The sequence below is a fragment of the Perognathus longimembris genome, chromosome 26 (assembly GCF_023159225.1).
Source record: "Perognathus longimembris pacificus isolate PPM17 chromosome 26, ASM2315922v1, whole genome shotgun sequence".
Taxonomy (NCBI): Eukaryota; Metazoa; Chordata; class Mammalia; order Rodentia; family Heteromyidae; genus Perognathus; species Perognathus longimembris.
The window spans coordinates 11437941-11549736 of NC_063186.1; the positions used below are offsets into that span (position 1 = coordinate 11437941).

Here is a 111796-nt window from a genome sequence, read left to right on the forward strand (position 1 = left end):
GGCATGAACCACCCACACAGAGTTTATGGATGGCTTTGATCTCTCATCCTAAAGTTGTTATTGATGATGCGTGCAAAATGATGGCAGCTTTGCACATGCTTTTAGTTGAACTCCTGGGCCCAGGAAAATAGCTTTAAAGCCCCTCTTGAGAATGGTTTGGAGTTGTTGTAAACCAATTCCCAAATGGGCAAAGGCTGAAGATTCTGCCTCAGGAAAAGCAGAGGTCTGATGCTGGTGGCACGTGCCTGTCATCCCAGCTACTTCAGGAGGCTGAGATCTAGAGAACGGTGGTTCAAAGCCAGGCCAGGTCAAGAAAGTCCACAAGCCTCTGATATCCCATGAACCACCAAAAAGCCGGAAGTGAAGGTATAGCTCAAGTGGTAGAGCACCAGCCTTATGCAGAAAAGCTCAGGGACAGGGCCCAGGCCCTGAGTTCAAGCCCCAGGCACTCAGTGATTATTTATTACTAGGACAGGCTTTGAAATCGGGAGACCCTCAGACCTAATACTTGAATGCCACCTCTGTCCTTTTCCTGCTGTGCCATTCTGAGCAAATAAAGCACCCTTTCCATGCCTCTGTGACTTCACACACAAATGTGTGCCAGCTCCAGGCATCGGGGTGAACGGGGGGGGGGGTGTCTGGAGAGAGGCTCCCAGGAAATGGCACTGGCTCAAAGAGCGGTAATGAGAGTCCTCATTATAATAATGATAGCTATTCTTCATCATCATTATCATGATTGTGAGCATATACATTTAGACTCCCCCAGAAAGCCCGATTAGGAACTGTCTCTCCCCCACCCACACCCCCAAAAGTTATTTCTGAGAGTGCTTCATTTATTTATTTGTTTTTCATGAGGATGATGAGGCTTTGGAATGACTTGCATCTGGAAAAATGCCCAAACCTGGTACTTTTTTCTTTTCTTTACTTTTTTTTTTGGGGGGGTGGTGGAATTTCTGGCTGTGAAGCATTTGGAGAACTCCAATAATCCACTGAAATCTGAGCTCAGCAGAAAACTTCCAGCTTTGGGGAGTCTCTGCACTTTCTTCCCTCTGGCCTTGAAGGAAGGATGTCTCAAGGGGAAGTGACAAAAATATCAGGCTCCCTCCATACACACTCTTAAAAATCAATTGTCGGTCCTGGGGCTTGAACTCAGGGCCTGCAGTGCTGTCCCTGAGCTATACCACGTTGAGCCAATATGGCGCCACTTCCGGTTTGCTGGTGGAGATAAAGTGTCTCACTGGACTTTCCTTCCCAGGCCCTGAGTTCAAGCCCCAGCACTGGCAAAAACAAAAAACAAAAACAGCAACAAAAAGCTGTGCTTTGAGGCCAGTTTTTCCTTTCAAAAATAAATCTCTTTATTCCAACTGGTGATTTTTGTTGTTTTCCTCTTGGCCAAGTCTGAGGCTGGTGTTTCTATAAGCACAGCCCTGGCCGTCGGTTCAGGAAGGCCAAGAAGAGAAACAGAGAGCCCAGCCTTCTTACTTTAAAAGAACCAAGAGCGGGCTGGGAATATGGCCTAGTGGCAAGAGTGCTTGCCTCCTACACATGAAGCTCTCAGTTCCATTCCCCAGCACCACATATATGGAAAACGGCCAGCAGGGGCGCTGTGGCTCAGGTGGCAGAGTGCTAGCCTTGAGCGGGAAGAAGCCAGGGACAGTGCTCAGGCCCTGAGTCCAAGGCCCAGGACTGGCCAAAAAAAAAAAAGAACCAAGAGCAACTTGGAAGAAGAAAGGGGATCCGACATGAACTGGAGAGTGATATAACCATCAGACCAATGGGAGATGTTTGAATGTTTTTGTCAGTGGTGGAGCTTGAACTCAGGGCCTGGGTACTGTCTCTGAGCTTGTTTTGCTCAAGACTAGCACTCTACCAACTGAGCCACAGCACCACTTCTGGCTTTTTCTGTTTATGTGGTACTGAAGAATCGAACCCAGGGCTTCATGTATGCTAGGCGAGCACTCTACCACTGAGCCACATTCCCAGCCCCTCTCTTATCTCTTTCACTCAAAGGCTGGTGCTCTACCACTTGAGTCAGAACTCCACTTCTGGCTTTTTGGTGGTTCATAGGGGATAAAAGAGTCTCCCAGACTTCCTTGCCCAGGCTGACTTTGAACTGTGTTCCTTGGATCTTAACCTCCTGAGTAACTAGGATGACAGACGTGAACCACCAGTGCCTGGTGAATTGACCATATATATATATATATTTGGGGGGGGGGTTGTTTTCTCGATGGAGAGAAGGAACTTCTAATTACTGGCTTTTCTGAGCTCCGTTCATTTACACCTTCATTAGCCCCTGAGCCATTAGCAGAACATATTAAAACAATGAAATCTACAGCCACCAGCCGATCCTGACAGCTGTGTTGAGGATGGAAAGTTCTCATTACAATTGGCTGGGAGGTTTTGCAAATCAATAAGAAAAATAGATGAATATTTCAAGGGAACAAGCAAGCGAAGAATCGGAATAGAGAATTCGCCAGGGAGCCAGAAATAGGCCAGGGAACAAGTGAAAAAAAGAAAAGTACACACTCATTAGCAATGGGAGAAATGCATTAAAACCACAATGAGACAATAGTTTGAATTTGTTAAACAGCAAGTCTTTAAAAAAAATAACCTAGAGGATGGACAAATCTGTTATTATTATTATTATTATTACCCCCTTGGTTTGAATGTAGCTAAGAAAGACTATTCTAGAAAGAAATAGGGCCACACACTGATGATCTGAAATATATTAATATCTTCCTTTTGGCCAGGAAATGGGTTGCCTTTATCTACAAAGATGTCCATGAAATATTTATTGATACAGGAGTCATCCTTGCTACTCAGGAGGCTGAGATCTGAGGACCTCGGTTCAAAGCCAGCCTGGGGAGAAAAATCCATGAGACTCTTATCTCCAATGAACGACCAAAAAGCTGGACATGGAGCTGTGGCTCAAGTGGTAGAACGCTAGGCTCAAGTAAAAAGCCAAAAAATGTCAAGGAGAGTGCCCAGGTCCTGAGCGTAAGCCTCCCAACGGACTAATAATAATAATAATATTTTTTAAAGAGGGGAAAAAGGATGTTTGGTTTACAAATATACACTCCCCCCCATTCCCCAAACAAATATCTTTCTTAAAATGGCATTAACCCATTCATAAGGAAATGGAAAGATGTGGAAAAGATTATACTAAGGGAAGTAAGCAAGGCCCAAAGAAAAGTCATTTGTTTTTTTTTTTTGTTTTGTTTTTTTCCAGTCCTGGGCCTTGGACTCAGGGCCTGAGCACTGTCCCTGGCTTCTTCCCGCTCAAGGCTAGCACTCTGCCGCTTGAGCCACAGCACTGCTTCTGGCCGTTTTCTGTATATGTGGTGCTGGGGAATCGAACCTAGGGCCTCGTGTATCCGAGGCAGGTACTCTTGCCACTAGGCCATATCCCCAGCCCCAAGAAAAGTCATTTGTAATAACTAGAATATGTATATGATATTCTTAACAGGGATCGCAATAGCTCGATTGCTAAGTGCACAGGATCATATATAATGAAGCATATCCACATGAACTCCGAGACTTGCAAATGAGATTTTTATTATGCCCTGTATGCAGTTATTCCCCACTTTGTTCTCTTTCCTCTGTGTTCGTTTTCTGGACTCCTTGTCTTGTAGATAAGCTTATCTGATCCATGGAAGGAAAAAGGAATCAATGAAACATCAGGACAAAGGATGAATGAATGCAACCACCATTCTCACTGGACGCCATGTTGGAAATGAACTTTAGAATTGGGGGGGAGGAAAGATGGGGGGTACGTCGAAGAAAATGAGGCAGGGGGGAACTGTTTAAAGAGAAATGTACTCATTACCTTACTTTATATAACTGTAATCCCCATCACTTCTACAATAGATTCTTGATGGTCCCTACATTCATCATGATCTCAAACCCAGGCCACTGGCCACTTCAATGGAGTGCCTGGGTTGGAAATAAGATCTGCCAATTAAGCTAATTGTCTGAAAGGCACATTTTGGAGGGGGGCGGGAGGGTGGGGGTCATAGTCATTAGAGATAGCAGGAGCACAGAGACAAAAGGCTCTTTTCATTCCCATTCATGCTTCCATCATGATTGATTAGATCATTGATTACAGGCTTTCGCTACAGAACCGAGCTGGCTCTTCTGAGCCATTGAGATCACCTTGTTTGGCCCGAAGCTGGCTCAGCTCTGCATGGCCTTTTCTTTTTCTTCCAGCACAGATATCTCTAGTTTATTTTTTAAATTTTATTTCCTGCTAGGCTTGAACCCACTATCCCTGAGCTGCTTTTGCTCAAGCCTGGTGCTCTACCACTTGAGCCACAGCACCACTTCTGTTTATTTTTGGCTTTGTTTTTGGTGGTTTATTGGAAAGAAGAGTCTCACAGACTTTCCTGCCCCAAGCTGGCTTCGAACCACAATCCTCAGATCTCAGCCTCCTGAGTAGCTAGGATGACAAGCATGAGCCATCCGCGCCCAAGTCACTGATGCCTTTTGAACCATCACCTCCCAAGCCCAGGGTAACAGCTGTTGAGAGGTGATGGCTGACTTAAGAGTGGATATTTATTTCGGGGGGTGGGGGGAACCCCAGTTGCATGAGGCTGGGGTCGCATGGCAAAGGCGCCATTTTTATCTCGTGGGCCAAAAGAGCTGACAGTCAAAATAAGAGAAATGAGGAGCTTTGTTTCCTGCAAGAGGCTTTTTTTTTTTTTTTTTGGCTTTGTTTTCCCTGTCACCATCCTGGGTTTTTATTTCTATGCAATTTTGTACCTTTGAATGCTTTGTGATTAGAGAAGAGTCAAACTGGACTCATTGAGTCCATGACAAAAACAAAAGTCTGAAGATAGAGGGTCACAGGGCAGGGAAAAAGTTCATCAGAAAATCAGATGGCCCTGATTTCTTTTTGGATTTATTTTTTTAACCCCTTCACAGCCGTGGTTATTTGCTTCCTAATCGGCAAAGGCAGATGAGAGAGTAAGATGGTGATGATGGTGTGTGTTGTTTCATTGAACGAGATGTAACAGTATCAAAGTTCATACACCAAGGTGCCGGGGGCTCACGCCTGTCCTCCTAGCTACTCAGGAAGCTGATATCTAAGGATCACAGTTCTAAGCCAGCTCTGGCAGGAAAGTCTGTGGAGCTCTTATCTCCAATGAACCACCAAAAAGCTGAAAATGGCGCTGTGGTTTGAGCAGTAGAGCTCTCGCCTTGAGCAAAAGAGCTCAGAGACAGTGTTCAGGCCATGAATTCAAGACCCAATATTGGCATAAACACACACACACACACACACTATGACAATACTTAAAATGTGATTTTATGTGTATTCCCTTGTGTTGTATTTAATGTACTTAATTAATCAATTTAATTCATTTGATTTAATTCATTAATTTCTTTCATGTTTGCTTTCTGTTGCTTACTCTTGAGAGTGCATATCCCGGCTTTGTAATAGCAAGATTAACAATTTGGTTTTGTAGTCTGCCTCGCTGTGAATCCCACTCCTACATTGGAACCTTCTAGACTCTTCTCTGTGTGGGTAGAGATGCTCTACTCTGCAGATAGGCATGCCATGTCTCTACTGTGCTGATCTGGGCAAGGCTAATACCATGGTTTTCTGGGTTCTGAATCACAAGGTGCTCTCTTGCATGAGGATGATTTGCAATGGTGGTGGCTATTCTAATTCCTTCCTTCCTTCCTTCCTTCCTTCCTTCCTTCCTTCCTTCCTTCCTTCCTTCCTTCCTTCCTTCCTTCCTCCTTCCCTCTTCCCCTCCCTTCCTCCATCCCTCCCTCCCTTCCTCTTCCTCTTTTGTCCTTTCTTCCTTGCTTTTTCTATTTCTTGCCAGTCCTGGGCCTTGAACTCAGGGCCTAGGTGCTATCCCTTATCTTTTTCACTTAAAGCTGGCCCTCTGCTATTTGAACCACAACTGCATTTCTGGCTTTTCATTGGTTCATTGGAGATAGGATTCTCACAGATTTTCCTACCAGGGCTGGCTTTGAACCTCAATCTTCAGATCTCAGTCTCCTGAGTAGCTGGGGTGACAGGAATGTCTTAGTTCTCAACTACAAACTGTAGAGTGAATAAACTCATTAATGCCACATATCATGTGGCCTTGAGAACCTAATTGATTTCATCAACCCAGGGACAAGACCATAGATACTTTTTTTATTTTTTATTTTTTATTTTTTTGGCCAGTCCTGGGCCTTGGACTCAGGGCCTGAGCACTGTCCCTGGCTTCTTCCCGCTCAAGGCTAGCACTCTGCCACTTGAGCCACAGCGCCGCTTCTGGCCGTTTTCTGTATATGTGGTGCTGGGGAATCGAACCTAGGGCCTCGTGTATCTGAGGCAGGCACTCTTGCCACTAGGCTATATCCCCAGCCCCCCATAGATACTTATTTAAAAAACAAAACTTGAAGCTGGAAGAAGTCTACATGTTATTGAGCTCGAGGAATGCTGTTTCATAAATCAAGTTAATTTAGTAAGAACAAAAGCAAATGACTTCCTTTCTGTGCATTTGAAATAGTGGTATAAAACTCTTATTTCTTTTGTATGTGTACATTTGTGTGGTTATTTATTGACGAATTATCTCCTCTACACAGAATACAGATTCCAATCATATGTAACTTTCTTATCACTATTTTTTAAATTAAATTTTATTGACAAGGTGTTATGCAAAGGGGGTACAGTTACATAATAAGGCAGTGAATACCTTTCCTGTGATATCTTACACCCTCATTTTTCTTTCCCTTCCCTAGATCTTATCACTATTTTTGAGGCCCAATCAAACAATAAATGCTAAAATAGAATATGAATTGTCTGATTCAACTACAAAGGGGGTAAAATATTTAAATAAATTTCTAGAAAAAAAAAAGAAACTCTTATTTCTGGCCTGGGGATGTGGCTTAGTGGTAGAGCGCTTGCCTAGCATGCATGAAGCCTTGGGTTTGATTCCTTAGCACCACATACAGAGAAAGAAACAGAAGTGGCGCTGTGGCTCAAGTGGTAGAGCACCAGCCTTGAGGAAAAACAGCTCAGGGACAGTGCCCAGGCCCTGAGTTCAAGCCCCAGGACTGGCAAAAGTAAAACCAACCCAAAAACTTGTTTGCGGGCAGAATAATAACTACATAATAACTACATAATACCTATTCTTTCTCTGCTGTCTATGCCCCTCCCCTCTGCCTCTACTAAGGCTTGAACTCGGGGCTATGATATCATCCTTTTAGCTCTTTCACTCAAGGCTGGTGCTCTACCACTTGAGCCACACCTGCCTTCCTGGCTTTTCTTGGTCATTAATGGCAGATAAGGGTCTCACAGACTTTCCTGCCTGGGCTGGGTTTGAACTAACTGCAATCCTCAGATTTCAGTCTCTCCAGGTAGCTAGAATGACAGGCTAGCTCGAGGGCTATGGTGGGTGGACCTCATGTTTGGAATTGTTAAGAGTTTGGGCCTGGGATTTGGATCTAAAAGTTGCTATCTGACTCCGTTTGCAGGTGGGAGTTTATCATCCGATTTGCCCAGAGGCGAGGGTTGTGAAGTCATGGCTGTCTTTCTGTGATGCCCTGCACCGATGCAATGGGCAAAGCAACCCACGCTTTAATTGAGTGAATGAGATCAGTGGGGATCATTTATTTCCAGCCGCCTCCCCTCCCCAGGACAGCTCTTGCTAACAAGCTGTTCGACAGCACGCTGCTTTTGTGTCTCAGCACATTTGCAATTGCTTTGAGAGCTGTTGGCACAAATGAACCCCCAGAGGAGTCCTTGTTAAGCAAAAGTCCACAGTGAAAATAAAATAATGAATACCCTGGAGGGAATCTTGAAATCGAGGCTGGAATTTCAGAATTGATTGTTCAGGATGTTTTGCAAACAGGTGGAACACTGAGGTGGGGGGGGGGGCTCGTGGGGGGGTAGGGTGGAGAGCCCAGAATTTGCCTGCAACGCAACCAACAGCCAGCCAAGTGAAGGATGGGAAACACAGGACAAAGTTCTGGATGTCAGGACTCATCCCTAGCTGAGGTGACCAGCCTGAGGGATGAGCAGCAGACCCCAGTCAAAGGAGAACGAGGAGAAAGCAGATAAAAATGCAATTCTTTGGAGGGTATATCTTTTTGTCAGTCCTGGGGGGCTTGAACTCAGGGCCTAGGCGCTGTCCCTGAGCTCCTGTTGCACAAGGCTGGTGCTCTACCACCTGAGCCACAGCGCCACTTCCGGTTTTCTGTCGGTTCATGGGAGATCAGAGTCTCATGGGCTTTCCTGCCCGGGCTGACTTTGAACCATGATCCTCTAGATCCCAGCTTCCTGAGTCGCTGGATGACAGGCGTGAGCACTCGGTGAAATACATTTCGTACCTGGGGGCACAAACAGCCTTTAGCAAGATACCAATCAACAGTATCTCAGCAGCCAGGCGGCGGCGGCCCACGCCTGTCATCCCAGCGACTCAGGAGGCTGACAGATCTGAGGATCATGGGTTCGAAGTCAACCCCCTGGCAGGAAATCCCACCCGAAGACTCGTGTCTCCAATTAACCAGGAGAAAGCTGGAAGTGGAGCTGTGGCTCAAGCCCTGAGTTCAAGCCCCGGCACTGGCACGAGCTCACACGCATACTCACACTCTGAGGCACAGGATCGTGACACACACACACACACACACAGGGACCCGCACAAAGCATTAAAGTCGCCATCACAGGGCTGAGGCTTCCTCAGGGGGGTTAGCACCCCACAAGAGGGGTGCTCTGACGGAGAGGTGTGTGTATGTGTGTTCTGCATTCTTCCTTCTTAGAGGAGCTTGGGAAAAAAATGCTTTGATTTTTCCCATGCAAATGCTCCTGGCGCTTAACACTCCCTGTCTGGTTCATGACACGAATTGGACTTCCAACATGGCTGCCCCTTACCAACATGGCGGAACCTTTCCAGGATGGTGGCCCCTTCCCAACATGGCGGCCCCTTCCCAACATGGCGACCCCTTACCAACATGGCGACCCCTTACCAACATAACGGCCCCTTTCCAAGATGGCGGCCCCTTTCCAACATGGTGGCACCTTTCCAAGATGGCGGCCCCTTTCCAACATGGCGACCCCTTACCAACATGGCAGGCCCTTGTTAACATAAAGGCCCTTTTCCAACATGGCGGCCCCTGTCCCACATGGCAGCCCCTTTCCCACATGGCGGCCCCTGTACCACATGGCGACCTCTTACCAACATGGCAGGCCCTTGCCAATATGGCGGCCCCTTGCCAACATGGCAGCCCCAGTCTCACAAGGTGAGCCCTGTACCACATGGCAGCCCCTTTCCAAGATGGCAGCCTCTGTCCCACAGGGCGGCCCCTGTACCACATGGCGAGCCCTTTCCAACATGGTAGGCCCTTGCCAACATGAAAGCCCCTTTCCAAGATGGCGGCCCCTTTCCAAGATGGCGGCCCCTATCCCACATGGCCACTCTTTGCCCCAGGTGGGGGCCTCTCTGGCTTTGAACCTGAGTGTAGTTCCTCTTCTCCTAGCCTTGTTTAGCCTTGTCTTCCTTGGATGGCGTGGTGGCGATTCTCAGGGAGACTGACTTGCACCTTGGGGCCATTGATCATCTTCTAATCGATGGCATCCATTTCCCTTCTGAGCACCGAACTTGCCCCAGACAAATGAGGCCCGCGTTGCCCACGGCTGCCCGAGGTGGGTGGCGTCTGCCAGGGCAGGAGCAGGGACACCAGCACAGCAGGATGTCCAGAGCCTTCGGTGCCAGCCCTGGGGTGTCTGGGACCCCATCCCTGAGGTCTGGTGACAGGGTTTGTAAAGTGGGCATCTGGAGGGAGAAGATGGAGGAGAGGAGAGGAGGGGGGAGGGAAGAGGGGGAGGAGGAAGAAGGGGAGGAGGAGGAGGGGAGGAGGGGAGAAGGAGGAGGGGGAGGGCAAGGGGAGGAAGAGGAGGGGGAGGAGGAAGAAGGGGAGGAGGAGGGGGAGGGCAAGAGGAGGAAGAGGAGGGAAGGAGGAGTAGAGAAAGAAAGAAATAACAAGAAAGGATGAAAGGAAGAGGAAGCAAGAAACCAACAAACAAAAAGAGGAAGGAAGGAGGGAGGGAAGGAAGGAGGGAAGGAAGGAAGGACACTTGTCACATTTTATCTTTGTGTGTGTGATGGTCTTGGGACTTGAACTTAGGGCCTGGGGCACTGTTCCTGACCTTGTTTTGCTTAAGGCTGGTGTTCCACCGCTTGAGCCATAACGACAGTTTGGGGTTAATTGGAGATAAGAGCCTGATTTTCCTGCACCTGGTTGGCTTTGAACCGCGATCCTCCAGATCTCAGCCTCCTGAGTAGCTGGGATGACAGGCGGAAGCCATTGGCCTCCAGCATCTTACATTTCATCTATTTTAAACAGCTTAAAACTTATAAACTAAATATATTTATTTAACACTACAATTAAGGAGCCTTCCTTCCTTCCTTCCTTCCTTCCTTCCTTCCTTCCTTCCTTCCTTCCTTCCTTCCTTCTTTCCTCCCTTCCTCCCTCCCTTCTTCCCTTCCTTCTTCCATTCTTTCCGTTTTTTTTTCTGCTTCCCAAATCTTCAAGCCGTTGAGGAAGACTTGGCTTGGCGGAGTTCATCCAGGAGCTGGTTTTGCTCCCCAGATCCATGGAGGGGTTTGGGGGGTGCCCTTGGGGCGGGTATCCCCATGGCTTCTCTCTGTGAGAAGAAAATTCTCTCCTCATCATTCCTGCTGGGCTGAGCACAATAGAGAGCGGAGTGGATAAAGAAAGCCACATTTCCCATTCATGAAGAATTCATGACACCCCATGACACCCCCAAGATACCCCATGACACCCCAGGAGCTGAGGGTGGGGGGAGGCACAGGCCAGAGCCTCGGGGCTCCTTGTGTTCACAGACCAGCTGTTCGAGGCTGGATCTTTCTTTCCTCTGTGCACACAGGAGTCACTTTCCCCGTGAGGGTGACAGGGAATGCCGGCTTGGTTTTTGTCATAGGGTGGAGCAGGAGATCCTCTCCCAGCCTTGTTTCTAGAATTTTCCATTGTGGAGAGCGGTGATTTTCAGATTTCAGTCACACTGGTGGATCACACACATGTATGCACACACTCAGCCTTGTGAGCTGGAGAAAGCTCAACGCCTCTCTGTCTGTCTGTCTCTCTCAATCTCTTTCTCTGTTTCTCTCTTATGCCTTTGTCTCTCTGTCTCTCTCTTCACCTCTCTCTGTCTCTTTGTCCCCTCTCTCTGTTTCTCTCTGTCATTCTCTCTCTCTCTATCATCTCTCTCTCTGTTGTCTCTGTCTTTCTGGGTCTCTGTGCCTCACCCCCTTTTCCAATAATCATTCTGTCTCTGTCTCTCTGGCTTTGCCTTTGTCTCTGATTCTCTCTGTGTGTCTCCCCTGTTTCTGTCTCTCTCTTTCTCTCTCTCATTCTGTCTCTGTTCCTCTCTTTTGTTCCCTAATAACCTTTCTGTCTCCTCTGCTTCTGCCTCTCTGTCTCTCTCTGTTTCTCTGTCTTCCTGCCGCTGTCACTTTGTTTCTCTCTCTCTCTGTCATTTATCTTTGTCTCTGTCCCTATCTATGTTCCTCTTTTTTCCAATAATCATTCTGTCTCTCTGTCTTTGCCCATCTCCATCTCTGTCTCTCTACTTCTCTCTCTACCTCTGTCTCCTCTGTTTCTGTCTCTTTTTCTGTCTTCCTGACTCTGTCACTTTCTCTCTCTCTCGGACCCTCTCTCTCTGTTATTCCATTTCTTTTTCTCTCTCTATCTCCATTTCTCTGTCTCTCTGTCTCCACCTTTCTGTCTCCCTGTCTTTCTGTCCCTCTGTGTCTCAATTATACACACCCACCAACACATGTACACACGTGCACACACGCAAGCCACGCACTCGCACATTGTGGGCAGCCTGGTGGAGAGAACGATGTGGCTCCTGGAAGCTGCCACCTTGAACACGGGGCATGGACTCTCCATGTCCAGCTCTGCCTTCCAGCTTCACTCTGGCCCACGTCCCACGCCAAGCTCCACACAGAACCGGCCAGAAAGTGAATCATCACACAGCTTGCCAACCCACAGGCCACGGACAACAACCAGCAAATTGGAGCTTTAACTCAATGAGCATTGAGATCACTTGCTTTGCCTCAAAAGGCAACATATACACTCAGGAATAAGGTAACAATGTTTTCCACCATGGCCATCACCATTTCTGCCATTAGCACAGACTTGGGGGGGCTGAACATTGTAGAAATCTATTCCCTTAGAGTTTGGGAACTTACACCCCAAATCAAGATGATGAGGGGCCAAACGCTCCCTGAAGTCTCTGGAGAAAATATTTCCTTATTGGGGCTCTGGTGGCTCACGCCTGTCATCCTAGCTACTCAGGAGGCTGAGATCTGAGGATCATGGTTCAAAGCCAGCCCAGGCAGGAAAGTCCATGAAACTATTATCTCCAATGAACCATGAAGATGCTAGAAATGGAGATGTGGCTCAGGTGGTAGAGCTTCAGTCTGGAGCACACAAAGCTAAGAAATAGTGCCTAGGCCCCAAGTCCAAGCCCCAGTGTATACACACACACACACACACACACACGCCTTACATCAGCAACTGTTATTATTGCCATGCTTGTTATTGTTGATCGGCATAAAATGGGTTCACCTTCCCTGTTCAGGCAAGCATTTGAGGGTAGATGGGTAACTTCAACGTGAGGAGATCTCCCTCCCCATCCTGATGGCACCCCAGTGGGGCACGGGGTGGGGGGCAGAGCCAGGCCTGGGTTTTGGCACAGGCCTGCTGGGGGGACTGGGGGATGGTTGATGGCTTGGCAGATGGCAGGCTTCCTATCCTCCAGGGATTTCCCAGTGCCACACCTGGCGCTCCAGTGGTGACAGACCAGAGTCCCTGTCCCCAGCCTCAACTGAGCCCTGTGGGCATTGGCAGTGGCCCTGGGGATTTTCCAGTGCTAGCGATCACACCCTGCGTGGAGAACTCCCAAGGAAGGGCAGAAAGCAGGGGGTCATGTGGGAAGAAGGGGGGGATCTCAGAATGAGGAAGAAGGAGCTGGAAACACGATTGAGAGCATGGCCAGGATGGGAGCCTGGGGGAAATGGGGGAGGGGGCCAGGAGAGAGAGAGAGAGAGAGAGAGAGAGAGAGAGAGAGAGAGAGAGAGAGAGAGAGATGGCCTTAGTTGGATGTGGGTGGCTCCCACCTGTCACCCCAGCTCCTCAGGAGGCTGAGATCTGGAGGATCTCAATTTGAGGCCAGCTTGGGCAGAAAAGTCCATAAGACTCTCATCTCTCATGAACCACCAGAAAACCGGAAGTGGCCTTGTGGCTCAAGTGGTAGAGCGCCAGCCTTGAGCAAAAGAGTCCAGGGACAGTACCCAGGCCCTGAGTTCAAGACCCAGGATTAACATAATAAATAAATAAATAAAGCATAATGACTAAAGAAGGAAGTGAATTAGGTTAAGTGCAGAGAAGTAAGCAGATCCATAGAAAGTATGTACATGTAGGGTTTACATGTAGTGTTTAAAAGTATTTTACATATAGTGTTTAAAAAGGCAGCTTTCCAGTGCATTTATTTAAAAAGGAGCTTTCCAATGCATTTATTTTTTTCATGTGGATGCACATGGTCCAACGGAGACAGTAGTTGTTGTTGTTTTTAAATTGTTGTTATAGAGGTGGTTAGCAAAGGGGCTACCATTTCATGAGTCAGGTCCTGAGCACATTTCTGCTTGGATAATGTCCCCCCTTCCCTTGCTCTCTCCCCAAGTAGTTATTTCTGGCAAAGGGACAGGAGAATAAATCACAATAACCATGGTAGAGCACCAGTCTTGAATGAAAAAGCTAAGCAAAAGCATGAGGCTCTGAGCTCAAGCCCCAACACACACACACACACACACACACACACACACACACACACACACACACACACACACACAGCATGAATGGCAAACTAAAATAAGCTGGGTGCTGGTGGCTCACACCTGTCATCCTAGCTACTTAGGAGAGACTGAGATCTGAGGATCACAGTTCAAAGCCAGCCGAGCAGAAAAGACTTAGCTCCAATAATCTACGGGGAAAAAAAAAAAAGAAAACCCAAACAAACAAAAGCCAGAAGTAGATCTGTGGTAGAGTACCAACCTTGGATAGAAAAAGATCAGAGAGATGGGCTGGGAATATGGCCTAGTGGCAAGAGAGCTTGCCTCATATACATGAGGCCCTGGGTTCAATTCCCCAGCACCATATATACAGAAAACGGCCAGAAGTGGTGCTGTGGCTCAAGTGGCAGAGTGCTAGCCTTGAGCAAAAGGAAGCCAGGGACAGTGCTCAGGCCCTGAGTCCAAGGCCCAGGACTGGCAAAAAAAAGAAAAAAAGAAAAAGCTCAGAGACAGAGCCCAGGTCCATGGGTTCAAAGGACTGACACAAAATAAATTAAATAAAAGTATATCCTGCTGATGGCTTCAAATGCTTCTTGCCAGCTTCCCATGGTGTCTAAGCTGTATTACAATAACTCTTTCTCCTCCATCAAGATTTCGCTCCCCCCCCCCCCCCCCGACCAGTCCTGGTGCTTAAACTCAGAGATTGGACGCTGTTCCTGAGCGCTCATGCTCAAGGCCGGTGCTCTACCACTTTGAGCCATATATGGCTGCACTTCCGGTTTCCTGGTAGTACATAAGAAATAAGAGCCTCGTGGACTTTCCCGTCTAAGCTGGATTTGAACCACGATCCTCAGATCTCAGCCTCCTGAGTAGCTAGGATGACAGGCGTGAGCCACCAGTGCCCAGCTGGTTTTCTTTTTTTCTATAGTTTTTACTTTCTTTGGATGATTGCTTTGATGTTCTTTTTTTGTTTCTTTCTTAGCATCTTGAGCTGAAAGCTCATTTGGTGTTTTTTTTTTATATCATATTTCTTAAGAAATGTATTCAGGCTATCATTTATCTTTCCTGCATGACATTGGCTGCCTCATCTCACAGCTTTTTAAAAAAAATAGAGAGAAAGAGTGTGTTTCATGTTATTTATTTCTAATTAGTCCATGAGTTCAGCTTGGGTTTTTTTCCTTCATAATTTAAGGATTTTTGTTTTGTTTTGTTTTGTTTTGCCAGTCCTGGGGCTTGAACTCAGGGCCTGAGCACTGTCCCTGGCTTCTTTTTGCTCAAGGCTAGCACTCTGCCACTTGAGCCACAGCGCCACTTCTGGCCATTTTCTGCATATGTGGTGCTGAGGAATCGAACCCAGGGGTTCATGTATATGAGGTGAACACTCTACAACTAAGCCATATTCCCAGCCCCATAATTCAAGGATTTTGAAAGGATTTTTTAAAATTCTTAATTGGATAGTTCTGGGTGAGAGTGAATTTCGTTTTGCTCTCCCCCCACCCCTCCGATTTTCACTGGTTACTAAGATTTCGTGTAGAGAGTTTCCTTTTAGAAAAGGTTAAAATTAGTTGGGTGACTATGGCTCCCACCTGTCATCCCAGAGACTCAGGAGGCTGAGATCTGAGGATTGAAGTTCAAAGCCAGCCTGGGCAGGAAAATCCTTAAGACTCTGATCTCCAGTGAACCACCAGAAAACCGGAAGTGGTGCTGTGGCTCGAAGCCCAGGGACAGTGCTCAGGCCCTGAGATCAAAACCCACGACCGACACACACAAAAAAAGTTTGTTATTCTTGCCCCATCTCTTCTAGGCTTTCAGGATAGAGTAGATATATACGGCTGTATTTACCACTTTGAACTGGGATCCTCAGATCCCAGCCTCCCAAGTAGCTAGGATGACAGATGTGAGCCACCGGTGCCTGGCTTCACCTAGGATTTTTTTTTTTTTGAGGTACTTAATCCAATGAACTGGATGCCAGGATCATGGTTCTCTTTCTGCCTTGGGCTTTCTCTCTCTTTTCCAGTCTCTAAATTAGCAGCTAGCTCTCAGAAAGGAGGTCATAATTGGTAGCTAAAATAGCCTGGCCTGGAATAGCAGAGAGAGGAGGGAGCAGAGAGGGCCCCCCCCCCCAGCCCTCCGACCTAGGCCTGAACTACATTTCTCCAGGGATGAACATCACATTCTATAATGACCAATTATTTCTAGAACATTCGCTGTGGAAACAGCAGAAAAAAGAAAAAAAAAAGAATGTCAGAGAAAAGGTTGGTTTATCACATGTCCTTTCAAATCTTGAAATAATTATAGATTCATAGGATGTGAATGAAAGTTTTAAAATGAAGCTGCATTCCCCACCCCCAAATCTAATGGACCAAAAGAAAAATTAAATATCGATAATACTTGCCTAGGTGTGGTGGTTTATGCCTATCAATCCCAGCTATTCAGGAAGTAGAGATGGGATGGGTCATGTTTGGAAGGTAATTAGGAGCTCTGTGTGTGTGTGTGTGTGTGTGTGTGTGTGTGTGTGTGTGTGTGATCCAATCTCAACTACTAAACCAGTGTGGTGGGACATACTTCTAATTCTAGCTATTTGGGAAATAGAGGTATGAAAACAGCAAGTCTTACATGGACCTAGGCAAAAATTCGAGATTATATCCAAAAAATAAATAACTCAAACATAAAAAGGCTCTGTAGCTGGGCAAGGGGGCTCATACCTGTCATCTTAGCTACCCAGGAGGGCAGAGATCTGAGGATTGCAGTTCAAAGCCAGCCCAGGGAAGAAAGTCCACGAGACTCTCCAATGAACCACCCGGAAACCGGAAGTGGAGAAAGTTATTATCTCACAGTTAGACTGGCTTGGTCTAGGGGACCGTGGGTCTTGTGGCTGACCTAGGCAAAACCAAACCAAACCAAAAAACAAGACTCCATATCAGTCAATGGCTGGGACTGGTAGGGTACACCGCTTGTCTCAGTAACATGGCAAGGCACAACTGGAAGGATTCTGGTTCAGGCAGTCTGAACCAGTAAGACCCTATCCTGAAAATAACAAACACACAAAGGGGCCCTCAGCGTGGCTCAAGTGGTGGAACACCTGCCTACCAGCCAATTCGAGGCTGTACGTTCAAACCTTCAGAACAAAACAAAAATAAACCTTTTACAAAGCAGTTCTTTGAGATTAAAGCCCACCCCGTGACTTCATCTGACTTTTATTATTATCTCCACAGACTCGATTTCCCAAATAAAAGCCTTATTTTCAGTAACCTGGGGTTTGGACTTTAGCACATTCTGCCCCCCCCCCAAGTCCTGGGACTTGAACTCAGGGCCTGGACGCTGTCCCTGAGCTTCTTTTGCTCAAGGCTAGCACTCTACCACTTGAGCTACAGCACCACTTCCAGCTTTTTCTGTGTATGTGGTACTGAGGAATCGAACCCAGGGCTTCCTGCATGCTAGGTGAGCACTGCACCTCTAAGCCACATTCCCAGCCCCTATAACTCTTATTCATTTATTCCTTTACCCAATAAGCATTTATTTAGGCCTTACTGCATACGAGACACTGAGTTGGGTACTGGGAATATAAAGACCCACACAGGCTGGGTGGCTCATGCCTGTTCTCCTAGCTACTCAGAAGGTTGAGATCCAAGGATCGGTGTTCGAAACCAAGCCCGGGGGAGGAAAGTCTATGTGACCCTTACCTGTAATTAATCACAGGCAAAAAGCTGGAGTGGTGCTGTGACTCAAGGGTAGAGTGCTAGCCTTGAGCAAAAGAAGCTCAGAGACAGTGCTCAGGTCCTGAGTTCAAGCCTAGGACTGGCAAAATAAATAAAAACACAGATGATAGATAGATAGAGATATATAAAGAATACATATAAGATATAATAATAAATACATAAATAGAATATAAAGACACACACAGCCTTGCTCCTGGGTAGCCCCACTTTTTCATCCTGATTTGGAAGCCCCATCGTTAATGACTTCCGTGTGATTTCCCCAAGCCCCACGCCACTACACCCAGCCATCGACTTCCAATTCACTTGACATTAATTCCTAATAGAATTGTGGCGTGGCTTTCCCAAAGATAAGCAGAACGATCGCTTATTCTTTTCTTTATTTATTTTCTTACGTTCAGGTAGCACTTACCGACCACCTGTGGCTCTGCCCTATCAGAGAGACTCAAGATAGGGAGAGATGGCTGTTTGTTCAAAGGCACAATGATTCTCCCCCATTTCCAATTTTATTGCCTGGAAAAGAGACACAGGTGGAGGGAGCTGAGAGCAAGGGTTTATTTGTTTGTTGTCAATGAGAGTGGTATTAATGGGGCCTTCTTTATGATCGCTCATTGCATCCCAGGGGTTATCGATTTGATGGCAATGGATTTGATGGAAATGGTTGGGTCGCCTTTCCTGTAGCCACGTCACAGCTGGACAGGTGCATTTGGACAGGTGTGTGGTGTGTGTGTGTGGGGGGGGGGTTGCCCAGCTGTGTCTACCATGGTCCCCACTTGTCCCTCCTTCCCACACAAATGCTCACCATGTAACAAACCCCCAAACCCAAGCCTCTCTAGAGAGGTTTTTTAAATCTCTATGTGATGAGCTATTCTGCAAAGTACTTGTTTTGGGGTGCTGGTGGCTCACTCCAGGAAAGAAAAGGGAAGGAAAGAAGGAAGGGAGGGAGGAAGGGAGGAATGGAGGGAGGGCTACAAAATACTTTCTTTGATTTTTTTTGGTTTTGTTTCAACCAGAATTTGAACCCAGAGCCTTATGCTGGCTCAGCTTGCTTGCTCAGATAGCACTCTACTACCAGAGTCACACTTCCAGTCTTGCTTTTGGCTATTTTTTTTTGCTTGGGGCTTGAACTCAGGGCCTGGGCATTGTCCCTGAGTCTCTCTGTGCTCAAGGCTGGTGCTCTACCACTTGAGTCACCTCTCCATCCACTGGCAGCTTTTTTGGTGCTTAATTGGAGGTCAGAGTCTCATGGACTTTCCTTACTCAGGCTGGCTTTCAACTGCGATCCTCAGATCTCAGCCTCCTGAGTAACTAGGATGACAGACATGAACTACTAGTGCCCGGCTGAGAATTTATTTTTTTAAGACTCTAAAGCCCCCCAGGGCTTAGCACAATGGCTTAACCTCCTAGATTTAGGGATCAAAAACTTAACAAGACCCTCATCCTCATAAACAAGTTGGGTGTCTTAGCACAGGTCTGTAATCCCAGCTACTAGGAAGGCACAGCTAAGGGGATCTCAATCCATGGGAAACCCAATCTAAAAAGTGACTGAAGGGCTGGGCTGGGAATATGGCCTAGTGGCAAGAGCGCTTGCCTCCTACACATGAAGCTCTCGGTTCGATTCCCCAGCACCACATATATGGAAAATGGCCAGAAGGGGCGCTGTGGCTCAGGTGGCAGAGTGCTAGCCTTGAGCGGGAAGAAGCCAGGGAGGGTGCTCAGGCCCTGAGTCCAAGGCCCAGGACTGGCTAAAAACAACAACAACAACAAAAAAAAGTGACTGAAGGGGAAAGTGAAATAAAAGGCTAGGGGAGTGGCTCAAATGATAAAAGTGCATGCCTAGTAAGAGCACAGTCTCTGGACTTGGCTAACATTCCGGAAGCTCTTGGCTTTGCTAAATCAGTAGCATGATTTCCCCCCTCCCCATCATCCCACCCCAGTTCCCAGAATTAGAAACTATGGCTGGGTCAACCAAGCCTGGCTTTAGAAATCAGTACAAGTTTCCAATAATTAGGTATAATCACTTCACTGCCAACAACGCTCAGAGAAATCAAGTTAGATTGTCATTTGTTCTTGGCCGGGGAGCGCCATGTTCTTGGTTGGGCTGTGTGTGTGTGTGTGTGTGTGTGTGTGTGTGTGTGTGTGTGTGTGTGTGTGTGATCCTTGCAAAGCACATTGTTAGGCGTGGGGCTCGAACTCAGTGCCTGGGCACTGTCTCTGAGTTTCTTTTTTGCTCCAGGCTAGTGCTCTACTACTTGAGCCACAGCACAAATTCTGGGGTTTTTTGGTGGCTCATTGGAGATAAGAGTCTCCTGCACTTTTCCTGCCCAGGCTGGTTTTGAACTGCAATCCTCCGGATCTTAGCCTCCTGAGATAGCTAGGATGAGAAGCGTGAGCCACCGGCACCCAGCTACTAAAAGTCTCAAGAGGGCATTCCACCCAATGGATGGGCAGCCATCACTATCACCCCAAGTCAGGACCCTCTCCAATCCATGACTCAGTCCCATTCACTGTCTAACCTTTTATTAAAGGTGGGGCTCACCAGATCTTTCCTTCCTGGTAGAAGAATCACCCCCCACCCAAGCTGGGTTTTAAGGAGAACGAGATCTTAAAACTCCCTCATCTCAACCAGGATTCTAGAAAGCACTTTATCTTCATGGGTGACGAGGAATCAGGGGAGCAGAATTGGGAAAAATATTAAATATCTGGTACATATGGGTGCCTCCTTGGACAAGGGTTCGAGATCCCATGTAGCTTTAAAGCAAGGCAGAGAAGAAGCCAAGGAGGAGGGTGATGAGCCCATTTCTCCAGCCACCTCTTTCTAAGAAGCACTGTGATCCTTTTATTTTAATCATAAATATACACACACATATGTACTCTCTCTCCCACCCATATTCCTTCCATTCGCCTTGATAGATAAAGCAGGGTGGCGTTTGTAGATGGCAGGGCTCAAATGTAATTATGCCCAGCCTAAATCTGGCTCAACACACTAATACAAATGACAAGCTCCTGAGGCGGCTGAGATCTGAAGATCTCAGGTTCAAAACCAGCCGGGGAGGGGAAAAAAAAGTCTGTGGGGCTCTTATCTCCAATGAACCAGCAAAAAAGAAAAAGAAAAGAAAAAAAAGCGAAGAGGTGTGGCTCAAGTAGAAGAACACCAGCTCTTGAGTGGCAGCAAGCTCAGGGTCATTGCCCAGGCCCTGATTTTAAGCCACAGTACCAGCACTAACAATGAAAGGGAGAGGGGGAGAAGAAAGGGCAAAAAGAGAGAGGGAAAGGAAGAAAGTGAAAAAGAACAAAGAAATCCAGCCATAGATCTCCGATTCAGGCATGGATAGATCCAGGCGTTGGAGGACGGAATTCAACCCACTGTCTTTTTCTCTCTCCTGGTTTGTCAAAATCTCAGTCCTCTGTGCTGGCTGAATTCTCAGGCAGATTCTCTCTGTCTGTCTGTCTGTCTGTCTGTCTGTCTCTCTCTCTCTCTGTCTCTCTCTCAGGATGGTGTGTAAACATGGTTAATAAAACCTCCTATTTTATTCAAGATAAAGACAGAGGCAGCCCCCTCAAAGGTTCACCTATCACATCATAGAGGAAGGCTCGGATTGGCTCTGCTTGGGTTACATACTGATTGGTGAGCCAATTGCTGCCTTGGGAAAGAAAGGAGACCCTCTGATTGGCTCTGTTTGGGTTACGTACTGATTGGTGAGCCAGGCCCTGCCATGGGAAAGAAGGATGCCCTGATTGACTCGACTTAAGTACTGGCTGGTGAGCCAATCGCTGTCGTGGGAAAGAATAAGGTGCTCTCATTGGCCCCGCTTGGGTTACATACTGATTGGCGAGCCAATTGCTGCCATGGGAAAGAATCAGACGCTCTGATTGGCTACACTTACATTGCACGGGATCTTGCCACTAAGCAGAGCGATTCGGGAGAGAAATATGAATTCCATCCACGGGGCAGCCTCTTTTCTGGGGCTTAAACTCAAGGTTTACGCTCTTGCTTAGCATTTATGTATTTAAAAAAAAATTATTGCTCAAATCTGGTGCTTTACCAATTGAGCCATACCTCCACTCCTGACTTTGTTTTTTTTGGCCAGTCCTGGGCCTTGGACTCAGGGCCCGAGCACTGTCCCTGACTTCTTCTTGCTCAAGGCTAGCACTCTGCCACTTGAGCCACAGCGCCACTTCTGGCCGTTTTCTGTATATGTGGTGCTGGGGAATTGAACCTAGGGCCTCGTGTATCCGAGGCAGGCACTCTTGCCACTAGGCTATATCCCCAGCCCCTGACTTTGTTTTTGCTGGTTCATTGGAGATAGGAATAATATCACAGACCTTCCTGACCCTGGGGGCTGGTTTTGAACTTGGATCCTCAAATCTCAGCCTCCTAGGATTTTACAGGCATGGGCCACCAGCACTGGGCTTTTTCTTAGTTAGGTTTTTCTTTCTTTTTTTTTTTTAAATTCTGGAAAAAAGATAACAGAAAGTCCTCTGGGAGTCTGCCAGCGTGCTTTGTAAAGAGGAAGAGGAAAGACAGGCCTCTCCTGACAGAAAGGCTGCAGTGGGAAATTAATAATAATAATAATAATAATAATAATAATAATAAGCCCTCTCCCATTCATTGTCATCCGAAGGGTCAGAGAGTTTGTCTGTGGCCTTGTTCATGTGGGATGAAAGAGCTGGCCAGTGTTAGAGGTCGGGTCGGAGCCTTCTGTCCACCTTGGCTATCTTACTTCTGCAGATGGAGGAAAAGCCAGGAACTGTCCTCCTGCCTCACAGGAAGAAAAAGAAAAACCCACAGGTCTGTTGCTAATGTATTCGGAGTGGCAGAAGGCCTTTGCAGCAAACAGCCCTGGCAAGGGGGAGAGTTTGGAGAAGAAGATAGCTTCATTCTTGCCTTGATCGTGGAAGCGAGGTCCAGGGGTGACTGGGATGGGCACATGTCCCCCTCTCTCCCCACTTCTATCGTGATTGTAAAGCCTGTGCCTTCTGAAATTCCCCAGTTTAAGATGTTTTCCTTAATTGCAAGGGAATACCAAAATTGAGAGACACAGGGTAAAACAAGACAAACAACTACAAAAGCAATACTTGCAAAACTGTTTGGTGTAAGTGAACTGACACCTGGGGGGGGGGGGAAGGGAAAGGGGGAGGTGGGAGGGGGAATGAGGGACAAGGTAACAAACAGTACAAGAGTATCCAATGCCTAATGTATGAAACTGTAACTTCTCTGTACATCAGTTTGATAATAAAATTTTGAGAAAAAAAAGATGTTTTCCTTGGGCTGGGCATGTGGCTTAGTGGTAGAGTGCTCGCCTAGCATGCAGGAAGCCCTGGGTTCGATTCCTCAGCACCACATCCACAGAAAAAGCCGGAAGTGGCGCTGTGGCTCAAGTGGTAGAGTGCTAGCCTTGAGCAAAAAGAAGCTCAGGGACAGTGCTCAGGCCCTGAGTTCAAACCCCAAGATTGGCACACACACAGAAGGAAAAAAAAAAGAAAAGAAAAAGAAAATCCCACTTCCTTCCCTGTTTTCCTTCTTTGGGGCTAGTCTCTCAGTAAAAATAGACATTTCTGCTCCTATCACTGAAACTTAGAAGGAAGTCTGTGCCACCCATCATAGGAGTTGGGGAAGCAGCTTTCTCCTTGTCTAGATTTCCTAGTCTAAGTTGATTAGATTCCTTTTTCTTTTTTGCCGGTCATGGGGTTTGAACTCAGAGCCTGGGCGCTGTCCCTGAGCTCTTTCACTCAAGGCTGGTGCTCTACCACTTGAGCCACAGCTCCACTTCCAGTTTTCTGGTGACTCCTTGGAGCTAAGAGTCTCATGGACTTTCCTGCCTGGGCTGGCTTCAAACTCCGATCTCCAGATCTCAGCCTCCTGAGTAGCTGGGATGACAGGCGTGAGCCACCAGCGCCTGGCATGTAGACTCGCTTTCTTAGGGTCTAAAACTCTGGTGTTCCCAAGGAAGGTAGTTTGTTCTGGAAGTCCCAGGGCTTCCATTCTGTGCAGGCCCAGCTGCTGACTGCTGCTGTCTCTCAGTTGGGGACAGCTTGTGTGTGTGCATGCCTTTAGCAGCCTGGCATTGCTTTGAAGGGCCGGGGTTTGTCAAGAGCGAGCTACGCTCTCCCTCCTGCTGTCTGAACCCATCCTGGCTCTAAAATTAGCATCTTGTTACACAAGGGTTGGCTCCACTGAAAGCCCAGAATAAAACCACCACAGCTTGAACTGGGGGGGGGGGGGGGCTGGTGGTTTTTTTTCTTTTACTTCACACACACACACACACACACACACACACAGGCACACACAAATAACTCGGGAGAAACCAGTGTGGCTCAAGTTGTGTCATCGCAGAAAGAAGGTCCTGAGTTCAAATCTTAGAACCACGCTCCCTGCAAAACATTTAAAAGGATCAGAAACATAAATGTTCTTGTTCCCAAGGCCTCTCCTAGCCCCTCCAACTTTTATCTCCAGCCCCCTCCTGAGACTTCACACTCTTCCTGACAGCGGCTCTATTCATCATCTCCTTAACATTTGCACACTCAGGGCTGTCACCCTCTCCCCCCACCTCCAAGTGGCTTAATCTGGGTTGCACAATACTAGGTGCCAGGCCTGGAACTCACATCTTACTATTACTTCCATGGCAGTGTCCGAAAAGGGAGGACAAGGCTGGGAATGGTAGGGCACGCCTGTAATCCCAGCTACACAGGAAGTAGAAACAGGAGGATCAACAATCATGGAGTCATGTCCCAGCAGAATCTTCCCTTTTTTCTTTCCCTCCTTTCCTCCCTCCCTCCCTCCCTCTCTCCCTTCTGTCCTTTTTGTATGCTAGTACTAGGGTTTGAACTCTGGGCCAGGGCACTGACCCTGAGCTAAGAGTCTCATGGATTTTTCTGCTTGGGCTGGCTTTGAATCGCGATCCTCAGTTTTCAGCCTCCTGAGTCACTGGGATGCCAGGCGTGAGCCACAGTTGCTGCCACCATTTCTAGCCGTGTCTATCTTGCATGGTACCAGAACCAAGACAGAGGCCAGAAATATTCTTGTCTGATGACTGGATCTCTCTCTCTCCTCTCTCTCTTTCTCTCTCTCTCTCTCTCCCTCCCTCCCTCCCCAAAACCCAACTCCAGAAACTTATATAAGATACACAATCCAGTGGATCTACCTCATCCTTGCACTGGCAAGTCCTTGTTTGCTCTAGGGGCTCGCCAGCGGTTTCTGGGCACATCTGGAGCTGGTCTGAGCCCTTGGTCCGCAGGGAAGCCCCCCCCCCCCCCGCCCCAGAACTGGTACACAAAGCTCTGTCTTCAATCCTCATCTCAGGAGTGTGGCTGGGAGGGGGGAACACACTCAGACCTCCCCTCCCCTCATTCCCAGGCTGCCAGGATTGCTCCCTGTCCTGGGATTTGAACTCAGGGCCTAGGCGCTGTCCCTGAGTTTCTTTTGCTCAAGGCTGGCGCTCTACCACTTGAACCACAGCACCACTTCCGGTTTTCTAGTGGTTTCATTGGAGATGAGTGTCTCATGGACTTTCCTGCTCTGGCTGGCTTTGAACCTGTGATCCTCCGGATCTCAGCCTCCTGAGTAGCTGGGATGCCAGGCCGTGAGCCACTGGCTGGTTGGTGACACACGATGGTGAGATTCTCCTGTGCGTGTGTCATGCTCGGTGGCAGGGTGTGTGCTTTCTCTTGGGCTTTGACTGTTCCCCCCCTCCTTTGAACACTGTTCCTCACTGTTGTTCTGGAGTCATCTCACACGTGGGTGTCCTCAGACCCTGGGTTTCACAGCCTCGGGCATGCTCTGCCCTCTCCCTGCTGAAGTGGGTTGGGGGGGGGCTGCCTTTCTCCATGTATGAGGGGTCCAGGGGTCCTCAGGTGTGGAATATGAGCAGACTGGTGGTGTGGTCAGACTCAGGGTTGATCCAGAGCTTGGGGAGGGAGGAGGAGGAAGAGGAAAAAGGAGAAGGAAGAAGAAGAAGAAGAGGATGAGGAAGTGGAGGAGAAAGTGGAGGAGCAGGAGGAGGAGAGGAGGAAGTGGAGGAGGAGAGGAGGAGGAAGTGAAGGAGGAGGAGGAGGAGAGGAGGAAGAAGTGGAGAAGGAGAAGAAGGAAGAAAAAGACAAGGAGAAGGAGGAGGAGCAGAGGAGGAGGAAGTGGAGGAGGAAGAGGATAAGAGAAGGAGGAAGTGGAAGAGGAGAAGGAGGAAGAGGAAGTGGAGGAGGAGGAGGAGGATGATGAGGAGGAGAAGGAGACGAAGAAGAAGAAGAAGAAGAAGAAGAAGAAGAAGAAGAAGAAGAAGAAGAAGAAGAAGAAGAAGAAAGGAGGAGGAGGAGGAAAGGAAGAGGAGAAGGAGGAGGGGGGAGGGGATAGGAGGGAGAGAGAGACTATGATTACCATGGTCAACAAGAAAAAAAAATAATCTTTTTGGCCAAACTCTAGTCCAGTTCCTCTGAGCCCTTTCTTCTTTTTCCCTTCCTTCTTTCCTACCTTTCCTTCCTTCCTTCCTTCCTTCCTTCCTTCCTTCCTTCCTTCCTTCCTTCCTTCCTTCTTCCCTTCCTTCCCTCTTTCCTCCTTCCTCTTTCTCTTTTCCTTCCTTTCTCTTTCTTCTTTCAGCTGGTACTCAGGGCCTTACTCCATTCCTGCTGGCTTGCTCTCTGCAGTCTCTGCAGTACCGCCCCCCCCCCCCCCCCCAGCTCATGCCACACCTCCAGCACCTCCAGTCTAGATTTGTGCTGGTTAATGAGAGATGGCATTGGGCGCCCCCAAGTGCTTGGGGCGCACCCCCACCCCATCCACACAAGTCTCCAACAGTCACTCGCTGGAGATTCAAACTGCAGCCTGGCACCAGTGCTCACGCCTGCCATCCCAGCTACTCAGGAGGCTGAGATCTGAGGATCGCAGTTCAAAGCCAGCCTGGGGCAGGAAAGTCCGCGAGACTCTTATCTCCAATGAGCCAGCAAAAAGCAGGAAGTGAAGCTGTGGCTCAAGTGGTAGAGCACCAGCCTTGAGCTAAAGAAGCTCAGGACAGTGCCAGGACCGGAGTTCAAGCCCCAGGACTCTGTCTCTGTCTCTGTCTCTGTCTGTCTGTCTGTCTCTCTCTCTCTCTCACACACACACACTCTCTCAAATCGAAACAAGGCTTCTAACACATTGCATAAGAAAGTGGGGAGCCAGACTCCCCATTCTCTCAGGGGCTGTGCTGGGTACCAATGAGCATCCTTCACCCCAGAGGAGACTCCACAATCTTTCTTGCACCCCATCTTTTTTTGTGGGACACCTGTGCTGGCCAGGGCTAGGTCCTGGGGCAGCTGGACGGTGGTGGGGTGAGGGGAGAAGGGGTAACACACAGGGCACCCTACTTTGAATGGGTGAACCCCACTCTCCTTGACTCGATTTCCCCCCCCTCTCTTTCTGTGTCTGTCCCTTTCTGTCTGTCTGTCTGTCTCTGTCCCCCAGGAGCCTGGTCAATTGGTTTTCAGTCCCCCCACCACCCCCAGTGGCAGTTCTCTGAGCGCAAGTGACTTTCTCAGGGCTGCGTCAGCACTGGGTAAACAAATGACTGAGCGACAGCACCCCCCCTGCAGGCGCTATATAAGATGCAGCCGCCACATCCCGCCCACCCCGAACCCCAACTTGCCTGGCTGCGGGCTGCTCAGCAGGCGGGGAGGACAGGCAGAGCCGCTGCCCCCAATCCCAAAGGTAAGTGTTGGGGAGCCCGGGGGGGGGACACAAGCAAGTCTCTCTCTGTCTCAAGTGATGGCTTCCATTTGGGGGGACCCCCTGCCCCCCTCTGCCGCCACCACCACTTTCTCATGTCGCTTTTCTGGGTTCTGTGTCTTCTTCAAGGCGCCCGGCAAAGGCTTCTGTCAGCAAGCGGGGTGCTATGTGCTAGCTGTATTATGTAGAAGATAAACGGGAGCTGGGAGCCGCTTTGGGGGGGGGGTTACCTCATCTGCTTAATCCGATTTGGAGGGGGGGGAGTGGACTCCTACACACAAGGGAGGGTCTGCACAGGATGGAGCCATTCAGGGTACTTGGGGTGATGGGGTCTTTTGCAAATAAAATGCCAGGGGTTGTTTCCTCAGCTGGCAGGGGAAGGGGCAGGGGAGGGGGAGGGGGAGGGGCAGGAGGGGCAGGGACCCTAGGGGAGGGGGCAGAGGAGGGGCAGGACAGGGGGCAGGGGAGGGGCAGGGGTGCGGGGAGGGGGGGAGGCTGGGACAAGGACTCAGGAGGGAGCTTTTTTAAGAATGTGGAATTTTGCCAGCATCAGCTTGTCCCCAGTTCCGGCTCTGCCTTTGGAGAAACTTTATGGACACATTTGATTGGGGGGGGGGTGGAGGGCGTTAATTATTATCATTACTGCACCTGAAACGGGGTCTCTCTCTGCTTTCAGCTTTTATTTGGGAAGGAAAAGCATCTTGGGTTTATGGAGAAAGGCTTTCTCCCAGAATCTGCTCATCCATCCATCCATCTATCCATCTGTCTGTCTATCTGTCATCTATCTATCTATCTATCTATCTATCTATCTATCTATCTATCTATCTATCTATCTGTCTGTCTGTCTGTCTGTCTGTCTGTCTGTCTATCTATCTAATCTATCTGTCTTGTATCTATATCCTCTATCAGTCATATACCTATCTCATCTATCCATCCATCTATCTAGCATCTATATTTACCTACAGACCTACCGTATCTGTCCATTCATCCATCCATCTGTCCATCTATCTATCATCTACTTATCATCTATCTATCTATTCTCATCATCCATCCGTCTGTTCATCTATTTATTTATTTACCCATCAATCCATCTTTTTTATCTTTCTATCTATCAATCTATCTATCTATCTATCTATCTATCTATCTATCTATATCATCCATCCATCATCTCTGCTTCCCTCTGCCCCGCTGTCCCTGTGTCTCTTATTCTCTCCCTCCCACCATCCCTCCTGCCCCGATTCTCTCCCTCCTCTTTCCTCCTCCTCTCTCTCCATATATCTATCTCTCCCTTCCTCTTGCCATTCCTCCCCTCCATCTTTGTCCCCCCCACTGTGTCTCCCTTTCTCTCGTCTCTCTGTTGTCTCTCCCTCCTTCTGTCTTCTCCGCCCCCCTCTTTTTCCTGGCGCTCTCTATCTCTCTCTCTCTCTGTCTCTCTCAGCTGTTCCTCCATTCCACTTTGCAAACCTGGCAGGGCCCATCTGCTCTGTGCCAGGGGTCCAGGGGTGCAAGGTGTGGGTCACCCCAAACACACTCGTGCACACACACACACGTGCACACACACACATGTGCACACAGCCCCATGCGCCCTGGCAGCGTGGGGGTGGGCACCCTTCTGTCCACCCAGCCTGCCGGGGTCTGCGGTGCCTGCGCTTAGTGTCGGATCCTCTGGTCTTTCCCCCCCTTTTCCACAGCCATGAACGGTGGGGTGTGCCTGTGCCGCTGATGGCCGCCCTGGCCGCCTGCGCCCTGGCGCAGCCGGTGCCCCGGGCAGAGGCTGCGGATTCCCGGGCTCCGAGGCCCAGGAGGCCGCGCGGAGAGCGCTGAGGGCCGCGCCCCAGGATGGAGAGTGAGCCCCGGGCGCGCCTGGGAGCCCTGCTGGCCCGCTACCGTGCAGCAGGCCCGGCGAGGTGAGTGCAGACCATCCCTGTCCTCCCCGGCCCTCGCCCTCCTCCGCCTCCTCCTCCTCCTCCTCCTCCTCCTCCTCCTCCTCCTCCTCCTCCTCCTCCAGCTTCTCCTCTTCTTCTTCTTCCTCCTCCTCCATCTCCTCCTCCTCCTCCTCCTCCTCCTCCTCCTCCAGCTTCTCCTCTTCTTCTTCTTCCTCCTCCTCCTCTTCTCCTCTCCTCCTCCTCCTCCTCCTCCTCCACCTCCTCCTCCTCCTCCTCCTCCTCCTCCTCCTCCTCCTCCTCCTCCATCTTCTCCTCTTCTTCTTCCTCTTCCTCCTCCTCCTCCTCCCCCCTCCTCCATCTTCTCTTACTTCTTCTTCCTCCTCCTCCTCCTCCTCCATCTTCTCCTCTTCTTCCTCCTCCTCCTCCTCCTCCCCTCTTCCTCCCCCTCCTCCTCCATCTTCTCTCTTCTTCCTCCTCCTCCTCCTCCATCTTCTCCTCTTCTTCCTCCTCCTCCTTCTCCTCCTCTTTCCCCCTCCTCCTCTTCCTTCTGCTCCTTCACTCCTCCTCTCCTCTCTCCTCTTCCTCCTCCTGCTCCTCCTCCTCTTCCTCCTCCTGCTCCTCCTCCTCCTTCTCCTCCTCCTCTCCTCCTCCTCCTCCTCCTGATCCTCCTCTTCCTCCACCTCCTGCTTCTCCTCCTTTCTCCTCCTCTTCGTCGTCCTCCTTCTGCTCCTCCCTCCCTCCCCCTCCCCCTCCTCCCCCTCCTGCTCCTCCTCCCCCTTTTTATCCTGCTCCTCCTCCTTCTTCTCCTGCTCCTCCTCCTCTTCCTCCTCCTTCTGCTCCTCCTCCTCCCCCTTCTCCTCCTGCTCCTTCCTCTCTTCCTTCTCTTCCCCCTCTTCGTCGTCCTCCTTCTGCTCCTCCTCCTCCCCTCCCTCCTCCCCTCCCCCTCCTCCCTCTCCTCCTCTTCCTGATCCCTCCTCCTCTCCCAGATCCAGGGTCCCAAGCCTTGAACCTCCCCCCCTTCGAACTCAGCCAAGCACCCCCTGGGTGGGGTGCCCCGTAGTAGGGCCGCCACCTATAGTCCCATATCTTTCACTCCCTTGATCCTACGGCCCCTGGAGCAGTCGTTGGCTCGTCTGTGCCCCAAACTCCCCCACAGGAGGAGAAGATGGGGAGGGCTCATCAGAGAGGGGAAGGGCCTGGAGAATCCTCATTCTGTGTGCATGTGCTGGTCCTGGGCTTGAACTCACGGCCTGGGCGCTGTCTTTGCTTTTTTTTTTCTTCTTCCTCTTAGGGGCTAGAGATTTGCCACTTCAGCCATAGCTCCATTTCCAGCTGTTGTGTGTGTGGGGGGGGTATAGTTGAGGGGAGATCAGAGTCTCAAGGGACTGGCTTTGAACCGCGATCCTCCAGATCTCAGTCTCCTGAGTGGTTAGGATGGCAGGCGAGAGTCACTGCCACACAACTGAACTAATTTCTTTTTGGGCACAATATGGCTGTTCCAGTGTAACAGAATATATATATATATATATATATATATATATATATATATATATATATATATATGCATGTGCGTGTGTGCATGTGTGCATAGCCAAATATATAGAGAGAATATCTATACAGAATATATAGGGTATCTATATAGAATATCTATCCATTTATCTATCATCTATCCATCTATCTAATCTATCATCTATCTATCTCAATGAACTATGGCGAATGCCCACATTCATTAAATTCTGCAAAAATTGTCAAAGCTGCTCCGGTTTTGACACTTAAAAAATGCATTCATAGGAAATGACCAATGCGGAGATGGAGAGAGAGAGAGAGAGAGAGAGAGAGAGAGAAGTTTTCATGGAAATACATCAACCACAGAAAGCATCAGAACCCCCTATGGACGGTTAAATAGATATCGGGGATTTGAGGCCAAGGGGGGGGCCTGGAGAGATGGGGGGTGAATTCTGGAGCGAGGGGGACACGGTGTCCTATATTCTCAAACTGCCCTGGGGCATTGAAACCCCTTTGTACCACTACACAAAGACCACAAAATGTAAAATAACAATAAAGGACAAGGCTAGGAAGGTGGCTTAGTGGTAGAGTGCTTGTCTAGCATGCAGGAAGCCCTGAGTTTGATTCCTCAGTACCACATACACAGAAAACACCAGAAGTGGTGCTGTGTCTCAAGTGGTAGAGCACTACCTTTAAGCAAAAGCAGCTCAGGGACAGAGCGCAGGCCTTGAGTTCAAGACCTAGGACTGGCAAAAAGGAAAAGAAAGGAAGTTGGGCTTGTGGTACTTCCCTTGGAAGTCAGGCCGCCTTGCTAATGGTAGTGTCCTGGTTCCCTCCCGCCTGGCAGCGCCTGCAGGCAGAGCCTCGCTCCTCAAACACCTGCAGAGCCTGGGCCCCAGCCACAGGATTGCAGACCGAGACTACATGGGCTGGATGGACTTCGGCCGGCGAAGCGCCGAGGACTATGACTACGCCTCCTAGAGATCCGACCCCTCCACGAGGACATGGAGAGGAGAAAGGAGAACAGAGAACGGAAAACCACAAACAAACACATAAGTAAATAAATAAATGAGGAAAAAAATCACACTCTATGCTACGGTTTGACATGTTTAAATATCCATTCAAGTTGGTGTCTCTCTCTCTCACTCACACACACACACACACACACACACACACATCTACACCTCAACCTGATTGTCCAGCTGGGAGATGATGATGCTTCCCTCCATCCCTGACTGTAGGTGTCCCGTTGATAATCAGGTGATTGCACCTTGCTGTCTTCAGGGCTGGTGTCTGGTTGGGGGGCCCTGGGATGAACCCCCAAAGTCAGTTTAGGTCCCCTAGTTATGATGGGGGCCTGTGGAGAGATGCAAGTCAGTGATCAGTTCCCCCTCACCCCTGGCTAACCTGGCCCCATCTCAAGGCTTTTCCCACCCCCACAACCCCCACCCACCCCAGTTCTCTCAGCTTTAACTACGTGATAGCAAGCTGGGTGTGAGCGCTTGGGGGGCTGGCCTGGGACCGGCGGCTGTCATCCCAGTGACTCAGGTTGAGAGCTGAGGATCGCTGTTCAAAGCCAACTCGGGGTAGGAAAGTCCATGAGACTCAATGAACTTATTCAGAAAACTAGAACTGGTGCTGTGGCTCAAGTGGTAGAGCACTAGCCTTGAGCACAAAGCGCAGGGACGGTGCCCAGGCCCTGAGTTCAAGTCCCACCACTGACAAAAATAAAGAATAATGAGAATAATTGTGTGTGTGTGCGCGCACACATGTGCACCAATACTGGGGTTTGAAATGAGGGCCTTACCCAGCTTACTGACTTTTTTGTTCAAGGCTTTGGTGCTCTACTGCTTGAGCCACACACCTTCGCTCCCAGCTGGTTTGGTTTCTTTTTTTGCTGGTTAATTTGTGGTAAGAAGTTTGTGTGCTTTGTCTTCTGGCTCGGTGTGGTTGCTGTTGTGGTTTTGGGTGCCTGTCTTTGGGCTTGAACGCACGGCCCTGGGCGCTGGCCCTGAGCTCTTTGTGCTCAAGGCTGGTGCTCTACCAATTGAGCCACAGCGCCACTTCCGGCTCTGGTGGTTCATGGGAGATGAAAGTCTCACAGACTTTACTACCCTGGGCTGGCTTTGAACTGCTATCTTCCAGATCTCAGCCTCTTGAGTAAGTAAAGCGACAAGCAGTTGGAACCACTGGCACTTGGGAGGGAGAGGGAGAGGGAGACAGAGAGAGAGAGGGAGGGAGGAAGAGAGAGAGAGCAATAGCTACCATTCTAGCCCCAGCTATATCTACCCTTCCTTCCCCACCTCCCCTTTAATTAATTTGTGCCTCCCTGAACCCCAATATCCATTCCTCACAGGCTGGGAGATATGAAGGATTGAGGGGTGGCCCCTAATCTAGACAACCAAATGCCATCTTTCAATTCCTGGCACAATCCTTCCCAGAGGAAATTTTAAAAAATTACTAACAATAATGACAAGACACAAGACATTCTAATAAAGAAGAAGAGAAAACTTGTTTTCTTTTTTCTCCTCTTCTGGGGTGTAAAGTGCCAAAGGAAAGGATTTTAATTGCTCAGCTACTTGTTTTCAGGGACTTTGATTATAGTTTTTATTGTTTCCTTCCAGCGTTTTCCTAGAGCAAAAACAGAGAGAGAGCGAGAGAGCGAGAGAGCGAGAGAGAGAGAGAGAGAGAGATCTCAAGAAAGCATCTATTTACCAGAGGTGAAAAGGATTTGTGCCTGTCTCTTCCTCTGAGAGTACCGAGACCCAAGGGGGTCGGAGTACCTACCCCCACACCCCCCACACCCCAACCCCAGACCCTGCTGAACAGATCTCCCCCACAGAATCTCATCCAATATATATATATATATATTTTTTTTAATTTTTTTTTTTGCCAGTCCTGGGCCTTGAACTCAGGGCCTGAGCACTGTCCCTGGTTTCTTTTTGCTCAAGGCTAGCACTCTGCCACTTGAGCCACAGCGACACTTCTGGTCCTTTTCTATATATGTGGTGCTGGGGAATCGAACCCAGGGCTTCATGCAAGCACTCTTGCCAGTAGGCCACATTCCTAGCCCCTTGTAAACCATCTTTAAGGTGCTTGAAAACCTGTAACCCCCAGATCAGGGCCACTTGGGTCTCTCTGTGCTCCAAGGATGAGTCCACAGACACAGAAGAAGGAAAATGGTTCTGAGGCTTTCTTTATGAATGGAAAGGGATAAGCAGAGCTCCCCACTACACAGGAGGGTCCCTCCAAAGGTGTCGTGGGGAGACAAGGTGACCCACAGTCCTGCAGATCATCTCTCCAGCCCCCACATCCACCTTCACGAGTTCCCCACCCACTCAGGGGCCCCTGTGAGGGCGCGCTGGGCCCGGCGCCCGTTCCTGGGGTTCAATCAGTGTGAGGTGCACATAAAGGCCTTCCAGGTGGGATGTACGTCAGTGACCCCCCCCCCCCCACACACCTCCATGGGGATCCTGGGCTCAGAGGCGGCCCTGGAAGACCTAGAACCTCCATGGGAAGCGCGCGCGGGGGGGGGGGGCAGCTCTGCCTCGATTGTCCCTCCAGGCGCTCTCTCTGCCATCTAATTCATACCATCAACAGCTCCCTTTCTCCACAGAGACACCATCACACGAAACACCCCCAAACTAGCTCTCCTTTCCTAGGAAACCCTTCTCACACCCAGCACCCTCCCCTCAATGTTTTGTTGGTTTTTTGTGTTTTTTTTTTTAAAGTCGATCATGGGACTTGAACTCAGGGCCTGGGTGCTGTCCCTGAGTTCCTTGTGCTCAAGGTTGGCACTCTTCCACTTCGAGCCACAGCTCCACGTCCAGTTTTCTGGTGGTTTTATTGGAGATATGAGCCTCAGGGATTTTCCGCCTGGGCTGTACTCGAACCAGGAGCCTCAGATCTCAGCATCCCGAGTAGCTGGGATGACAGGCAGACTGCAAGCCACCGGCGCCTGGCTTCTCCCATCATTTTGATGTCACCAAGCTTTGCCATGTGAGTGCACACACACACACACACACACACACACACACACACACACACACACTTCGGCGGGTTTCATCATTTCCCAGCCTCATTGTTCTGTGATTTCCACACATCGCTTGTCTTTTGTGTGTGTGCTAGCGCCACATGGTGGCCAATCTGAGAACTGCAGGGCAACCAGCCTGTCACTTGGGACGTCCTGGGGTTTGGGGTGGGAGGGGTGAGTATTGGGGTTCATGAACCATTCTGGGGGTCACTTCTCCTCTTTAACCCTCCCTACACACCCAAGACTTCCAAAAGAGATTTATCCACAGGCCCCGGTGGCTCACGCCTGTCATCCCAGCTGCTCAGGAGGTTGAGATCTGAGGATCACAAGTTCAAAGCCAGCCCCAGGCAGGAAAGTCTGTGAGACTCTGATCGCCAATGAACCACCAGAGAAGGCCAGAAGTGGCGCTGTGGCTCAAGTAGTAGAGCACCAGCCTTGAGCTGAAGAGCTCAGGGACAGCGCCCAGGCCCTGAGTTCAAACCCCAGGACTGGCAAAAAAAAAAAAAAAAAAAATAAATAAACAAAAGTGTGATCTAGAGTCCTTAATGTCCCCTGACCCCTACACCCCAAATATTATTGATGCCTCCCTGGAAAAGAGGCCAGCCAGGCCAGGGTCTGGAATGGTGGTGTATGTGTGTGCGCATGTGGTGCACGCGCATGTGCACACGTGTGTGTGTGCATCCTCCACTTTGCTCCCGACGACCCCCGGCCTTGCTGGTGAGGCCCCACAAGGCTTCCTCAGGCCCTGATGCCCGCAGCTCGACCGCTGAGCATGGAAAAGCCAGGCCAGGCCTGGCGTGGGCACCTCCTGCTGCCTGGCGCCCTCTGCTGGCCGCAGTGGGACGCGCCGCTGGGAGAGGAGTAGGATGCAAGTAATAATAATATAATAATAATAAGTAAATATACCAGGACACGATAAACACAAGACGTATGGCATCACACACAGGGAGACCAAAGGAGGAGACTTGAAAGGAGGAACACAAAGACACAAGGCTCTAATCACATAAAATAGTATTTAGCAGGCTGGGAATGTAGCCTAGTGGTGGAGTGCTCACCTTGCATGCATGAGGCTCTGGGTTCGATTCCTCAGCACCACAGACACAGAAAAAGCTGGAAACTCAGGGCCTGGGCACTGTCCCTGGCTTCTTTTGCTCAAGGCCAGCACTCTACCACTTGAGCCACAGCGCCACTTCCGGCTTTTCTCTATATATGTGGTGCAGAGGATCGAACCCAGGGCTTCATGTATACGAGGTGAGCACTTACCACTAGGCCATATTCCCAGCCCTCACCTTTATAATAACTTTTAAAAATCAATAAAGATTCTGGGTGGGAATGGGACAGGACTGTGGCCTAGACAGCTTGTAGTAGCAGGGCACACACCTGTCATTCCAGCTCCTCAGGAGGCTGAGATTTGAGGATCACGGGGTTCAAAGCCAGCCTGGGCAGGAAAGCCCATGAGACTCTCATCTCCAATGAAACCACCAGAAAACCGGAAGTGGCGCCGTGGCTCAAGGGGTAGAGCGCCAGCCTTCAAGACAACTGGAAAGATGCTTTGTGCTGGGCCCCACTTTGGAGTTGGCTCTGCACCCTTGGATTTGAGCTCATCCCTGCCAGTCCCTTGGCACCTCACTTTGTTTTCAGGAGGGAAGGAGAGAGTCAGATGAACCGCCCAGCCTTCTTCAACCCACCTGGGAACCAACAGCTTTGCTCAAGGCCTGAGCTCAGGGCCCAGGCCCCCTGCCCAGGCCTGTGTTCACTCCCCTCCCTCGGCCCTCCCATGCTCCCTCAAACCAGTGCCAGCACCCCTGAAGATGGCTCCATCTCCTCTCTCTGCCCTTTACTGTCTCTTTCCTTGTGGGGCTTGAACTCAGGGCCTGGACGCTGTCCCTGGCTTCTTTCTGCTCAAGACTAGCGCTCTACTACTTGAGCCACAGCGCCACTTCGGTTTTCTGGTGGTTCACTGGAGATGAGAGTCTCACAGACTTTCCTGCCCGGGGTGGCTTTAAACCGAGATCCTCAGATCTCAGCCTTCTGTTTCTGGGATGACAGGGCGTAACCCCTCATGGGCCTGGGTTTCTTCCGTTCCTGGATTACTCTATGGAATAAAGGCCATTTCAGCCACACCAAGTGGCTCAGAGAACGTCTCACACATGGAAAAAGCAGCATCAAAGGGTTCAGAGTCCACATGCATTTCCCAGGGGGTGGGGCATGTGAGCGTGGTGGCATAGTACACAGCCCTGAAAAGTGAACCTGGTGGAGGGATTGTTTAAGGTGGAATGTCAGAAGAAAGAGAAGAACTACAGTACCATGTCAAGTGTATGGCTTGCATTTATTTCCCACCCCCAGAGAGCTAAAAACACCTTCTCGCCTCACACCAAGACATTTTGTTTTTAAAGATGCAACCCAAGTGGGCACCAGTGGCTCATGCCTGACACTCAACTACTCAGGAGGCTGAGGTCTGAGGATCACGGTTCAAAGCCAGCCAGGGCAGGAAAGTCCATGAGACTCTTATCTTCAATGAAATGGCCAGAAAACCAGCAGGGTGCTGTGGCTCAAGGGGTAGAGCACTAGCCTTGAGCAAAATAGCTCAGGGACAGCGCCCAGGCCCTGAGTTCAAATCCAAGGACTAGCAAAAGGAAAATAAGATGCAGTTCAGAATTCCAGTGTGGTTTTTCCATCATCTGAGTTTGTTTTATTGATATTCGTTAGCGAATAAAATTGTGTGATTTTTTTTTGTATAATGATATTTTAACCCATGGCTTCCTATGCTAACTCCTGGCAATCTCTCCATTTCTCCCCCCCCACACACACACTGGGGTTTCTGGTGGAGATGGCTGGACTTGATTTCCCCTCCTCTCGCCACCTACCTGGAAGTGTCATGCGCAGATTTTACCTTCCTGTCTTTTCCTACCTTCCTGCTTAAAAAAAGAAAAAATTCAAATCGAACCTATCAAATCATTTGCACACGCAGAGAGAGGAGGTGGTTGACACAACCAAGGCACAATCCTCGGGGTCCCAGAAGGCAGGGTCTGAAATGGTCGGACGGAAAAAGGCCTTGGGGGGCTTCCTCAAAGCCTCTTTGAACGGATATATCACGTGGGTTTGCCATCTTTCCAGAAACTTCTGGAAAGCCATGGGTGCCCAGGACACAGCCAGCCCTTGGATTAGAATAAATAAATAATCTACTTGCCTGAGGTTGGGGGGGGGGGGATAAGCCACAGACAAACAGACTGAAAGTGGAGGAGGGGGGTTATTGGCTGACCATACAGTACACACGAATAATAAATTAAGGAAAAAAAAACCCACAATCTTTCTCTCTCTCATTCACAACTGGGTCGGTGGTCGGTCATCAGCACCAGGCTCTCCTGGTTGTTTTTGCACAAGTGTTACACACTTCGGATCTTTTCTCCTAAGGACTGACCAGGTGTGGTGAAGGGAGACACAAGGCTTTGAGAGCAGTTGTATCTCATGGCGACCGTCCCCTTGCTCTAAGGTGTGAGTGGTTGTCAGGTCAGATGTCCAGCTCCTTCCACAGTGAGGACCTACCGGGGGTGAGGGGTGGGATACCAGCAGCACCCCCAGAGTGACCAATCTCGCTCGCTCAAGTGGCTTTGTGGGGGTGAGGCCAGTGGACGTGAGCGGAAGGCCCCTCCCTCTGCACCCCCGACAGATGATAAATTGCTTCGATTGACAATCCACGTGATCGATCTCGCTCCCCTCCTCCCCTTTCCTCCCACCTCGAGGATGAAAAGAGCCTTGTCTTCAACCAGTCGAGTTTGGGGGGAGGGGGTCCCTAGCAATGGACCGATGTCTCATCAGCAGGTGGGTGCGTGATTGCAATGTGCAATATCTAGAAACGCACAAGGATTACCTCCCTGCACGTAAAACCCTGGGAGAGAGGGAGGGAGGGAGGGAGGAGGAAGGTGAAAGGAAGGAAGGAAAAAAGGAAGGAAAGGAGGAAGGAGAAAGGAAGGAAAAAGGAAGGAGGAAGGATAGAGAAAGGAAGAAAGGAAAAAAGGAGGGAGAAGGAAAAAGGAAAGAAGGAAAAAAAAAGGAGAATCACCCGCAGAACCCCAGGCTGGCCTGGGGGGGGGGGGGGGATGAGTACATTCTGGTTGTGGGGATTTTTTTGGGGGGTGGGGGGTTCAGACATGGGGGCCTGACAGCCGATTAAGTGAAAAACATAGGACTTCAACTTCTTAAAAAAAAAGAAACCGAGCAGCCCCCCGCCCGTCACACCTCCCCCTGGTCACGGGAGGCCCCGTGTGTGTTGGGGGGGGGGGGGTGCCGCGGTCCTGGAAGGCCTGGGGCCTCGCGTGTCCGTGTCCGGGCCGCCCCGCGTGGCGGCCCGCGCCCCCTATCCATAGGATAGGCTATAGAGTGCTCAGTGCTTTCTTGAACGGAAAGAAGGGGAGTGGGGTGCGGGCCGCCGCCCTGCCCGGGGGGAGTGGGGATGTGTCCCGGGGTCCGGGGGGCGCGCGGCCCCGGCCCCCCCTCACCGCAGGCCGGTCTGCGCGGGGAGCTGGGCGCCCATCAGGAGCCCCGAGGCGAGCGCGGGCGGCGGCGGGCGGCTTCATGTGCATGCTGGACCCCACCATGGTGGGGAAGCTGCGGTTCCTGCGGAGGCCGCCGGGGGCCTGGGGGAGGCCGGCGGCGGCGGCGGCGGCGGGGCCCGCGGGGGGCGGCGGCGCAGGCGCGCGGGGCCGGCCCGGGACGCCGGGGCCCGCGGGGGGCGGCGGCCCGGCCACGCCGAAGCGCCGCAGCTTGTCCACGAGGTTGAGGCCGCCCGCGGGAGCGAGCGCGGGCGCGAGCGCGGGCACGGACACGTCGGTCTGGCTGTGCTGGCTGCGCGCCGCGCCGGCCGCCGCGCGGCGCACGGCCTGCAGCACGGAGCGCGCGGGCTGCGAGGCCAGGAAGGGGTCGTACGGGGGGCGGGCGCGCGGCGGCGGCGGCGGCAGCAGCGGCGCGGCGGGCGGGGACCCGGGCGGCGTCTGCGCCGGCGAGTTGGGCGGCGTGGAGGGCACGGCGGGCGTCCGCGGCGGGCGCGGGCCCGGGAAGGCGGCGCGGGCCGCGCGGTCCCGGCTGCGCGGGTCGTAGACGGCCGCCGAGATGCCGCGCTCCTTGAGCAGCCACACGAGGCCCCGCGACGTGCTCAGCGTGGTGGTGGCCTCGCGCGCGTTCGTGGACGACTCGACCAGGCTCCGCCTCCGCGGCGTGCGCGGCGTGGCCGCGGGCGTCCCGGGGCCGGCGGGGGCCGCAGGCCGGCGTGGGCGCCGGGGCGAGGCTGCAGGGGAGAGGGATGGGGGGGTTACCGTCCATCCTGGGGGTCAGGAGGGGGGGACCCCGACCGGGGCGAGGCCCCGCCCTCCCGTCCACTCGCGGGGAGCAGGGGGAGGGCGTGGCCTGCGGGGGTCAGGACAGGAGCCCCATGGTGCAGAGAAGGGCTTCCTCCTCCTACTGGGGCTACTCAAACTGCCATAGGCCTCCTGGGGCGTCCTTCCCCTCATCCCCTTCCCCCTCCCCCATCTCCCCCCTTCTCTGGGAGGAGTCTGCATGGATCCGCCCCCACCCCAGCCCTGGGCCTTGGCTCCGCCCTGTCCCCCTCCAACCCACCTGGAGGAGTGGAGGGATGGGGGAAAGAGAGACTGGGAGGGGGGAGAGAGGAGGGAAGGAGGGATGAAGAGGAAGAAGGGAGGGAAAAGGGATGAAGGAAAGGAGAGGGGAGGGAGGAAAAGAGAAAGAAAATAGAGCGAGAGGGAAGGAAGGAAGGAGGAAAAGAAGGGAGGGAGAAAGGAAAGAAGGGAAGAACAAGGGTTCAAAAATAAATAAGGAAGGAAAAGGACAGAAGGAAGGAGGAAAGAAGGAAATTGGGGAAGAGCTGGGCACCGGTGGCTCACGCCTGTCATCCCAGCTCCTCAGGAGGCTGAGATCTAAGGATCCTGGTTTGAAGCCAGCCTGGTCAGGAAAGCCTGTGAGACCCTCATCTCAAATGAACCACTAGAAACCAGAAGTGGCGCTGTGGCTCAAGTGGTAGAGCATTACTAGCCTCCAGCCTAAAAGCTGGAGGGCCCCAGGCCCTGAGTTCAAGTCCCAGGACTGGCCAAATAAAAGGAGAAGGGAAAGTAGGAAAAGGAGAGAAAGAGAGGAAGGAAGGAAAGGAAGGAGGGGAGCAGGAAAAGGAGAGAAGGGAGAAAGGAAAAGGGAGGGGAGGGGAAGGGAGGGAAGGCCTCTTTCCACCCACGGGACAATGGCGCTGAGGCCTGCGGTCCCGCCTGAGCAGGGCAGGAGGGCTGAGTCCTGGTGGGGGACGGCAGGGGTGCATGTGGAGGGGAGCAGGATGGGGTTGGCCTGGTTGGGGAGCTCTGCTCTAGGCTTTGTGAGGAGTCATCTCTGCTGAGCAGCTGGGCCCCTTGGCCCCAAGGAGCTTTGGGGACCTCCTGGCCGGGAGCTGGAAGTAGTGTCCCCCATCTGCTAGGCAGATCACCTACTGGGCAGGATCCCCTCCGGAGTGACCAGAAAAGGGGATCCACCGGGGGGGGGGCGAGGATGGGGGACCACAACAAGTACAAACTGGAGGGGTCCTTGTGTGGGGACTGATCCCCCCCCCCCCCAAACCTGTAGGGACTGCAGAACGAGGCGCAAACCACACAAGCTCAGGAAGGGAGCAGAACCAAATAAAACCAGATTAGAAATCACAGCCACCACGCCAGGGTTAAAACCACACGAAAACTCCACACACAGAGGGACGTGGATTTGGCGAGACGTGGCTGGACGTGGACACACTCTGTCAACGTGTAAGGTCTGGTGGAAGAGGCAGAAAGTTCTAGATGGAATCACCTAGCCTGCCTGGCCATTCCCTGCCCCCACCCCCTTTATTATGATTTCTCTCCCCCCCGACCCTTGGCTACAATTTCAGTTCCCATTTCAAGGCTGGAATTTAATTTTCTGGTCCCCGGATTGGGGGGGGGGGGCTAGGAACTTGCAACGTCTGAGGCCTGTGTGATTTTGGGGTTGCCCCCTCCCCAAAACAGAGGAGCTGGGGCCATGGTTAAGAAAAAGTAAAAGAACAGCACCCCTCAATTATCAGCCATGGGAGGGCAGGGCAGAAACAGAGATGAAGGTGAGGATGGCACTTTGGATCAATCCAGATTTGGGGGGGGGGGGGAAGTGGGGACAGGGGAGGTCTTTAGGTCATTAGCACCAGCTCTTGGCCTTGTCTGGTGTGGGTTGTGGGGTGTACACAGGAGTTCACCTAAGTTAGGGGAACCATAGTTACGGGCCTAGGGCACGGCCACAGAGACACATACAAGCCAGCGTCCCTGGATTAGTGGCGGCCACACGTGCAACACACACAGATTCTTCTAGATGCCCCTGCCCGGCTGGGCTGGCGGCCGGCTCACCCCCGCCGCCCTCCGGGCTCTCTGCCTTGCCTGTGGATTTAGACTTTCTGCCCTACGTGTTCTCTCAGCTCAACGGGGCACATGGCTGCTTCGTCCACCGGCTCACATGACCTGTGGAGAATCAGTTTGTGGTTTAAGGGGTTTGGGGGGAGGTGGAGGTGGAGGGCTGGGGTGTGTGGGGGGGTGAACTGCACTTCCCTAGACTCTGCATTACCTCCATTCTTGCTATTGGGTCTTCTTTTTTTGTTGTTGGTGGTCCTGCTGGGCTTGAACTCAGGACCTAGGTGCTGTCCCTGAGCTCTTTCACTCAAGTCTAGCTCTCTATCACTTTGAGCCATAGATGGCACGACTTCTGGTGTTCTGGTGGCTCATTGGAGATAAGAGTCTCATGGACTTTCCTGCCCTGAGCTGGCTTTGAACCACCGCCCTCAGATCTCAGCCTCCTGAATAGCTAAGCTTATTATAGCCATTAGCCACCAGCATCAGGATTTGTTCTTTTCCTTTTTTTTTCTTGTTTAAATTCATGCCATTCCTGGGGCTTGAACTCAGGGCTTGGATGCTGTCCCTAATCTTTTTCCTGCTCAAGGCTACTAGCACTCTACTACTTGAGTTACAGCTCCACTTCCAGCTTTTTGTGGTTGTTGTTGGTTCATTGGAGATAGTGTCTCACAGATTTTCCTGCCTAGGCTGGCTTTGAACTGTGATCCTCAGATCTCAGCCTCCTGAGTAGCTGGGATGACAGGTGTGAGCCACCAGCACCCAGCCTCGCTGGGGTCCTTCTGAATAATGTACACAGAACACACGGCTGGGATCAGGAGGAATTATTTTCCTTCCACTAGTCCACACAGAACAACCCACGCCCTCCACAGCCTCTGAAGGAGCCATGCAGTTGGTTTCCTGTCCTCACGTTGCATGAATTCTCCCTGGGATTTTGGTTTTGTTGTTGTTGTTTGCCAGTCTTGGGGCTTGAACTCAGGGCCTGGGGGCTGTCCTTGAGCTTCTTGTGCTCAAGGCTAGCTCTCTACCACCTGAACTATAGCGCCACTTCTGGTTTTCTGGTGGTTCGTTGGAGATAAGAGACTCACAGACTTTCCTGCACAGGCTGGCTTTGAACCCGTGATCCTCCAGATCTCAGCCTCCCAGGTAGCTAGGATGACAGGCGTGAGCCACGGGTGCCCAGCTCAACGTTAGCTTTGTTTTGAATGAACCTCTCGACTGAGGTAATTTCCACAGTGAGACCACTCTTTCAGAAAAGGGGGAGTGCCCCCACACGCTGCCCACCCTGGGGAGCCAGGATTGCCCTTACCTTGGTGTGACCCGAGTGAGCTCGTCTGAAGGATGCAGGATTCGGCAGGTGGTGAAGGTGAAGGTGGAATTGGTCTGTGACATGCATTTCCCGGGGTGGTGTGCTACATCCGGGGAGGGGAGGGGAGGGGGGAAAGGGAGGAAATAAAACATATTCCTTGCATCCGAGTAAACGACGATCAAAGCAACCCCTGATTGCAGCACAGCTTCCCTCCCCCCACCTCCCCCCCTGCCAAGATGCAAGAGGCGATGGGGCAAGCCTTGTTAGCTGGAAGTGGGCAAGGAAGGTGAGACTATGGAATATTCTGGGTGTAAAGTGGTATCTCAAAAAATGAAACTTTTCTTTTTTTGTTTGGTTTTGTTTTTTTGCCAGTCCTAGGGCTTGAACTCAGGGCCTGAGCACTGTCCCTGAGCTTCTTTTGCTCAAGGCTAGCACTCTGCCACTTGAGCCACAGCACCACGTCTGGCTTTTTCTATATATGTGGTGCTGAGGAATCAAACCTAGGGCTTCATGTATACGAGATGAGCACTTCACCACTAGGCCATATTCCCAGCCCCTTTTCTTTTTCTTTTTTTAACTTATTTTTGTTGTTGTTGTTGCTTGTGGGACTTGAATTCAGGGTCTGGGTACTGTCCCTGAGATCTTTTTCACTCAAGGCTAGCGCTCTACCACTTGAGCCACAGCGCCACTTCCAGTTTTCAGGGACTTTTCTGCCTGGGCTGGCTTTGAACTGTGATCCTCCAAATCTCAGCCTCCTGAGTAGCTATGATGACAGGCGTGAGCCACCAGCACCTAGCCAGAAATAACATTTTGAGGGGCACTGGGTGTAGAACATGGAAGCTCAGCTTCCTGCCCAATCCAGACAAGACATCGCCCACTAGTGGTTTTTTTTTGGGGGGGGGGGGGAAGCACGGGTGAGTAGTGGATCCAGCTCAGGGGGTTAGAAAGGTAAAGTGAATTTATCATTCTAGGTAAATTTAATTTCCCCGCATCACTCTGCAGAGGCTAGAGCTATCCAGCTTATTGTGTTGCGTTTTTCTCTTTTAATTTTGTTTGTTTGCCAGTCATACTGGGCTGACACTCAGGGCCTGGGTGCTGCTGCTTACGTTTTCTCAGCCCCAGGCTGGGTGCTCTATACCGAGTGAGTCCCACCTTTCCTTTCTCAGGTGCTCCATAGTTAACTGGAGATAAAGAGGCATTCTTGCCAGCCCTTCTGCCCAGGGTTGGCTTTGAACCTCTACTCTCAGACCTTCAGCCTCCTGGAGTAGGTAGGATGGGAGGCGTGAGCCACCAGCACCTGACTTGCTTTGTTGTATTTATTGTTATTTCCCATTGGCAAATATGTTGCCAAAACGTTGCTCAGGGCCAAGTGGCAGGAGAGGTATTGGCTCCTGGGAGTTTCTGGGACGCTGGTTCCACTACTGTGCCCGACATTACCATGGTGGGAGGTGGTGACATCAGGTGCCTCAACAACAACCCGTCAGGGGCTTAGACTGGGGGAGGGGGTGCGGGGTCCCCCTTGGGTGCCATGGCTCAGGATCAGAATTGAGTCTGGTCCCCAAACCTCCCCACTCGGGTCTCTTTCTCCCAGCTGCTGTTTTGACTATCTCCAGAATGGCTGATTTCTATGGAAATGGAGACAGCAGCATGCAATCCTCAACTCTTCTTTATGTATTTAATTTATTTTTGGGTGCTGGTACTGAGACATGAACACAGGGCCTCCAGCTCTTACTTGGCCATTCTTTAAAATCTTTTATTTCTTCTTTTTTTTTTTTCCTTTTTGGCTCAAGGGTGGCACTCTTACCAAATGTGAACCATACCTCTTCCACTTCTAGTTTTGTTTGGTGATCCATTTAGAGTCTCAAGAACTTTCCTGCTGCAGGCTCTGGCTTCGAATTGTGATATCCACCTCTCAGCCTTCTGAGTTAACTAGGGGGGCAGGTGTGAGCTGCCAGTCCCCCCACCCTCATCACCACCCCGGGGCCGTATGTTTTCTTCTAGATATCCCAACAGGTTGTTGTTTGAAGGCAGCTGAGGGCTGTGGCTAAGTGAAGCCACACAGGCGTGCATCAGGACATGTGTTAGTAAGGCAGTGAACCAGCAGGGACAAGAATCTACAGGAGACATCATGATTGCTGGAGAGGGCACGGGAGTCATTGGTACTCGTAACTCAAGCAGCATCGTGGTGGGGAAAAAAGAAAATAAATAAAGAAAAAAACAAAAACCCAACAGTGTGGCATCTAAAAGCATGCACAAGGAAGGGCAGCGATGACCCGCCCTGCCCTCCCACCCTGGCTCTGGTTCAACGCCCAGAGAGACTTTCCAGAAAAATCTGAAAATGGATGAGGATGTTTTCTTTCAGAGGCTGGGAGATTCAAAGGCTGCGAGCTAGAATCTTCTAGCTCTTTAGTGGTGAATTTTCCCTCTTGGGTTTGATTTAAAAGACAAAAGGGGGGAGGGGTGTAAAAAAATAAACAAAAACCAACAACCACAAACCAAGAACTAAGTGATACAACAACAAATAAATAAAAATGTGGAGGAAAAAAAAAAAGAAGGATGTAACACTTGAAGGTGTGGACCAGATTGGGGAGTAAGGGGGAGATGGTGACATTAACCAAGAAGCATTGTACTCGTAACTTGACTTGTGGAATTGTAACCCCTTTGTAAAAACTACTTAATAGTGATAATAATAATAATAACAATAAAATGTCAAGAGACACATAAATTGAAGGCAGGTGGACAAGCCAGAGCATAAAAAATAATAACAATAATAATGGTGACACAGGCCATGGTATGTACCCAGGCAATGAGAGCAGATGCTCAGCCATTAATTATGGAGGGCCATGTGAAAAGCAGGAAAACAAAAACAACAGCCTTTATGAATCTTGGCATTTCTCAAACAAGCACACCATGGCCTTTGGGACTTGGGATGATAAATGAGAGAGAATGCCATAAGAAGACCGGGAACTAAAAAAAAAAAAAAGAATAATAAAAATAAGAACGCTGTGGGATAACGCAAACCAGACAATCACGATTCTCCGACTGCAGGAAGGATCTAGAAACAAAAGCAACAACGGAAGAGCTCCAATGAAGCACCCCTCCCCTCCTTGCCCCCTGCAAAAAAACAGGAATCATGGGGGTTAATTTGGGCACACAGAGAGAAATGGATGGGACAGACCCCGGAAAGTAATCAACAGAAATCACGAGGACACGGTGATGAGAAGCGACTAACATTAAAATAAATAAATAAAAATTTAGACATCACACAAAGCGATCTTTAGAAATCATTAGTGCACCCTCATTGAAACCCAGGGTCAGGATTTCCAACCCACCCCGCTCGTCTCCATGAGGTAGTCAACTCCCCAATTTTACAACCCATCAGTGTGGGAAGGGCAATTTGGAGACGTCATAAATTGCACTCACAGATGCAAAACCCATTTGATACAAGTGGGCTGGAGGTGAGGGGTGGGCAAGTAAGAGAAGGCTGCTAAAAAAAAAAAAAATCACAAGTGTCCCGTCCCCCCAATTCCCAAGGCAGACAGCTTTAGGAGTTTCAGGGAAGATCGATGGCTATCAGAAAGGAGGACGGAAGCTGGAGATTTTGGCCCCACCCAAAAATACCACTTGGGGGGTGGGGGGGACAGGACGCAGGCCTGCGCCAGGCTCTCAAGGGTCACCTCGGGCGGCTGTCGGGCGGCTGTGTCGCTCTCCCTTGGGAGGAATTAACAGGGACATGGTGAGTGGAAGGGGAAACGGTCAGCAGAGAGCGCCTCAGAAATCAGCCTTTCCCACCCCCAACACATCGCCACCCTTCTAAGCTCCACCTCGGGGCCTGGTGCTCTTTGTGGCTCCCACTGGAGCTGACACCTCCTCTGTCCATGGCTCTCTCATTTGTGGTGATCTCACTGCCTGAATCGTGCCTCCAGGCCTGGTTTGACCTCTCAGGGGCTCCTAGGGCACTGCCTTCTTAAGCCTTTTTGAGGGCGCTCACAGCTAGCAAATGACCCCTTGAGCCATGCCTCCAGTCCAGCTTTTTATTTTGGGGGGTGATGATGGTTAAGACTGTGAGATAAAGTGTCTCACAGATTTTTGTTGTGTTTTTCTTCTCTGTCCAGGGTTGGCTTTGAACCATGATCCTCAAGATCTCAGGCTATTTTTTCTCTCTTTTTTTTTGGCTAGTCCTAGGACTTGAACTGAGGGCCTGGGTGCTGTCCTTGAGCTTCTTTGGCTCAAGGTGAGCGTTCTACCGCTTGAGCCACAGCTCTGGCTTTTTTGAGTAGTTTGTCAGGTAAGAGTCACATGGACTTTCCTGCCTGAGCTGGCTTCGAACACCAACCCTCTAGATCTCAGCCTCCTGAGTAGCTCAGATAACAGGCGTGAGCCACCAGTGCCCTGGCTCAACCTATTTATTTTCTCTCTCTCTTTTTTTTTAACAGCCTTTCCTGTCTCCCACTTTAGGAGCCTCGCTGGACCACGCACCTCCAAGTGGAGAAGAAAAGATGGGGCTGTCTTTATGGCTTACACACAAGCCCCAGATGGTTTTAAAACAACAACAACAAACAAACAAACAAACAACAATGCAATTGGAACTGCACGATGGAAATGCAATCAACCCCCACGGCAGGACGGACAGAAGCTACGGGACAAGAGGACCACTGCGACGGAGGGGGCCCAGGGCGCTGCTCCCGGGAAGGGCGCTAAGTGGAGAGGACTAGTTGGGGTGCCCTCACCAGACCCCTCCTCCTCCTCCTCCTCCTGCATGGCTGGCGGCTCCTGCATCTCCTCGGAGGACGCCTGTGGCCGGCTGGGGTGGCTTCGGCCGCCTGACAGAGGCGCCGGGGTCCCGGGCCTCTCCTCACCTGCGGCCGCCGGGTGCTGCTGCGCGGGCGTGGAGGGAGCGAGGCCCCGCAGGGAGCTGGGGTCACCTGTGTCGTCTTCCTCCAGGTCGTGAAGGCAGTAGACTTCATCCAGGTCCACATCCAAGGTCCGGAAGCCCTTGGTGAGCACCCCGGGCCGGGGATCGAGAATGCCCCCAAGGTGAGGCTGGGCCAGCTGCTGCCAGTGGTGCAGGGTGGCAGAACCTTGCAGGGGGAGGAGGGAGGGTGAGCACAGCCTGAGGATGCCACGCACCCGGCCTGCAGAGCTGCTATTCCCAGCCCCACCAGGAGGGGGCGCTGGGGAACCAGTCCCTTATTTTAAATTCAGTGAATATTAGTGTGTGTGTGTGTGTGTGTGTGTGTGTGTGAGAGAGAGAGAGAGAGAGAGAGAGAGAGACAGAGAGAGACAGAGAGAGAGAGAGAAAGAAAGAAAGAAAGAAAGAAAGAAAGAAAGAAAAAGAAAGAAAGAAAGGAAGGAAGAAAGAAAGAAAGAAAGGAAGAATATACTGGGATTGAACTCAGGGCCTGGGCACTGTCCCCGAGCTTCTTTTTGCTGAAGGCTAGCACTCTGCCACTTGAGCCACAGCTGCGACTTACAGCTTTTTTGGTCATTTATTGGAGATAAGAGTCTCATAGGGGTTCCTGAACAGAGATCCTCCTCCGAGCTCAGCCTCCTGAGTAGCTAGGATGACAGGCTCGAGTCCCTGGCACCCGTCACGTTGTTTATTTTTGAGATACAATATCCCCGCTCAGACTGTGGCCCTGGCTGGCCTACAACTATGAGAATTCCCTCTAGACCTCCTCCCAAAATGATTGGATGAAAGGCAGGTACTACCTCACCTGGCCCAGCGTGTTGTCTGAACCAACCATGGCCAACCCCCAAGTCTACACATTATATCCCAAGGGGGAGCCAGCATGGAAAGACAGGAATGGATTTTGCACCAAACAGAGATGACCAGAAACAAGTAGATCTCAGCATAGGCAGTGTGGGAAGATGAAGTATAACAAAAATCTTCCCTGGGACCCAGACAAGAAAAATGCAAGAAGAAGGGCCTACCCTCCCCCCCACTGGCATAACGACTAGCTAGGGCTGGGCATGTGGCTTAGTGGTAGAGTGCTTGCCTAGCATGCATGAAGCCTTGGGTTCAATTCCTCAGTACCACATACACAGAAAAGGCCAGAAATGGCACTGTGGCTCAAAGTGGTAGCAAAAGAAACTCAGGGACAGTGCCTAGGCCCCGAGTTCAAGTCCCAGGATTGGAATTAATCAATCAATAAATACTGTCACTTTAACCAACCCTGTTTACACGTCCTGTATTTGGCCAGTAAACAACTTTTTTTTTTTTTTTTTTTTTGGCCAGTCCTGGGCCTTGGACTCAGGGCCTGAGCACTGTCCCTGGCTTCTTCCCGCTCAAGGCTGCTAGCACTCTGCCACTTGAGCCACAGCGCCGCTTCTGGCCGTTTTCTGTATATGTGGTGCTGGGGAATCGAACCTAGGGCCTCGTGTATCCGAGGCAGGCACTCTTGCCACTAGGCTATATCCCCAGCCTGCCAGTAAACAACTTGAGAAGGCGAGAGAGTTGGCGGGAGACTAAGGTGTGATTTAAGCTTGCAAGCAGGCAACACTGATCTAGAGAAGATGATCTCTTCTCTCAGACATCAGATCCTGGGGGCTCAGGTGACAACGATGTGTGCGGTTTGTAATAACATCACAGTGCGTGACCTTGAAGGTCTGAAAGTATTCCAAGGTCAAATGTATTTGGAAATTGCAACTCTAGTATTGTCATCTCCTGAGGTTTGGATCCAAACTTTTCTGCGCCTGTGTGTGTCTCCTGGGGCTTGAACTCAGAGTTTGGGTGCAGCTCTTTTGTGCAAAGTTAGCACTACTACTTTAGCCACACAACTGACAAAGAAAATAAAAAGGAATCTCACCCTGCAATGTGTTTGAAAAACGGAAGCGAAAAATATATTCTTAGATGAGCTAATGGAATATAGTAACATATAGAAAGGAGAAATGTCAAGATGGATGATGGAGCCCAATGGTCCCTGAGAGATAAAAGGAAGAAAAAGAACAGAAGGCAAAAAGGAAGATGCAGTGGAGAGGAAAACCAAATGTAAATTCAGAGCACAAAAGTGACTGCCAAGCTTACAACCAAATAAGAAGATGAGCCACCCCTTCTCTGAACTCTAGAAGGACCTAAGTGATATAACTAGGAAATAGGACAGCGTCTCCTTTCTTCGGAAAATAGGAGATTCACGTGGGATCTTTAACAAGCAGGCCTGGCCTTTATAGCCTGTGATCTAGTGAGAGGCAAAGATGTGCCCAAGAATTTTAAGCAAGGATGTCTGAGGAGAAAATGACCAGATTCTTTTAAGGCCAGAGCACAGGTATAAATACATACATATATACATACACACATATATACATACATACATATACACACACACCAGCATAAACATATAAATCATATATAGAAACAATACAGCCTAGCCTGTGAAATTCAAAATTTCACAGTTGGGAAGCAACTAGAACAAAGTGTATTAAAATGCTTCCTAGAAGAAGTAATAATAAAAATTCAGTTGTTGGCTCACACCTGCCATCCTAGCTACTCAAGAGGCTGAGATCTGAGGATTGAGATTCAAGGCCAGCCTGGGCAGGAAAGTACATGAGACACTTGAACTCCAATAAGTCAGCATGCACGGGCACGCGCACACGCACACACACGTGTGCACAGTTGAGAAAGGCTGACTTGCAATATCTGTGACTTTCTTTTGCAATACAGAATTCTATTGCCTCAAATTCATGTGGGTTTTCAGGCTGAAGCATGGAACAATGAGGGTGAGGGACACCTGGTGGCTCTTGGCAGTGCTGGTAGTGGGGACAGAACTTTATAGTAACCAAAGAGAAAAAAAAATTAAAAATAGGAAAGGAAGGAAGGAGAGAGAGAGAGAAAGTAAGGAGGAGAGGAAGAAAAAAAGGAAGAGGGGCTGAGAATGTGGCTTTGTGGTAGAGTGCTTGGATGATGCCCTGGGTTCGATTACTCAGTACAACATACAAAGAAAAAAGCCCAAAGTGGCGCTGTGGTTCAAGTGGTAGAGTGCTAGCTAGCCTTGAGCAAAAAGAAGCTCAGGGACAGTGTCCAGGCCATGAGTTCGAGACCCAGGACTGGCAAAAAAAAAAAAAAAAAAAGAAAGAAGGGGAAAGTAGGAAAGGAAGCAGGAAGGAAGGAAGCAAAGAATGGAGGAAGTTAGGAGGAACTAGCCCAAGGGAACTGGAGCTGGCCCGGCCCCCACCCCTGCGTTCCTCCAATCAGAACGTGCGCCCCCACTGCGCATGCTCAGTGAGGAGCTTATTTAAAGGGCTGAGAGGAGGCACCAGGCCTGGTGGACAGGGTGACCGGGTGCCGCCCCCCTGGGGGTCCTGGCCAGATGCCCTGCGCCCCCCACGCCCCACGGCGGTCACCTTCCAGCGGCTTGACGATCTGCAGCTTCTCGGGCAGGAAGCCGCGGCTGCCGAAGGACATGGTGGAGCCGGCGGTGAGAGCGCCCAGCGACACCAGGCTCCCGGAGGGCGAGGGCGGCCCCTCCGCCAGCCGCCGCAGCTTCCGCTCCTGCTCCTCCTCAAAGAACCGCCGCTCTGACAGGAAATTCTCCCGCCGCAGCGACAGCCGCCGCAGCGCCGTCTCCAAGTCGTGGGACCCTGGTGTGCCTGGTGTGCCTGGCTTCTTCCCGCACTCCTCGGCCCTGCGGGAAAGGAGCGGTGAGACACGGAGGGAGGCGTGGCTGGCAGGGGGCGTGGCCAGTATGGGGCGCAGGGGGCGTGGCTAGTAGGTGCACAGGGAGGTGTTGCCGGCAGGGGTGCAGGGGTCACAGGGAGGGGCGCGGCCCGGCAGGGGGCGCTGGCAGCACTGGTGTCTATGTGTGCATATGGATGTCCATGTGTGGTATGTGTTATGTGTAGATGTTTGTGTCTGTATGTGTGCCTATATGTAGATTTGTGCATGTTTGTATGTGTGTCTGTATATATGTGTGTGTGTGTGTGTGTGTGTGTATGGTCTGTATGCATGTTAGTGTCCATGTGTGATATGTGAATGCGTATTGTGTGCCTCTGTGTGTTATGCATTTGGTGCAGTGACACAGCAGCAGAGTCTTGGAGGGGGGACTGGTGACGTGTGCGTGTATACGTGTGTCTGTCTGTGCCTTGTGTGTGTGTTTTGCATTCAGCCTGACACAGCAGGGCCAGCAGGGGGCACTGGTATGTGCATGCGTGCACTTGTGTGTGTATATTGTGGTGTGTGCACATGGATGCCTGTGTATATGTGTGATGTGTGCATGCGTATGCCTCTGTGTGTGTGCAGTGACAGCAGGGCCAGCAGGGAGTGCTGGCGGGCCTGCCAGGCCTGAGTACAGAGAATGGAGGAAGTGGGGGGGCTACGGTTGTGAGGGGGGCAACTGGGGGGAGTCAGCTGCCTGGAACCATCTCTGTGACCCCTGAGCCGACAGGAAGTTGTTCACAGTAACTCAGATGACCGGGGCAGGGGTGTGTGTGTTACATGTGTATGTGTGTTGTATGTTCTGTATATGTGTATGTTGTATTCATGTACACATTTGTATATTCGCTGGACCAATGACTGAACTTCAGTTTCCCAGAGATGCTTAGACTAAGGAGATTAAAAACTCTCATCTGCCGGGCACTGTGGCTCACACCTGTCATCCCAGCTACTTGGGAGGCTGAGATCTGAGGATCATGGTTCAAGGCTAGCCCTGGTCAGGAAAACCCCCAGTCAACAGCAGGCTTACCCCAATTCGGCTTCTGTCTCCAGGATGATGCTGTTGGTCCTGTTGTCGAGGAGCACGTTGCCCACGTCGCTGCCGTAGAAGCTGGACCGCGGCGTGCTGACGCAGCTTGACAGCAGGGAGTTCATGGCGGAGGACTGGTTGGAGCCGGGGATGTTCATGGGGGATGGGGTGAGCGACCTCTGCTTTACCACCTGGTTCATGTTCCTAACTGCCTCGAACACACGCTTCTGGTGCCTGCAGAGAGTGCAAAGCACCCAGTGATTTGGGAGTCACAGCTGGGCGGCTCACACCCATCATGTTGGCTACTCAGTAGAGGCAGAGATCGTGAGGGTCGCAGTTCAAAGCCACCATAGCCAAAGGTGCTGGGGCCTTCCCTTCACTGGAGGAAATCAGCTCTAATTCAGAGCTTTGAGCTTAGGTGATAATGTAGCCAGTGTGGTAGCTCACACCTATAATCCTGGCTACTTGAGAGATAATAGGAGACAGGAGGGGCTTAGCGGTAGAGTGCTTGCCTAGCGTGCATGAAGCCCTGGGTTTGATTCCTCAGCACCACATCCACAGAAAAAGCGGGAAGTGGCGCTGTGGCTCAAGGGGGTAGAGCGCTAGCCTTGAGCAAAAGAAGCTCAGGGACAGCGCCCAGGCCCTGAGTTCAAGCCCCAGGACCAGAAAAAAAAAAAAAAAAGACAGGAAGGTTTAAGTTTGAGGCCAGCTCCTGGGCCAGTCCTGGGACTTGAACTCAAGACCTAGGTGCGCTGCCACCAAGCTTTTGTGCTCAAGGCTGGCGCTCTACCATTTAACACAACACCACTTCGGCTTTTTTTTTCTTAACTGGTTCATTGGAGATAAAAGTTTCTTGGGTTTTTCTTCCCCCCGACCCCCCCCAGGGCTGGCCTCCAACCTTGATCCTCAGATCTCAGCCTCCTGAGTACTGGGCTGGGCAGGCTGTTGATTTTGGTGTGGTCAGGCACCAATGGCTCACGTTCTAGAACTGTAGGGTGACTCAGGAGGCTGAGATCCAGAAGATCACGGTTCAAAGTTGGCCTGCAGCTTTTGAATAACCCCCCCTCCCCCCGCTCTGGCTCTCTTGTGAGGCAGGCTTCAGGAAAGTTTGGAAAGGGAGAGGGGAGTACATACATGATGTCTGGAGACTCGGGGTCCTCCAGCTGCAGCTCCTTGCGCATGGTCCCCTCAATCTCAGCCGCCAAGGAATCCTGGAAAGGCAGAAGGCAACGTTCCAGTGAGCCTGTCTAAAATAGGGGTGCATGCAGCCAGGGGCACCCCCAAACCTCACACGGTCACTCACTTGGCTTGGGGTTTTTGGTTTTTTTTTTGCTCTATCAACTTTGAACCACAGCCCCACTTCCGGCTTTTTGCTGGACTTTCCTGCCTGGGGCTGGATTTGACCTGTGATCCTTACAACTCAGTTTCCTGAGTAGGAAATGAATTCCTGGCGTGAGCTAGAAGTGTGGGGTCACGCTCACCGTAGTGTGTCGGCCCCTTCCCTGAGGAAAGCAACTTCCCATGCTATTCAGGATTCACGTGGATCAAACATAAAATATTCCCTCAGAGCAAGTGATAGGGCTTCTGGAATTCTACCTGCAGCTCCCAGAGTCACAACTAACTCCTCTCATCTTTGGCTCACATCTGGACATCACAGCTACTCAGGAAGGCTGAGATCTGAGGATCGCAGTTCAAATCCTGCCTGGGTAGGAAACTCCGACTCTTATCTCCAGTGAATCACCAGAAAACAGGAAGTGGAGTGGTGGCTCAATGTGGTAGAGCACCAGCCTTGAGCAGAAAGAAAGAGCTCAGGGACAGCGCCCTGGTCCTGCATGAAAGAATGATCAAAGGGTGACTTTAGCAATCAGGAGGTCAGGGGACAAGGAGGATTCTGGGAAGAAGGCCCAGCTCACCATTGGGAAGAGGCCCAGAGAGTGGTAGCGCCTGGACGTGGTATTGGGCATGGTTTTGTTCCGCAGGTTCTTGAGCTCCTCCTGGGCTTCATGAAGCATCTCCATACACTCAGCATACTTGTCCTCCAGCTCGCGAAGCTGTCCGAGGCAGGAAATCACGCCCGTGAGTGGCCAGGACCAGCTCGCACACAACCCCTGCCCCCTGCCCAGCAGGAGCCATGGCTCATGCCTGTCATCCTAGCCTCAGGAGGCTGAGATCTGGAGGACCCTAGTTTGAAGCCAGCCGGGAAGGAAAATCCATGAGATTCTATTGCCAGTGAACCTGCAAAAAAGCTGAAAGAGGAGCTTGGCTCTGGCGAGAGAGTGTCAGCTCCGATCACAAGGGTTCAGCTGGTAGAGTGTCAGCCCCAATCACAAGGGCTCAGGAGGTAGAGTGTCCGTGCTGATCACAAGGGCTCAGGTGGTAGAGTGTCAGCTCCGATCACAAGGGCTCAGGTGGTAGTGTCAGCCCCAATCACAAGGGCTCAGGTGGTAGAGTGTCAGCCCCAATCACAAGGGCTCAGGTGGTAGAGTGTCAGCCCCAATCACAAGGGCTCAGGTGGTAGAGTGTCCGTGCTGATCACAGGGGCTCAGGTGGTAGAGTGTCAGCTCCGATCACAAGGGTTCAGGTGGGAGAGTGTCAGCCCCAATCACAAGGGCTCAGGTGGTAGAGTGTCAGCCCCAATCACAAGGGCTCAGGTAGTAGAGTGTCAGCGCTGATCACAGGGGCTCACAGGGGCTCGGGTGGTAGAGTGTCAGCCCCGATTACAAGGGCTCAGGTGGTAGGTAGAGTGTTGGCCCTGATCACAAGGGCTCAGGTGGTAGAGTGTCCACGCTGATGACAGGGGCTCAGGTGGGAGAGTGTCTTCCCTGATCAAAAGGGCTCAGGTGGTAGAGTGTAAGTGCAAATCACAGGGGCTCACAGGGGCTCGGGTGGTAGAGTGTCAGCCCCGATTACAGGGGCTCAGGTGGTAAGAGTGTCAGCCCCGATCACAAGGGCTCAGGTAGGAGAGTGTCCCCGCTGATCACAGGGGCTCAGGTGGGAGACTGTCCGTGCTGATCACAGGGGCTCAGGTGGTAGAGTGTCAGTGCTGATCACAGGGGCTCAGGTGGTACAGTGTCAGCCCCGATCACAAGGACTCAGGTGGTAGTGTCAGCCCCAATCACAAGGGCTCAGGTGGTAGTGACAGCCCCGATCATAAGGGCTCAGGTGGGAGACTGTCCGTGCTGATCACAGGGGCTCAGGTGGGAGAGTGTCAGTGCTGATCACAGGGGTTCAGGTGGGAGAGTGTCAGTGCTGATCACAGGGGCTCAGGTGGGAGAGTGTCAGTGCTGATCACAGGGGCTCAGGTGGTAGAGTGTCCACGCCGATCACAAGGGCTCAGGTGGTAGAGTGTCAGCCCCAATTACAGGGACTCAGGTAGTAGATTGTCAGTGTCAGCCCTGATTACAGGGGCTCAGGTGGTAGTGTCAGCCCCGATCACAAGGACTCAGGTGGTAGTGTGTCAGCCCCATTCACAAGGGCTCAGGTGGTAGTGACAGCCCCGATCATAAGGGCTCAGGTGGTAGAGTGTCAGGGCTGATCACAGGGGTTCAGGTGGTAGAGTGTCAGTGATGATCAGAGGGGTTCAGGTGGGAGAGTGTCAGTGCTGATCACAGGGGCTCAGGTGGGAGAGTGTCCACGCCGATCACAAGGGCTCAGGTGGTAGAGTGTCAGCCCCAATTACAGGGACTCAGGTAGTAGAGTGTCAGTGTCAGCCCTGATTACAGGGGCTCAGGTGGTAGAGTGTCAGCCCCGAGCACAAGAGCTCAGGTGGTAGAGTGTCAGCCCTCATCACAGGGGCTCAGGTGGTAGAGTGTCAGCCCTGAGCACAAAAAGCTCAGGACAGTGCCCAGGCCCTGAGTTTAAGCCCCAGGGCTTCGGGTGGACAGGAGCCTGGCGTCCAGGCCTATCTGGGGGGCTGGGCTGACCCCCTCTGAGGTCGGGATGACAGGGCAGGGCACCCACCTCGGCTGTGAGCTGTCGCTGAGCGTCTTTCGCTGCCCCCAGGTGCTGGACCAACTCCTCATTCTCCACAGCGCACTAGGCAGAGCAAAGACAAGGTGTGGTCTCAAGGAAGGTGCATGGCCTCTTAAGGCCGGGGCTCTCGTGGGCTCATTGCCCTTCCACCATGAAACACAGGCCTTGTCCACAGGAAGTGGGTGCCTTTGTGCTTTCATTGGTGAGTTTTGAAGGCCCAGTGTTTCTTGTCTCCCCTCAATTCACTCTCCAAAGATCACCCTTGCTTCTAACATCTCCCTCCCCCTTCTCTCCCTCCCTCCCTCCCTCTTTTCCTCTCTGCTCTCTCCTTCCCTCTTTCCTTCCTTTATCTTCTTTTCTCTCTTCCCTCTCTCCCTTCTTCCCTTCTTTCTTTCCTTTTGATTTTTTTCTTTGCCAATCCTTGGATTTGAATTCAGGGCCTGGGCGCTGCCCCTGAGCTTCTTTTCCTCAAGGCTAGTATTCTACCACTTGAGCCACAGTGCCACTTCTGGCTTTTTCTGTGTACACAGGGCTTCATGGATGCTAGGCAAGTGCTCTACAGCTAAACCACATTCCCAGCCCTCTCCTTTTTTTAAAAAAAAAACAACCTATATTTTTACTGTTATTATAAAGGTACCATTAGGGCTTGGAATATGGCCTAGTGGTAGAGTGCTTGCCTGGTATACATGAAGCCCTGGGTTCAATTCCTCAGCACCACATATATAGAAAAAGCCAGAAGTGGTGCTGTGGCTCAAGTGGTAGAGTGCTAGCCTCGAGCAAAAAGAAGCCAGGGACAGTGCCCAGGCCCTGAGTTCAAGACCAGGACTGGCAAGAAATAAAATTTAAAAACACATAAATAAAAAAAGTGACATACAGAGGGGTTACCATTTCATGAGTTAGGTAATGAGTACCTTTTTTTTTGGACAATGTCACCCCTTCCTTCTCTTTCTCTCAGTTTCTACCCTTTCTTTATTCCCCCACTCTCTCCCTTTCTTTCCTTCCCTCTTCCTTATTTCTCCTCTTCTCCCTTCCTCCTTCCCTCTCCCTATCTCTCCCTCCATTCTTTTTTTTTTTTTTTTTTTTGCCAGTCCTGGGCCTTGGACTCAGGGCCTGAGCACTGTCTCTGGCTTCTTTTTGCTCAAGGCTAGCACTCTGCCACTTGAGCCACAGCGCCACTTCTGGCCATTTTCTGTATATGTGGTGCTGGGGAATCAAACCCAGGGCCTCATGTATACGAGGAAAACTCTCTTGCCACTAGGCCATATCCCCAGCCTCTCCCTCCATTCTTTCTTCCTTTTCTCCCCTCCCATTTTTCCTTCTTCCTTTGTCTTTCCTTCCTTTTCTTTATTCTCCCTCCCTTTCTTCTTTTTTCCTTCCTTCTTTCTCCCTCTCTCCCTTCCTTCCTCCCTGTCGTCCTATCTCCCCTCCTCATCCCTTCTTTCCTACTTCTGACTTTTCCAGAAGCTTCCCATCACTGCCTCAAAGGCAGAACAGCCCAGGCAAAACCAGCATGCCTTTCAGCTCTGGGGACCAGAGGTGACAGTTCCTGGCTGCTTCAGGACACACCAGGTTCCACCTGAGCCTCAGGAGGCTGAGATCTGAGGATCGCAGTTCAAAGCCAGCCTGGGCAGGAAAGCCCATGAGACTCTTACCTCCACCGAGCCACCAGAAAACCGGAGTGGTGCCATTGATGTCTCCAAGTGGTAGAGCGCTAGCCTTGAGTGAAAGAGCTCAGGGACAGTGCCCAGGCCCTGAGTTCAAGCCCCATGACTGACAAACAAAAGAAGCAGAGCCCTTACCGCTTTGGCCTTTTTCTGCAAGTCCACAATCTGGGAGAGCAGGTGCGTGATCTCCTCCTGCTGCCGGGCGGCATCTTCTGTCTTCTTGGCCAGTTCCTCTGAGATGCTGGCGATCTGCACATTCGCATCCCCTGGGACCAGAGGGGGGACACCAAGAGGGGGTGAGCTAACTCCCGGCCAGGACCTGCTGCCAGGCGGTCTGCACCGGAAAACTCGACTTTACAGGGAAAAGTGGACAAAGTGAGTGAAGAAGGATTGTTTTTGTGACAGGCGTTGAGCCACCGGTGCCCGGCTTCCCCCTTCTCTTGCTCAGTCTTTCTCCCCATTTCTCATTGAGATTGATACTGGATTTCTACTTTGGCTTTCATACCAGAATGTTGGAATAATTTAATGCCTAACATTAGGCTCAGAGACCAAAACGTGTGTTGGAGTCATGAAAGCACACCTTGTGAACAATGTGTGAAAATCACTGGGCACCAGTGGCTCCTGCTTGTCATCCTAGCTACTCAGGAGGCTGAGATGTAGAAGATCACAGTTCAAAGCCAGCCCAGGCAGCAAAGTTGGTGAGACTTCTCTCCAGTGAGCCATCAGAAAACCAGCAGTGGTGCTGTGGCTCACGGTAAAGCACCAGCCCTGAGCAAAAGCTCAGGGACACAGTGCCCAGGCCCTGAGTTCAAGCCCTGGGAACCACAAAAAGAGAGAGAAGGGGAAAGATATCTCACAGGGCCAGGAGAAGCTTCTAGATCTGAAAGATGCATATTCCTAGCAAACCACAAGCTGGCAATGATGAGATAGGTGAAATGGAAGGTTTAAAAAATTTTTTGGGGTGGACGGGAGCAGTAGAGACCAGGGCCAACAAATAATAAACTTCTTTTCAAATGATATTTCCACATGTTTGGGTCAGTGACTTTACATTATGTATCTAAAACCAAACAACTACTAAACAAACATAAAACGGTCTAGGTTAGACCTATCAGAGGATCACAATAACTCAACAGCTCTGTACACATGATTATATAAGACGAGGATAAGCAAAAACAACTCCAAGAAAAGGACACAGGAGGATTCTATTGTTGTTGTTACGTTTAATGTTCTGGGTGAATTTCCTTTGGCATACCCCACGTGGTTACTATATATGATTTTGGTACACTGGATATTGTATAGATGCCTACCTGAACTGGGGAAGGGAAAGAAAAATGAGGGTGTAACATATATGATAAGAAATGTACTACCTTATTATGTAACTGTACCCCCTCTGCACATCACCTTTTTCATAAAATTTAATTAAAAAAAATTAAAAGGAGGGTCCTAGTGACTTACACCTGTAATCCCAGCTCCTCAAGAGGCTGAGATAGGAAGATCACAGTTCCAAGCCAACCCAGGCAGGAGAGTCCAAGACATGCTCTATTTCCAATGAACCAGCCAAAAAAGAAAAAAGCCAGAATGGAGGCATGGCTCAAGGGACGGAACACCAGCAGCCTTCTCTGAGCTCACAGCCCTGATACCAGCCCCAAAATAAACACACAAAAAAGGAGGGGACTTGGGGTTCGAGGGAAGGAGAAGGGGGACAAGAACACATACTTAGCTCCTTCACGCAGTCGCTGACCAACTGCTGTTCCTTCTCCTCATAGGTGATGGTTTCCGTCTTCAGCTGGCATGCCTAGGGGCGGGATGGGATGGAGATTTGGGGGTAGAGGGGGGTGCAGATGAGGGTCGATGCATGGGGCAGGCCCCAAGCTTCAGCCCAGGCCCTTTATGTAGTATCTTCCCCTGGGCCTGCCCCTTGTGAATCTGCTCCAATGCAGAAACTCCACTTCCTGACCTGGCCACCAGGGGGCAACACTGGGGTGGGGACACACAAAGTGCCACCAGGAAATGGAGCCTTGACTGCTGATTATTTATTTAGCGTATCTGTCTGGCCAGGCTCACGGTATGCCCACCACTCTGTGATGACACCAAAGATACGACCCGGCCCCAGGGGGGAAAAGCCTTGGAAGGCGAGTGGTGCGATGATATGAACTAGGTGGTTTTACTGGGCAGCTACAAAGCTCCTGGGCAAGGAGGTCAGCCTGCTGGGGGCGCAGCTTGGTGAAGAACCCACCAGGGACCAGTACAAAGCCTGAACACCCACAGACCATCCTCTCCCCACCAGTGGAATGTGCACAGCCATTAGAATAAGATTATGTGGGCTGGGAAGGTGGCTCAGTGGTAGAGTGCTCACCTAGCATGCAGGAAGCCCTGGGTTCGATTCCTCAGCACCCCACACACAGAAAAAGCTGGAAATGGCGACGTGGGTCAAGAGATAGAGTGCTAGCCTTGAGCGAAAGAAGCTCAGGGGTTCAAGCCCCAGGATTGGCAAAAAATAAAATAAAAAATGTGCCCCATACCTGACTTATGCAACTAACCCTTCTGTATATCACCTTTATAATAACAAATTTTTAAAATTAAAAAAAAAAAGGCAGGGGGCTGGGAATATGGCCTAGTGGCAAGAGTGCTTGCCTTGTATACATGAAGCCCTGGGTTCGATTCCTCAGCACCACCATATATGGAAAATGGCCAGAAGTGGCGCTGTGGCTCAAGTGGTAGAGTGCTAGCCTTGAGCAAAAAGAAGCCAGGGACATTGCTCAGGCCCTGAGTTCAAAGCCCCAGAACTGGCAAAAAAAAAAAAAAAAGAAAACAAATGTATATGCAGAGTCTCAGCCAGGCGCTGTGGGATTACGCCTATGGCTCATCCTAGCTATTCAACAGGCTGAGATCAGAAGATCCTGGCTCAAAGCCAGCCAGAGCCGAAAAAGTCCATGAGACTCTTATGTCCAATGAACCAGCAAAAAAAATAAATAAATAAAAAGAAAGCGAGCCAGAAGTGGAGCCTGGAACACAGAAGCCAAGTTAAGAGACAGGAGTCAAGGTCCTGAGTTCGAGACCTTGTAATGGCTCTTTTCCAGCCCCTACCTTCCACGATGGCTTTGCCCACCAAAGCCATCCCAGCCTCTCCAGGGGGGTTCAGGGAGGGCAACACCTCACCTCAGATCGCAGGACCACATTCTCTTCTTCTAGATCCTTCAGCTTCTTCTGAAGTGAATCAAGGTGGAAATAGTTTTGGACGGAGGAGGAAGACTCGTTCCTCTTCAGCCTATGGGGGAGAAAATGGCCTCGCGTGGGGGGCGGGTACTGTGGATGGGCTTCTTGGGTTTTTTTATTTCTCCAGGCACATGGTCACTTCATGGGGACACCCCTGATGAAAGCCTAGAATGTTCCAGAAGCTCAACAATCAGCCAGACATGGATGCCTAGGGAAAGCAACTCGGGATCTCAGATCCATCACTGAGTCACAAAGGTGCCCACCCCACCCGTGGCAGCCATGCTCCATCCTGCCCATCCACGGGGGCTGCAGAAACTCACGGTGTGGAGCAGACGGACTCGGGCTCACTCTCCTCTGCGGCACTGGTGTAAAACTGCAGCAGCTCATCCTTCATGGAGAGCTCATGGCGGAGCTGGGACACCTGCACGGAGACAGGGTGCAGGCCGGGCCCATCATTAGATCTGTGGGTGTGCACGAGTGTGTGTGTGTGTGTGTGCACATATGTGTGTGTCCTGACACTTGAACTCAGGGCTTGGGTGCTGTCCTTTAGATTTCTCATTCAAGGCTGGTGCTCTACCATTTGAGCCATGCCACCACTCCCAGCTAGATTTTTTGTGCTGGTTAAGTGGAAATGAGAGTCGTGGACTTTCCTGCCTGGGCTGGCTTTGAACCGTGATCCTCCAGATCTCAGCCTCCTGAGTAGCTAGGATGACAGGTGTGAGCCACTGGGCACCCTAGCCCCTAAACTTCTTTTATGATTTGTTGTTTTGGTCAGTCTTGGGGCTTGAACTCAGGGACTGGGCATTGTCCCTAGCTTCTTTTTGTTTAAGACAAGTGCTCTACCCCTTGGGCCACAGCACTACTTCCGGTTTTCTCGTGGTTTCATTGGAGATCAGAGTCTCATGGATTCCTGCCTGGGCTGGCTTTGAACTGTGATCCTCAGATTTCAGCTTCCTGAGTAGCTGGAAATGACAGGTGTGAGTCGCCCAGACCCAGGCACTCTTGCCAAGCATGGGAGGAATGGGTAGAGTCGTGACTCTCAGCAGAGAGCAGAATGACAGGGTCAGGCCTGCTCCGCTCACCATCCACCATCTAAACAGGGGGCCTCTGCACTGGGCCTTGGGCTCTCTGGGGGAGGGGGGATGTCCCACACCCTCCCTCCTCTATGCCCCCCCCGCCTGGATGCCCCTCACCTCCTCCCGGATGTGCTCCACTTGCTCCTCCAGCAGCTCGTTCCTCTCCGTCAGTGTCTTATTCTTCTTCAGCAAGGACTGGCCAATGCGCGCGGCCAGCTCCAAGTCCCGCTCTTTCTACGGAAGGGAAGAGGGACAAGGAACAAAAACCCTGTGCACAACGTGCACGTCTAGCTCACACCTGTCATCCTAGTTGTTCAGGAGGTGGAGATCTGGAGGATTGAAGTTCAAAGCCCGCCTGGGGCAGGAAAGTCTATGAGACTCTGATCTCCAATGAAACCACCAGACAACAGGAAGCGGAGCTGTGGTTCAAGTGGTAGAGCACCAGCCTACAGCAGAAGAGCTCAGGGACAGCGCCCAGGCCCTGAGTTCAAGTCCCATGACTGGCAATAAAACCCCTCAACACTTTATGAAGTAGTTTGCACAGAATTTTCCATCCAGTGTCCAACTTAGAGATAAATTAACAACGCCCTGCTCAGGTGCAGATAGTTCACACCTACCATCCTAGCTACTCAGGAGGCTGAGATCTGTACGATCATGGTTCAAATCCAGCCTGGGCAGACAAATCTGAGACTTCTATCTCCAGCGAAGCAGCAAGTGTCAAGTGGAGGACTGGGAATATGGCCTAGTGGCAAGAGTGCTCGCCTCCCATACATGAAGCCCTGGGTTCTACCCCAGCACAACATATATAGAAAATGGCCAGAAGTGGTGCTGTGGCTCAAGTGACAGAGTGCTAGTCTTGGGCAAAAAGAAGCCAGGGACAGTGCTCAGGCCCTGAGTTCAAGCCCCAGGACTGGCAAAAAACTGTCAAGTGGAGTTGTGACTCTACTGGGGGGTGGGGGAGCAAGCAAGAATTTAAGCCCCCACAACATCCATACTTATTAAAAGCTCTGGAGAGAACAGGAATAGATGGAACATTTCTCAAAACAAAAAAAGCCATATACAACAGACCAACTGCTAATATCGTATTAAATGGGGAGAAACTAAAATCATTCCCTCTAAACTCAGGAACAAGACAAGGATGCCCACTCTCCCCACTTCTTTTCAATAGTGCTGGAATCCCTAGCCACAGCAATAAGGCAAGAGGAGGACAGCAAAGGGATCCACATTGGCAAGGAAGAAATCAAGCTATCCCTATTCACAGATGACATGATCTTATATCTGAAGGACCCAAAAAACTCAGTCCCCAAACTCCTACACCTAATAAACCATTTTGGCAAAGTAGCAGGATACAAAATCAATCCACAAAAGTCAGCAGCTTTTTTGTATACCAGCAATGTACAAGCAGAAAACGAAATTATGGAAATAATTCCATTTACAGTAGCCAAAAAAAAAAAAAAAAAAAGAATAAAGTACCTAGGGATCAACCTAACCAAAGACATGACGGACCTATTTAATGAGAACTATAAAAATCTAATAAGGGAAATCGAAGAAGACACAAGGAGATGGAAAGACCTCCCATGCTCATGGGTAGGCAGAATCAATATTGTGAAAATGGCCATATTTCCCAAATTGTTATACAAATTCAATGCAATCTCCATCAAAATCCCAGCTACATTCTTCACTGAAATAGAGAAAGCAACCCATAAATTGATATGGAACAACAAAAGACCTAGAATAGCCAAAGCAATTCTAGGCAAAAAAAGCAGTGCAGGAGGTATCACAATACCAGACTTCAAGCTCTATTATAGAGCCATCATAACAAAAACAGCCTGGTATTGGTATAAAAACAGACCTGAAGGGCTGGGGATATAGCCTAGTGGCAAGAGTGCCTGCCTCGGATACACGAGGCCCTAGGTTCGATTCCCCAGCACCACATATACAGAAAACGGCCAGAAGCGGCGCTGTGGCTCAAGTGGCGGAGTGCTAGCCTTGAGCGGGAAGAAGCCAGGGACAGTGCTCAGGCCCGGAGTCCAAGGCCCAGGACCGGCCAAAAAAAAACAAAAAAACAAAAAACAGACCTGAAGACCAATGGATTAGAATTGAAGATCCAGGGGCTGGGAATATGGCCTAGTGGTAAAGTGCTCTCCTCGTATATATGAAGCCCTGGGTTTGATTCCTCAGCACCACATATATAGATAAAAAGTCAGAAGTGGTGCTGTGGCTCAAGTGGCAGAGTGCTAGCCTTGAGCAAAAAGAAGCCAGGGACAGTGCTCAGGCCCTGAGTCCAACGCCCCAGGACTGGCAACAAAAACAAACAAAAAAGAATTGAAGATCCAGAAATAAAACTGAACTCTTACAATCAGCTGATATTCGACATAGGAGCTAAAGACATACAATGGAATAAACAGAGCCTCTTCAACTACTGTGCTGGGAAAACTGGGCAGCCATATGCAGAAAACTCAAAGTAGACCCTAGCCTATCACCATGCACCAAGATCAACTCAAAATGGATCAAGGAACTCAACATCAGACCTGAATCCTTGAAACTACTTAAGGACAGAGTAGGAAAGATGCTAGAACTTATAGGCACAGGAAGGAACTTCCTGAATATAGTCCCAGGGGCACAACAGATAGGGGAGAGTCTCGACAAATGGGACTACTACAAAATAAAAAGTTTCTGCACAGCTAAGGACATAGCCAACCATATGGGAAAGGATCTTTACCAGCACAGCAACAGACAAAGGCCTAATATCTGTCATCTACAGAGAACTCAAAAAACTAACCCCCTCCAAGCCCAGTAAACCAATTAGGAAATGGGCAAAGGAGCTAAAGAGAGACTTCACAAGAGAAGAGATAAAAATAGCAAAGAAACATATGAGGAAATGTTCAACATCACTGGCAGTAAAGGAAATGCAAATAAAAACAACCCTGAGATACCACCTCACTCCAGTTAGAATGGCCTATACTCTGAACTCAGGCAACAACAAATGCTGGAGGGGGTGCGGGGAAAGAGGAACCCTCCTCCATTGTTGGTGGGAGTGCAAATTAGTACAACCACTTTGGAGAAGAGTATGGAGGTTCCTCAAAAAGCTCAACATAGACCTACCCTATGACCCAGCCATACCACTCCTAGGCAGCTATCCTGAACAACAGATCCCAAGATATCAAAAAGACATCTGCACTTCCATGTTTATCGTGGCACAATTCACAATAGCCAAAATATGGAAACAACCCAGATGCCCCTCCACAGATGAATGGATCCAAAAAATATGGTACCTATACACAATGGAATACTACATAGCGATTAGAAATGGTGAAATATTGGTATTCGCAGGGAAATGGTCAGAACTTGAACAAATAATGTTGAGCGAAACAAGCCTAGAACACAGAAAACAAAGGGGCATGATCTCCTTGATATATGACTGTTAAGGTGGGGGAAGGGGGAGACAGTAGAGACCAGGTCTGTGAAACCAAAACCTTTTTGTCAAATGGTATTTCCCACAGGTTTGGGTCAGCGACCCTACACTATGTAACTAAAACCAAACAACTACTCAACATATAGACCTCTCAGTATATCAAAATAGCTCAAAAGCTATGTATCTACATTCATATAAGACAAGGGGATAAGCAAACCCTATTGCCGATATTACATTTAAAGCCCTAGGCAAATTTCCTTTGGTGTAGGCCACGTGGCTACTGTATATGTTTTTGGTACACTGTGTATTGTATATATGTCTACCTGACCTAGGGAAGGGAAAGAAAAACAGGGTGTAAGATAACACAAGAAATATACACACTGCCCTACTATGTAACTGTATCCCTTTTGCACAACACCTTGTCAAAAAAATGTTTAATTAATAAATAAATTATAAAAAAAAAACAGAATTTAAGCCCCAGTACCTGCACAGATGGATGGATGGATGGACAGACAGATACAGAGAGAGAGAGAGAAAGGGGAGGGAGGGAGGGAGGGAAGAAGGGAGGGAAGATGTAGAAAACAACTAGGAGGGGTCCAGTGGGTCAGACTGAAATGAGCAAGGAAGAGGAATTCAGGTTCCAGGAAACAAGGTGATGAAACTGGTCCTTTCCTTCCTGGGAGACTGAGGCAGGGGAGGGGTGCGCCGTCTCCCCCCTCTAGGCTGGGTTCCCTGGGGAGCCGGCCCTCCAGTGACAGAGCACACCCACGCCACACAAACCCGGCCTGCCCGCCTCCTGGTGAGGCCGGCTTACTCATCCTTCCATTCACCCATTTCTGTATCCAAGGATGACTCAGGGGCCCGCGGGAGGCAGGGAAGCCCTGCCAGAGATACTGTACACCCCCACATTGCAGAGAGCCACAACAAAGCTGGGGGGAAGCCTCTACCACACTCACAAGCAAGCCAGCACAGCAGCTCACACCTGTCCTCCCAGCGACTCAGGAGGCTGAGATCAGCAGGACCGTGGTTCAAAGCCAGCCTGGGCAGGAAAGTCCCTGAGACTCTTTATCGCCAGTAAACCATCAGAAAACCAGAAGTGGAGCTGTGGCTCAAAGTGGCAGACCACTAGCCTTGACCAAAAGATCTCAGGATGGCACCCAGGTCCCAAGTTCAAATCCCACGACTGGCCAAAAACAACAACAACATCAAAAAATCAGAAGCAAACGTTCCAGAAGGTCAGGCCCTGCTGGGTGTCCTAGGCCTGCATCAGGCATGCAAATGTAATAGCAAGAGAATAGAAGAGACAAAGCCAAGAAAAGCAGAGCCCAGGAGATGTACCAGGAAACCAGACGAGTTCCCGGGAAAGGCTTATCAGGGCAAGGCCCAACTGTGTGACTATAGAAACCACAGCCATGAAAACATAGCCACCTCCCTGATAAAATCAAAACAGACAAGAAGGAAGAGGACTAGCAAGGTGGCTTAGTGGTAGGGTGCTTGCCTAGCATGCATGAAGCCCTGGGTTCGATTCTTCAGTACCACATACACAGAAAAAGCCACAAGTGGCACTGTGGTTCAAAGTGGCAGAACACTAGGCTTGTGCAAAAGAAGCTTGGGGCAGCACCCAGGCCCTGTAGGCCCAAACAAAAACAACTGTGCCCATATTGGGGCTTTAAACCCAGGACTACATAAAATTGCTTGGCTTTTTCAATCAAGTCTGGCACTCTACCATTCGAGCCACACTTCTATTTCTGGTTCATTGGAGATAAAAAGTCTCATGGACTTTTACTGCCTGGAGTGGGCTTGGAAACGCAATCCTCTAGATCTCAGCCTCCTGAGTAACTAGGATGACATTGCGAGAGCCACTGGTACTTGACTAGAATTGAAAATGTTTTGGGGCCAGATCACAGTGGCTCCCGCCTGTCACCCTAGCTACTCAGGAGGCTGAGATCTGAGAATCACGGTTCAAAGCCAGCCCAGGTAAGAAAGTCTGTAAGACTCATATCCAATGAACCGTGAGAAAACTGCAAGTGGCACTGTGGCTCAAGTGGTAGAGCACTGGCCTTTGAACACAAATAGCACCCAGGCCCTGAGTTCAAGCCCCAGAACTGGCATTAAAAAAAAAAAAATTGGGGCTGGGGATATAGCCTAGCGGCAAGAGTGCCTGCCTCGGATACACGAGACCCTAGGTTCGATTCCCCAGCACCACATATACAGAAAACGGCCAGAAGCGGCGCTGTGGCTCAAGTGGCAGAGTGCTAGCCTTGAGCGGGAAGAAGCCAGGGACAGTGCTCAGGCCCTGAGTCCAAGGCCCAGGACTGGCAAAAAAAAAAAAAAAAAAAAAAATTCATTTTGAGAAATTTCTTTGGATTTTGTTTTAATCTGTTTGTTGTATGACCGCCAAACATCTGTGTCATAAAAATCCATGACTAAAGGCAGCTCTTCCTGGACTGTAGGGATGCCCTAAGCAACGGGAACAGATGATTGATTGAGGCACTTACCTCCTCAAGAAGCCGAGTCACCGCATCTAAGTCGCTATATGTTTTAGTCATCTGGCCAACTCTTTCAGCGCATAAAACTACAAGAAATAGAAAACCCCAGTGAGAACCCAGGCACCCCAAACCTGTCAAGACCAAAGATCACCCCCAGCAGGGCCCATGGCTCACGCCCATCAACCCAGCTCCTCAGGAGTCTGAGATCTAGAGGATCACGGTTCAAAGTCCAGCCCTGAGCAGGAAAAGTCCATGAGACGCTCATCTCCAATGAAACCACCAGAAAACCAGAAGCAGAGCTGTGGCTCAAAGTGGCAGAGCGCTAGCCTTGTGCTCACAAGGCCCTGAGTTCAAGCCTCAGTACTGGGGAAAAAGAAAAAAACAAAACAAAGGGGAGACGTAACTGGAGCCACAATTCAATAGGCCTCTAAATATTTTATTAAATGCAAGTAAAAAGTATCTCGAGGAAGAAGCCCAGAGAAATCCAATCTGTTGGAATGATTTTCTAAGCTGAGGAAGGAGGCCTGAAATCTGGTTCTAAAATCTGAAACCACACATCACCCCAGGAGCCTTCAACTCAGCAGCCAAGCCTTCTGCCTCCCCTCCTGCAGCAGGGCGCCTCCGGCCTGTTGGATGCCAGCAAGGGCCCCTGGTTACTTTCTTGCCCATCGGGAAATGGGCAGACGGTGAGCTTCATGAGGACCCCAGACTGGCCACCAGCTGAAGAGCCTGTGGGTAGTAGGGCGCCCATGGTTCCCCACTGGTCACCCCCAGCTACTCAGGAGGCTGGGAGCTGGAGAATCATGGTTCAAAGCCAGCCTGGGCAGGAAAGTCCATGAGATCTTTACCTCCAACGAACCACCCAGAATAATAAGTAGATAAGGAAATAAGCTAAATGCCAGAAGTGGAGCTGTGGCTTAAGTGGTAGAGCACTAGCCTTGTGCAAAAGAAGCTCAGGGACAGCGCCCAGGCCCTGAGTTCAAGTCCCAGTACTGGCCAAAAAAACCAGAAAGTTATTTGGAACAATCCGGAACAATCCAGAGAATTCAGGCAGGAGGGGAGAACCAAGCGTTAATGGGGTGGGGGGGGGTGGAATAAGATGGGGTCAAATTCAAATGAGACCAGGGGGAGACAATGATTGGCTCTCCCCCTTGGCAGCTCTGACAGATGCTTCCCTTCACAAGCCAATCGTGATTCATGCAAATGAGGCCACGCCCCCAAATCACTGTGAGAATAAATACTGGCCAAACCAGTCCCCCCCCACACACACTAGTCCCCTTGCATAATGCCAAAGAGGTCGGCATCCCACCCAGGAGAGCCTCCACTAGTGAGAGGGGGGCCACGGGGAGAGGCAGAGGAGGGCAGCAGGGTCTGGGAGCAACCCTGGGTAGAGTAAATCAGGGAACTCAACCTAATTAGGGATGAAGCGGATGCATAAACACAGTAAGGAGGAACAAGCAGGAAGGGCGGGAGAGCTGGGACTAAAGGAGGTCACCGGTAGGTGGGTCAGAACCAAAGACACTGTTTGAGCAAGGTGCTGGTGGTTCATACTCAGGGACAGTGCCCAGGTCCTGAGTTCAAGCCTGACCCCCCCCCCCAAAAAAAAAAAAAGCCTGGATACATGGAAGGGAATGTGCCTGGCAGGACAAAGGCCCTGATCTGTGTTTACAGCTAGGGAACTCTGGACAAGGTCAGCTTAGCTGTGTCTCAGGGGTTCTGTTTGCAAAACTGGAATAATATTTACCCCTACCTCCTTTCGCATGATTAAGCCGATGACCTTTGAAAGTGCTTAACACTGTACAAGGTGCCTGGGCGGTGACTCAAACACATCTTGGGAGCAACTTGGATATTCAGTTTGCTCTTCAGATGCTGTATTTTGTGCCAGTCCTGGGACTTGAACTCAGAGCCTGGGTGCTGTCCCTAAGCTCTTTTGCTCAAGGCTGGTGCTCTACCACTTGAGCCACAGCCCCATGTCTACTTTTCTAGTGGTTCACTGGAGATAAGGCTCTCAAGGACTTTCCTGCCCAGGCTGGCTTTGACCCATGGATCCTCAGATCCCAGTCTCCTGAGTAGTTAAGATAAACAGATGTGAGCCACCAGGGCCCAGCTGGTCTAGAATGTTCTAACAAAAGCACTTGGCTTAAACAACCTGTGACCAGGAACAATTACATCCTGTCCAGCTTATGTTTTGAGGCTCACAGGTTTCACCCTGAAATTCAATCCTCTGGCTTATCTCCTTGACGTCTAGCACATTCTTTCTTTTGCAGGCCCTGAGCAAACCTCAAATGTTAGTTTTTAGTACACAAAGAAAACAAATGGTGTTGGCCATGAAATTTTTTTTTCCCTTGTGAAATCGTGCCCAGGAAAAAAAATTAATAGTAATGATAACAATACAGGTTGCCAACTTCCGCCTCCAGAGCAGAGATTTGATCAGGGAAAGGAGGGAAGTTAGTGGGGGAAATCAAACAGGAGAAAGGAAGAGAATGGAACTGTCACACACACACACACACCTCAAAAAATGTCCACTTTTGTCTTGAATTCTAGACATGCCAGACACACTGGTGTTGGGAGATATGACTGTCAACGAAATAGCCTAGAGGGGGTTAACAAACCCAGATAACTGGGGACTATCACCCCCAGAGTTTCTGACCCATTAGGTCAGAGGTAAGCGCCAAAAAAACTAGGGGTTTTATTTTCCAGCATTTTTTTTTTTTTTGGTCAGTCATAGGACTTGAACTCATGGCTTGGGCGCTACCGTTGAGTTCTTTTGCTCAAGGCTAGTGCTGGACCACTTGAGCCACAGTGCCACTTCTGGTTTCCTGGTGGTTCACTGGAGATCAGAGTCTCAGGGACTTTCCTGCTTGGGCTGGCTTTGAACTGCCATCCTCAGATCTCAGCCTCCTGAGTAGCTGGGAGCCAGGCATAAGCCACCGACACCCAGCTTCCAATAAAGTATTCTTACTGAGCACTCCTGAAAGGGAAGTATAAGCAACATTTATCAGGCCCATAACATCAACAAGAAGCAAAAAGAAAAAAGCACTTGATTATGGCTGGGTCATAAATAATTCTAGAAAGGAAGTGATCCTGAGCCAAGAAAATAAAGTCTTCAAGCAGCACTTTTGATAAGATTATTCAGATTATTTTCACCTAAGGAACCTCCACGACACCCCTCAAGGTCATTATTATAGGATCACCTGCTTGGTTTCCCCAAAACCCTTCTTTTTTCTCAGTGACAAGAGGAGGGAGGGGAGCCCAGGGAAGCCGTGGCTCACGCCTGTCATCTGAGCTACTCAGCAGGCTGAGATCTAGAGGACTGGGGTTAAAAGCCAGCCCCCAGCAGGAAAGTCCACAAGACTCTTATCTCTAATCAATCACCAGAAAATGAAGTGGTGCTGTGGCTTACCATGGTAGAGCATTAGCCTTGAGACAAAGCTCAGGGACACAGTGCTCAGGCCCCAAGGTCAAGCCCCACAACCAACAAGAACAAAGAAAACCAATCTAGGCAGGAAAGTCCCTCCAGTGAGCCAGGAAAAGCCAGAAGAGGAGCTGTGGCTCAAGTGGTAGGTAGAACGCCCACCCCCACCCCACCCATGAGCAAAAGAAAACCCCCAAGAGTACAGTCACTCAGGAGGCCAGACCAGTCAATCCTGTTCAGAGACCAGAGGGAAAAAGAAAAAACAAACAAACAAATTTAAAAATCAAAAGTGGCGCTGTGGTTCAAGTGGTAGAGCACTAGCCTTGAGCAAAAGAAGTTCAGGGGACAGGACCCAGGCCTTGAGTTCAAGTTCCAGGAAAAAAAAAAAGAAAAAAAGAAACAGTTATTTTATAATTATATAAAATAAAAATATTGTTATGTAAAATAAAATATACATAAAATAGTTACATAAAATTGAAATTTTGGTCTAAGGCTATGTAAAGTAAAATATATATGAAATAAATATACAATTATCTAAAACAAAATAGTTATAGAAAATAAACAGGAAATGAATGTATACTTATATACAACTTAAAAAGTCAAATATGGACCTGAATTCAGCATTTACCCTCTTCCAGGATGTCCAGGCTGCCGGGCGGCTCGGGGCTGGCTGGCTCGTCCCCCTCGTGGGAGTCATATTCAAAACATGCCTCCTGCCCTTCGGTGTCTCTCAGGGACATTGCTCAAGCTGGCCCCCTCCCGCCCCCTACAATCTGAGAAGTTGATTTCAAGGGGCCATTCTTGGGGAAGCTCCTGGCCACTGATCCAGGGGAGCCATGAAGGACTCACACCCTGGCCTGGGCTGGCCTAGAGTTCTAGGGTGTGCAGAGGGGCAGACAGCACCTCCCAGAGGACCTAGAAAGGGGCGTGGCTCCCAGGAGTCTAGGGGCTGGGCGGGTGCACCTGCTGGAATGTCTTGGCTGGGCATGACAGCTCCTTCCAGAGGACCTAGAAAGGGGTGGGGCTCCCAGGAGCCTAGGGGCGGGGCAGGGCGGGGCGGGGCTGTGCACCTGCAGGAATGCCTAGGCTGGGCAGGACAGCTCCTCCTAGAGGACCTAGAAAGGGGCGGGGCTCCCAGGGACGGGGCGGGGCAGTGCACCTGCTGGAATGTCCTGGCTGGGCAGGACAGATCAGGCTCAGAGGGGAGGCAGGCAGGCAGCCGCAAGACTCAGTTAAGGGCCTGGCCTCCCTTGATCTCTCTACCCAGGTCTTCTCCCCTCACAGAGCCATGGAGATGGAAGCCTCCAGTCCCGTGTCCTAGCAACTGCACACAGAAAACACTGTCACCCAGACAGCCCCCAGCAGACACACCTAGGCCTGTGCACAGGTGAGGCGCTGCTCCCAGGTAAACTATTAAACCAACAAGTTCAGATAAAGAGATGGGGGAGGGGGGAGTTGCTGCTGGTCCTGGGGCTTGAATTCAAGGCTTGGGCCCTGTCCCTGAGCTTCTTGTTTTGCTCAAGGCTTTACCACATGAACCACAGCATCACACTCCTGGGTTGTTTTTGTTTTTGTTTTTTTGGATGGTTCATTGGAAGTAAGAGTCTCCTGGACTTTCCTGTCTGGGGTGGCTTCGAACCTGCCATCCTCAGATCTCAGCCTCCTGAGTGGCTAGAATGGCAGGCATGAGCCACCGGTGTCCAGTCTGTTATTCTAGTAAATTCCAGCCCCAACCATTTTTCCTGTGCTTTGCTTACCACAGAGGGGGGCAGAGGTGAAAGGTGGGGGGTGGATAATGTTTCTGCTCAACAAGCATTCAGATGGTGACAGGTCAATATGTAGTGAGCATACGATCTCTGTTGTGCCCTTGGAAAAGGAGAGATCGCAGGAGGCCCGGGGCCCAGGACTCCACTGCCAACTGCAGGGGGGCTTTGGGGTGAGCACTTGGAGACGATCGAGGCGCCTCTCAATCTCCAGACCCACCACAGCAGTGGCTAAGAACCGTGCAGAAGACTCTGGAAAGCTTCTATGGCACGAGCCCATCTTCTCCACATCTCCCCCAACTGGAACCCATACCCCCGATCCAAGGGGACACCCAGATTCCTTCTTCTCAAAGTTTACATTGTAGCCAGGCACCAGTGGCTCACGCTTGTCATACTAGCTACTCAGGAGGCTGCCTTCTGAGGATTGCGGTTTGAACCCAGCCCAAGCAGGAAAAGTCTGTGAGACTCCTACCTCCAGTAAACTACTCAGAAAAAAGCTGGAAGTGGCGCTGTAGCGCCAGTGGTAGAGCACTAGCATTGAACAACAACGAAGCTCAGGGACACAGTGCCCAGAACCCAAGTTCAAGCCCCAGGACTGACACACACACACAAGTTACAAAGCATTTTTGGTTGTTGTTGTTTTGGGCTTTTTTTTTTTTTTTTGCCAAGCACTAGTGGCTCACACCTGTATACCTAGCTACTGAGAAGGCTGAGATCTGAAGATCACAGTTCAAAGCCAGCCCCAACCAACAAATTCAACAGACAAAAATCCAGAAGTGAAGGCGTGGCTCAAATGGTAGCATGCTAGCCTTGAGTGCAAAACCTAATAAACAAGCATGCTAGGTCCCGAGTTCAAGCCCCAAGCACACCCTCAGCCATATCCACTTCCCTCACACAAATGTTACAGAGGATTCAACAGCAGCCAAGAAATGAGAAGGGGGTCACTGACGGTTTTCCAAAGAAACATCCCCAAAACTCTCCTCCTGGAGCCAGAACGTAGGATGAAAATTGCTTCAAGCCTTAATATACCCACTACGTACCAGTGCTCACACCTATAATTCTAGCTACTCTGGAGGCTGAGATGGGAGGATCAACGGTTCAAAGCCAATCCAGACAGGAAAGTCCGTGAGACTCCAATGAACCACCAAAAAAGCATAAGTGGTGCTGTGGCTCAAAGCAGTAGAGCACCAGCCTTGAGCAAAAAAAGAGCTCGGAGGACAGCACCTAGGCCCTGAGTTCAAGTCCCAGGACCAACACACGTACAAAAATCACTCAATAAAATAGTATATCCAAAAGAATACTCGTGTTTTTCCAAAGAACTAGCAGCTTTCCACTTGGGTCTCTGCTCCCGATTTCCAAGGACGCACCCAGACCCCCATGTGTGCCCGCGCTGTGTCTGTGTGACACAGCGAAAGGTGGTGGCATTTCCCGGGGTGCCTGGGAACACCCCAGCCCTGCAGAAAGCCTCTTCGCTGGAGCCCAGAATCAGAGTAAGGATCAACAGGAGACTAGCGTGCAGTAGCTTCGCTGAGCCACACAGGCCAGCTTCTCGTCTGTTCCATCACGCAGGTAAACCGCAGCAACCGCCAGCTTCCTGTTCAGTTCAGAAAGCAGATGTGCAGCCCTGACCTGCTAACGGCTGGCGTGAACCTGGCTCAGAGCCCAGGACTTCCAGTGACCCACCCTCGCCATGTTCCTAGTCTCCATCCCTTTACACAGATGACACACAGCATCTATCATTGGAGTTGTCCACACTCTATTATATTACATAGTATATGGACTATACGATATACTACAAAGGACCCTCAAATCAGAAATTTTGTATATATATATATATATAAACCGTGTATCTATTATATATAATTACATATATAAGTGCTATGCATGTAGTATACATAAGCCTTGTATATATTACATATAATATGCATTACATATATGTAAACTGTGCCATGTATGTAACATGTAAGTATAATGCTATATGTAACATATACGACATATAACACATAGTATATTACATATTGTGCATGTGTAGTACTAATATATAGCATATGCTATTTATAGTATATAAAATATAATGTACAGTATGTATAGCATATAATAGCTACAATAGTACATCACAATATGTATTATAAAAACAGTAAATATTTAAAATAGCACATACAACACAATGTACACAAAATATAATGCATATTGTGTATATTACAACATATGTTGTACTGTATATATACACACTATAGCATACTGTATACGTTATACACAATATGCAATTACATACTGTACTACTCAGCACTGAAGATTCAATATTTCAGGGGTTCAAGACCCTTCCCCAGTGATCCCTCTCAAGGTCTCCGAGCTATTTCCCCCAGCCTCCTGAGACAGGCTCAGCTGCACCACCACCCTGCACCACCACCGGGGTGGACCACACCCCTCTACCTGGGGGGGTGGGTGGGGAGGGGGGCAAAGCCCATCTGCACTCACCGCGTAGGCTTCGGCCTTGTCCTCAGACCCCCCACCCCACCCCCAGATCTGGGCTCAGCCAGGGTAGATCCCACCCCCCCACCCCCCAGGCCTGCAGCTGCTGGTGCATCTCCCCAAACCAGCACCCACCCCACCTTAGACCCTTCCACAGAACCTGGCCTTCATTCCTCCACAGTGCTGGATCCCCTCCCTCCTTCCCTCCCTGCAGGCCCCCCCACCCCCCCACCCCGGCCTCCGCACCGGCGGTAATTACCGTCTGAACACTCTTCATAGTACCAGTCTAGCTCATAATAATCCGCCTCGATAAATTTCTGCATAGTCAGTATTCTCAACCCGGGTAGAGGAGGGAGGAAAATAAAGAGAAATAAAATAAAATCGGAGGAAAAAAATACAGAGGTCCGTGCGCGGGGGTCACTGGGGCCCGAGGGGGCGGGGCGGCGCGGGCGCCCGGCCATGGCCCGGGTGGCCGAGGGGCGCGCAGCGGGGGCGCGGCGGGGCGGGCCCCGCGGGCATGGCGGATGGACCGGCCCGCAGCCCACCCACCGCGGGGGGGAGGGGGGACGGGACACCGAAATAAAAACAAAGGGGCAGAAATGAGGAGGAAAAAAAAAACACACACACAAATGAATCCACCCGGGGGCCGGAGCGGGCACGGCGGAGACCCGCAGAGCCACCAAGACCCCGCAGGCCCGCGCGAGCCGCGGACGGGCCTCCACGCTCAGCCCCGGGGTAGGCGTCGCCGGGCCCCACCAATCAGCGGGCCGCGAGGGGTGACGTCAGCGGCGCGGCCACGCCCCCACCCCGCGACTCCCCGCCCCGCGGCTCCCAGCTCTGCTGTCAATCCCCCGGTCACCATAGCAACCGGCAGGGCCCAGGAGGGGAAAGGCGAAAAGAAATGATGCGCAGAGATGAAGGATATGTCTCCCGCCCACCCCTCCCCCAAAGGGAGAGGTCTAGAAGGGAGGGAGGGAAGATGGGGGTGCAGGGGGTAGAGGACTGAGGAAGGGGGAAGGAAGGAGACGAAGGGGGGAGGGGAGACACCCCCCTCCCCAGTGTGCCCAATTTGGGGAGGAGAGGAAAGGATGCTAGTTTTCTGGCCCCTGAATGAATCTACCCTTTGGAAATTTGCGAATCACATGACCTGGAAAGGTTTCCTTCCTTTTTATATTAAAAATATAAAATAAAAAGCCCAGGCAGGTGCCGCTCGTGGGCCTGTCTTCTTAGCTACTTCAGGTGGCTGAGATCCGGAGGATGGCGGTTCGAAGCCAGCAAAGTCTGTGAGAGTCTTATCTCCAATGAACCACCAGAAAACCAGAAGTGACACTATGGCTCAAAGTGGCAGAGTGCTACCCTTGAGCAAAAACCAGGCTCAGGACAGCGCCCAGGCCCTGAGTTCAAGCCCCATGACCAACAAAAAAAATCAAGTTTTCCCCAGCATTCTTAGCTCACAGACAAGGACAGTAAGTACAGTAAGTAACACGCAGAGCAGAAGCAACGGGCTGGGGTGAGAACATTCCTACAACAATAAGTACTACATGACTGAACACAACTTAGAGCACATCTAAAGATGGCGTAGATGCATTTTACTGTGCTAAGCCATTGAAAAAGAAACAAAAATAGAATGGATCTGAAAGCACACATGCACGCACACACACACACACACACACACACACACACACCCTCTAGAGACAGAGACAGGTAAGCAGCAAGCAATCCATGAGGAGAGCAGAATCTGTGGGAGGATATCTTTAATCCACTGCAGAGAGCTGGGGAGGTGTGGGTGATTGCTCAATCTCTGCCTCTAACGCTCCTATGTGAGTAGGCTCCGAGATAGGAGCTATGAATAAGAATATGAATATGAATAAGTGGCTATGGAACACAGAGGCAGGGACTCGGATCAGAAAGGACCAACATGTCCTGGGCACAAATGACACCTGGGCAGAATGAGGAGAAGACGCAGGCTTGCATCTGAAAGATGGGCCCATCCACACTGGCCCCTAGTTCCCGGGGGGATGAAAGCTCAATATTCGGGTGCCCATGGCTCACACCTGTCATCCCAGCGGCTCAGGAGGCTGAGGTCTGAGGATTGAACTTTTGAAGTAAAGCCCTGGCAGGAAAGTGTGAGACTTTTATTTCCAGTGAACCATCAAAAAAGCCGGAAGTGGAGTTGTGGTTCAAGTAGTAGAGTGCCACCCTTGAATGAAAAAAAGCTAAGGGACAGCAGGCAGACCCAGAGTTCAGGCCCTAGTACTGGCACGTGTGCATACACACACATACACATACACACACATACACTAGCTAGGATCCAGTGGCTCACGCCTGTCATCTTAGCTACTCAGGAAGCTGAGATCTGAGGATTGCGGTTCAAGCCAGCTTGAGCAGGAAAGTCTGTGAGATTCATGTCCATGTAATCATCAGAAAGCTGGAAGTGGAGCTGTGGCTCAAGTGGTAAAGCACCAGCCTTGAGTAGAAAAAGCTAAGGGACAGTGCCCAGGCCCTGAGTTCAAGTCTCAGTACCAGCATAGATAGATACATAGATACATAAATAAATAGATAACTACATACATACATAGATGGATGGATAGACAGATGGATGGGTAGATAGGTTACAGATACATAGATGATAGATAGATATGATGGATAGACATACAGACAGATGGATGGACGGACAGATGGACAGACACAGACAGATGAATGAATGGATGGATGGATAGATATACATGAGAAAGGAAGGATCACAAAAAATACAGAAGGAAGGAAGGAAGGAAGGGAAAGAAGGAAACACAAACAGCTCCCAGTCAGTTTCCCTGACTCCAGCTAAAGGCCACCAAGATGTCTGGCGGAGCCCCACAAGTCCGTTCATCCCCAGCCTATTCCCATGTCATTCACCATGAAAAGAAAAACTAAGCCCAGCACAAGTGACTCCCATCTGTCATCCCAGCGACTCAGGTGGCTGAGATCTGGAGGATCACAGTTCAAAGCCAGCCTGGGCAGGAAAGCCCATGAGACTCTCATCTCCAAGGAACCACCAGAAAACCGGAAGCGGTGCTGTGGCTCAAAGTGGTAGAGCGCCAGCCTTGAGTGAAAGAGCTCAGGGACAGCGCTTAGGTCCTGAGTTCAAGTCCCATGACTGACCAACATAAATAAATAAACCAAAGACGCTGAGCGGATCCAGGCCTGGTACTCACGGAAGTACTTCAGAGTCTCTTCGATCTGCTCGGTGGTGAGGTCGAGGGCAGCGTCGGGGGACAGGAGTGGGGTGTGCAGCCAATCGTCGTGGTCATAGCCGTAGATAGTGTCGGCCCTCAGCCTGTAGTGGGGCAGTTGCTCCTCCAGCAGGCTGATGATCTCCACCTCCGGAAGGTTGGTGCTGTTACACACGTCTAGAGGGAAAAGAGAGCGGGTATGTGGCTCAGCAGTAGAGCTCTTACCTAGCACGCAGGAAGCCCTGGGTTCGAGTCCTTAGCACCACACACAGAGAAAAAGCCAGAAGTGGTGCTGTGGCTCAAGTGGTAGGGTGCTAGCCTTGAGCAAAAGAAGCTCAGGAACAGTGCTGAGGACAGAGGGAGGGAGGGAGGGAGGGAGGGAGGGAGAAAGAGAGAGAGAGGCTGGGGATATGGCCTAGTGGCAAGTGGCCAGGGCAAGAGGCCCTGGGTTTGATTCCCCTGCACCACATATACAGAAAATGGCCAGAAGTGGCACTTTGGCTCAAGTGGCAGAGTGCTAGCCTTGAGCAAGAAGAAGCCAGGGACAGTGCTCAGGCCCTGAGTCCAAGCCCCAGGACGGGCCAAAAAAAAAAAGAGGAGAGAGAGAGAGAGAGAGAGAGAGAGAGAGAGAGAGAGAGAGAGAGAGAGAGAGAGAGAGAGAGAGAGAGAGACCATGCTGCCCCCTGCTGGACGATGTGCAGTGATTCAGGACCAGCCTTGCCCTTCAAGCCCTCAGGGGGACCCTCCAGGGACCCCAGCTTTGTGTGCCATCATCACCCCATCACACATGCCCCACCCCTGCCAAGTCACAAACACCTCGATTTTAGGCCTCCATTTATTCTTTTATTCTAATACCTGAGGGCCAAACTGAACATGCCTGCCGTCTGATTGTACCCTGACGTCACTGTGGGGACCCCACTAAATGCGACAGGAAGGCAAGCAAGCCAGGCCATGGCGGGGGGGGGGGGGGTGGCGCTCACGGGGCCAGAAGCAGGAAGGATTAAAAGGCGTAGACTCAGCCGGGCACTGGTGCTGAGCTAGTCCCAGCTACTCAGGAGGCTGAGATCCGACGATCACAGTTCAAAGCCGGCCTGGCACAAAAGTTCAGGAGCCCCTCCGTCCCTCCCTCCCTCCCTTCCTCCTTTCTCATTTTCTTTGTGCTGTTATAAGGCTAAAACTCAAGGCCTGGGCCCGGTCCCTGTGCTAGTGGTCTCCTGGCTACTCAGGAGTCTGAGATCTGAGGATCATGGTTCAAAACCAGCCCAGGCAGGCAGGAAAAGTGGTGAGACTCTGATCTCCAATGAACCAACAAAAAACCCAAACAACAACAACAACAACCCGAAAGTGTGGAGCTGTGGATCAAGTGGTAGAGCAGCAACCTTGAGAAAAACAAACCCTCAGGGATAGTGCCCAGGCTCTGAGTTCAGGCCTCAGGACTGGCACCCCTTTTCTCCCCCCCCCCACCAAAAAAAATGTAAGTAAATGCACAATGACGCTGTCTCACTTCCAGGCACACTTGTGTCAGTGTTCTTACATTATCACACACTCAAACACACACACACACACACACACTTAACTCCAGGGCATACATACCCCAACAGGGCCACACGTTAAGAGAAGACCAACCAGTCCACCTGGCTCAGTCACATTTAGGAACAAGGGCTGCAACGCCAGGTGGAAGGGCAAGCTTGTGCAATTGCTGGCGCAGCAACCTGCTTGTTATGCAACGAGGGAAGGAGAAACAAGCACTGGTTGGCTCCCTGCCTATCACCCGAGCCAACCAGAAGGCTGGGACCTGAGGGTCAAGGTTCAAAGCCAGTCTGGGCAGGAAAAATCTGGCATACTCTGCATCTCCAATGAACGAGCAAAAAGACAGAAGTAGAGGTGGGGCTCAAATGGTAGAGCGACAGCCTTTGAGCAGAAAATGCTAAGGGAGAGAGCATCAGGCTCTGAGTTCAAGTCCAAGAACCAACATGGGGGAGGGGGGAATTAACATCATATTGATTTAAATAAAAATAAAAGAGGTGGTAGTGGGAAGATGGTTTAGTGGTCGAGTGCTCACCTAGCCCCAGGTTCAATTCCTCAGTACCACATACACAGGAAAAGCCAACAGTGGCACTGTGGCTCAAGTGGTAGAGTGCTAGCCTTGAGCCAAAGCAGCTCAGGGAGAGTGCCCAGGCCCTGAGTTCAAGTCCCAGGACTGGCAAAAAAAGAAGTTATGAAAATCCCTTTCTGGACATATATATAGAGATGTACGTAGATATTGGTAAACTATATTATAAACAGTATATTTTGTTATATTATGTATTATATATGTATTGTGTTATCTATATTATATGGGATGTGTGTATATATACTTCCCTTACCTTTTTCTCTCAAGGCTGGTGCTCTACCACTTAAGCCACAGCTCCACTTCCAGCTTTTTGCTGCCTAATTGGAGATTAGAGTCTCGTCCTACTTTTCTGCACAGGCTGGCTTTGAACCTCCATTCCCAGATCCCAGCCTCCTGAGCGGCTAGGATGCTGGCTGCTCTCTAAGCTTGTGGAGCAGGCTGAGTAGCTGGCCAGAGATTGGGGTTCGCTTCACTAGTAGCCCCATTCTCTGCTCCCCAAAGTGAGCTCTTCATGGGGGAGGTGGGTGGTGATGGACGCCAATCAGCACTAAGCAGAGATCTCTTGAGATAAAGAGAACCAAGCAGCAAGAGGAAAAGGTGATTTTAGGAACAGATCCTGATTGTCATAGAAAACAATCCCAGCGGGTCCGGAGGTTTTCCTATGCTCAGTTTTTCCACCAGGAACCATTTTGTCTGAACAGGAAACAGTATTTAGAAATGAACAACCGTTTACTTCTCTCAAATGGCCCCTGAGACCATCTGGACATTAAGAGATTATTACAAGCTAGGCACTGTGGCTCACGCCTGTCCTCCCAGCTACTCTGGAGGCTGAGATCTAGAGGATGGAGGTTCAAGGCCAGCCTGGGCAGGAAAGTCCATTGAGACTCTTATCTGCAACGAACCTCCAGAAAACCAGACGTGGAGCTGTGGCTTAAGTGGTAGAGCGCTAGCTTTGAGCAAAACAGCTCAGGGACAGTGCTCGGGTGGTAAGTTCAAGCCCCAGGACCAGCACAAAAAATAAAAATGGAGCTTACTAAATATCCCTGCAGAAATGGGGGCGGGGGGGGTAGGTAAAATAGCCAGCACACCCGCAAACAACCAGCCTCAACTCCCTAACCCAACACAGATTGGGGTTTGAACTCCAAGCCTACTGGCTCTCACCTAACTGTTCTTCTGCTCCAGGCTGGTGCTCAACCACCTGAACCACAGCTCCAAGTCTAGATTTTTTTTTTTTTTGGCTATTTATTTTGCTGGTTCTTTGGGAGGTAAGAGTCTCACAGACTTCCGTGCTTGGGCTGGCTTTGAACCGTGATCCTTAGAATCTCAGCCTTCTGAGTAGCTGGGATGGCAGGCGTGAGCCACGGGGCTGGGCCTGAAGTGATCAAACTGTCCTTACACTGTCACATTCTCCTTGCCATTAGCTCCTGTTCTCCATCTTTTCTCAGGGAGGAGCTGCCAGGGCTGGGCACTTCCTGCTGCTGTTGCTCCCGCCGGCCACCAGGTGGTGCTGCGTCCCTCACCCGCCCCACCTCGGTCTCTTGGTGTGCAAAGCTCTAGGGCCAAGGGCCAGGAAACTTTTAGGCTCTGAGACAACTGGGACCTGCCACTCCCACTTACACACACACACACACACACACACACAGCAATGATAAAATTCCAGAGAAACTCAAGCATCATTCAAGAAGTAAAGGTGCAGGGGAGAGAGGAGAAAGAGAGGGAGAGAGGAGGGGAGGGGAGAGGAGAGAGGGAGAGGGAGAGAAGGAGAGGGAGAGGGAAAAAGAGAGAGAGACAGAGACAGAGACAGAGAGAGAAGGAATAGGTTGGTAGGCTGGGAATGTGGCTTAGTGGTGGATTGCTTGGCTAGCATGCAGGAAGCCCTGGGTTTGAGTCCTCAGCACCACATATATAGAAAAGGCCAGAAGTGGCGCTGTGGCTCAAGTGGTAGAGTGTTAGCCTTGAGCAAAAGCAGCTCAGGGACAGCGCCCAGGCCCTGAGTTCAAGCCCCAGAAAAAGGAAGCACATTTTTAAATTTAAATAAATTAAAAATCCTTAGGGGAGAGAGGACCTACCAAAGCACGCTGCCTTTGTGCATCTGTCCTATGAAATGGCATATGGAAATGAGCTCCAGGGAAAATAAAATAAATAAACAGACGGGAGTGGGGGTTGGTGGCAGAATTTAGACACCCATGGCTCAGGCTCAGCCACTGCAGAGGCATGGGAGGGAAAAGTCCGGGGTCCAGCACCCCTGCAACTCACGTTGACCCCGCACCCCAGAAGGAGGGGATGGGAGAGACCAGCCCCCCAGCCCTGCCAATCCACCATCCCACCCCACATGGAGAGCAAGGGAAACATTCAAAGCGCTCCCTCGGGCTCTCGGGCCTCTCTCTCTCTCTCTCTCTCTCTCTCTCTCCAGCAAATACAACTTACCATTGGAGTTTATCCCAAGGAATTCCCCTGCCCAGAACGGGGGCCCAGGCGGGGTCCTGGGGGGCGGCCTGCGGGCCAGCACCAACGCCATGGCGGAAGCAGCAGCAGCACGGGGAGCAAGGAAAACTCCAGGGCCACCCTAAGGAGGCTGCAAGTCCCAAACCATCCCCCCAAAATGAGCAAGCAGGGGCGTGGGGAGGAGGCTGAGGACTGCCCTAGGAGCTGCGGGCTGTGCGTGTTGGGGCAAGGCTGAGGGTGGAGAATGCCCCACACTGGCTTACGCAACCCTGTCACCCCATCTTATTAAAGCACCCCACATCGAAAAGGACGCACCCCCCCCAAAAAAAAACCCCATGCTACCTCCAGGCTGGAGAGGGGGAGAGAGCACTGTTTTGTGCAGGCCTCTTTGGTTTTTTGTGCTTGGGATTCTTTATTGGAGGCAGAACAAAACTTTCCCTGTTGGCATCAGGACTCTCCACCCCCCCCAAGAACTTTATTTTGGGGGGGCGTGGGGTTGGAGTGCTTTCAGAAGGCTGGGTGCCAGCCATTGTCCTTGGCAAAGCTGAATCTTACAAGATGCATTTTTGGGGGAGATGTGAAGGTTGCCTGGAGAAACCCCCCTCCATGTTGTGCCTGCTTCTTGTGAACCAACCTCCCTCCTCCCTTCCTCCCTCCCCCAGATTCTCAGCTTTGTCCTGAGAGCTGAGGGAAACTATGGCTCACAGCCGTCATCCCTAGCAACTCAGCACTGTCCCCCAAACCCACATGCCACTCCTTTGTCCCTTGAGCCTCAGGGATTGGAGTCCAAAGGGCTGAAATCACATGGTGTCTGCCCAATCATGGCCGAATCATCAGTCACCCCTGTCATAATGAGACGGTGTGATTTACTTCCTGGCCAGACAGTGACTGGGCGCTGGCTACACACCAGGGTGATTTCAGTCACCCGGGTTTGGGGGGGAGGTGTAACAGTCTGTGAGGTTTTTATTTCTTTGTCAGTCCTGGGTCTTGAACTCAGGGCCTGGGCTCAGTCCCTGAGCTTCTTTGTGCTCCAGGCCAGCGCTCTACCACTTGAGCCACAGCGTCATTTCCCGAGTTGTCTGACTGGTTTAGTGAAGAGACTTTCCCCGTCCCCGGCTGGTGGCCTCCAACCGCTATCCTCCAGATCTCAGCCTCCAAGTGGCTGGGATGACAGCTTGTGACAATTCTGAGCTACTGTCTGCCATCTCCTGCAGGCCCCAAGTCAAGGCAGCCTTCCAGATGGGGGAGGGGGGATCCCCCTTCACCACCACCACCCCAAAATTCAGACCCCCAAACTTCACCCAGAAACCAGTTTTTCCATGACTGCATCCATTTATCCCCACAAGTCTTCACCAGCAGAGCCTCCCTCCCCCATCTTCTTTCTCCCCCATACCTGTGATGGTGCAGGCATCCTGGTAGACTCTGCGGCTGGGGTCTTCCTCCACCGCCTCGCTTATGTAGAGCTCTTCTGGGAGCCCTGGGCTGCCAGCGCAGAATGCATGTTCCCAGGCGGCGGGGGGAGTGGGGGGCGCAGCAGGTGCAGGCGCAGGCGCGGGGCCGGCCGGAACGTCCTCGGGAGGGGCAGCTGTGGCGTCCAGCTTGGCAGGTTTCAGGAGGAGGTGCCCACTGCCATGGGGGACCCCGCGGCTAGAGTCTGAGGCGGGCGGTGGGGTCCGGAGTGGCACAGGAGAGAGCTAGGGAGGCAGACACACGCATATTACACGGGGCCTGCCATAGTCATCGTCATCAATAATCATCGTCATCAGTAATCATCATCATCATCATCAATAATCATCATGAGGGGCTGGGGATATAGCCTAGTGGCAAGAGTGCTTGCCTCGGATACACGAGGCCCTAGGTTCGATTCCCCAGCACCACATATGCAGAAAACGGCCAGAAGCGGCGCTGTGGCTCAAGTGGCAGAGTGCTAGCCTTGAGCGGGAAGAAGCCAGGGACAGTGCTCAGGCCCTGAGTCCAAGGCCCAGGACTGGCCAAAAAAAAAAAATAATAATAATCATCATGAGGGCTGGGAATGTGGCCTAGTGGTAGAGTTCTTGCCTCGTATACATGAAGCCCTGGGTTCGATTCCTCAGCACCACATATATAGAAAAAGCCAGAAGTGACGCTGTGGTTCAAGTGGCAGAGTGCTAGCCTTGAGGAAAATGAAGCCAGGGACAGTGCTCAGGCCCTGAGTTCAAGGCCCAGGACTGGCCAAAAAAATAATAATCATGATCATCAGTAATCATCATCATCAATAATAATCATCAATAATAATCACAACCAGTAATCATCGTCATCAATAATAATCACAATCAATCATCGTCAACAATAGCCACAATCAATAATCATCATCAATAACCATCATCAATAATAATCACAACCAATCATCATCATCAATAATCATCACCAATAATAATCATCATCATCAATAACAGTCCTCAATAATCATCATCAATAATAACCACTATCAATAATAATCATAATAGTCATCAATAATAATCATCATCAATCATCATCGTAATAGTCATCAATAATCATCGCCATCAATAATCACCATCAACAATAATCATCATCATAATCACCATCAATAATCATCATCATTATAATGGTTATCAATAATTATCATTAATAATCACCATCAATAATAATAATCAATAATTGCTACCAATAATCAATATAAATAATAATCATCAATAATCACCACCAATAATCATTATCAATAATCATCAATAGTCACATCATAATAATAGTCATCAATAAAAATCATCATTAATAATCACCATCAATAATAATAATCATCAATAATAATTGCCATCAATAATCACCAACAACAATAATAATAATAGTCATCAAACTTGAGAAAAATGATGGGGAAGCCGGACACCAGTGGCTCATGCCTGTCATGCTAGCGACTCAGGAGGCTGAGATGGAGAGGATCTAGGGTTCAAAGCCAGCCCAGGAAGAGACTCTTGTCTCCAATCAAGCAGCAAAAAGCCACAAGTGGAGGCGTGGCTCATGTAGTAGAGCGCCAGTTTGGGAGTGAGGGGGGAAAAAAGTTAAGGAGCAGTAGTCAGGCCCTGAGTTTGAGTTCCAGTGCTGACACCCATACCAATAATAAATAATGATCATCATAATAATAATCCTCACCATCCCTTCTGTCCTGGCCACAGAATCCAGCAAAGAGGATGAGAGACCATTACAGTGAGAGGAGAGCCACACACAGCCCGGCCAGACTTAAGATGGGGCCTGATTTTGATTTGGGGAGCATGCGGGGGGGACAGTGGGCGTCTGTGTGGGATTCTGTGCCTCTCTCCTCTCCCTCATTGCTCTCTCTGGCCTCACGTGACCTTGGCGGCCCATCCAGGACAGCCTGGCTCCTTAAATAGCTGGACACAGGGCTGGGTGATGAACACGCCAAGATGCCAGCCATGTTGCCAGACGGGGCAAAGAGCAAGGCGTGTGTGTGCGTGTGTGTGTGTGTGTATGTGCCAGTCCTGGGGCTTGAACTCACAGCCTGGGTGCTGTCGCTGAGCTCTTTTGCTCAAGGCTAGTGCTCGACCACTTGAGCCACAGCTCCACTTCTGGTTTCCTGATGGTCCATGGTAGAACAGAGTCTCTTTCCTGCCCGGGCTGGCTTTGAACTGCCATTCTCCAGATCTCAGCCGCCTGAGTCTAGCTGGGATGACAGGCGTGAGCACCAGTGTCTGGTTCTTTCCTAGTTTTGTAGGCAAATTGTACTGCCTGAGAGTTCCTACAAGCCAAGGAGTAACTCAGCCTTGAGACATTGGGGGGGGGGGGGAGGTGGCAGGATATAGAATATTCTAGAACTGATCGTTGTTAGCTAAGCCAGACTGGACTTACCAAAACACATACACAATCACATACACACTTTGATGCCAGGGTGGGGGAGAATTCCCAGCCACACACTCACGTGGGCCACTGGAAAGATGGAGACACGAGGGGCTCACTAAAACTCGCGTGTGGAATGGCCCCTTCTAGAAAGTCATGGAAACACAGCTCAGGTTAGGTACCAGTGGCTCTCTCATGCCTGCCATCCCAGCTAGATGAGATCCCAGCGGCCCAGAGAAGAAAAGCTCCCAAGACGCCATTCTCCACCAGCACAAAGCCGGACTGGAGGCGTGGCTCAAGGAGTAGAGCACCATGCCAAGAGAAGCAAGAAAGCCAACAGAGCAAGCGTGTTGAGAAGCCCCGAGTTCAAGCCCTAGCACCCACTAAAAGGGTGGGGGGGGGGGAGAGAAGAAGCAGCTGGTATTTCCAGAAAGTCTAGCACAGAGATTCTAAGTCCAGTATTTCAGGGAACATTCCGGAAGCTGCTCAGAGTGTTTATAACGGCCAGCTTTTTCCACCATGAGGTCATCTCATAGCAATGTTGACCCTGTGTTTTATTCGCCGGCTTTCCCAGGTCCCGCTTGCTTGATCAGATTGCATAGTTGCAGGGAATCACAAGAAGAGCAGCCCAGCCTCAGATGGTTCCAGAAGGAAGAATTCACATTGTCAGCCAGGAAGGGAGGGCCCTGTAGCTCACGCCTGTAACCCCAGCTACTCCGGAGACTGAGATCTTGGAGGATCGTGGCAGGAAGGTCTATCTCCAGGGAATCACCAAAAAGATGAGCTCTCAGTGGAGCTGTGGCTTCCGTGGTAGGCATGCCAGTTTTGTGCACATAAAAAGCTCAGGTTCAAGTGCCCAGGCCCTGAGTTCAAGACCCAGGACCGGCAAAAGCAAATCAACAGGAGAAAGTAAGTCTCTTTAGCTGAATAAGATTTTTTTTCCTCCCGTCCATTTTTCTGTTCCCCACTGGCCCACAGAGGAATCTCTTCTTATAACTTCACTACCTCCTTTCCCACCCACCCACCCTCCAACTCCCCCGCCTCCACCACAAACACCTGCTTTCTGGAGAGCAGGGCTCTCCCCCTTAACCCCCCATCTGAATCTTTTATATTTGAGTCGCATGAGCCCATCCACCTGCCTTCCACCATCACTTTCCTTCTAAAGCAAAGCAGTCCTGAACGAAGCCCTCACGAGCCCACGCCAGCCGGGCCGGGCTCAGTGGCTCATGCCTGTAATCCCAGCCAATCGCAAAGACAGAGATGCAGGAGCTGCGAAGGTGGCCTAGTGGTAGAGCGCTCACCTAGCATGCATGAAGCCCTGAGTTCGATTCCTCAGCACCACATAGACAGAAAAGGCCGGAAGTGGGGCTGTGGCTCAAGAGGTACAGCACTAAACCTTGAGCAAAAGAAGCTCAGAGACAGTGCCCAGGTCCTGAGTTCAAGCCCTAGGACTGGCAAAACAAAACAGAAAAAAAAAAAGTAAACTAAAATAATAGTACAACACGAACAGGCACTCCCGAATTCCTGGCGTTTGCACTTGAACAGAATGGAATTCTCACTGGAGAGCTGGGTGCTCTATATTAAGAATCTCAGCCCCATCCCTTCCTAAATAAAGTTCAAGTGCTGGGCTTCACATGACCCCAGCTCCCTAAGGGAGCTGATTATTCTCCCCTATTATCTCCTGCTTTGGAACTGGCTCCTTCTCAGTGGTTCAGGATGGTTTCGATCCCAGCCACAGATCCTTTCGGTGCCCAGGAGGAATCAAATCCATGCATTCTTAAAGCCCATGTCTGCCGGGCCAGAACTCTGTATGCGTGCCCAGGCGTGTGTGTGCAGGTGTGCACGCCCAATGCTGGTGAAAAAAGCTACGCCTGCAATCCCAACTGCTCAGGGGACTGAGATCTGAAGATTGCCATTGGAAAGGAGCTTGAACAGGAAAAGACCTCTTATCTCCAGTGAACCACCAAAAGAAACAAAACTAGAACTGGAGCTGTGGCTCAGGTGGGAAAACACCTGAAAAAGCTCAGGGACAGCACCCAGGCTCTGAGTTCAAGTCCTGGGACAGGAACAAATACATACATACATACCTATGCCAACATGGGCAGAGGGCATCTCTGAGGACAAAGGAGGAAATAAAAGACTAGGCCTTATAAGCAGGGCATCGGTGGCTCACGCCTGTCATCCCAGCTACTTGGGAGGCTGAGACCTGTGGATCACAGTTCGAAGCCAGCCCAGGGAAGGAAAGCCCGTGAGACTCTTATCCCCAATAAACTACTCAGAAAAAGCTGGAATTGGCACTGTGGCTCAAGTGGTAGAGCAACAGCTTTGATTAAAAATAACAATAATAAAATAAAATTTAAAAAAGAAAAATGAAAAAAGAATCGTAGGGACAGTGACCAGGCCCTCAGTTCAAGCTCCTGGAGCAGCACAAAGGAGAGAAAAAAAAAAGAAAATGATGGGGCATAACCTTAGAGAAAAAGCTCATGGAATTAGACATTTTCAGTTATTGGCAATTGCACTGAGTGTGTATGTGTGTTGGCCCTGGGTCTTGAACTCAGGGCCTGGGTGCTGGCCCTGAGCTCTTCAGCACTTGAGCCACAGCTCCACTTCTGGTTTCCTGGTGGTTTCATTGGAGATTAGAGTCTCATAGACTTTCCTGCTCTGGCTGGCTTTGAACCGCGATCCTCCAGACCTCAGCTTCCTGAGGAGCTACACCATATATGTATGTATATACGTATATATATGTGTGTATATATATCTGCATATATACATATATTTCTGTAGTTATTCCGAGGCAGTTGGATGAGGGGCAGACAAAGCTGCAGGTCAGCCTGGGTGAAGTTCAAGGTTCCAGCCCAGAGATTTCAAGTCTGCCCCTCCCTTCTTGCTTCTTGGCCTGGCCTCCCACACTGGCTAGCGGCCCTACCTTCCAGCAAGTTCTTCTCCGGTCACAAGGACAGTGACAGATACAGTGTCATCTGGGGCAGGAGAAGGGGTGCCCCGGCTCCTGGGGAGAAACTTCCACAGCACTGGCCCAGGGGTCCATGTTGAAATGGTTCCAATGGATACCAATGACTCCCGCCCGCCTGTCATCCTAGCTACTCTGGAGGCTGAGTTCGGGAGGATTGCGGTTCGAGGCCAGCCCCAGCAGAAAAGGAAAAAAAAAAAACAAAACTGTGGAGACTCTTTATAGCCAAGGAACCAGCAAAACTAAACAACAACAACAACAAACCCAGCAGAGACGTGGCTCCAGTGAGGAAAAAAAATAAACAACTAAAGGACACTCAGGTCCTGAGTTCAAATCCCAAGACTGGCACAAAGGACATACGCAGAGAAAGCTGACAAGACCTGAGTTCCTGCCTGCTCCCCATGTCCCCGGGTGGCCAGGGTGCTGTGCCACCCGCCCAGGCACGGGACACACGGCCTGTAGCCAGGCTGGGCTATGAATAGCCCAGGGCCCGGCTCTACTTACAGATTGGTTTGAATCCAGATCAAACCCAAAACCTCTCTCTCTCCTGGGCAATGTCACCACTTCACATGGCATCTCACACACGAGTTTTATTTTTAAAACCCCAGTGTCCTGCAAAATGTCCAAACTGGACATTGGGAAATCTACGACCATTGGGAGACAAGGGGGTAGGGGGGAGAATCATAATGATTGCAAATTTCATAAGCTCGCAATGAGTCATATGACCCGGAACACACATTGTACAGGCTGCATTTGGGATGAGTTTTGGTTTTGAAAAAAATATATTATTTTTGGCTAGGCGCTGGTGGCTCCCGCCTGTCATCCTAGCTACTCAGGAGGCTGAGATCTGAGGATCAAGGTTCAAAGCCAGCCAGGGCAGGAAAGTCTGGGAGACTCGAATCTCCAATGAACCAGCAAAAAGTATTAGTCACGTTGTGACTCAAGTGTCAAGGGCTAACCTTGAGCAAAGAAAAGCTCAGGGACAATGCCCAGATCCTGAGTTCAAGCCCCAGGACTGGCAAACACACACGCGTGTGCACACACACGCGCGCACACAAATGAAAGTTGCATTTGGGACAATAGTTTTTACTTGAAGACAAGAGTAAGTTTACCTTTTCAGACCATTCTGAGTGGCCGGATTGTAAATGAATATGTTTTCACTTCTACATTTTCTAAGAAAGATCATCAAGCTAAAATATCATCAACCTAAAAGCTTTATTCGATCGAACTGAAAGCCAATCATAAAGGAGAAAAGAGCATTTCTGTTTGGGTTGAAATAATAAGAATTATTAAAGGATTTTTACCCCATATGGGTTTTTTTTTTTAATTTTATTTTTAAGGTGTTGTACAGAGGAGTTACCATTTCAACCTGGCTTTTAATTCTTTTTTAATTTTCTTTTTGGTACCAGTCCTGGGGCTTGAACTCAGGGCCTGGGCACTGTCCCTGAGCTTCTTTTTTGCTCAAGGCTAGCAATCTACCACTTGAGCCACACAGCAACACTTCTGGCTTTTTCTATATATGTGGTGCTGAGGAATCGAACCCAGGGCTTCCTGCATGCTAAGCGAGCACTCTACCCGCTAAGCCACATGCCTAGCCCCAACTTCATTTTTCTTTAAGGGAAAACAAAACTAGCCAGCTCAGCTATCACCCCCACACTGGCAGCAAACATTAAGTAAAAGTCAAGTAGACAGGCAGAGCACATAAGGCTGGAAAGTTGGCACACACGAGCCAGAAAGGACTTCATTGTGTCGGGGGCCACAGCAGGGTCGGAGAAGCAAGATCATACAGAGCCAGCCATTGTGGGAGAGGAAACTCAGCCACCGGCTCCCAGGGAAACCACAACCCTCAGGCCGGTGTGCAGGAGCTGGCGACGGACACAGCTCTGGGAAAACGGCCTCATCAGAGAGGCTGGAGGCCAGCCCAGGAAACAGAGCATGGTAGCTCATGCCTGTAATCCCGGCTACTCCAGCAGCTGCAATCTTCAGATCAGAGTTTGCAAGCCAGGACTAAGCAGGAAAATGGCCTTGAGACTCTGATCGCCAATGAAACTACTCCCCTGGCCCCCAACAACTAAAAAAGCCAGAACTGGCACAAGTGGTAAAGTGCCAGCTCAAGGACAACTCCAGGCCCTGAGTTCAAGCCTTAGGACCAGCACACATAAAAACAAGAACAATAATAATAAAGCAAAGGATAAAAAGCAGCTAGACCAAGCCTTGCTTGGCTTGCTTTTGAAGTGCAATTTTAGAGGTTCCAGAATTTGGTGTTACTATCTGGTTGGGGCATGAGGATTCGGGGGGGCATAGGGGAAGGGACTTGGGGGTGTGGAACCCCAGGCAAAAAAGAAAGCCAAGCTGGGGCCTAGCAAGCATAAGGCCCTACAAGTTTGTTTCTTAGCATCATGGTAAATAAAGATATCATTCCGTAGGACCTTGAGAATGTGCTAGAACCAGGAATTTGCATTCATCGACATACTTAATACATGGAGACACCTCGACCCGGGGTAACTTCTTCCACCCAACCCAACTCACTGGGCCCAACTCAAATGACACAGCATGCAGGACCGTGGGAGGATTGCCAGGGGGACTTCCCGATGCAAGAGGAAAAGAGCTGCAAACGCTCCCCCCCAAAGGGCCCCGAAAACAGGGTTAAGTTGGTGACCGGTTGGTGACTCTTAAAACACAGCCCTGCCCCGAAAACTGCACCCCAAGCAGCCCCTCAGATGTGAGCCGTCCCATCCAAACCCCCCCTCCCCAACGGGCAGGTGGACACCAAAGAAGAGACGAGTAAAATGCCATTGTAGCTCTGAGCGGAAGGCTCATGCCTGACACCCAGCCCTCCAAAGTGAGATTCGGAGGATCATGGTTCGAAGCCAGCCTGGGCAGGAAAGTCCAGGAGACTCTGATCTCCAATGAACTCGCACAAGAGAAGCAGGAAGGGCCGGAGGCCAGGCCAGCCACCTGCTGGCCCCCAGCTGTCCACACCACAGCTCCTCCAGACATTCTGTGGCCCTCTGGGGGGTCACAGACAAAAAATAGCCGCAACGGAAACTGCTGACACACACGGAGGCCAAGGGAAATGGCCGCTGAGCCACTTCAGGTCCGGCCTACAAGGCCAGCAAGGAATGAGCAGAGACGTTCAAAACCATCCGCAGCAGTGGAGCTGGCAGCTGGAGAAGGTGACCTAGTGGTAGAGAGCTCGCCTTGCATGCATGAAGCCCTGGGTTCGATTCCTCAGCACCACATACACAGAAAAAGCCGGAAGTGACGCTGTGGCTCAAAGTGAGTGCTAGCCTTGAGCTAAAAGAAGCTCAGGGACAGCGCCCAGGCCCTGAGGTCAAATCCCAGGACCAACACACACACACACACACACACACACACACACACACACACACACACACACCCCCCTTCAGGGCAGAGCCTCATGTGGCCTGCCTTATCTAGTTCAGTGTCTGGACACACAGAAAAGCCCTAGGTCCCTGACTAAGTGCGTCCCCGTGGGCCCCTGAGTAGCTAATACGCATGCTGGCCTCTGAAATGGACTTGCAAATCGCAAGGCTTTTCTGTCCACCACACTGAGGGGAGGGAGGGAGGCAGGGTAGATTACATTACTCATGGTCCAGCAACCATTTAGCCCATGCAAGAGAGACTTAATTGTGTCTTCCAGAGCTGCCAAGGAGGGTCAGGGGGCCCCCCGGGGGGGCTGCTGGGGAATGAGCCCTGGGGAAGTGGGGGGCGGGGGGAGGCATCCTGAATGCTTTGCTGTCATCCATGGAGATCAGACCCAGTGGTAATTACCCAGCGCACATTAACAAGCACCCGGCTTGTTAATCGTAATCATCATGATGCTAAGACAGGTCGCCGGCGGCTCACGACTGTCATCCGTCATCCCAGCTACCCGGGAGGCTGAGATCCAGAGGATCGAGGTTCAAAGCCAGCCTGGGCAGGAAAGTCCATGAGACTTTTATCTCCAATGGGCCACCAGAACACTGGAAGTGGCGCCATCTATGGCTCAAAGTGGTAGAGAGCTAGCCTTGAGCAAAAGAGGCTCAGAGACAGCAGCCAGGCCCTGAGTTCAAGCCCCAGGATCAGTACAATAAATACACAAAAGAAACACTAGTGCAAAACTGGCATTTCTGAAAGAGCTGACTGGAACCTAGAGGAACAGGAAAAATCTCTTCCTTCCCACGTATGCAAACAAAACAGCTGCTGTTTTTTCTGTTCTCAAAGACAATTAAGAGTCTCATTCCGGGGAGAGCAGCAGCTGTGACATTTGTTGGTACTGGGTGTGTAAGTTCACAGAGGAAAAGCACAAATGACAGCAGTATGGAAACACCACCACCAAGCCGGGCACTGTGGCTCACGCCTGTCATCCCAGCTACTCAGAAGACCTGAGGATCGCAGTTCAAAGCCAACCAGAAGAAAAGTCCAAGAGACTCTGATCTCCAATAAACAACCAGAAAAGGCCGAGGCTGGAGCAGTGGCTCAAGTGGTAGAGTGCCAGCCTTGAGCAAAAGAGGCTCAAACTGATGGGAACCTGAAAATGGGTGGATCGTGGTCCAGTCCCTAACTCTGTAAGCAGCAGCACAATAAAGGTCTGGAGCGATGACTTGGGAAAGGGGCAGACCAGGGTCTGTCTAGCAAGTACTGAGTTCAAATCCCAGGACTCCATATAGACTTGAGTCCCCTGGACCGGAGCTTCCAATCAGGTGGAAGGGGAGGAGAAAGGGAGGAGAGGGAAGGGAAACAGTTACATCTAGAGAGAAGGAGAGGGGGAGGAACAAAGAAAGGAAGGAAAAGGCAGGGAGGGAGAGAGACTCAAAGAGCAGAGAGACAAGAGAGAGAAAGGGATGGGGCTTTGGGGCACAGCTGGAATGGGAGGGGGGGCAGCTTCAGCCCAGGGGCCCTAAGAATAACACCAGAGCTCCACCCCTGGCCAGTTCCTTCCGCCTTCCCTTCCTCCTAGAGTTCCTCCAGGGACCAGCAGAGGCCGGCCCACCCTCTGCCCTCCCTCCTCTCTCCTCGGCTTGCTTTCTTTTCCTCCCAAGCCTTGGACACCTCCACCCCACTAGCAGGAGCTGAGATCTAGAGGATCACAGTTCGAGGCCAGCCCGGGGAAGGAAAAGTCCTGGAGACTCTCATCTTCAATCATCAAGCAAAAAATAAAATAAAATAAAGCCAGAAGTGGAGCTGTGGCTCAAGTGGTAGAACACCAGCCTGATGTGTGAAACAAACAAATAAACTCAGGGAACAGTGCAACCCCAAACCCAGCAGGCCCTGAGTTCAAACCCCAAGAATGGCACCAAAAAGAAAAGAAGGGCTGAGGTTCTAAGGGGAAGTCCCCCCTCCCCTACCCCACCCCTACCATGGTGACAAGCCCCGCCCCAGCTGGCAGGATGCCATCACCATAGCAACAGAGCTAGGAGATTGGGGGGGGGGGGGTGTGTGGATGTCTCTCCCAGTCCAGGCAGCACAACTTGAGTGCCAGGAAGTGCCAGATGGAGATGAAATATGGGTCCATGTTTACCAAAAAAATTAAAATAAAAAAAATAGACAAAGAAGGCCACATTGAAACATGCCCCCCCACCCACGGTGGCCTGGTGACACACATTAATAATAGCTCAGATGTGCTTTAATAAGCACAACCTGCCGCCAGATGGATAAATGACGCAATCCAGCTATCAGATAATTAATTATAACGGCCATGATCTAAAAAGATAGGCAATCACCAGGCCCCTGGGAACACCTGTCTTGTCATCGCAGCTAACTCAGGAGGCTGAGATCCCGGAGGATCGTGACTTGAAGCCAGTCCAAGGCAGGAAAAGTCCGTGAGACTCTTTCATCTCCAATGAGCCACCAGAAAACCGGAAGTGACGCTGTGGCTCAAGTGGTAGAGCACCAGCCTTGAGCCAAAAGAAGCTCAGGGACAGGCCCTGAGTTCAAGGCCCACCATAGCACAAAATAAATCAATGAAGAAAAGAGAGGCACTCATTAACTTTCTGTACTGTGCAACAGTCACAGATCAACGGGTAGTATCTTTTAATCATTGTTGATACCGTCAATGAAGGCCACACAAGTTGGAAATTACAGGTTGACTTGCAAGGCAACAAAACAAATATCCCAAAAGTTCCAAACAACAGTAACAGGGCTAGGAGTGTGACTCAAGGGTAAATTATTTTCCAGGCATTTGTGAAGTCTTGGGAACCATATAAGAACTGGGGGGGGGGGGGGGTAGTGTAGCAGATAAGGCTCGAACCTATCATCCAAGCTACCCAGGAGGTTCAGTCATCCAGAGGATGGCAGTTCCAAGCCAGTCTGGGTGGAAAAGTCGGGTGAGTCTCCATCTCCAATGAACCAGCAAAAGCAAAAATAAAAATAAAAACGAAACTACAGTATTTTTCACTCAAGGCTGGTGCTCTACCACTTGAGCCACAGTTCCACCTCTGGTTTTCTGGTGGTTCACTGGAGATAAAGAGTCATCATGGACTTTCCTGCTCAGGCTGGCTTTGCCTCCTGAGTCGCTGGGATGACAGGCGGGAGCCACCCACCCAGGGCAAAGTGACATTTTTATTTCTTTACTACCAGATTCAGGAAAACCACTGTGCCAGGGTGCCAGCCCCTAGCGGGAGCTCACATACACGCCTGAGTCACCCACATAGCAAATTGCTCCTTTCCCTCTCCCCCACCTCTTCCTCAAACCGCTGCCTGGGTTGTGAATCACAGGTTTGCCTGGAACATTTGTTTGATTATGGTGTCTGTAATCCCTGGAAACAAAGCCCAGGGCGGCTCACGTGGTAACAGGACTCGCGTGCCTTCGTGGGTTCTGAATGGAACAAGTGCAGGCCTGGCCCATCGCTTTACTTCATTTAAAAAGAAAAAAAAAGCCCACGAGGAGAGGGGGAGGGCAGATGAAAGGGAAGGGAGGGGGGTAAATAGAGTCGTACATAAGTCTGGATATGTGGGAGAAACTTGGGGTAACCACTGGTGGCTCCTGCCTGTCATCCTAGCTACTCAGGAGGCTGAGATCTGGAGGATGGAGGTTCGAAGTCAGTCCGGGGGGGCAGCAAAGTCTGTGAGAGACTCATATCTCCAATGAAACCACCAAAAAGATGGAAGTGGCGCTGTGGCTTCAAGTGGTAGAGTGCCAGCCTTGAATGGGAAAAGTTCAAAGACAGCACCGAGGCCCTGAGTTCAAGTCCTAGTACTGGCATGAGGAGGAGGGAGAAGAGGGGGAGGGGGGAGGAGGAGGAGGAGGAGAAAGAGGAGGAGGAGGAGGAGGAGGGGAGGAGGATACACAGACAGACAGACTGGCTGCACAATTAAACGTTCCTGGGAGATTTCCCACCATGCCTAGTTCTCACAAGGGGGAGAAGAGAGGGAGAAATGAAAACCGGAGCTCAATGGCTAGAGTTTTATCTCGGGGGGGGGTGGGGGGGGTGGGAAGGTTCTAGAAATGGATACATGGAAGCTATGCCAGCATGATGACGTATTATTTCCATGATATAACTGAAAAACCACAACGTCACAGTCAAATAATGATTACGCACTTCAAATGATAGAAATGGTCACTTTTAAGGGTAGGTATATTTATCAGAGTGTGTGTGTGTGTGTGTGTGTGTGTGCCAGAACTGAGTTGGGGGGGGAAGGGTGGTGTTGTTTCCACTCAAGACTGGCATTCTACCACTTGAGCCACGTTTCCCTTCTAGCTTTGGGGTGATGTGTCACAAAGAGAAGAATCTCCCTGTCTCACTGACTTTCTTAACTTTGGGGGCTGGCTTCAGAAACTGGGATCCTCCAAGAGGTCTAGCTCCAGATGGAGCCTCCAGCTGGGATTACAGGCATGAGCTACAGCGCCTGGCCCAGCTGACATCCAACAGGGATGGTTTTTGTGGAAGAAAGGGTGGCTGCGGTGGCTAAGGTTTCAAGGAAGCCTTCTCACGTTCTGAGACGGAGGGGAGGGTTGAGGGGAGAGAAGAATTCTGCCTGCACCTGAGCTCAGAAGTTCCAGGAGAGGGGTGGAGGAAAAAGAGGGGAAGGAGGAAGGAAAGCTGGGGTTCCAACCACTTACCTCCCATCTGGCTGCCATGCTGTCTCTCTGCCTTAAGAGATGGCCCGGGCTGGGGGCTTGGGGGAGGGGATGGGGGGGTCCCAGGGTCAATGAAGGCCCTGGTATCTTTAGCTCTCTTCCACAGAGAGTGGTGGTCTAAACAAAAGATCTAGGCTAGACACCAGGAAGGACTGGCTGTTGCGTTGTTTTTTTTCTTTTTTAAGCCAAACGTAGGACCCCCACGTGGGAAGCCGTGCGGACGTGCCTGCGGCTGGCGAAGAATGACAGACAGTCTGTCTTGTCCCTCGCCTCGAAGCAATCGGGCGATTCACAGTTCATTGCCCACCATTAAAAGCGAGGGCAGAGGTGAGGGCAGGGCGGGGATGGGGCCACAAACTTTCTAAGCAAGTTTAATCCTCCCCTTTCACGGGGCCAGGCAGGAAGAGGGGGAGAAATGTGAACTCTGAGGCCTGGCAAAGGGACCAAGTCTACAAAGACACCCTGAAAGAAAAGGGGGGCATAAATGGGAGGCAATTAAAGGGGAGACTCCACGCGGGGCACCCCCTTCCCCTTCCTGAAGGGGTGTTCCAAGTCAGAATTAAGTCTAAGGAAGGTCTAAGAAGTTTCCACAAGAAGCAGGCGCCAAATGGCTCACACCTGTCATCTCGGCTACTCAGGAGGCGGCTGAGATCTGGAGGATGGCAGTTCAAAGCCAGCCAGGGCAGGAAAGTCGTGAGACTCTGATCTCCAACGAGCCACTGGGAAACTAGAAGTGGCACTGTGGCTCAAAGTGGTAGAGCGCTATCAAGCCCCAGATGGTCACATTAAAATATATATATAATTCATACTACCCACTTTTCCAGAATGTCATCTGCACACCTCCAGCTCAAGGTGTCTCTGTTAAAGAACTATCTAGAAGGATTTACTGATCTTTTACCAACCCATCAGAGGAACCCACAACCAACTTGTCAGACCCACAGGGTTGCGTGAACATAGTCTCTGTCTCCAAACCCAGAGAATGTAGGAAGAAAAGGCTAGATCAAAACCTCTCATTGCCTAATTAATATCTATTTATCCTTTCTTTTTCTTGGGGGGGGGGGTACAGTGGGGGGTTTAAACTCCAGGCCTTGGGCTTTCTTGGTAGGTGCTCTACCACTTGAACCATGACTCCAGCTCTGCTTTTTGCTAGCTTGTTGGAAAGAGAGTCTCGATCTCGGCCTCCTGAATAGCAGGGATGGCAGACTTGACCTTTTATCCTGCCTCACAGAATCACGAGTGAGGTAGGATCAGAGTTTTTTGTGTTTTTTTTTAAACAGGAAGATCAAGGTCCAAAACGGCTGCCCCTTTGACCAGCAATCTGACAGCCATTGGGTGTGTAAGTTCAAGCACACCATCGGCTTGCTACTCAGGAGGCTGAGACCTGGAGGATCGCAGTTCAAAACCAGCCTGGGCAGGAAAGTCCATGAGACTCTTCTCTCCAATGAACCACCAGGAAGTGGCACTGTGGCTCAAGCAGTAGAACGCCAGCCCTGAGTACAAGAGCTCAGAGACAGTACCCAAGCTGTGAGTTCAAGACCCACAACTAACTGAAAAGGTACAATAAAATAGTTAAGGAAACCAAATCCAAGAAATGGAAACATGGATTTTGTGGTGGTTGTTTTTGTTGTAATTGTTTCTCTTATTGCTGTTGGAGGGGGAGCATAGAAAAAAGAAAGAAGGAGAGAAGGCGAACAAAGGCAACCATGCTAGTGCGTCCACACTGCGTGGAAAATGAACTCAGCAACTTGTGGGAGGGGGAAACTGAGGGAATGCAAAGGCAGGGGTGACATTGTCCACATACACACAAAAAAAGTACTCAGGACCTGACGTATGACATCTCCATTGTAACAATACCATTGTCTTTTATTAAAAAAAAAAAAAAGATAAGCAAGATCTCAAGGTCTTGAGTTCAAATCCCAGTGCTCCGCACAGACACATGTAAAATAAGAAGAAAAATGATCCTCATGTTACAAATAGCCCCCACTCCACCTCTTCATCATCCTGAGGCCTCATTTATCAGGAGACACACACCTTGCCAGACTTTTCTAGAATACAATAATGCAGCTGACATAAACCAACCATTGGTGCGTAGAGCCAGAAGCCCACAGAAGATTCATGGAGAGACCAGGACCAGCTAGGGGCCAAGGCCAGGGGCTTATGCCTGTAATCCCAGCTACTCAGAAGGTTGAGATCTAGAGGATCTCCTGGTTCCAAGCCAGTCCGGGGAGAGGGGAGGAAGGGAGGAGGAGTCCATGAGACCCTTATGTCCAATCAATTCTTCCAAAACAGCCAAACACAGAGCTAGTGGTAGAGCACTAAGCCTTGAGCACAAGGCACAAGGACAGTGCCCTAGGTTCCCAGTTCAAATCCCAGGACTGGTAAAACAAACAAACAATCCAGGAGCCCGAATCCAGTTCAGAATCATCTGGCAATTACACAGGCCTTTGGTGTACAGGGAGCAGCCGAGGGGAACGAAGTTCACCCCAAGGCAAATAGTTAAACAGAAAGTTTAGAAAGTCCAGTTGCCTCTCTCTGAATTCAAATGATCTCACTCTTCATTCCCACATTTTCTCATCTCTCGCACAGGAGGCTCAAAGGAGATGAGAACTCCTTCCCCTCTTCCCCACTGAACCCCCAAATAAATACATAAAAAACACTTTCCTCCAGGTCATCCAAACTTTCACAGCAACTTTCACTTCACCGTCTCTCTGCCAGGCTGGGACGCTTGGCAGCTCATGCCGATAATCCGGACATAACTTGGGGGGCTGAGAGCTGAATGATGGGTGAGGAAAAAAAGCGAGCTCAGGGACAAGAAGGCCCACAGCCCCTCACCCCAGTTCAAACCCCAGGTCCGGCACTAAAAACAAAACCACCAACAAAAACGCTGTCTCTTTCTTTTACACAGAACTAGATAAGAGAGGTCAAGTTGGCATTCAAGGTCACACAGTGCCAACTCAGGCTTCGCCAAACCCAGCAACACAAGAAAAAGCAATAAGGGGTATGGGGCTGCTGAGAAATTAAATCTCACCCTGTCTCGGGGGCAATACATACACACACACACACACACACACACACACACACACACACACACAGGAAATGGCCCTGAAATTAAACCGAAGTATCTCAACTTTCTGCCAGGCAGCTAGTTAGAGCCAAAAACAAAAACCTGCTTTTCCAACGCCCCAGCAGGGAATTTTTAAATCCCAGCTCAGTGTCCTCTCCCTCCCCTTCCAGCCCTGCAACGCCCCCCCCCCCCCAACAAAAGCTCTCCAGGTAATTTGTGGGGGATTTTCAGGATAACAAAAAGTTTAGGGTCAGAGAGGGCCAAGGAAAATCAGAACCTCGAAAGCAGGAGGAAAACAAAACAAAACAAAACAAAACCCACAGGTTTTTGTCACCCACCAGCCCTTCTGCAGTTGGTGATTGGGGTTCTGCCTGGCGCCTCCCCCCACACCCCATCTTGGCGGCTCCTCTGATCATTGGAAAATAGAAAGGATGCTCCAATAATTGGAATCATTTACTTGCTGGGGTTGGGGTGGGGGTGACTGGAAAATAAAGAGGTCTAAACATTCCTATTTTAGACACACACACACACACTAAATGGGAAAGCAAAGAGCAAACTGGGGTGGCTCACGCCTGTAACCCCAGCTGCTCAGGAGGCTGAAATCTGAGGACTGGGGGTGTTATGGGGTCCAATCCAGGGGGTTGAGGCCAGTTCCGGGTAGGAAACTCCTTGAAGTTCTTTAACTCCAATGAGCCAGAAAAAAAAAAAAAAGTCAGATGTGGAGCTGTGTCAAAGGTAAGATCCGCACAGCTCCGGGTGACGACGCTCAGGGAAAGTGCTCAGGTCCTGAGTTCAAAACCCAGGGCCTGCACCAAACAGCAACAGCAACTAAAGCATTAGACACATACACAGCACGGGCGGCAGACAACTTGCAGGGTGGAGTGGGGATGCGCATCCCGACTTTGGAGAACTTTTGACCCCCTGCCAGAGACACAACCTGAAGTAATAATAACAATACAACAACAATAGTAGTAGTAGAAGAAGAAAGAGAAGCGTCCGGGGAGCCACGGGTTCCAAGTCAGCCCCGGGCCGGACCGTCTCCAACAAACCCCCGCCCACCCCCCAAAGACAAAGCTGGGAACGGATGGGGCGCCGGGCACCAGGTCTGAGCCGCCTGTGGGGGGAGGGAGCCCGGGTTCAAACCCCGGGTCAGGCACCGGAACAATGCAGGGGGCCGCAGAGGAGCACGCGGGGACTCCGGGTGCCCCACGACCCAGGGCGGCGGGCGCTGAGGTTCGAGCGGGCCGGGGCGCGGGGCACCCAGGCCCGACCCCCCCGAGGGTCCCGGTGAAGGTCACCCCGGGGCCCCCAAGCATCGCACCCCCCGGGCGCAGGCCCCCGGCCCCCATCCCGAGGTCCCCCACAAGTGCTCTCCGGGGTCCGCACCGGGCTCCGGCCCTCCCCTCCCACACCCCGACTTACCCGCGGTGGGTGCAGCGGGTGTGGGCCCCGCCCGGCCGGGCCCGCGGCCGCCCGAGGCTCCGCTTCCTCCTGCGCTGGGCCGGCGGCGGCCGCGGGGCGCGGGGCGCGGGCCGGGCGGGGGCCGGGCCGGAGCGCGGCGACGCGGGCCGGCGGGCGGGCTGGCGGGCGGCGGAGGGGCGCGGGGAGGGGAAGACGCCGGGGTGGAGGACGGGGAGGACGGAGAGGAGGAGGAGGAGGACCGCGCGCCCTCCCCGCCTCACCCCCGCGCCGCCAAGGTCGCCGGCCCGCTCCCCCACGCACCTCTCCGCACACCTCGCCCGGAAGTGCCGGTGCAAACCAATCAATCAATCAAGATCAATAACGGTGATGTGCAAAAATATCCATAAATAAAAGTGATCACCGGGCCGGGCGGGGCGGCGGGCGGCGGAGGCCTCGGGCCATGGCGCCTCCTCCCGCCAGGGAGGGAGGGGCGAGGCCGGGGTGGGCCACGCCCCAAGGCTGCGTGAGCGCGCTGGCCACGCCCCTCGCCCCTTCCTCCCCTCCTCAGCCCCCTCCCTTCCCCTCTCCATCCTCCCCCTCTTCCCCTCCTCACCCCTCCCCTCCCTGCCTCTCCCCCTACCCCTTCCCCTAATATCCCCTCCCTTCCCCTCCTCACCCCCTCCTCTCTTCGTCCCCCCTGCCCTCTCTACCCCCTCCCCTCCCTCCTCACCCCCTTCCTTCCCCTCCTCATCCCCCCTACCCTGCTCAACCCCTCCCTTCCCCTCCTCCCACCTCTTCACCCCCTTCGTCTCCTCATCCCCCTCCCCTCCTCACCCCTTCCCCTCCTCATCCCACCTCCCCTTTCCACTCCTCTCCCCCTCCCCTCCTCATCCCCCCTCCCTTCCCCTCCTCAGCCTCCTCTTCCCCTCCTCACCCTCCTCTCCTCCCCTCCTCACCCCCCTCTCCTCCCCTCCTCATCCCCCTTCCCTCCCCTCCTCACCGCCCTCCCCCCTTCCCCTCCTCATCCCCTCTCCCCCTTTCCCTCCTCACCCCCTCCCCCTTCCCCTCCTCATCCCCTCCCCCTTTCCCTCCTCACCCCCTCCCCTCCCTCTTCATCCCCCCTCCCCTTTACCCTCCTCATTCCCCCCTTCCCCTCCTCATCTCCCCTCCCTTCCTCTCCTCACCCAGGTCCTTCCCCTCCTCATCCCTGCTCTCCCTTCCCATCTCTCCCTTCCTCCTCCCCTCCCTCTTCATCTCCCCTACCCTTCTCCCCTCCCTTCCCTACACTCCTCCTTCCCCTTCTTCCTCTTCCCCTTCCTCCTACATCCACCCTCCTCTTCCCCTCTTCCTTTCTTCCCCCACCCACGCTTCCCTCCTTCTCCTCCTCCTCTTCCTCCTCCTCCCCTTCCCTTCCCCTCTCCTTCCTAGTCCCCCATCCTACCCCTGCTCTCTTCTTTCCTTCTCCCCCTCCCTCCTCCTCTCCCCTCTTCCCCTCCCCTTCCTCCTACTCTTCTTCCCCCTCTCTGCCCTCCCCCCTCCTCCTCCCCTTCCTCCTTCCTCTCCCTCCCACCCCCTGATCTCCCAGCTCCACTCCTCCAGCTATGCCCTACAATCACAGTTTTCCACCGTGAAGCCATCTAAGGGACCCATGGAGGCCACCCATGTTGGGATGGTCAGGTGTGCACTGCGGGCTGGGGGGCGGGGCTGCTCCCCAACCAAGGATCCCACGGATTCACCAGCCTCCACCATCACCACCACCATCATCATCACCATTACCACCACCACCATCACCACCACTATCACCATCGTCATCAGCACCATCACCACCATTACTGTCATCATCACCAAGGCCACGCCCCACGCTCCATAGCTGCCCCCGTTGTTACAAAGGTGATGGATCAGGAGTTACTGGTCCATCAGTCGGATCTCCCCTCCCCTCGCTCTCTCCCACCTTTTCTCTCCCCGCCCCCAGTCCCCCTTCTTGCCCCCTCCATCAGTTGTATCATTCATTTTCCATAGTGGCCTACTGCGTGGGGGCCCTCTACTGCATTTGCTCGCCCTCCCTCCCTCCAGCTCTGTGCCCTCCTCCTCCCCAAAGACAGAAACAGGAACAAACCGGACAAAAGGAAAAAAGACCGAACCCCAGATTCCCCTGGAGTCACGTTCTCACGTTCTCACGTTCTCTCTCAGAGTTGGAGGCCCTGTGGTTCCTCCTAACACGCCCTGCATATATATACATATATATCAAATATATGTTATAAATGAATATATAATAAAATCGATTCGTATATAGTAAACCATATGCATTATATGGTATGCATATATAAAATGTGTATATGTAAACATTTTTAAAGCCTGGGGCAAAATGCATTGTGTATATGTAAACGGTTTGGTGAAATGATTAAAAAAAAGTTTCTCTATGGTAAGAAATGAAGGAGGGGAGGGCGTGGAGGGGGCAGGAGTCGAGGACCTTCAGTCCCACACCTGTATCAGGGAGCAGGGTTACCTGAGCCCTGGGCTGCGAATGGAGATGGGTGGGTTCTCCGCCACGGGCCACCCTGAGCCCACGGCTGCCTTCCCGGCCCACGGAGGACCTGTGCTCCCAACACCAAGGAGGGAGGAGGAGGGAAGGAAAAGAGGGAGGGAAGGTGGGAAGGGAAGGTGGGAAGGGAAGGAGGAAAGAAGGAAAGGTGGGAAGGGAGGGAGGGAGGGACGGAAGGGAGGAAGGGGAAGAGAGGAGGAAGGGAAGTAGGGAAGAAAGGAAGGGAGAGGGAGGGAGGGAAGGAAGGGAAAGGGAAGGAAGGAAGGATGGAAGGGAAAGGAAGGAGGGAAGAAAGGAAGGACAGAGGGAAGGAAGGAAGGAAGGAAGGAAGGGAAGGAAGGACAGAGAGAAGGAAGGAGGAAGGGGTGGTGGTGGAATCGATGGCCGGAAGCTCTAAGACTCCAGGAAGTCAGGTTTGGGGCTTCCAAGAGCAGGAAAGGGAGGAGGCCTGGGAGGGGAAGTGGAAGCAGGTGGGGTGCAGGAAGGACAGGAGGCCGATGCCCAGATGCCCACAGCGGGGTAATGGGGGAACCGCAGGCTGTGCAGGCCCAGCCAGGAACCGGATGCGGAAGTGCAGGAGGCCGGGGGCAGGGTCTGTGTTTATGCAAATGACCATGGGCGGTTGAAGGGGGCGTGGCTCCGCTGCTGGGGTGTGTGGCCACACTGCTGGGAGGCTGGGGCGGTGGGCGTGGCCCAGTGTTGGAGAGCAGTGGGCATGGCTCTGGGGCTGGGGTGGGCAGTGGGCATGGCTCTGCTGCTGGGGTGGGTAGTGGGCGTGGCTCCACTGCTGGGGTGGGCAGTGGGCGTGACTCCGCTGCTGGGAGGCAGGGGGAAATGGGCTTCACTCCGCAGCTGGGAGGTTGAAGCGGTGGGCGTGGCTCCGGGGCTGGGAGGCTGGATGAGCTTGGCTCTACTGCTCAGAGGCTCTGGGCAATGGGCATGCATGGCAGGGAGGCTGGAGACGGTGGGCGTGGCTCCAGGGCTGGGAGGTTGGGTGGGCGTGGCTCCGCGGTTGGGAGGCTGGGGCTGGAGGCCAGCCTCTGGAGGCTATCCTGCCCGACCCAAGGCTGGGAGGAGGCACCACCAGAAAGGCCAGGGTGGAGGCGTGGCTCAAAGGTACAGCACCTCCCTCAAGGAAAAACAAAATTAAAAAGGTGGGCTGGGAATATGGCCTAGTAGTAGAGTGCTTGCCTCCTTGTATACATGAAGCCCTGGGTTCGAGTCCTCAGCAGCACATATATAGAAAAGGACAGAAGTGGCGCTGTGGCTCAAGAGGTAGAGTGCTAGCCTTGAGCAAAAAGAAGCCAGGGACAGTACTCAGGCCCTGAGTTCAAGCCCCAGGACTGGCAAAAAAGAATAAACCCAGCAGCTTCCCTCCTTGCAGTGGGGCCATTGTGAATGAGCAAAGTCAGGCATGGTCAGAGGACGAGGTCATAGATGTGGGTCCTAGAACCTAATATATAAAGATATGTAAATATGTCTATATAAATACACTTTTATAACTACAAATATAAATATGTACTTATAAATATATACTTTCTATGAATATATTTATATATAACAAAGATGTATATACCCTACAATATTGAATGCATAACATTATATAATATATGTTATATAGTACATATAACATACATTGTATGCACAATATATACTTATGCATGGTATGTATATTCTCATGCAAACATAATATATTAAATATTAGATTAAATATATAAATATATATGAATATATTATAACTTTATAATATATTATTTTATTGTATTTATATAATTATATATACTATCCAATGTAGTAGATGGATAAAATAGTTATATAATATATGTTTATATAAATGCACCTTTATATAAATACATATTTACAATCTATATTTTATATAAAATGTATTTTATTATTTTCTTTTTGTGTGTGTGCCAGTCCTGGGTCTTGAACTCAGGGCCTGGACACTGTCCCCTGAGCTCCTTTTACTCCAGGCAAGCAATCTACCATTTGAACCACTTCTGGTCTTTTCTGTCATGAATTGGAGATAAGAGTCTCACAGATTTTGCTGCCTAGGCTGGCTTTGAACCTGGATCTTTAGATCTCAGCCTCCATCCTGCATTTGTCTGGACAACAGTCCTCTTGTCGCTGGCAACTAGGAGTGACTTTGACTATGCCACTCAAGGAGCTGGGATTACAAGCAGGAGCGACCACACCCGTTCATAAAACTCCTGCTTATTGGAAAGTTGGAGAACTTCGTGTTTCATGGAAGTCACAGGTTTTCATGGACTTTGGCTTGGCTACTTTTATTTCTCCACCAAACCTCAGGAGTCTTCAGTGTAGTGTATCTGATGGAAAACATACATTCTGTTATCTTAGTTATTCCTGTCTACATTTTACCAAAGTCGTGAACTTCTCTGAGTTTCCGGGACACATTATTATATTATTATAAATTATTATTATGACTTGTATGTCAGTCTTGGGGCTTCTAAGCAGGGCCTGGGCACTATCCCTGAGCTTCTTTTGTTCAAAGCTAACACTCTACCAATTGAACCACAGCCCCACATCCAGTTTTTTGCTGGTTCACTGGAGAGATTAGAGTCTCATAGACTTTCCTGTCTGGGCTGGCTTTGAACCCTGATCCTCAGGTCATGAGGAACACAGTTGGAGTTATGCCCAACTCCGCAGCAGGCTTACAGTGCACTGCAGCCAGCCCCAGTTGCCATTCTCTGCCTCAGTTTCCATAACCGTGTCCTTTTCATACTAAGCCTCCACCTCTATGCCAGGCAGCAGCCTGGGCTTTCTGAAGTTCTCTGAAGATCTTGTTCCAGAAGCTCATGTTCTCTTCTCTCCCTTCAAGCAATATTTGTTCTACTTTCAGGTAATTAAACTCCTGTTTATTTGTGCTAAAAAAAAAATAAGGCTAGGTGTGATAGCTTATGCCTGTAATTCCAGCCACTTGGGAGACCAAGTCAGGAGAATTGAGATTCAAGATGAGCCCAGGAAAAAAGTGTGAGGGTCTATCTGGAAAAAAAGGGGAAAAAAAGGCAAAGACAGGTGCCGCTGGCTCACGCCTCTCATCCTAGCTACCCTGGAGGCTGAGATCTGGAGAATTGAGTTTAAAAGCCAGCCTAGGGAAGGAAAGTCTGTAAGACTCATCTCCAATGAAGCACCAGAAAGCTAGAAGTGGACCTGTGACTCAAGTGGTAGAGTGCTAGCTTTAAACCAAAGAGAGCTTAGGGACAAGTCCAGAATTCAAGCCCCAGGACCAACATACATACACACACACACACACACACACACACACACACACACACACACACACCACTCAGAATGGTAGGGAAATAGCTCAGTGTGTAATTAGAGCAAGATCCTAGGTTCAACCCTCCTGTGCCACAAAATGGAAAACCATCTTCCACTAGCTCCTTTCCTTTTTTCCTTCCCTTCCCTTCCCTTCCCTTCCCTTCCCTTCCCTTCCCTTCCCTTCCCTTCCCTTCCCTTCCCTTCCCTTCCCTTCCCTTCCCTTCCCTTCCCTTCCCTTCCCTTCCCTTCCTTCCCTTCCCTTCCCTTCCTTCCCTCCCTCCCTTCTCTCTCTCTCTCTCTTTTTTTCTTGCCAGTCCTGGGGCTTGAACTCAGGGCCTGGGCTCTGTCCCTGAGCTTCTTTTGCTCAAGGCTAGAGCTCTACCATTTGAACCACAGTGCCACGTACAGCTTTTTCTGTGTATGTGGTGCTGAGGAATCAAACCCAGGGCTTCCTGCATTCTAGGCAAGCACTCTACCACTAAGCCATACTCCCAGCTCCCTTTCTTCCTTTCTTGTCTCACATTTCTGTCCCCTCGCCCTCCCACCTGCCCATCAAAAGAATTGCTTGTGTATCACAGAGTTTTGTGTGTGTGCATGCATGTGGCATGTATGTGTGTGTGTGTGCTCTTGTGTGTGCTTGTGTGCACGCCAGTACTGGGTCTTGAACCCAGAGCCTGGTCACTCTTCCTTAGCTGTTTCACTCAAGGCTGGCCTCTACCTCTTGAACCACAGATCTGCTTCTTGGCTTATTTTCTGGTTCCTGGGCGATAAGAGTGTAGAGCAGAGTTTCCTGAATCAGCTGGCTTTGAACCACACTCAGACCTCGGCCTCCTGGGGAGCTAAAATGACAGGCTTGAGCCATTGACACCCAGCTCTGAGCTTTATTATAGTTGCTATTATTGTCTTGTTTTTTTTCCCCCTAATGTGAGTGAACCCAAAATCTTGCCTAGAATTTTGTTGTGGGTTTTGGTTTTTCTTTTTTGGTTGGTTGTGGGGACTTGAACTCAGGGCCTGGGCACTGTCCTTGAGCTCTTTACTCAAGGCTAGCACTCTACCACTTTGAGCCACAGTTCCACTTCTAGTTCTCTGGTGGTTCATTGGAGACAAGACTCTCATAGACTTTCCTGCCTAGACTGCCTTTGAACTGCAATCTTGAGATCTCAGCCTCCTGAGTGGTTAGGATCACAGGTGTGAAGTAGAATTAATTTTTTTTGCCAGTCCTGGGGCTTGAAATCCTGGCTTCTTTTTGCTCAAGGCTAGCACATTACCACTTGAGCCACAGCACCACTTCTGGCCTTTTCTATCTATGTGGAGCTGAGGAATAGAACCAAGGGCTTCATGTATACTAGGCAAACACTCTTGCTACTAGGCCATATTCCCAGCCCTAGAATGAATTCTTGAGCCCTAGTGTCAAGTGTAGTGGGATAAGAGGTGGGGAGAGGCAGGGTAAGCTGTTCCTGCACTATGAGGACAATGAAAGCCAAACAAAACCTAGCCCTCTCTTGCATGGTGCACTGTAGCAAATTTCCTCCCTGTTCCTAAATTTATCACATGTAGCCAAGTGAAGCCTTGGATTGAAGATGAATAGATTCCTTTTTTCTCTCTCTGGGATTTAGGGAAGAAATCAGCCAGTAAAAAGCAGCCTCCACGGAGAATAGAAAAACTTGGCAATGGGGCAGCTGACTTAACTGAAGGAATGTGACAGGCAAACACAGTTGATTTTATTCTTGTAAAAACAAAACAAAAACCATGTCCTTGGGCTGATCAAATTGCACACACAGCATTAAAAGACTACCTTAAAGGAAGGAGATGCAGAGCTGGGTACTGATGGCTCACACCTGTCATCCTAGCTACGCAAGAGGCTGAGACCTGAGGATCGTGGTTCAAAGTCAGTCTGGACAGAAAAGTCCTTGAGGGTCCTTATCCCCAATGAACCACCACAAAATGATACAAGTAGGGTTGTGTCTCAGTGTGGTAGAGTGCTGGTCTTAAGCCAGAAAAGAAAAGAGCTCAGGGATAGCACCCAGGCCCTGAGTTCAATTCCCAGGACCAGCATCAAAAATAAAGGATTATGGGGCTGGGAATATGGCCTAGTGGCAAGAGTGCTCACCTCGTATACATGAAGCCCTAGGTTCCATTCCTCAGCACTACAGGTATAGAAAAGCCCAGAAGAGGTGCTGTGGCTCAAGTGGTAGAGTGCTAGCCTTGAGCAAAGAGAAGCCAGGACAGTGCTCAGGCCCTGAGTTCATGCCCCAGGACTGGCCAAAAAAAAAAGGTAATAAATAAGGTTTATATGAAGTCCACTTAAATCCTGTGGCCAGCC

The 111796-nt window shown here is 50.7% G+C and overlaps 2 protein-coding genes across 8 annotated transcripts; one reads left to right on the plus strand and one right to left on the minus strand.

The window, feature by feature from the left end:
- Positions 1 to 28917: 28917 nt before the first annotated feature.
- Cck (cholecystokinin) lies at positions 28918 to 31598 on the plus strand. The gene is given in 4 exon segments (XM_048334731.1): positions 28918 to 28939; positions 28942 to 29111; positions 29113 to 29131; positions 31464 to 31598. Coding segments are annotated over 4 exon segments (345 nt in total). The 3' UTR covers position 31598.
- Positions 31599 to 42079: 10481 nt separating this feature from the next.
- Trak1 (trafficking kinesin protein 1) lies at positions 42080 to 103770 on the minus strand. Of its 7 annotated transcripts, XM_048334714.1 has the most exons (17): positions 103672 to 103770; positions 85678 to 85978; positions 79709 to 79903; positions 68874 to 68950; positions 63078 to 63194; positions 62205 to 62305; positions 61828 to 61936; positions 60385 to 60463; positions 58804 to 58934; positions 56993 to 57067; positions 54946 to 55083; positions 54167 to 54243; positions 53033 to 53266; positions 51696 to 51976; positions 48215 to 48436; positions 43356 to 43458; positions 42080 to 42160 (listed from the first exon to the last, which is right to left on the minus strand). In XM_048334714.1, exons 4-17 carry the CDS (start codon positions 68922 to 68924, stop codon positions 42088 to 42090), a joined length of 1791 nt encoding a protein of 596 aa, XP_048190671.1. In that variant the 5' UTR covers positions 68925 to 68950; positions 79709 to 79903; positions 85678 to 85978; positions 103672 to 103770; the 3' UTR covers positions 42080 to 42087. The 7 variants fall into 7 exon arrangements, 4 of the variants coding, with proteins under 4 accessions (XP_048190671.1, XP_048190670.1, XP_048190668.1 ...); XM_048334713.1 differs by lacking the exons at positions 79709 to 79903; positions 85678 to 85978; positions 103672 to 103770 and adding an exon at positions 72908 to 73218 and having other exon boundaries at positions 48281 to 48436; XR_007209231.1 differs by lacking the exons at positions 42080 to 42160; positions 79709 to 79903; positions 85678 to 85978; positions 103672 to 103770 and adding exons at positions 46977 to 47066; positions 72908 to 73218 and having other exon boundaries at positions 43362 to 43458; positions 48086 to 48436.
- Between the last annotated feature and the right edge of the window lie 8026 nt (positions 103771 to 111796).

What these genes read in the sequence shown, in the direction of transcription:
- Trak1 (XM_048334711.1), bottom strand. Translation starts at nt 73,019, where the DNA reads ATGTCCCTGAGAGACACCGAAGGGCAGGAGGCATGTTTTGAATATGAC. An exon ending in TGCAGAAAAAGGCCAAAGCG is followed by an intron (nt 57,068 to 58,803) that starts GTAAGGGCTCTG and finishes TGCTCTGCCTAG; the next exon opens with TGCGCTGTGGAGAATGAGGA. An exon ending in CCCGAGTCTCCAGACATCAT is followed by an intron (nt 53,267 to 54,166) that starts GTATGTACTCCC and finishes CACTCTCTGCAG; the next exon opens with GCACCAGAAGCGTGTGTTCG.